Genomic DNA, 142,507 nt, shown 5'->3' on the forward strand with positions numbered 1-142,507 from the left:
TTCCTGAAGTACTGTGGGGACACCAGACCTTGAGCAGAAACCCACTTCCCCTTCGGCCTGGGAGCAGGCAGCTGCGAGATAATGTTTACTGAAAACAATTCAGTACTATAAAGCTCTTGATAGGGCTCAGATAAGGGCTCCCTCACTGAAACACCATGACTTTGACACCCCCTACGGCTAGATGCCTCTTCCTGCTCCCTGCTGTGTCTCCCCAACCAGAGATTAAACCACCAGCCAGGAGGGTGAGAAGTCTGGGAGAGTTGTTGGAGAATTGTATGTAGATGGATGGCAGAAGTCCTTAAAAAGGGAAGCGTTTTTCTTGGAGAGACTTCTCTCTCCTAAGCGGACTTGGGGTCTCCTCCTAAGCTGACTTGGGAAGCATAAAGTTTTCTTAAAGCAACCAACTGGTCTCTGTGTCATCTATCCCGACCACCTCGCTACATTCTCGGATATAGGCTGGGCAGCAGGTGCGACAAAGTAACCCCTCCACTGTGTGGCAAACTGACGCCCTGTGGCTCACCTCCATTCTCCTCCTCTGGGCAGCTTGGAGGTGGACACTTAACCTGCCCTGGGGTTTTCCTTTTAAATTCTAACAAATTGTCCTCAAGCTTCAAAAATAAACAAACAAACAAATAAAAAGTGCTGGCATGGATGTGGTGGGATGTAAGCTGGGAAACCAGTTTTTTTTTTTAAAGCTACCATGTGACCAGCTATAGCACTTCCGGGAATCTGCCTGAAAGGATCGTGCGCGGCCTGGACACCTGTTCATCCAAGTTGACTGTGGCACTTCTCACAATGGCCACGTCGTGGGATTCACTTAGGTGTCCATCAACTGGTGAGTGGATGAAAGAAATGTGTTTATTTGGCCATAAACAAATGTGAAATTGTGTCATTTTCAGGAAAACAGGATGAATTTGGGGATTTCCATGCTAAGTAATAAAACAGGCCCCAAAAGAGAATGACAAATACCACATTTTCTCTTTCGTGCGGGGACCTCAATATATTATACATAAGTATATATGTATAACCACGCATACGAATGACATGTCAAAAAGAATGGGTACTATTCAGGAAGAGGAAGAAATAACAGAGTCCAATTATACGATATACTTGAACAAAAGTGCCATTGTACATACTAATGAGAAAAGACATGAAAACCTCCTCACTCCAGGCGCTGAATTAAGAACAAAAGTTGCCTTCTCGCTGCCTGGCTTCAGCTCACCTATTCCAGTGTCAGTCTTGTGCCTAGGTTCACAAGCAGCACTAACTCTGACACTACTTTCGCAGATTCGTCTTCGAGCCGTTAGTGGGTGACCTCCTGTACCTGACTCCACACCCTCAGTCCTACCACGACCCTGCCAAAGTCTGCACTGCACTCTCTGTTCTCCTTCTGCCAGCGTTGAGGTCCTCCAGGTGAGTGTCCTGGAACTGGGTGCAAAGCACTGACCGACTACTAACTACTAAGTATGGAGTTTGGCCACAACCTAATTGGATGGACAGGGTCATAGGCCAGGTATGGCCTAGCTTCATTTGACCTTCTTCTTGGGGTGTAGATTGTACTTCTGGGTACATTGATGAAGGGACAGTTCAGTGATGTCACCGTGCAGGCACAGCACCAGGGACCCCAGAATGTGACTTTATTTGGAGATAGGACCTTTAAAGAGGTTTAATTAAGATAAAATGAAGTCTTATGTGTGTGCCCTAAGCAAATATGGCTTGTGTCCTTATAAAGCATTCAGGACACAGACAAGTACTTGTAGACTACCATATGGGGGAAGGCATCTCACAGCAGAAGTGGGGATGGAGGAAAGAAGGGAGGGAGGGAGGGAGAGAGAGAGAGAGAGAGAGACAGAAAGAGCACCCAAACTAAGGAACCCACTCTCAAATTAATGGGCCCACTCCCTGGAGGCTGCTGTTAATTTAGCCCTGAAAGTAGAGACCTTGTGGCAGCCTCTTCATACGATTGATACCTAACACAGTTGCATTTGAATAAGTTAGGGAGGGGACAGTCATTCAGAACATGACAAATTTATTTATGATTTGCATACTGTTCTGTGTGCTTGTTAGCTAGCTCTCAAAAAAAAAATTACCCCTGAAATGGCCATGTCTGTCTATGAGAAGTTGTTCTTTGTGGTATCACTAGTCATATATATGAGGTCACACACAGGAAACACAGTGGTCTCTGCTGGGCGTTTTGGGGAAGGGTGAGACATTTCACTGAAGTTACTTATCTTTCCTCTAGCTTGAAGTATAAAATGCTTGTTTGAGCTCCTTAGAGTGGCATGAGGGTGTCTCTGCTGTCTGGGTCCTTGGTGACATGGGATTAGCCGGAGACACACTTGGGATAGCCATGTGAAGCATCAGCCTCATTTGGTGCCTGGCGGGAAGGAAGGACACACAGGACAGATATTCCTCATCAGGGCATCTTCCAGACTAAGGTAGGACGAAACTTCGTGTCTACGCGGGAGCCGTGGTTTTGTGAGCAGGATGGGTGAAACTGCAGTTGTCACAGCTCTCCTTAAACTGATGGCAGGAATAAACGAGCTCGTGGTAAGGTAGCATGCCTCTCGATTGTACTGAATAGGAGACTCTGGGAGAAAGGGCATGGAGACAGTGACTCGAGATTTAAAGAACAAAACAAATCAGCATCCCAAAGCCATGTGGCGGGGGCTTCTCAGGCAATAGCCTGTCATCCGGGGCCTTTAGCTTGTGAGGGCTTCTGCGTACAGCTTATTGTTTTGTCCTCAACTAACTTCACTGATTTTTAGAGCATTTTCGTCAGCTTTGACCTCTAGTTTGGAGGTAAAAGCTAAATATAATTTTACAATAAAGAAATCGCTACCCAGGGTCTATTTAAATCCCACCTCTCTATATGTCTTGACAGGTTTTCACTCTGTAGAACTGACTGGCCTGAGCTCACTATATACACCAGGCTGGCCTTAAACTCACTATATATAGACCAGGCTAGTCTCAAACTCATAGAGATCCACCTACCTCTGATTCCTGTACTGGGGTTAAAGGACCTTAAATTTCTCTTAATTGAGCTTCCTTCAAACCCAACAGATACCTTGGCTTGACATAGGTTGTCAAAGGAAAATGCATATTAGATTAACAAATTAACTGACATTAGAGTTGATAGAGGAAAAACTATTCAGCCAAGATAATTGGAGATTATAACATCTTAACTTGCCCATCCAAACAAACAGTTGGGTTTCTGAGTTGAGCAGACCTAGGTCCCAGAGTGACTTCAGGTAAATTACCAAATGCCCACCTCTCTCTCCCAGCCTGTAGAGTGGATGTTCTGGGTTCAGACTACCACAGTGATCATTAGCGGATAAGGTACTTACTAAACTGCCCGATCCAGAGCCAGTACTAAGTAAACAGTGGCTATCTGAACAACAACAAAAAAACCATAGTGACAGTTGTCAGTGTAGCTACAGCAACATCATCGTGCTAATCTCACTTCCTTGGCTTTCTATATGAAGAGATCAAGTTTAAGCTGTGAAAATCGTGACCATCCCTCCCCCCTTTTACTCTGACTGATTTTTTGAGGTTCAGGGGGGGCTGAGTGGCTAGAAGCCACCAAAGTGAGGACTGACACAAAGGATTGCTACAGATGAGCCGAGATTCTGCCCAAGGGGCTATATGCCCCTGCTGGCACTCAATGTGTTACCTTCTAAGGGATCTGCGGCTGATCAAACTTGTAGAAACTGTAAAAAACGCACATAAAACAGGAACGGAGCCTTGGCCAGAGCTTCGGGGCTTTGCTGTCTTCCCGGAAAACCCACCAATGATTAATGATGAAAGAAACACTTTTTAAGCACACAGCCCCCTTCCTGTGCAAGGCTCTCTTGTAACAGTCATCTCTGCAAAATCTCCGAAGTTTGTGAACGGGCGTCCAGTTTGGGCTGGAACTAGAGATAATCTCTATTCTTCACCCACCACCTGCCTTCCCTGGCCTCCAAAAGCCTCCATCAAGAAGCTGTGAGAGGAATGTAAAGAAGGTGATTTCTCAGGGACCACGTCAAGGTCTGTGTAGCCACTCAGCTTTTCCCTTGCGTTGGAGGCAGAAATGTTGTGGCCTCACATTGAAACTAAGAAAACAGCTGTGGCGAAGCAGCTGGACTGAGGTGCAGCCCCCAAGGGACCTGAGCTGCGTTGCTGTCAGGCTGAGGCTTGCAGGCTGTGAGAGCCGGACAGGGAGAGCAGACAGTGTGCTCTTGTACACATGCGCTGTTCTTGGCTCCACCCTACTGTTGTGCTGCCCCCACACAGAGCTGACATGCGTTCCCTTTGGGCCAGTGACTGCCAGCTCCAAGAGCACACATCAGTAGACGAAGAAACAAGGGCCTGCCTACAAACAAGGAGCCCTCCCCCTCCCAGCCTCTTTTGTCCTCGGTCCTCCATTCCCTGTACTTGACCCCTTGCCAGCCCTCAACGCCAAAGTCAAGGTTGGCTGTTGGGCCCGGGACAGCAACAATCATTGTTTTATGTTTCCATAGCAGGAATGAATACGGGCATGTGTCAACCGCAGACACAAGTGTGATGCTTGGTGCTACTGTCAGTGTGCAAAGGTCGCAGAGCATAGATGGCCACACCCTCCCCGAAAGAGGCAATTGCATGGGACTGCATGCCGGTTAGCTTTAACCGTCAACCTAGAATTCCCTGGGAAGAGTCTCAGTGAGGGACGGTCTACGTTGGGATGGTCTGTGGGCGTGTCTGTGAGAAATTCTCCTAAGTTAGTTGGCGTGGATGGCAGCATCCCATAGATGGGGGAGGGCGTGGGAGTCCTGACCCGTATAGAAATGGGGAGATGAGCCAGGAACAAAGCACAAAACAAGCAAGTGAATCTCGTGCTTCCATTCTTCCTGCCCCGTCAATGTGACTGGCTGTTTCAAGTTCCTGCCTTGACTTCCCCACAGCGAACTTGGAATGGTAACATGAAACCAACCCCTTTCTCCTCTCGGCCGCCTTGGCTGGCATACTTTATTACAACAACAGAAATGAAGCCCGTCCAGGCTGCCATCCTATATGAGGTCTCTCTTTACAGCTCCCATCGTAGATGCTACCTCTGTGCCCTGGTCAGCCCCTTCTGGTTCTTCTAGACCTTTCTCTCCTCCCCATGTCCATTAAAGCACACGTTCCTTTCCCAAGCATCCTCCTCTGAAGCACCTGTTTGTGCATCCTCCTGTGCTGTGATTGGTTTGTTTTCACACCCTCCTGTGCTGTGATTGGTTTGTTTGTGCATTCTCCTGTGCTGTGATTGGTTTTTCTGACTTATTGAATGCAGATTGGGTCTGATTCAGATTTTTTGTTGTTCTTTTTTCTTTTGTTTGTTTTTTCAAAACAGGGTTCTCTGTGGCTTTGGAGGCTGTCCTGGAACTAGCTCTAGTAGACCAGGCTGGTCTCGAACTCACAGAGATCCGCCTGCCTCTGCCTCCCGAGTGCTGGGATTAAAGGCGTGCACCACCACTGCCCGGCTCTGACTCAGTTTTATGTTTACAATTCCTCACTCAGAAGGTCAATAAAACTAGTGATGTGATGCTGCAAGACTGTACCACACCCGGGAGCAGGCTGTCTGGATTGTGTATCTCTCCCTGCCCCTGGGATCCGATATGACTGCACAGACAAAAGTAAGAATGCAGTCAAAAACCATGGTTCTGTCCTTCACATTTTCAGTTACTCTGGGGCAACCAGAATAAAAAAATATGAAACACCTAATTCTAGAAGTAAGCACCTCGCATGTTTGGGTTCAATAATTTGTTACAGCACATGAGAGGGTTATTTTTAGCTGTCAACCTACCACAACCTTGGAAGAGTGATCCTAAGGAATTATCCAGATCGGGTTGGTCTGGGAATGACTATTTTATTGAATTTTTGAGACAGGGTCTCACTGTGTAGCCCTGACTAGCACGGAGCTTGCTTTGTAGACCAGGTTAGCCTCGAACTCACAGAACTATGCCAGCATCTGCCTCCTGAGTGGTGGGACTAAAGGCGTGTGCCACCATGCTCTGCCCTTGATTGTTTATTCAAGTGGGGAGACCCACCTGGTGTGGGCGGTGCCGCTTCATTGACTGGACCCTGCACCGTGTTAAAGATGGGCCAGCGGGGCATGAACAGGCAAAGCGCGTGCATCCATTTCTCTCTGAGGCTGAGTTTCTGCTCTGACCTCTCCCCGTGCCCGGAAAATGTGAGCCAAGCAAACCCCTCTGTGTCCTGTGCTGCTCTGTGTCAGGTGTCATCATGGGGACAGAAGTGGAACGATACTACGGTATTACCAACCGTTGATCCCTTATGTCTATTTATACCTGAAACTTTCCTATAGGCACGGGAGAAAAGACACCGTATGCGGGGTGGGTGCTGTCTGTGTTTCCAGGTACTCACTAGGGGCTTTGGTCAGTCACGGGTGAGGATTGCTGTGTCTGTATGGAAACACACACACACACACACACACACACACACACACACACACACACACACACACCGGCCCCGCACACAGTGCCCTGTGCCTCATAGTCCTAGAGAAATGGCCTCCTTTCCCCCTTCGGCCTTCCTGAACAAAGGAGATTATAGACATCGGAGAAAAGTAGGTCTGAGAGGTCTCGGGGTTTATGTGTGACTCTGCATGAGATCGTTTCTATGTATGCGATCGTTTCCACTGTTCAAGTTTGGAAATGACTCAGGTTTGCCTGCGTGCTTCCGAGTTCTAAAACTGCTGCCTTCTGCATGTCCCGGTTGCCCGACTGTCTCCTTCCTGCTCTGCTACTTCCTGCTTCTGGCTTAGTAAACCCACAGGTCACGATGTTTGCGTTCACAGGGTTTCTCAGTTCAAGCCAGGCACTGGCTACCTCCCACTACAACTTGAAAGCCTCATTAGAGGGAAACACGAAACTGAAGCCACCATGAAGAAATACAGAGTAAAAGGGGCTAAAGTTGAAGGGGGGGGATGATTGGTTCTGACTGGAAATGAGGAAGGGGCTGAGGCAGTTAGCACTCCGTGTGGCCCTTTGAAGACTAACGACACGTCTTAGCTGGCGTTCTATGGCTGTGAGGGAACACCATAACCAGAAAGCAAGCTGGGGAGGACAGGGTTTATCTGGCTCACTTCCACATCGCTGTTCATCATCAAGGGAAGTCAGAACAGGGACTCACACAGCTCAGGCACCTGCAGGCAGGGGCTGATGCAGAGGCCATGGAGGGTGCTGCTTACTGGCTTGCTCCGCATGGCCTGTTCACTCTGCTGTCTTATAGAACCCAGGACCGCCAGTCCAGGTGTGGCCTCACCCACAATGAACTGGGCCCTATCCCATCAATCACTAATTAAGAAAGTGTTTGAGCTGGAGAGGTGGCTCAGAGGTTAACAGCACTGGCTGCTCTTCCAGAGGTCCTGGGTTCAATTCCCAGCAACCCCATGGTGGCTCACAACCATCTACAATTCAATCTGGTGCCCTCTTCTGGCCTGCAGGCATACATGGAGGCAGAGTGTTGTATACATAATAAATACATAAAATCTTAAAAAAAAGAGAGAGAAAAAGAAAGTATTCTATATGGATCTTAGGGAGACATTTTCTCGATTGAGGTCCCTCCTTCCAGACGACGGTGACTATAGCGTGTGTCAAGTTGATATCAATCTAGCCAGCGCACAAGAGTAGGGGGCTCCTCTTCCAAGGGCTGCTACTGACATCAGCTTTCACTGCCTGCTGCCAAGCACCCTGCTCACGGCTGTCTGGGTGTGTCACACATCCCTGGCCTCAGGCCTAGGAACGTGCGTAAGGAGATTAAGTCTTGGGTGGGTGACCTGCATGACGAGCAAGGGACAGAACTGGGCTATTTACAGGACAGCAGCCTAGTATTGTCTTCAGGCGCTCGGAGTAAATGGAATTTAGTTGGCAAGAAGGAAGAGCTGAGAAATGATGTGGAAACGGTGGAGTGTGTGATGGCTTCAGGGGACAGTCTGTGGAGAGGGAGACACTTCAGGCTGCAGTGTGTATGTGGAGGTCACAGTACAACCTCAGGTGTCAGTCTTCACTGTCCACCTTCTCTGAGGAGGGTCTCATTGCCCATAAGCGTCTGGGGGACTCTTTTGACTCTCCGACAGTCTCACTGCAGAGCGCTTGGTCAGCTTTTGCCTGGGCTCCGAGGATCCGAACTCAGGTCCTCGCGCTGCCGAAGCAAATGCTTTACCCACTGAGCCCCCTCCCTGGCCTCGTGTGGCTGGTCTTCAGTGAGGTTATTGAGGGTGGAAACGCACAGACCTGCCCTTGGGCATGGACTAGTGAGAAGGCTGTGCAAGCATTTCACAGGGCTACTTCACGCTCTCGCGCTACCCTAAAACGTCACCGAAGTGAGAAGCATCCGGGAGATAAGTATGCCTGTTTTGTGAATGTTCTTAAAAACGCATGAAAAACCCAATGCAGGGATTTTTGTTTATTTGTTTTTTTGTTTTTTGTTTGTTTGGTTTTTTTGTTTTTGTTTTTGTTTTTTGTTTGTTTTTTGAGACAGGGTTTCTCTGTGGCTTTGGAAGCTGGCCTGGAACTAGCTCTTGTAGACCAGGCTGGTCTCGAACTCAATGTAGTTTCAAATTTCTTGGTAGTACATGTGACCAGAAATCAAATCTGTAGCCACGTTCTCTATCTTGCTAGGATGGTTAAGTGTTGGTGTCTACCGTGGGCCTGAGCAGCTAACTCACTCTAACAGAAAAATCTCTATTGACTGGGAAGTATTTTATTAGCAATTTCTCAAATTAAGAAATTGTCGTGTAAAAGTGTACTATGAACCAGGAATACTTTCAGTAAACTGCTTCCCTTGAAAGCCCAGAGTATGCAAAACATCCCCGGTGTTTCTGTGAGTTAACTTCCGTCGCCAGGGCTGTGCATTTCTCCTGGAGTTGGTCATCGGGTAAGATAGTCAACGCATGTAGGGATTTTAGCACAGTTCTTTATAAGAACAGAAACAGGCGCACATCTCTGAACCGGGTATGGTACCGTCCCCAGGGAAAGCCTGTAGTGATCAATCATCGTAAACAGAATGTCCCCAGCCACCAAGCCAGCCAGTGTGGCACTGTGCAGACGCTCCACCAACCAAGGAGGAAGCATGCCCTGCCTCTGCTTGGTCCCTGTGTTTTCCGGTCTCGCTGTGGGGCTCGTCCCGACCCTCCCTGCACTTGTGACTCCTGAGGGCTGACAGCCAGTGAGCACCACCAAGCTAACTCTTGTCACAAATGACCTTGGGATGATGCTGTGTGTCAGTGTTTTAAAAGGATCTTGAAGTGGGCGGGCCCTTGTCTTCGTTAGGGTTTCTATGGCTGCAATGAACCGTGACCAAAAAGCAAGTTGTGGAGGAAAGGGTTTACTTGTCTCACATTTCACATTGTAGTCCATCAATGAAGAAGTCGGGACAGAAACTCAGACAGGGCAGAAACCTGGAGAAGGAGCTGATGCAGAGGCCGTCATACTTGCTTGTTTATTATGGCTGCTGTCTTATAGAACCAATGTTGTAGAATATTATTTTAAGGTGTGTTACATTTGTTTATGTTCTGGAACATTTGTTTGACGATGTAAAGATGTGTTGCTTATGTTTATGCTGCCTTTGTTTAACTCTGTGAAGCTGTGTTACTGTGCCTGTCTGAAACACCTGATGGTCTAATAAAGAGCTGAATGGCCAATAGCGAGGCAGGGAGAAAGGAGAGGCGGGGCTGACAGGCAGAGAGGATAAATGGAAGGAGAAATCTGGGAGAAAGAAGGAGAGCAAGAGAACGAGGAGAGGAGGACACTAAGGGACAGCCACCCAGCTACACAGCCAGCAGTGGAGTAAGAGTAAAAGTTAAGATATGCAGAAGTCAGAGAAGATAAACGCAAGAGGCAAAAGATAGGTGATATAAGTTAATAAAAGCTAGCTAGTAACAAGCCAAGTTAACGCCAGGCATTTGTGAGAAAAAATAAGATTCTGTGTGCATGATGTGAGAGCTGTGTGGTGGGTGCCCCAAAGAGCAAAGAGTAAAAACAAAACAAAACAAAAACCAGCAACAAACCAAGGACCATCAGCTCAGACATGGCACCACCCACAATGGGCGGGGCTCTCCCCCATCACTCACTAATTAAGAAAACGGGAACATTTTCTCAGTTGAGGTTCCTCCTTTCAGATAACTCTAGCTTGTGTCTAGTTGATACAAAGATAGCCAGGACAATCCTCTAACATAGAAAACAAATGACAACAAAAAACAAGATACGTTTCAAGCGACAGAACGCTTTGCTGACCAAGGACCTGACATACTAAAATTTTATGAAACGAAAACAAAGTCTCCCTTTGGTTGAATGCATAGAGGAGCTGGTGTAGGTGGAGTTTTCCTGTCCCGACCTCCTGACCACCTGTCCCCAAATAACCTCCAGCCGATTCCCAGATAGCTGACTTGGGAGACTTAACATAAATTATAAATGCTCGGCCAATAGCTCAGGCGTGTTACTAACTAGCTCTCACAGCATAATCCATTTCCATTCATCTATGTGCTGCTCCAAGGCTCGTGGCCTTTACCTCAACCCCACTCTGTGTGTCCAGCTCATTCTCTGTCTGCTGGTGACTCCTCAGACTCCGCCCTCCCTCATCCCATCATTCTCAGTTTGGCTTGCCCTAACTTTATCCTGTTCAGCTATTGGTCAGTCAGCTTGTTTATTAAACCAATCAAAGTGACATATAGTCACACAGTGCACAGAAGGACTATTCCACAGCAAGCTAGGATCCAATCCCCAAGAGTCTAGACTAACCACGGGGACATGGATTTGGAATGCTCACACCTGGGGCTAGCCAACCATTGTCTCTGTGTCCCATGGGAACACCAGAAAGCCATGTGGACTATGTTTGAATTAGAATTTTGTGTTACATCCTCAGCTTTGAGTTCGTATAATAGTGAGTTGCAGATTGTAGTCCCTCATCTGCTTTCAAACCGCTGTCTGTGTGATTGACTGTCCCTGTGCTGCAGCCTGAGGGCGCCCTTCTGCATTTCCTTTGGTTGTTAGAACTCTGTGCACCCTCTGGAATTTTTTTGTGGTGTTGTGTGTTGCCTTGGTGACTAGGAAGGTCTGAAGTCTATTTGATGCTGAAGGGTAGTGGTCGTCTCATTCCAGGTTCCTGGTAGAAACTTCAGCCCCCTTTCCTCGCTGCTGGTGTCTGTCTCCTCTTTACATGCTTCTGTTACAGTCCCCATCACAGGAAGGGTGTATATACACAACAAATGGAGGCCCCAGAACAGTGCCTGGCTCTTGGAAGGTGCTGCATAAAATACCCAATGGCGATGGCTAGATCTTGCGGATGAACTCCACTCTTCGGTCACAAGGGGGCGCCAGAGTTCTCCTTCTTGATGCTGGCCCAGAGTGGGGAATGGAACAGAGCAGTGTTTTGTAAATGGCTGTGTTCCTGAAACACACACCACCTAAGACACCTACTGGGTGAGCGCTGAGGACCCCAGGATTCCTCCTGTGGAAATCCCAGTGGAAAGCCCTTTGCTGAGAAGCCAGAGGAGAGCGCACCCAACCGTGTGCATGTGAAAGCCAGAGGCCGTCCTCAGCTCTTGTTCCTCAGGTGCCATCTCTTTGTCTTCTGAGTCTGGGTCCCTCACTGCTAGTTAGGCTGAGCTAGTTCGTTTGTCCTGCCTGCGCAATGCCACTCTCTCAGGATTTTAACATGGACGCTGGGGATTGAACTCGGGTCCTCATGCTTGCGAGGCAAACGCTTTATGGACAACCACCACAATCTCTTCTATTGTTTTCCTTTCCATGGAGACTCAGAGCTCTGCAATGGAGATCTGTAGTTCACTTGTCCATCTGGAAAATGGGAACAAGGGGACTGAAGGCTCCGGCACAGAGTCGTGCCAGGTGGCTGCTCCAGGGTCTGGAGTCCTTGTCACGTTGTGTTTCCTGCTGCCTTGATAGGAAGCCTGTCTGGAACAGAGATTTCTCAGTTAGGGTTTCTGCTGCTGTGAAGAGGCTCCCTGATCACAGCAAGTCTTATAAAGGAAGTCATTTAACTGGGGGGTGGGGTGGCTTGCATACAGTCTCAGAGGTTGAGTCCATTATCATCATGGTGAGGTGGCATGCGGCCAGATGTGGTGCTGGAGAAATAGCTCAGAGTCCTGTATCTTGCGGGTAACAGGAAATGATCTGAGGCACTGGGCGGTATCCTAAGCATAGGAGACCTCAACGCCTACCCCCAGTACTTCTTCCAACAAGGCCATACTCACTCCAGCAAAGCCACACCTCCTAAGAGTGCCACTCCCTATGAGATTATGGGGACCAATTACATTCAAGCTACTACATTCTACTCCCTGGCCCCATAAGCTTGTGGCAATATCGTAATTCAAAATTCGTTTAGTCCAACTTCAAAAGGCCCTATAGTCTATCATAGTCTCAAATTTATTTAAAAGTTCAAAGTCTCTTCTGAGATTCATGCAATCTCTTAACTTTAACTCCCTATAAAATCAAAGTTAAAAAGCAGATCACATACTTCCAACATAAGTTGGCACAGGATATAATTACCATTCCAAAATGCAGGGAAGGGAGCATAGCGAGGAAATATTGGACCAAAGCAAGACCTGAAAACAAGTTAGGAAAACTCCAAACTCTGCGTCTCCATGTCTGATGTCAAGTGCTCTTCAGATCGCCAACTCTATCCAGCTTTGTTGACTGCAACACACTTTCCCCTCTTGTGCTGGCTCCATTCCCTGTTAGCGGCTCTTCACAGGTATCCCATGATGCTGGCATCTCTGACATCTTGGAATCTCCCAGGCAATCCAGGCTTCAACTTCACAGCCTCTCTACTAGGCCTCCATTCAGGGACACCCCTAACACATGGCTGGCCTCAGGGGCTTTCTTCAGGTGCAGAGTCAAATTCTGTAACCCATTTCTTCTATTCCCTGACTCTATCCAAAGCCAGAACCATGTGGCTGAAACTGCCAAGCTCTGCTACGTTATTACGGGGGGCCCCCTTATCCAATTATACCATCTTTCTGTCCTTCACTGCCTAGCCTTGGCTGTCCCGAAACTGGATCTCTAGAGCAGGCTGGCCTTGAACTCAGAGATCTGCCAGCCTCTGCCTTCTGAGTGCTGGGATCAAAGGCGTGCCCCGGGCTCTTCTTCAATTCCTTTTCACAAGTTGTAAACCTCACTGGGTGGGATCCTGTCCTGAGGTCACCACTCCCTCTATCTATTTCTCAATCTGTTTACTTTCTAGAACATAGGACTTAGCTCCATTCTGCTTCCATGCGCTCTTTCTCTTCTCAAATATTTTTCCTTGCTCAGTTTGCTCCTTTTCATTATAAATCTCCATCAGAGTTACACTAGCAACCACACAACAGAGTCTATGCTAGGTTGTTTTCAGATTTCCTCTGCCAACAGAATTAATCCAAATCTCTTCTCTTCAGTCTCAGGCAGACTCTTCAGTCAAGGGCAAGAAGCAGCCATATTCACTGAAATATCACAAGAACAATTTCTAGGTGACATGCTAAGATTCTTCTCCCCTGAAGCCCCATGAGTGAGCACCCCACAGTTCATCAAAACACACTTGGAGCCACTGTCTTCCGTGCTCCTAGTAGGATGGTCCATTAAGAACGCTCAAAGCAAAAAAACAAAAAAAACAAAAACAAAAAAACGCTCAAAGCATTACACAGCTTTCCTAATTCACAGTCCCCAAATCCACATTCCTCCAAACAGAAGCATGCAGGCCTATCACAGCAATACCCCAGTCCCCGGTACCAACTTCTTTGGAATGTGGTAGTTTGAATGTCATCGGCCCCCATAATCTCACAGGGAGTGGCTCTATTGGAGGTGTGGCCTTGTTGGAAGAAGTGTGTCTCTGTGGGGATGGGCTTTGAGGTCTCCTATGCTCAGGGTACCTCCAAGGGTCTCAGACCATTCCCTGTTGCCTGCGAGATGTGGGACCCTCAGCTACCCCTCCAGCACCTCGTCAGCCTGCAGGCCACCATGCTCCCCGCCATGGTGATAATGGACTGAACCTCTGAGACTGTAAGCCAACCACCCCGATTAACTGTCTTCCTTTCTAAGAGTTGCAGTGGTCATGATGTCTCTTCACAGCAATGGAAACTCTGACTAAGACAAGATACCTAAGGATGCTTTACTGGTGACAGAGGCCAAGCAGCCCCATTTTCAGACATCTAACTTTCCCATTCATGCAACCCCCACGACTGTTACGTTAACTTCGTCTTACAGTGTAGAAACTAGCAAATACAGAATCTCTCAGGCCATACTCCTTAGCCTGCAGGCCCATAAGCTTGGTCTTGGGGAAACAATATGTTCATCTTCTTTACTCTTTTTCAGAATGTGTTTTTATGTTATTTAATTTTACTATACTCTATGGGTATATTTGCATACCACTTGTGGTCTGGTGCCCTCAGAGGCCAGAGGAGAACGTTGGATCCCCGATTGGTTGTGAGCCATCATGTGGGTGTTGGACTCCAACTCTGGTCCTCTGGAAGAGCGAGCAGCCAGTGCTCATAGCCACTGGGGGACCTCTTCAGACCCTAATTCTACTGGCCTTAACTAATCCTACTGACCTTAACTAATCCTACTGACCTTAACTAATTCTACTGGCCTTAACTAATCCTACTGACCTTAACTAATTCTACTGACCTTAACTAATTCTACTGACCTTAACTAATTCTACTGGCCTTAACTAATTCTACTGACCTTAACTAAAATTTAGCTTTTCTTTCCATCATAAACGTAGGTAAAAGCCGAGGTAAAATCAGCCAAACCTGTAATTTGTTGTTCCCAATAGAAATCACAAGTATTTTCCTATACCATCATGTACCATAGATATCTCAAAGCATTGTGTATATCATTGCCCTTTGTAGTTATGATAGGCACTAAATAACTGCCAGGCTTAATTATCTCACATATCAACGAAACACAGGCTACTGTGTAACAATTATTAAATAGTTCAGCGTGATCAATTTCTTTCATAACCCTATGTACTTTCTTGTATGCATTGAAATACATAGACCTCCCCAGACTACAGATGAAGAAAAGAGTTTAGAGCATTTGCTGAAAGAGATTGATGCTATAGGGTCTGTGGCTCAGCATTCATGAATTCAGAAGTGTAGCTGTCAAAGTCCCGAAAGAACTCCTTATTTCTAAGGGGTCCAGTAGGCTGGGAAATTATAATGGCACTGCGGAAAGTGTACCCCTTGAGTCATCTACACGCTCTTGACAGGTGGACGCATGCAGGACCTCTGGACTTGAACTAAACAGAAACGAGTCCCGACGCATAACGATGCTCAGGACATAAATAATTGAAATGTTGAGGTTGCCGTGGTTATACACATTCCCCTTATATATATATAACAAATGGTCCCGTGAGACTATTTCAGATATGTTTGTGGTGGTTTGGTACAAGCTCACCTACTGCATGATTGGGAAGAGCACACACTGCATGTGTGTGAACGATACTTGATAAATGACCATGGTACATGTTTATGCACTGAACATAGTATTTTTTACTTTCATTTCAGTTATGTGTGAGTGTGTATTTGTTCACAGGAATGTAGTGTCCACGGAAGCCGGAAGAAAGCTTTGGATTCCCTGGAGCTGGAGTTACAGGTGGTTGTGAGCTACCCAGCAAGCTGCCCCGCGTGGGTGCTGGGAACCATGTGTCATTCTTCCAGAGCTGTCTTAACCACTGATCCGTCTCTGCAGCATGTGTGTGTGTGTGTGTGTGTGATATGTGTATTTGCTCACGTGTGTGCAGGTACACACGTGTGTTCATGCATCTGGAAGTCAGATGACAATCCCTGCTGTTGTTCCTCAGACATCACCCGCGTGGATTTCTCTTAAAGACAGGGCCCTTTGCTGGCCTGGAACTAGCCGTGACTAAATTGGCTGACCAGCAAGCCCGAGGGATCTGCCTGTCTCTGCCTCCCCAACCCCTGGACTGTGAGAGCATGCCTCCATGCCCGGCTCTTTCACTCGGGATTGAACTCGGGTCCTCCTTCTTCCGAGACAAACAGCTCAGCACCTCAACCAACTCTGTCACCTCTGTATTTTAAAATGTGTTTTATTATGTCTGTATTCTACTTCCAAAAGAAGACCGAAAAGGCCGCCAAGGAGTCAGCTGGGTCTCATTGTTCTGGTATTGTTCACTCCTCTGGTTGCACCGTTTTCTCTTGTGCTCTGTCTAATCTTGTATGGTTTTGTTCATCACTCCAGGGGCAGTGAGCTATATCATACACACATCCACAGAGCCTGGTGTGCAGCAGGCTAGACCATCGAGGCCTATGTAACTAACTTGGGGAACTCTAATGTTTGTGGTAACGGAATGGCTAGCAGCTCATCTCTCAGGATATTAAACCGGGCTCTTTGTACTCTCACAGCTGAAGACCCAGGATTCTTGGGAGGAAAATGCAAGTTTGGGAATTGTAAGAAGTGTCGGAGTGATGTCTTCTTCAGCAATATTTGAATCACATCTTCAAAGGCAAAGCTGTGCCTGCAGAACACGTTCTCTCTTCTGACGTGATGTCGCAGAGGTGTTGAGCCAGGGAGACTAATACTAGTTTTGTTTGTTCTCCTTTCCTTTTTAAGACAGGTCTTAAGGCACTGAACAGGCTGGACTTTTGATTGTGGCTTCTGCTGACCTGGACATACTTTTCTGGAGAAAGCCGGCTCCTGTGAGTCATCGGTGCTCTCCCCTCGCTGTCTGTGAACTTCTTCAGGCTGGCTATTACTTGTGCTTTTCAGAAATTATCTGCTCAGCAGCCATGCATCATTTATAACAATCTCTGGCAAAACCTCAGAAAAAGATACGCTCTTGTCTCATCAGGCAGAGCCCAGTGAAAACACTCCCCGGAGGGTGGCGGTGGCTCGACAGTGGACAGCCTCGTGGAGATTGCTTCTCCGAGGGAGTATGACCCAGTTAGGAAGGAAGCAACAGTCACAAGCCAAACACAGTCACCGGTGAAACCAGAGAGGGGCTCCTGCAGGACCGAGGGAAGCAGCTAGACGCCGGCTTCTCCACAGGGCAGTGGATCTCTTCTGTCCGTCCATCTGTCTGTCGTGGGGAGAGGAAATGGCCCATGAGGTGGACCTGGAGTCCTTCAAGGAGTCGGAGCGGGAGGCCATCCTCGGGGTCCTGTACCGTGATCAGGCCGTTCAGAGCACGGAGAAGGAAAGGGTCCGGTAAGCAGCGCTTCCACCGGAGCTGGTCCTATGGGGCTTGGTTTTTTTCTGTCTGGAGTCACGGCTTGTGGGCTTCCTTGTGACTGCTAACTCACGGCTGGAGTTCTAACCCAGTAAGGTCCCAATGAGGGTGTGGGGTTGGGGATTATTTTCCCAACAGACCTAAGTCAATTTCACAGTTCTTTGGAAAGAACGCCTTTGTGGCATTTGCTCTTTGAGCGCTCCCCCCTTTGTGAAAGTAACTAGTAACTAGTAACTGGTAACTAGTAACTAGTAACCAACAGGCTTCTGGCAGCGCCCCCTCTAGAAAACTTCCTAAGAGCCCCCCCTGTTTTCTGGGATACCTGGAGGCATAAAGGAGGAGGATGAGAAACAGAAAACCAGTGGACTCCATTTCTGTCTTTTCTCTTTGTTCTCGTCTGCCCTGCAGCGGGCTGGGAAGACGGAAGGGTGAACCCGCTCGGCCTGTTCCTTAACCCCTTTATCAACAGGACCTTCTCTCCTGGCTGGCTGTTTGGTGTGAGGTTGCACTTGTTGGCGTCTCTGGATGGCAGAACTGCCCACTGTTAGCTGGGAGGTTCCCTCTGTAAATACACGGCCTGTTTCTCAATGTTCGTGGGCACATCTGAAACCTCAGTACCTAGGAGGTAGAAACAGGAGGATTAGGGTTCAAGGTCAGGGCTGGGCAGATGGCTCAGCAGATAAGGGCACTTTTTGATCTTGCAGAGGACCCTGGGTTCAATTCCCAGCACCCACAACCATCTGTAACTCCAGTTCCAGGAGGGTCCAGGGCCCTCTCTGGCCTCTGTGGGAACCAGGCACCCATCTGGTGTACATATATGCATACAGACAAAACACCCATAGACATAAAATTAAAGGGGATCTAAGTATTTTTTAATTAGAAGAGTTCAAGGTCACTTTTAGCTATTAGGCATGTTTGAGGGTAAGCTGATGAACGCATGAACATGTGTTTAGCGTATCACACCCAGAGTCAATTCTAGTACCAAGGAGTGGGTCACACCAATGTTTTATAGGAGACCCTTTCTCAGAGTCACTGGAGAGATGACACAGCGGTTATCTCTGGCTGCTCCTACGGATGTCCAGGGTTTGGTTCCCAGTACCCACGTGGTGGTAGTCTACAATCCTCTTATAACTGCAGTCCCCGGGGAACCTGATTCCCCTGCTGGTTTCCATGGGCACTGCATGCACACAGTACTCTGACATACATGCAGGTAAAAACACCCAAATGCATAGAACAAACCCACACATATAAAGTAAAATGTTTGAAGAGTGAGGGAAACTGTTTGGCTAACCAAAGATACAAAGTTCTTCTTCCAATCCCTTTTATTTCTTTATTCATTTGTTCATTTATTTATCTATTTGTCTGAGACAAGATCTTTCTCTATCGCCCTGGCTGCTCTGGAACTCCCTGTGGTGGACCAGGCCGACTTTGAACTCACAGAGATCTGCCTGCCTCTGTGTCTCCCTGTGTTCCAAATGCTAGGAGCAGACCACACCTGGTCCCTACTTTATTTCAAAACCCTTAAATATACTTGTAAACTCCCAATTCACTGAAATAATAATAGGCCCAGAAAATGAGTACAGTCTTTTTGGTGATTAAAGAGCTGGTGTTTGGGATAGCAACGGAGTCGGCGGCTACTGGTGAGGAAGGTCCTATTCTGAAGGGACAAACGGAGTGTAACTGCTTCTGAGACAGGCTTGTAATCGTTTGTCACAGCCACCCCGGGAGACAAGGCCTTGGTTCACAGAAAACCCCGAGCCTAGGCTGGTGAGGTGAGAGACACTGGCTCCTACAGCCTGGTCAGATCCCAAAGCCGTATATGGTGGGTCTGTGGACGCTCCTGACTGTAGTCATCTGTATAGCATCATATCTGTCTCCGTTTTATTTATGTTGCTATGATAAACTGCCCAGACAGAAAGCAGTTTAGGGGAGGAAGAGGTTTATCTTGTCTTAGAATTCCAGGTTAGCACCCATTATTGGGGGGGGGTCCAGGTAGGAACTTCAAACAGCCGGTCACATCGCACCCACAGCCAAGGGCAGACAGGAACCAGCGCGCATGTATGCACTTGCTTGCCCGGGTTCATTTCTCCGTTTGCCTACAGCTTGCCCCGCCTAGGGGATGGTGCCGCCCGCCCACGGTGGGCTGGTTCTTCCCACATCTGTGAAGTGAAGACAACCCCCCCACACAGACACGTCCACAGGCCAACTGATACAGAAAACCCTTTTCGAGGCTCTCCCCAGGTGACTCAAGGCTACGCCCCGCTGGCAGTGAGAGCTAACCATTACCCCACCCAATCATTGTTCAACTTGTTGGGTCGCAGGAAACTGAAAACACACCTGCAGCATCTTCGGTGGAAAGGGGCGAAGAACCCCAGCCAGGAGCACAAGGAAAAGCGTTGTGCACGCTGCCAGCGGGTTCTAGGCATGCTGCTGAACCGCGGGGCCGTGTGCCAGGGCTGCAGCCACCGGGTGTGCTCTGAGTGCCGTGTGTTCCTACGGAAGACTCACACGTGGAAGTGCACAGTGTGCTTTGAGGACAGGTAAGCATCACGGGTAGGGTGTGTGCATTTGTGAGTGTGTGTGTGCATTTGTGTGAGTGTGTGAGTGTGTGTGTGTGTACAAGCACACAGATGAGTGTTCTGTTCCTTCTCTGACTCAGGACTCAGGGAGGGTCCAAAACCATCCTGGCTTCAAACTCGTGACATATAGCCATCCTGTCTCAGTCATCAACAGATGCCCCCCAAAAGCCATCACACTAAACCTGATCCATAGATGCTCCCAGGCTGCCAGACTAGAACTGCTTTTCTCTGCTTGGGAGGGAGACATCTTAGCTCAACAATGGTTTAAGTCCAGGTAATGGTAATGCACATTTTTAATCCATCCTAGCACCGGGGAAGCAGAGGCAAGCTCTTTTTGTTGTTGTTTGTTTGTTTGTTTCTTTTGAGACGGGATCTCATTGCATATCTCTAGAAGGCCTCAAATTTACAGAGTTCTGTCTCCTGAATGCTAGGATTAAAGTCAGGCCCAGCCGTAAAACATTTTTATTTATGAATGTTTGGTGACTGATGATGGACTGACCCAGGATTTTTGATGGATTTATTTGGGTTTCTTTTTTTTTTTTTGGTTTTACAAGACAGGGTTTCTCTGTATTGTTTCGGAGGCTATCGGTCCAGCCCGGCCTCGAACTCACAGAGATCCGCCTGCCTCTGCCTCCCGAGTGCTGGGATTAAAGGCGTGTGCCACCACCGCCCGGCTATTTGGGTTTCTTGACTAGTGCCTTAGTCTTTTTCTTTTTTAAATATGGGGTCTCGTGAATCCCAGTTGGCTCTAAACTCGTTATGTGTAGCTGAGACTGATCTTGAACTCCTGATCCTCCAGCCTCTAGCAGGCACTGCGATCACAGGGCCACTTGGACACCCAGCCCGGTGCCTCGGTTTTCTTAGACCTTATCCCCTTCAGGAAAAGTGGCAGGGATGAGAGCAGGGGTGTGAGCAGGGGTGTGAGCAGGGTCCTAAGTCAATTTCTAGAAGAATGTTTTGAAGGAGGGAAGTAGTGTTTTTGAACAAGTCATTTTGAAAATTAGCATATTTGACCTGAAGTTCTACACTGTCCAAGTAAGAGCAGGTCATCGGCTCCCTGAGACATGCAGGGGCACAGCCACTTGAAGGAAGAGCAAACAGAGAGAATACCACAGAACGTACCGGAAGAGAGAAGTGTGAGGCAGATACAAATCTGTGAGTGAGTGGTCAGGGACTCTGGTGAGATGCAGCCTGTGATATATCATTGGCATGTTGGAGGACCCTAGAACACGATCACGGGAGACCCGAACGCAGAGCAGCATAAAGCCGGCTTCCCTTCCTAAGGCAGGAGGGCTGGCTGCCTGGCACCCTGCAGTACTGCCGGATATCCTGGTCCTCTGCAAGGCCTTATGCATGTCATTCACCCAGAAATGTGGAAGGGCTCCGCCCTCTCTGCGCTTGAACCGGTCCTTTCTTTTTTGACCTGGATCGGTTGCCATCCTTTCTTGGGCTTGCTGGAGTCAGTGTCCTTCAGGCATCTCTTAGTTCAAGGGAAAAACTCAACCCTGATAAAGGAAATAAATGAACTCTTAGCAGTTTCCCCCTTCTAATAGTTATCTGCAAACTAAAACTCAAAATAGAGGGCCCAGGCTGAGGCAATCTCCTAGGGAGGTAACTATGTTGAAATCTCTGCCCTACACGGCATCGTGCCCGGCGTTGTAACTTGACCCACTAAATACACAAAATGTCATTTCTATAACCCCCAGCTTCCTTATTTTGAAATAAGGATTTTTTCAAAACACCTGTAATAATTGCATCACAACAGTGGATGTTAGAAGAAAGCTAACTTACAGTGACTCCAGCCTTCCCTCATTCTTCACACGCCCCCGCTCCCGTTTTGTCCACAGGGGCCACCATCTAGTGTTTGGTCTGCAACAATCATGAGGCCTTGGGAGCTTAGCTACTCGGCTCTCCCTGTGTCACATAGTGGGACCTTGGGAAGGGTCTTGAGTTCAATTCATGCTTCTTCCCATGTTTTTCCCCCGCAGTAAAAAAATAAGAACTGGATACTGGATGAGGAAGGTAGATTTTTTTTTCCAGACAGGGTTTCTCTGTGTAGCTTTGGAGGTTGTCCTGGAATTCCCTTTGTAGGCCAGGCTGGCCTCGAACTTACAGAGATCCACCTGCCTCTGCCTCCCGAGTGCTGGAATTAAGAGCATGTGCCGCCACCACCGCCCGGTGAAAGGTAGACTTTTAAAATCAAGAAAGAGGTAGACTTGGGGGCACCAGTTAAAAAGTACACAAGGAAGGGCTGGGGGCAGTGGATTTCTGTGACTTCAGGGACAGCCAGGAGGACTACACAGCGAGGCCCTCTTTTTAAAGAATGGCATACAACTTAGATTCCTGCCAAGCAAAAGGCCCGTCAAGTGTGCTGGCTGGGGGAGCGTCTTCCAGGGCAGGTTTTCTCTTGGAGACCTGCTCTTGCAGAGAGCCCCAGAGCTCAGGGTAGGGAGAGACAAGGGAGCTGGCTGGCTTGGTTGGCAGTGACCCCCCCCCAGACCATCGTGGTGGAAGCGGAATTTTAACCCTCCCTTAAAGCTCAACCCACCTTAAGGGCGGCTACTACTGCTGTCCATGCTTGAGAGTGGCTGTGAAGCAGAGGACAGTGTGTGAATCGGTGAGGAGCTTGGATTTGGGCTCCTCTTCATCATCCTGGGCTGCCTGCTGGACTTGCTCTGGGAAGCCAACCTATTGTTTTTTTCAGCGCGCGCGCGCGTGTGTGTGTGTGTGTGTGTGTGTGTGTGTGTGTGTGTGTGTGTGTGTGTGTGGCGGGGGGCGGAATCAAGACAGGGTTTCTCTGTGTAGTTTTTGAGCCCATCCAGAACTCGCTCTGTAGACCAGGCTGGCCTTGAATGCATAGAGACCCGCCTGTCTCTGCCTTCCAAGTGCTGGGATTAAAGGCGTGCGCCACCACTGCCCAGCTGAGACTAAAGATTCCTTATTTTCTTTCAAGTGTTGAAGCCAAAGCAGAGAGTAAAGATGCAGAAAACGATAGAATACTTCTGTGTGCGCGTTTGTGCGTCTAAGCCTGGGTATGTGTGACCCACGGTGCACGCGTGGGACTCGGGGCACAGCTTCAGTTGTTGGTCCTCTCCTTCCACCTTTGTATTGTTTTAAAGACTGAGTTTCAACTGTGTGTCAGGGGTGGGGTATGTGCATATCCGTGTCGGCACCCTCAGAGGCCAGGGACGTGAGATCCTTGGGAGCGGGGGGGTTACAGACGGCCGTGAGCTGCCTGGTATGAGTGCCGGGAACTGAACTCGGGAACGCACTCCTAACTGCTGTGCCGTCTTTCCGGCCCTGTCTTCCACCTTCCTCCTTGTCTGAGACAGGATCTCTTGTGCATGCCAGAGTAGCTGGCCTTGCAGCTCCTGAGAACTCCACTGGTCCCATCTTGCAACAGGATTGCCGCAATTACAGGTTCATGCCACCACGTGATCCTGGGTATCCGAACTCAGATCTCGACGCTTGTGAAGCAAACACCGACAGGACCCACTGAGCCCGACATTAGACGTCTCTCTTGGTGCTGACAAAGAAAACACATTTGTGAGACAGGGCCCTAGTAGGTAGCTCAGGCTGCCTCAGACCCACAGTCCTCCGGCCTCCGGCTCTCGAGTGGTAGAACTGGGAGGCCTCTGCCAGCATCCCAGAAAGAGACTGCTCTCACACAGTTGTGGTGTCACTCTTGTCAAAGGGCAGACTCGTCTGTGGCCAGCACTTGATTGCACTTCTTGCCTTTAAAACCCTTTTGGGAATTAGTGAGCTTCCTATTTCATTATGTCTTTGGTTTGTACTCTATGCGGTCATCCGCTTAGTTCATCTGGAGCCTGTCACCATGCAGGAGGCACTTTGCATGGTAATCAGGTCAAGCCCTGTCTTGCTGAGCACTCAAGGTCACAGAGCGGCTGAAGTTGAGAGTTTGGGCAGGTGAGTGTGGGTGGTTTTTTCTGTACATTATGCCTTCATAAGGATTTCCATAATAGCGTATACATGTCCACAAGACAGACCACAGTGTATTCCCAAACCGGCAGACGTCATCAGCAATGTCCTGGTTTTAGATGACTCAGCTATGTCCTGGTCCACTGATGCAGTCATTTCAGTGTAGCCATGAATGAGTGTCTTTATTTTCACAGAAAGAGGGCTGCCCTGGAGTCCCTGCCCGTCATAAAGCAGGTCTCAGGCTGCTATGCTCTGAAATCCCTCCTACACTGAGGTGATGGTGCGGTTAGATTCTGGAATGTCTTTTTGATTCAAATGCACACTTAGTGGCTTTCAGAAACCAACAATGTGCCCCTTTCCTAAGAAAGCAGTTGGGTCTGCCGACTCCCCATAACTGCCTGCTCTTCCCACAGTTACCCAAATGAACGTTCATTACCCTGGAAGACGGCATCTCCCAAGTCAGTGAATCTGAGTGTGCCTTCCAGGGGCTTTCCCACATTCATGGTGACCTCACTGGGTTTCTAATCCTGGGTCTTGCCCTTTTAGTCAAGAAATTCATTAAATGCCTCCTTGTCTTTGGAATGTACCATTATAGAGACATCTGAAGGTGTTTTACCACATGTTCTTTATGCCCTAGAGATGACCCTCTTCTAGTTCAGGTTTCTGGTACTGTGAAGAGACGACATAGCATGGCAACACTTTTTCTTTTTTTTAATTATTTTTTTAATGTACATTGGTGTTGTACCTGCATGTATGTCCGTGTGAAGGTGTTAGGTCCCTGGAGTTACAGACCATTGTGAGCCACCGTGTGGGTGCTAGGAATTCTCTGGAAGAGTAATCAGTGCTCTTAACTACTGAACCAACTCTGGAGCCCCCACAGCAACTCTTGTAGTGGAAAACATTTAATTGGGGTGGCTTACAGTTTCAGAGGTTCAGTCCACCGACCTCATGCTACGAGGTGGCAGACATGGTGCCGGATAAGGGGCTGAGAATCCTGCATCTTGACCTGCAGGCAACAGGAAGTGGTCTGAGACAGTGGGCGTGGCTTGAGCCATGTATGGGATCTCCCTTCCTCCACCAAGGCCACACCTCCTAATAGTGCCACGCCCCATGAGCTTATGGGGGTCATCACATTTAAACTCCCACAGCCCTCCTTTCTAGTTCTTATAGTTAAAATGTTTCTGGGGGACTTTTCACTTGATCCTTAAAGACCAAGCAACATACTTTTGAACTTTTGATTTTCAGCCTCTTGAATTCGCCCATTTCTAAGCCAACATTTTCTCTTCAATCTGATTGTTCTTTTGTGCTTTTATCCCTCTTTCTTTCTTGTCTTTTTCTGGGGATTGGACTTAGAGCCCTGCGCATGCTAGGCCAGCCTGGGGAATGACCGCTAGTGAGCGGCTTGGCCACTCTCTCCGTTTGTGCTGCCTTCTCTTCCGCGTTTCTGTCTTTTTCTTCCGTGTTCTGGGAAAGCAGCTGAGCTGAGCTAACCTCAGTCAGGACTTAGCTGATTTGGTTATGAAGCATGCGCACGCACGTATGTTTGTGTGTGTGTGTGTGTGTGCGCGCGCGCGCGCGCGCGTGCACGCACATGCATGTGTTTTGTTTTTGTTTTTTGTTTTTTTTCCAGACAGGGTTTCTTTGTGTATCCCTGGCTGTTCTGGAACTCACTGTAGACCAGGGTGTCTTTGAACTCAAGAGATCTTCCTGCCTCTGCCTCCTGAGTGCTGGCACTGAAGTCATTTGACACCACTGCCTGCTGGCTGTGCCTTTTGTTGGGCATCAACAGGGCTCCCCGTGCTTGGGCCTGGTTAGTGTCCTAACCCCCCTCCACTCCACTCTGCCCCCTGCCCTCACCCCGTGTCTTCTCACTCCAGCCCGATTCCCTGCTGTGGTTGAGGTTCTTTTGTGGAGGCAACAGCCATATTTTTGAGAGCAGCTTCCTGCTAGTACTTTCTGGTTGCCATGGTGACGCTTGCTCGGCCTGCCCATTCCCCTGGTCTTGCCGGCTCAGGATGGTGCCTGTGGCATTTTGCCAGCTGCTCTCTGCTGTCTCCTCCCATCTCTAGGTTGGGGCTATGCCAAGAGCGAACGCTTCTTGCCTGGTGTCCTAGCTCAGCCCTTCTGACAACATGACCCTGTCCTTGAGGGCACACTGCCACAGCCTCTGCCACTTTGGATCCCACCTCCTGCCTTTCCTCTCAAGGAGCTCCCTGGAGCCATAGAGATATTCATGTATTCCCCAGTCCACTGAGCTGGGACCCGAGAGTGTGTCTGGGTGTGCCGGACAGAGAGGGTCTGGGGTTAAGGAAGGGACATGGTGAATGTTTTGCAAGAAGGGTTGACAGCAGGGTGATAAAAACCATCGCTTTATCTTCGAGAATCTCCGCTCTTCTCACAGTTGCCTAGGATTTAATCGCAAACATCGGTCTGTTTTCCTGTACCAGCGTTGAAAGCAGATCAGCTGGGCTTGTGGACCGACGAAACAAACCCACACGATTTGCCTTGCCACCGAGAAGCTTAGCCGCAGGGTTGTTTGGAGGAAAGTAAACTGGGGGAAAGCTCTTAGGAGTTAGAGACCTGTGGCTCTGTTTCACAGCAGGCCGATGCTGTGTCTGGGGTGTTGGCATCCTGAGCATCTGGCAAGCCACCAGGGTATTTTTGGGAGGTGCTCTTCAGGCTTCTTTGCCATAGGGGCCTTAGCCAGAGAGCAGACCTGCAGGAATGCACGGCTTCAGGCATCCAAAGGACTGTGAAGACACGGACCCGCCCATCTTTCACCCTTTATGGGTTGATTGGGGAAAATACCTTCAGCTTCTGGGGACATCATGTCCACTTTCTCAGCGCATAAAGCACTAATGTCACCGAGTCCCCATCTGCAGATGCAGCAGTTTGATGCAAATCAAAGATGTGCCCCTCCCCCCCTCACCTCTTTAATTTGCTGCTTGCTTCTAGCAGTGAGGTCAAAACAGTTTTTTTGCTAGGCTCCTCCAGCCTCATCATTAGCAAATATCCGTACTGGAATTTGCAAAGCACGTTCACTGGCTATTTCTCGTTTGCTAATTTGGCATTAGCAGGGTTGAGGACCATAAAGATGGAAACTGGTACTTTCTAGAAGCAGAATGAGTGCCAGGTGTCAGATGTTTATAATTCCAGCCTCCCTCAGGCAATGAGGGGCTGCCTTCCCTGAGTGTTCAACTCCTGGCCCTCAGGTGCAAGAGTATGTTTACTTTAAGTGACATCTGGACACAACCTTGTCCTCTACAAGGTTAGTTTTGTCATCCAGACACAAACTGAAAATCACCTTGGAAGAAGAAACATTACTTGAATAATTGCATCCATTGGATTTACCTGTGGGCAGGTCTGTGGGGCATTTTCTTGATTGGTGATTGATATGGGCGGGCCAAGCCTGTGGTGGGCGGTGCCATCCCTGGGCAGGTGACCCTGCTTTGTCTAAGAAAACAGCCTGAGCAAACCGAGAGAGAGCAAGCCAGTCAGTCAGCATCGTTTTCCCGAGGCCTCTGTGTCAGTTCCTGCTTGAGTTATTGCCCTGGCTTTCCCTTGGCGATGGGCCGGACGCCGAACAAACCTTTCTTCCTCCAGGCTGCTTCGGGTCAGTGTTTTATCACAGCAGAGACAGCAAACGAGGACTGTGTTTTATAGCGTTGACAAGTTATAAGAGAAAAGTGCACACACACACACATACACACACACACACACACACAACCTCAATGATTTTTAATAACTTTACAGTTTTGTGTTGGAGCCACATTCAAAGCTGGCCTAGGTTTGGAATGTGTGGACCAAGAGAAGCCAAAAGGTTGGATGTCCATGGGCCACATAGAGAGCGGTCAGGGGCAGGCCGGGTGTCTAGCAATTACCTGTAACTCCAGTCCCAAGAGGTCTGGCATTTCCTTCTGGCCTCCAAAGTCACCAGGAATGCACTTGGTGCACAGACATAACTCAGGCAAAACACCCACACAAAAATAACACTATTGTTTAAAAAAATTAATATTAGCCGAGCGTTGGTGGCGCACGCCTTTAATCCCAGCACTCGGGAGGCAGAGGCAGGCGGATCTCTGTGAGTTTGAGACCAGCCTGGTCTACAAAGCAACTTCCAGGACAACTTCCAAAGCCACAGAGAAACCCTGTCTCGAAAAACCAAAAAAAAAAAATTTTTAGACGTGTTACAATGGCTCACACCTGTAATCCCAGTGCTTGAGAAGCTGAGGCAGGAGAGGAGCTATGAGTTTGAGGGTGGGCTGCATAGTGCACTAGTTCTAGGTCAGCTCGAGCTGGAGAGTGAGGCCTGCTCTCAACAAGATAATTCTGCTTGCTTTTCAGAGTTGTGAAAATCAAAACAGGAGAATGGTTCTTCGAGGAGCGCGCCAGGAAATTCCCAACCGAAGGTAAATGCTCTTAAAACCTTAACTCCCGTAAAACGAGCGTCTCTAGTTTTCAAATATTTGGCACTGAGATTTTTGTTTGTTTTGGTTGAAAGGGAAAAAAAAAAGCAGAAAGAAAACCTCGCGGTCTTGGGATTGTCAGAGCATGAAATGACAGTGTTTTGAGTGACGGGCCTGACTGGCTTTTACTAGCGCACCTTAAGCAGTCACCCCTAAGCAGTGGCAGACAGTGGGGTTTGCAATGTGGAGACAAGCTCAGTGCCTAACGCCAGGTGACTTCGGCTTACTCATTGGTGAGGGTTAACAGCCATGCTCAGGGTTCCCTCTTGTAAAGGGGTTATAAGGCCTGCGGGATGAGACTCAGTCAAGTAGGCTCTGCTGGCTTCGGCCTGTTGGGGATCTTTGCTTTGCCTTTGCTTTGGTTGGTGTGAGTGTTTTATCACAGCAAGAGAAAAGTAACAAAATGTCGTCCCACCCCCCAGCACTTGGGTGTCATTCATGTGAGCCCAGCACTCCACCGCTGACACAGCTGCCGCCACCGATCTTTCGAATGTACTCATTTAACTTGTGTTAACTTTATTATCTTTCGTGTGTGGCAAAGGCAACTTAAGACAAAGGGGTTTGGCCACGCGGCGGCGGTGGCGCACGCCTTTAATCCCAGCGCTCGGGAAGCAGAGGCGGGCGGATCTCTGCGAGTTCAAGGCCAGCCTGGTCTACAGAGTGAGTTCCAGGACAGCCAGGGCTACACAGAGAAACCCTGTCTCGGAGGGAAAAAGAAAGAAAAAAAGAAGTTTATTTTGGAGCATGGTTCCGGGTGGATAGAGTCCATCCGGCATGGCATGGTTGGCGACAGGAGCAGTATGCTGACTTATCACATTGCATCCACACACAGGAAGCAGAGAGAGAGAGAGAGTGCAAACAGGAAGTGGGACCATACTATAAACCCTCAATGCCCACCCCCTTCCTCCAGTAAGGCCCCACCTCCTTAAGGCTCCATAGTCTCCCCAAACTGCATCACCAAGGGGGGGAGGGGCAGGTATTCAAATACATGAGCCTGTGAGGGACATTTCTCCTTCAAACCACCACAGACATCGTATGAAACACACAATGACTTTCTGCATCAACAGAGTGACTACAATTTGTTCCACCTTTCCCCTACTGGCAGGCCCTACACCGTTTTGTTTGATTTTTCATTCGGCAGGTCACTGCGGTGAACATCCTGTGCCGGGTCTTGGCAGATTCCTCAGAAGGAGGGTGGCTGGTTGGATGCAGGGACACTCGCAACGGTTATGCTTCCTGCTTTGCCAGCACACCGTCTAGGAAGGGCATTTCATTTGGTGTGCTTGGCAGGGTGGGCCAGCTGCCTTCTCCCATGCCCTGGCCCTCTCAGAAGCATCGTATTGAATTCCATTTGTGCTTTTGTTTTGACCGTAAGCGAGGCCGGCTGGAGCCAAGGCTTCAGAGAGCACTGGCCTGGCCTGTGTGTGGGCCTGGGTTCTATCTCACATCAAAAGAAAATGAGAGTTAAGCAGGGGGAGACGGGAGGAGGAAGAACAGGGGGAGGGAGTGTGGACGTGTTCCGTGTTAAAAGCCCAGCAGCTCCACCCAGGGATAGGCCGCTAATGCTCTCTGGCATTATTTCTGCCTGCCCCCCCATGTGTGCTCATGTGCGGATATTCACATCTTTATACTGTTTAGGAACTGGAGAGATGGCTCAGAGGTTAAGAGCACCGGCAAGCCGGACAACCTGAGTTCAGTCCCACATGGTAGAAGAGACCCAACTCCCACAAGTTGTCCTGACACCCTCCCCCACTGTATTAAAATGTACTAAAAATTTTTTAACTGTTTTGTTGAATCGTAAAAGACATAGCTATAAAAATGATGACAACTTCATGTGACAGTTGTATAATTGGGAGCAATATGATCTTTAATTTTATCCTGCTGTTTCTCCATGCAGTACTTTGTAAAGGACGTTTTCCAGACACTTAAACATCATGGAGCATGTGGTCTCTGATGACCTCACCTCACCCATCCTCAGAATGCCCCACCATTTGTTCAACCACGTGGGTAGGAAGGGCAGGGCTGTTTGGCGATGGAGGCAGTGTTAGGCCCACAAGTGCCCACCTCAGGCTGAGGTTTGGGGAGTTTTCTTTTTAGCACTGCAAACCAAGCCAAGTTTAATGTTGAGCTGAAATTCCAGGGATCACCACGTCCTCAGGCACCAGTTTCATTTATATGTGTTTTACTTAGTCCTCCCTTAATGGTCCTACTAGATATGTGCCGTTTACGATAAATATTACCAGAATACCATGAAAGTAGACTAGACGGAAGTCATAACCAGTAAAGAATAATAGAAATCCACTGTGGGAACATTTGCTCTGCCAGTCTCCCAACTTTTAAAAAGACTTAAGAGGGCTGGCAGGGTGGCTCAGGGGGAAGACAGTTTGCTGCTCAATCATGAAGTTCTGGGTTCAAATTCTCCAGAACCCATGTAAAAAGCCAGTGTGACTGTATGTGTACCAGTAACCCCAAGCCAGTGTGACTGTATGTGCTGATAGACCCAGGACCATGGTGGAGATTCACTAAGGCTCCCTGGCTACCAATCTACTCCGGGTTGTGAGAGAGAACTTGACTCGAGGTGGTGGCGCACACCTTTAATCCCAGCACTCAGGAGGCAGAGGCAGGTGGATCTCTGTGAGTTTGAGGCCAATCTGGTCTACAGAGCCAGTCCAGGACAATCTCCAAAACAATACAGAGAAACCCTGTCTCAAAAAAAAAAAAAAAAGAAAAAAGAAAAGAAAAAGAAAACAAGGTGGAGAGTCACGGAGCCGACGGTGTACACAACTGCACCCCCGCGCCTGTGCATATGCTACGCCTGTAGACCAAGAACATAATAAAGAATAAGCGGGAGCAAGCCCCAGTTTCTTGTTCTGCACAAAAGCAGGGTAAATTATTTATTTTTTATGATATACTGCATTTTCTAAGCCTTTTAAATTAGTTTTATGGTTTTTTTTAAAGATTTATTTATTATATATACACTGTTCTGCCTGCATGCCAGAAGAGGGCACCAGGTCTCATTATAGATGGTTGTGAGCCACCATGTGGTTGCTGGGAACTGAACTCAGGACCTCTGGAAAAGCATTCAGTGCTCTTAACCTCTAAGCCATCTCTCCAGCCCCCAGTTTTATGGTTTTTTATAAAAAAACAACTTATTATACTTACCTGGCAGGTGAGATACCATGGTCACAAAGGTGGTTTTCCCAGGGACACGCTTATCCATTGCATTCCGGATGTGCTGCCCCCCTGTGATTTCTCCAAATTCGGGAAATTCGACTAGATAATTTATGGTAGTGGGAGACTGTGTTCGTGCTCTCCCCTTATAAAAGTTATTTTTTTTAATTTTTATTTTATGTGTGTGCCTGAGGTATGTATATACGTGTTGGATCCCCTGGGACTGAGGTGGGTGCTGGGATCTGAACCCACGTCCTCTGCAAGAGCAGCAAGTATCTTAACCGCTGAGCCATGTCCCTAGCCTCTGCCATTGCGATCTTGAGAGGTTTATCTGTTCTCATTGGAACCGTTGTGTGGGCGGCCAGAGCTTCATGAAGTGTCTTTAGGACTCTTCCCTGGCTGTCTTAACATTGTTCCCTCTAGGTCTGCTGTCTGCAGGGTTTGGTGGTGTATGCACAAGGATTTTAATGTAATTTCAGGGTCTCTGGCTTCACGATCAGCTGAAAGTGTTTGGAGTTTGTGGCTCCTGGTTTTACACACTAAAGTCACAATTCAATGAGGCATTGGGGACGCGTTAGGTGTTGCGGGTGGGACTTGAACAGGGTTATGCTAGGCAGGTCGCCAGGGCATTCTTTATGAGTACTGTGAGCTCGAGAGCTGCCGGTAAAGTGGCTGTGTTAATAGGATGGACATTTTCTTACCTCGCCTGAAACTGGGAATCACCTTTGCTCTTGGCGCCGCCTTCTGGCTCTTTGCTGGAAGTGCACGTCGATGCTGGTGCCTTAATGGTCATCGTTTGTAGAACATCTGCTTGATGTGCACAAAGAGCTGCGTTTGCTTCTCTGCACCATATAAAATGAGGCACAGTCGTGTCTGCTTGTGACCCCAGCACTCGGCATCAAGGTTGTCTTCAGATACAGAGTGAGTTTGAGGCCAGTCTGGACTACCTGACGCTTTGACTAGTGTGTGTGTGTGTGTGTGTGTGTGTGTGTGTGTGTGTGTGTGTGTAAGACAGATGAAAGTCAGACAGTTTGCACATCTGTGGTCCCCAGCACTTGAGGCTGAGGCTGATTATATGCAGTGAAATCCTGTCTCAAATGCATTTGAGCGCGCGCACACACACACACACACACACACACACACACACAAATCAGTAAGCAGTGTAGTTTTTAAACTCTTTTCAAGTTAAAAGAGGGTAAATGTTACATGTAAACAATCTACTCAGACGCCCTCTATTGTTAAAACTGGAAATAAAATGACGTAGTGAGGCTGGCCCTCTACACCCCTCAGCTGGGAAAGCAAAAGGCCCCAGGTTCCATTCCCTGTACAGAAAGGACAAGAGGTTAGTTGGGCAGCCAACTCTGATGATCCGTGTTTGGTCTCCAGGGTCCACACAGAGAGGATTAACTCCCAAATTTTGTCTCACACACACACTAAACAAATAAACACCGCAAAGAGATAGGTTTCATTAAGTATGTGTGCAGCTCTGCTCAAGACCGTGCCTGTGTCCTCTTCACTGTTCACCCAGTGAGCACCACCAACCCCATTAATCAGACTCTGCAGGGATGGGTTCTGTATGGCTTGCTTTCAGCTCATATGAGTTCACACCCCTGCTAGTTAGTGTCTTTAGCGAAATCCAGAAATCTTCCAGAAACAAAATGCTCTGTTTCTTTTTTAAATTTAATATTTATTTGCATCAATGTTTTGCCTTCGTGTCTATCTGTGTGAGGGTGTCAGATCTTGGAGTTACAGACAGTTGTGAGCTGCCATGTGGGTGCTGGGAATTGAACCCAGGCCCTCTGGAAGAACAGTCAGTGCTCTTAACCACTGAGCCATCTTTCCAGTCCTCTTTCTTATATTAAAGAAAAGATGGGGTCCTGGTTTTGATTGTTTTTTCCTTGATATTCTCCTTAAGAGGAAGGCCCACAGACACGGCACTGCAGAGAGAACAGTGTAATCTAGAAGTGGTGCTCCCAGCAGGCTGGGGCCTTGTCAGGTCCCTGAATTTTAGACTGGTCCAACCAAGCCTGGGTAGAGCAGAGATGATCAAGTCAGATTTCATGATCAGTAAAGTAAGGCCCTGACCTTTAAACTTCCCACTTTTTCCCAGTGTTTGTAGGTAGTAATCTTCCCAAAGCAGATTTCTTGATTTTCTTTTCCATTAAAAAAATCAATTTGGTTTGTTCTTTTGCAATTTCACAGTTGTATAAAATGCATTGTGATTACTCTCCCCAAGACCTTTCCCACTTCCTTCGCAACTCTGTCAATACCCTGGGCCCACACACTCCTTCCCCATATTTATGACTTTGGGATTTCTGCTTTTGAGTTGTTGGTCAGGGAGACTTAGTGAGCCTTCATGCTACTGCTTAGCGAGTTTTGGTTTCTTCCGGTGTTATCTCCATATCCACCACCCCGTGCGTGGAATGCCTTCTCCTGGATACTTGAGATAAAAAGATAGTGAGGCTCATGCCCTTGGAGATGTCTCAGTCTAGTGAGGTATATGAACATACACCCAGCTTCCTATGGGGAAGGCACAGGGTCTGTGCAGCAGCCACTGTTGAGAGACCGGCCTCTCAAAGACAGTTCATTGTTCCAGGTTCGTTTCTGTTGCTGTGATAAAACAGGGTAGGAACTCAGGCATCTGGGCCACATCACATCCTCAGGCAACAGCAGAGGGAGATGAACGCGTTCTTGCTTGCATCTTCCGACTAGCTAGCTTTCTTCAGGCTGATCCGATCTGGGCGCCGAACTAGCGAATGGCGCTGCCCCTGATGGGCTGGGTTTTCCTAAATCAGTCAATAACCCAGACAGCCCCCAGAGATGTGCTCGGAGGCCATCCTGATCTAGTCAGCTCCACAGCTGAAACTCTTCCCAGGTGACTCTAGACGGTGCCCAGCTGACAGTTAAAGCTAACAGCACATGGCAGTCACCATGTCGCTGCGAATAAACCATGACTAAGACATGGACAAGAGGTACAGACAGTTTCAGTTGAGAGGGGTGTAGGGAGAGTATAAAGTGTGGGTTATGCGATGTGTCTGTCTAGAGACCTTCCCTGACCAAGCACCTGGGATGGTAGTGGCAGCGGGTGACCCTGGAGAGGAAGGTGGTGACTAACTCAGAGGGTCTCCAGACTGGCTTCCTAGGACAGCACAGTAAAATGCCAAAGCCTCTATTACTTCCATAGCCCCAGGTAACGGAGAGTTACTGGTAGATATTTTAGAGGCGGGGACTCTCAGACCAGGGGACCATGCTTCCCATGTCCGTCAAGCCTCTGGGCAGGGCGGTCTCAGCAGCTCTGGCATACCCCTGGCTTTTAGAAGCTTCACCCCAGCCCTGCCTCCATTGCTACATACCCATCTCCACCTAATCTTCCCTCTGAGCAGGTACTGCTTGGGTTTGAGTTTCCCTTCTTATAAGAATGCAGCCCTACCAGATGAGGACAGTAATGGCTTCATCTGCCACCAGCGGCCCTGTTTCCCCATGCTCTGTTCTATAAGGTGGGAACAGAGTGGGTTTGATGGGAAGTGTCTCAGATGCAGGGAACTCCTCGTCCTCAGAGGGAGCTATGAGACCTGGGCTTTCACTCTGGGACGAGTACCTACTTGCAGAAAAGAGGAGAGTAATGTGACCAAAGTAAGAACATTACTCTCCGGGTTAACATTGTTCTGCGTACATGTATGCATGAGCCTGCTCTCCAGGTCAGCCACATGGTCTTGCAAGGAGCTGGGGCCATCCAAGAGCTGGGCAGGACACAGACCTCTGCAGTCCTCCTGCTCCCTGCTCCCCTGAGCTCCGGGGAGTGACCTCTGTGCAAATTTCTTCAGAAGGCTACAGGAATTATAACCGAGTCAACAACAAAGAAAAGCATGAAGATTTGGTGGCTTTTGAACTACTAAAAGCGATGAGCAAGGGAAGTGGGGGTAAACGGGGTGAATAAAAGCCACACAAGGAGCCAGGCGTTGGTGGCGCACGCCTTTAATCCCAGAACTTGGGAGGCAGAGGCAGGCGGATCTCTGTGAGTTCGAGGCCAGCCTGGTCTACAAAGTGAGTTCCAGGACAGCCTCCAAAGCCACAGAGAAACCCTGTCTCGAAAAAACAAAAAAACAAAACAAAACAAAAAAAGCAACACAAGGGGCAGCGTCTCTCAGAGTGATGTGTCACCCGGTCACCCTCATTTGGGTTCTCATGCCATGCAGGTTCTGATCTACAACGAGGGCGGATATGGGTCTCTGGGGAGCCTCCCATTTCCCCACAGTACGACACAGGAACCTGACACAAACTTACGTTGCAAGCTAAGAATTTTTTTTCAAAAAATTTATTTAAATTGTAACTTGTTTCACATGTCAATCCCAGTTCCCTCTCCCTCCCCTCCTCCCCTCCTCCCTACCGACCCCCTGTCCCATTCCCTTTCTGCTCCCCAGGGAGGGTGAGGCCTTCCATGGAGGAATCTTCAAAGTCATATCATTTGGAGCAGGGCCTAGGCACTCCCCAAGCTAAGAACTTTTTAAAAGGTTTTATTTGATATGTATATGTGTTTTGTCTGCATGTATGAATGTGCACCACAGGTGTGCCTGGTGCCCACAGAGGGCAGAAGAGACCGTCAGATCCTATGGAGCTGAAGTTACGGAAGGTTGTGAACCCCCTCGTGGGTGCTGAGAACTGAACCCGGGTCTTCTGTGAGAGCAACACGTGCTCTTAGCTACCGAGTCACCGTTAGAGCACCTAGAATTTTTTCGTTATTGTTTTGGGTTTTCGAGACAGGGTCTCTCTGTAGTTTTGGAGGCTGTCCTGAAACTCGCTCTTGTAGACCAGGCTGGTCTCAGAACTCACAGAGTTGCCTCCCGAGTGCTGGGACTAAAGGCATGTGCCACCAACGCCCAGCTGCTCCTAGAATTTTTTAATTGGTTTAAAAAGTTAATATTTGTGATCATATAAGTGATATTAAATTCAAACCTTAGTGTCCATAATGTTTGGTCAGAACATAATTCTCAGGGCTGCTTTCCTTAAGCCCCGGCCCTGAGTGTGTTTCCCATTTTGACATGGGCTTCTGCTTGACACGACCTGCAGGGGGCAGCAGAGAGCCAGACAGGCAGCAGCAAGGTTACTTACTGAGGCGGAGCATATGAAATGGGGGCGAGGGAGGGGGGCAGGAGGGGCAGGCCAGGGATTAGTAGAGAGTTATGAGATAAGAGTCTGGGGGGGTAGGAATGCCTGGCGAAGTAGCCCCAAGAGACCAGGTGGGGGTGACAGTAATTGCGGAGGCAGGGGTTAGGTGCAGCCCGGGTAAACCAGGCAGGTAGGGAGAAACTATAAGCTATTTGGAGTGGAAGGGACAAGGGCTGTGGGTACGGAGGAGCCCAGGCAAGGCAAGAACACCGAGGGACACTACGCAGGGCTTGTGATTTAGGCCTTGGGTGATGGAATGATGGCTTCAGATTTGGGAGCGTGGGATTGTGCCCTGAGGCTGGGGATGGCAGATATCCAGGGACAAGCAGGTGAGAGAGACTAGGGGAGTTAAATGGTCTATGAAGTGGATACCTAGAGCTCACTGTCCTTGTTTTTGCTTTTCACCTGGAGTCCTGCTGGGCCACCATCACCCGGCAGAGAACTTGACAGTCGTCTCCCAGTTCCTATCTGGGCGTCTCTGTCCCGACAGCTCTTGTAGATGGGGTGCTCCGTGTGTTGTCTCCTGGTTTCTGCCTTGGAGAAGTACTTCTTAGTGGGCCAGCATATGGGGACGCTCCCAAGTTACTTTTAGAACGCTTGTATGGACCCCCAAAATGTGCACAAGCTCAGAGACTAAGAACATTTGGCCTGGGGTGGGAGTCGTTGGTAGAGTGCCGGCCTCGTGTGCAGGAGGTCTTGGGTTCTAGCCCTCACTACATAAGACCAGGGGCAGTGGTGCACACCTGTGAGTCCAGCACCAGGATTTGAAGTTCAAGACCTCCTCAGACTGTGTCGTGAGTTTAAGGCTAGCGTGGGCTACAGGAGACCCTGTCTCAAACAAAACCAGACAAAAGTCCTTTAGATATGATTTTAAGATTCCTGACCCTATGGAGCCAGCCAAGATAAAGACGTGGAGTTGGGGACGCGCCCTGGTTTGAGGGTTGGGGCTGGGCTTGACATCAGGGTTTAACCCTGGGTGTGGTCTGTCCCCTCCTCGAGGTTCCTGTCCTGGCAGTGTCAACGGCCCCCTCTGTCAGTGTGTCCTTAAGTAACACTGGCACCCAGATCTCTGCGGTGAATTAAAATCTTTCAAACAGCACAAGAGCTCTCCTCCCCGCCCAAAGCCCCAGTGAGCCAGGCCATGTGGAGGTGCTAGAAATCTCCTTGAGCTGCAAACCTACTCCCACAATGCAGCTCCACCCACCCCTGTGCTGGTAGCTAAGAGCCATTGTGATCACAGGAATATGGACAGGCAGAATTTTATTGGGGGGGGGGGCAGGTTTAGACCATCAGGAAACAAAAGGGGCTACTATGGCAGGCACAGTCTGATTTAGGAAATTATTAGTCACTCTCACTAGAAATAAGTAGATTACATTTTTAAAGAGATTAGCTTAAATCGTCATCACAAGGTTTTGATGCAGGGTTTCCTGGGGAAAGGAACTGGGGAACTTAAAGGATTGTTTCAAATTACCCAGATTTAGAAAATCTAATTCAAGTGGTTCCAGACATGATGGATGGGGGGGGGGGGGTGCTGTTAACAGGTCATTGTGTGTGTGTAGGGGTCAGTGATTTTCTAGATATGGAAGGCTGCACAATATTCCCACCACCTACAACTATATTTTTATGTTTACTATTTTTTATTTTACGGTTGTTTTGTCTGTATGTGTTTCTGTGCTCCACATGTGGTGCCTACAGAGGCCAGAAGAGGGCATTGAAACCCCTAGAATTGGAGTTACAGATGGTTGTGAGCTGCCCCGTGGGTGCTGGGAGTCAAAACCAGGGCCTCTAGAGCGGTCAGTACTTAACTGCTGAGCCATCTCTGCAGCCCTGTGTTTGTGAATGGTGTGTGTGTGTGTGTGTGTGTGCATACACATGCACGCATGTACCAGGCACATGTGTATCGTCTCTCTCCCTGCACCATGTGGGTTTGGGGATGAAGCTCGAGCTGGTAGATTTGGTGGCAGGTGCCGTCACCTGCTGAGCCGTGGCACCCAAGCCCCCAGGACCTGGCTTTTAGTACTTCTGTCCCCACCCCAGAAAGACCTCTTTTTAATAGGCAGGAGTGACATGGGAATAGTCTCCGCTGTGACGATTACAGTGTTTGTGTCCCTACAGTGTGTTCTCAGTACTGACTGCCCTTGACTTGTTTCTCCCCCAGGCAAACACGAGACTGCTGGGGCGAAGCTCCTGCAATCTTATCAGAGGCTGAGGTGAGTGCATGGGACATCGTGTCCCACGTCAGCAGGAGCTCAGAGGACGTCCTGAGAGGACTCATGAATCCCCACCTCTAGAGCTCACTGCTCAGGAACACATTAAAAAAAATTATGAAGTTCTTGGAGAAGATTGAGAGGAGGGTCCAGATTTCATGAGGAACCTTCTAGTTATCCTATTTTTTTAAACTCAGTGTTTTTCCCCTCAGCTCTTCCTGAGAGGCTGTAAATAGTGAAATATCGTTTTTGTTTATGCTTTTGAGATAGTCTAAACAAGAAGTTGTATTTATTTCCCTTCCTTTCTCTGGCATCTTCCCCAGTACTGGGCATCTGCCTAATTACCCCCCTTCCCCTCCTCTTCCCCTCTCTCCTTCCCCGTTTCCTCCTCCTCCTTCCCCTCCCCCTCCCCGTTCTCTCTCTCCTCCCCCTCCATCATCGTTCCCCTCCCTTTCTCCTCCTCCTTCCCTATACAGGGTCTTGCCATGTAGCCCCATGGTCTGGTCATTGCTATGTAGCCCAGGCTGGCCATGAAGTTCTGGCAATCCTCTTGCCTGGGCCTACCCAGGATCAATATCACAGGCCGGTGGCCACATCTACTTTTTACTTTATTTTCCCATCCCCCATTGGTTCTTCTTTTAGCTCATGCTTCCAATTCTTCTCAGTGTTTAAATTTGTGTGTTTTTTTCTTTCACATTTTGGCTCTTCTGCTGGTGTGGTTTGTGCTAAGGGTACAAGAGTCCAGACAGGACTCCACATACAAAGCCTGGGTCCAAGAGGAGCTCAGTGTGGGAGCCAGGGTACCCTAGTGGCTTCACAATGTGATGGAGAAGTCGATGCCTGGACTGAAGGCAGCGAAACCCTCATGTGTCCCTGAGACACCACCACACAGTACCCGCAGAGAAGCAGGGCCAAGCCGTGCTGCTGGCTCCTTTTCTTTAAAAGGAAACTAGATACAAACAAAGCTAAGAGCTTGGGTGATGCACTCACACATTTGTAGACACATAACTAGTAACACGAGTAGTTCTAACGCATTTTTGTTGTTGTTGTTGTTGTTTCTCCTCAGCAGCAAAATCTCTGTGGTCCCTCCTACACCGCCACCGCTCAGTGAGAGTCAGTGCAGCGGCAGCCCTGGCAGGGTAACTAATCTGCCCCTGGGTGGGAAGCAGGGAGGGAAGGGCCAGGGAGGATGCTGGAGAGATGGGCCAGCAGATCTGACTTGACTGGAGCTGGAATGGAGAAGCGCTTTCCTTTCCTCCGTTGCCAGGGACCATCTGCAGTCTCAGCTGGCTCCGTCTGCCTGTACCCTGAGATATCTTGTCCAGAGTCTCGTCCCCAGCTTCCATCCCTGACTCTGTAGTGTGCCTTTAAGTGTGTGTGGGCCTGACATGTGTACAGGGCAGGTGGTGTGAGCGGTGTGCCTGCGGGAATGAATCAGTGTTTGCAGGCTCTGGGGGGACCAGAATCATTTCTGTCCAAAGAATTTAGCTGTGTGACCTCAGAGTTACCTTGGTTTTCCACCTGAGAAGTGGAAATAATTCTTTGACTTGTTTCCCATGCAGGGTAATGTCTATGTGTGCTTGGAAACTGAAGTGCCGTGGAATTGTATGGCTTTTATTATCTTCATCAATCTGTGCATTGAAGGGAATTGTTGTGTCTTACATGGGACAATTGACATGTCTATTTGAGAGATGAAAACATGTTCATTGTTTTCCAAGTTCACAGACACCCTGGGGTGAACCTCACAATTCTACTCTATTTTCTCCTGCGATCATGTTCTGAGGACATATTTTGGGGTGAACTGATGAATGCTGGAAGAGGGTGGATAGACAGATGGGTAGTTGGGTGGATGGATGGATAGTTGGGTGGATAGACAGATGGGTGGGTGGATGGATAGTTGGGTGGGTAGATGGATAGTTGGGTGGGTAGATGGATAGTTGGGTGGATAGAGGATAGTTGGGTGGGTAGATGGATAGTTGGGTGGGTAGATGGATAGTTGGGTGGATAGAGGATAGTTGGGTGGGTAGAAGATAGTTGGGTGAGTAGATGGATAGTTGGGTGGGTAGATGGATAGTTGGGTGGATAGAGGATAGTTGGGTGGGTAGATGGATAGTTGGGTGGGTAGATGGATAGTTGGGTGGATAGAGGATAGTTGGGTGGGTAGATGGATAGTTGGGTGGGTAGAGGATAGTTGGGTGGGTAGATGGATAGTTGGGTGGGTAGATGGATAGTTGGGTGGATAGAGGATAGTTGGGTGGGTAGATGGATAGTTGGGTGGGTAGATGGATAGTTGGGTGGGTAGAAGATAGTTGGGTGGGTGGGTAGAGGATAGTTGGGTGCATGGATGGATAGCTGGGTGGGTAGAGGATAGTTGGGTGGGTAGAGGATAGTTGGGTGGGTGGATAGAGGATAGTTGGGTGGGTGGATAGAGGATAGTTGGGTGGGTGGATAGAGGATAGTTGGGTGGGTGGATAGAGGATAGTTGGGTGGGTGGATAGAGGATAGTTGGGTGGATGCATGGATAGTTGGGTGGGTAGAGGATAGTTGGGTGGGTAGAGGATAGTTGGGTGGGCTGATGGGGTGGGCAAATGAATGGATAATGAGTGAGTAGGTAGACAAATGAGTAGTCAGAGTGGGTGGATGGATAAACGGTTGATGGATGGACGCATGGATGCATGGGTGGGTGGGTGGGTGGATGCATAGAATGTTGAGGTGGGAGGATAGACAAGTGGAAACTGGGTGGGCAGGTGGATTGATGGCCATTGGATGAGTGGGTACAGAGGGACAGACATAGATAGATGAATAGTGTCTACTTGAGTAGATGGTGGGCGAGCAGGCCGATGGGTAGCCAGTGAGTAGGTGGATGGATGGATGAGACCTGAACTAAGTTACTGGTTTTCCCTTTTCTATGTCCTTTTTGGGAGAGAGAGTTCTGTCTCCAGGCAAGTCACCTTGTCCCTTATAGTACCCTCAGCCCCCATGTCACCTGTACTCCATTCCTTCTACACAGGATTTGTGTAGGGCTACAAAAGGAAGGAGGTCAAGCAAAGGTGATTATCTGAGTACCATCTGTGAGCCAATGACATGCCATTATGTCTAAGAAGGAGTTGTTATCTTGTGAACTACCTGTTGACAATGCTCCATTCTTTAATGAGGCCCCAAAACACGGAGGAAGATGGCTGAGGGCCGGGGATGCCTATTTCTGGGGGCTGCGCCCTATCCCCTCCAGACACACGCTTGTGCCCACACTGCACCCCTCCCCACCCATTCCCGCCTGCAGTGTTTGGGGGCTGGCAGCCTGGAGACAACAGGGCAAACGCAGGTGGTCTAACAGCTCATTGTCCTGTATCTGTTTCAGTTACAGCAACTTGGTCACTTTCGAGGATTTAATAAGTCCGTGGAAAACTTGTTTCTGTCTGTCACCACCCAGATGAGAAGTAAGTGATACTCAGGATGTGTCCTGTGCAGGCAACCCAGGCATCCTCCTGTGGGAAAGCCATGGGTCAATGGAGTGGCCTCAGGTGCCATTCCAGTCTATTGGCCTCACTCTGACCCCTGCTTGTCTTGCCCAAACCTGCCCTGCTCAGCAGCACAAAGAATTCCAGAGGAACAAAAACAAAACCTGAAAATACCTTGCAATAAATCCAAAACCCTGGCCTTTCTGGCTGGCAGAGCCCAGTATCTTCCGCTTGTCCATTCTTCTCCCCGGTAAACTTTTCTGAGGTGGCAGTAATCCCCCAGCCATAGGTGCAATTAACCCCGCCATGGCTTGGCAGCCCATCTCTTTGAGCATTCCTTCGGTTCAAATGTCTTTACCCACTTCTGATTCCTGGGGCCTCCTAAGATGTCCAGACCTGGGCAGTGATGGAACGGGTCCGAATGGGCCTTGGGAATACATTTCTCTTTATCTGCTCTCGAATTCTGTGTTGCCTTCTTTCTGTAGTTGTCTGTGATGGCCTCATTGCTGTTGGCTGAGCCAGCTGTACAATTTGATGTAAATTAGTTGTCTGTGTTCCACACAAGCCCCGGTCACAAACACAGCTGAAACGGGATCCCTGTTCTGCCATCAGCAGTGGGCTGTCCTGGGCCTCTTTCAGGAGGAGGAAACCACGGACTTTGATGGGCCTGTTTGCCTCTCTGCAGACATCAGCTTGGCTGTGACAACAGTCTGTTCTCTGCACAGCTAGTGCTGGTCCCAGGGCAGCCTCCAAATCAGACCCCTCCCCAAGTCCACGTGGCGTACATGGATTCTCTATCGCCTGCAAAAAACACCGCTCTCACTTCAAAGGAAATAGGAGATAGTTTGTTCTGGAGATAAAGATGAGCGGCTCAGGTTACCCCAAATCCCACAGTGAAATACGGTTAAAGTTTCATGGAAATTTTGTGGGACTAATACAAGGAAAGTCATAAATTAGGAACACTTTTCAAATTTAGTGGTGGGAACGTCAGAGAGTTGGGTTGTGAAAAAGTGGGGAAGTTTCTGTTAGAGGCTTCAGATGTTTCCTGATGACATCTTAGCCTTTGGGATGAAGGAAGCCCTGAGTTTATTCATATATCCCAAAAGGATTTACCCAAAAGTCACACGAGGATAGATGTTATGTCATACACGCAGGTAGACAATGAATGGCTATTAAGGAAACTAATGATAGCCCAAGATAATTTAGCTCTGAACCTGCAACATTCCAACTCTCTAGAGACTTTTGTTTTGTTTTTTGTTTGTTTTGTTTTGTTTTGTTTTTTTTGGTTTTTTGAGACAGGGTTTCTCTGTATTGTTTTGGAGGCTGTCCTGGAACTCGCTCTGTAGACCAGGCTGGTCTCGAACTCACAGAAATCCACCTGCCTCTGCCTCCCGAGTGCTGGGACTAAAGGCATGTGCCACCAACACCTGGCCAGACGTTCTAATCAATCAGCTTTGCAGAATCTTTAAGACAGGCGACTTCTTTCTGGAAATTTGCTCCCTCAGCCCAAGGCTTCTATGGAATCCTTGCCTCAGAATTAATCCCAACACCTGAGATTCCTCAGCCACCAAAATCCAAAGAGGCAGGATACCCATGTCACAGCACATGTGCCCTCCACACAGGTAGTCCTAAATACAAAGGTGCGGCTGATGTAACCTTGTCCCCACCCGGGATGGGGTAGCACCTGTCCTCAGATGGGGAAGTCGGCTGCAACCTGCAGCCTCTGTGCTTGGCCTGCCATCAGCCATAGGCAGAGACAGCCAAGGCCAACCTGTCTGGGGCCTGGGAATGGATGGGTAGCATTGTTGGTGCGGATTCCCATTTCTTCATTTTGTTCTTGGTGTGTCCTCCTTGCTCCATTCTCCTCAGAGGTGGGTACAGAGGAAAGCCCAACCTCGGGGGGGGAAGGTGGGTTAGTGCCTAGAGTCCTCAGGGAGGGGCTTGTGAAGGGCCCAGAGCAATCCGAGGATCAGTGGCCCAGGACGCTAACTTTGGTTTGGACCTACAGGGTTTGATGACCCAGAGTGCCACCCTCTGTCTACCTATGTTGTCCAAAGCACCTAGAAGAGATTCCAGTCCTGTAAATGTCCCACGCTGGGCCCCCTTAGCAGACAAAGAGGGGGTTGAGTTGACTCTTACTTGGTAGCAATCTGTGTTTCTTTCTCGTCTTCCTCGCTCCTCTTCCTCCTCCCCCACCCCTCGTCCCCCACTCATACTGATGTAGAAAACTACTTGTCAGAACCCCAAACTTTTCAGGTTCTCCTCTACTTGAAGCCATGACCTCAAAATGGACCAAACAGGCACAGTGTGACCAGACAGATGTCAGACAGTACCTACCAGTGTCCAGACATGGGAACCTTTTGCACCTTCTGCATCCTGGCTGCTGCGGGACGGCTGCCATTAAGGATCCCGCCATGTACTTGTCTTTTCTGGTTGCTAGCATCAACTGATGCCCCCCAAGATACTTCTGGATGGTAGACCTGAGAATGCTGGGGTGGCGTGACTCTCAGAGAGGAGCAGCAGGGAGGAGAGACAGGCAAATCGGTGCCCTGGACTTGGGAAGCAGGTGGGGAGTCTCTCAAGCTCTCCCCAGACAGTGCAGACAGCAGTTGGGGAATCTCCCAGGCTCTCCACAGACAGTACAGACAGCAGGTGGGGAGTCTCCCAGGCTCTCCACAGACAGTGTAGACAGCAGTTGGGGAATCTCCCAGGCTCTCCACAGACAGTGCAGACAGCAGTTGGGGGAATCTCCGAGGCTCTCCACAGACAGTGCAGACAGCAGTTGGGGAGTCTCCCAGGCTCTCCCCAGACAGCAGGTAGCAGGCAACAGAAGCATGGAATCACCCCACGATGTCTCCGTGCGTGGACCAACCAACAGTGATGTTCACGAGTTCCCGAGGAACCGCTGGCAAGGAGCACAGCTGGAGTGAGCCACACTCTAGAGCCCAGAGAACCGCTGTACAGTCAGGGGAGGGCCTCACGAGTAACTGTAATAGTCACAGTCTACTTGACAATCAGAAGGTTGAGTTAGAGGAAACAGAGTTAAAGTTGATGTTTAGATGAAACAGAGTTAGAATTAGTGTCATCTGCTAATGTGGCTGAGGAGCCATCTTAGAGTAGCATAGGCAATTCAGATTCCATCTCTAAGTAGAGAGTGCTATGAAGATAGTTGGGGTGTAGATCTGGAGGAGGATCTGGACCTGAGGGAGGAGAATCTGGAGTTTGCATGGAGTACCTCCCTCCCGCATTATTCATTGTCATTTTAATGTGAGTCCCAAGCCTCACCCTACATAGCCCACAGAAGCCAAAAGGTTGGACACTATTGTGCTGAGAAAAACAGAGTTTAAGTCATCTTTCCCGGGCATGGTTACTAAAAAAGCTATCAGGCCGTCTCAGATCTTCTCGTTTCCAATAGTTACAGGAGAAAGTAGTTGGTCAGCAGTCTCTGTCAGGAACCCCTAAAAAGCCAGCTGCTTGTTTCTGGGTAGGTAGTTGATCACACGGATGACCCAGGGCACAGGGAAGCTGGGTGAGAAGTTCCCTTTGAACCCCTCCATGGCAGTGGCGCCCGCAGAGGCACGTGGCCAGCGTGGACCTTTGAAGGGGCTAGCCTTTCTTCTCCGCCTCGTGTCCTTTGTTCTACCGTGGACCTGCCCCCCTGCCTGGTCATCTGCTTTGTCTTTCTGGCTCTGTGACTCTTGGCAAAGTCATGTTCCCAAGTGTCACCCCCTGTATGTGTTTTCTAGAGCTCTCCAAGTCCCAGAATGACATGGCTTCAGAGAAACACCTTCTGGCGATGGACCCCAGGCAGTGTGTGGTCCCCACCACGGAGAGGCGGAGCCAGTCAGACACAGCCGTCAATGTCACCTCCAGGGTAAGCACTGAGGTCTGGGGGCCTCTGTGCCTTCATGCCGTCTTTTCTGGGCTTTCTGGTCTATTTTCCTCCACATTCACTGTTCTTCTGATAAAAACCCTTAATCACCCAGGACAGCCCAAGTGTACACAATCCGCATTCAGGCACATCTGGCCAAAGGAGGCAGAGTTTAAGATCCAAGCCGGATGCACCAGCTTGTGCCCGCATCCCCAGTTATGTGGGAGGCTGAGGCAGGAGGCTTGTCTGAATCAAGGAGTTAGAACCAACCTGAGCGACAATGTGAGACTCCCCTTTGCTGAAAAAAAAAAAAAGATGGTGGTGGTGGTGGTGGCTGATGATGATGGTGGTGGTTTCAGCGCCACACGCAAAGCAGGCCTCACCCGCAGGGCTGACCTGCCATTTTTCTGGCATCTGCAGTCTCTTCTCATGGGGAGGTCTTCCGACTTCCATTCGAGGTGAAGAACCTTTGCTGGGCTCTGCCTCAGCCTCTGGGGGGAAAGTGACAATGTAACTCTGCACGTGGTGAAGGAGCAGGAGGGCAGCTCCTACCCCGGAATCTAAAGCAAGAGCGTTCACCGGGAAAGCAGAGCTCTTGGGGAGACCATCACAACAATGTCTTCTACCCAGTGGGGTACGCCAGGAGCAGGCGCACTGAACTCCAGATAATGCTGGCTTTGGAGTCAGATACTTGGGTTCCAGTCCATCCCAGGTGACCTGGCAGGCACGGGCCAGTACCTGCTGCTTGCAGTCCAATGTGTCTGGTCTGCTGGGCTCTAGAGGACCCACCATGTCCCTCTTCTGTGACTGTGTGCTCCATTGAAGATGTCCCCAGACTGTCCTTTTTTGTGACAGCAGGGAACTTACCCTACTTTTCTTCTGGAACATGCTCTAGAGCAGGGGTTCTCAACCTGTGGGTTGTGAGGCAAACCTTTACCCCCCAAAAATTTGCATTGTGATTCGTAACAGTAGCAAAATTACGGTGATGAAGTTATAATGAAATAATTGTATGGCTGGGGGTCACCACAACATGGCAGACTCTATTAAAGTGTCGCAGCATTGGGAAAGCTGAAAACCACTCTGGAGACTTCAAGACCTGTCTCCATCTGTGACCTCCATCTGAGCCTAGGATGCCCCTTGGTAAAACGAAACCAGTAGGAATCTGTTTGCCAAGTACAGAGCTGTGTGCAGCCAGAGAGACAACGAAGCCTCTAATTTGCTGTCTAAGTCATGTAGATAGAGCTCTAAACTTCAGCATTTGTTATGATGTGCTGGGCTCTGTACAGACAGCTCTACATCGAAACGGGTATTAAGTGCAGCCCTGCTTTACACTGAGGGAGATATGAAGGCTTAGACCCACAGCTACATGCCTGGAGATGGGGATGCTATGTTTGAACTGGTCCCATCTTGGTTTGGAGTAACTACTTGAGTTGTGAGTTGTGGCTGGAGGAGAGCCACTGGGCTCCTCTTGAGATGCAGACTCCAACACCACTGAGTCCTCACTGGGTGTGAGATGCAGACTCCAGCATCACTGAAATTCCCAAGTGCAAATATATCTGCTCACTGGAGCCAACCTCTTCATCAAGTGGGCAGATGGGGGCTAGCACAGGGTCCATGGCAGATGGGGGCCAGCACAGGGTCCATGGCAGATGGGAGCCAGCACAGGGTCCATGGCAGATGGGAGCCAGCACAGGGTCCATGGCAGATGGGGGCTAACACAAGGTCCATGGACAGATGGGAGCCAGTTAAAGGTCTACTTTAAAGCCTTTTGTTCTGGGCAGATAGTACCTTAGTTGCCTACCTAATCAGAGGATAGACTTACTCACAAGACCATGATCAAAAACCTGAGCTTTACTCAAAGGCCAACCAACACATCCAGCAGCTAGGAAACCATGGGGCCAGGAGTAGAACCTAAGTTTAGATGATGGTAGTTTCTAGGCTGTTTCCATTTTCCCTGTTAGCACAGGGAAGACCTGAAGGAGGAGGGTTCAAGGGAGGGGCCTCCCGAGGTACACCACTTTCCAGGTCAGATGAAGTTAGTCCGATGGTGGCGCTCACTGAGGGCTCTCCCCGGGCACCGTCCTCTGCAGAGAGACCATGTTGGTGTTTATCTTTAGAGCCGCTCTGTAGGATTTGTCCCCATTAAAGATGAGGACATTGGGGTAGAGAGCTGGCAGAGGACAGTGTGGTCAGGAGAAGGCCAAGCCTACTTGGAGTGTTCCAGCCCCTCCCCCAGCTCCTGCCATGAGAGCTGTTTTTGCACTTGTGGTGAGATGTGCCCTGTGCAGGTATCTCAAGTTCTCCCAGACCTCGTTCGTGGCATTCTGAATGCTGGTGTCACGTGGCATCCTTGGCATGCCCCTCCCCGGCTGAAGGAGTCTATGGGACAGACCCTCCCAGGCAGTCACAGCTCAGAGGTTGTCTCTTATAGACCAGGCTGGTCTCAAACTCACAGAGATCCATCTGCCTCTGCCTCCTGAGTGCTGGGACTAAAGGCGTGCGCCGCCAACACCCAGCCCATACATTTTTTTTTGTTGTTGTTGTTTCAGGACAGGGTTTCTCTATGTAACAGCTCTGGCTGACCTGTAACTCACTCTGTAGACCAGGATGACCTCAAACTCAGATCTGCCTGCCTCTGCCTCCAAAGCCCTGGGATTAAAGGTGTGAGCCACCTCCCGGCAAGAATACATACAATTTAAAGATGTATATTTTTCCCTTTTGGGGGGACACTTTAGAAGTAAAATTGTCAATAGGAATACTGTATTTCATGCAATTGCATGTCATGGTCATGAAAGTCAGATTTTAAAAGTTTTAGCACTTTCTGTAACCCAGAGTGGCCCGCCTGTCAGTGCTCACAGCTGTCCCTAATGATCCTGCCTTAGCGTCCTGCTGGTGTGTGGGGGGTGTGCATCGATCCACACACAGGTGTCTTCCTGCTCAGCTGCCGGAAGTTTGTGTGTGAGAACCATCACTTCACAGACAAAGGCTGCACTTGCTGGCCTCTTCAACTGCATGGGAATGTGGGCTACAATCTCTTGTTTTTACCCTCTCCAGAAGGTCAGCTCACCCGATATTCTGAAAGCCTTCCATCAAGAAGATCCCAAACACCCTCCCAGCCCTGTTTTGAAGCAAGACACTCTTCCAGCCAGTCCAACACACGGTTCTGTCTTCTCTGGAGGCCTGAGACGCGTGAGTCTTGTCCTAATGCTCTCATAAGATGTGTGGCTCTCAAGGCATTAGGGACGAGAGATGTAGCTCAGTAGTAGACACAGACGTAGCATTTACACAGCACAACTGTTGAATCCCCAGGATCAGGGGGAGAAAAACCAACCAGACATTATCCAGCAGGGCTGGCATGGTGCATTGGATGAGAACCACACCCATAGGCTCGTATGCTTGTTTTGTTTTCTTAAAGATTTATTTTTATTTTATGTGCATTGGATTCTTGCCTGCACGCGTGTCTGTGTGAAGGCGTCAGATCCCCTGGAGCTGGAGTTACAGACAGTTGTGAGTGGCCATGTGGGTGCTGGGAATTGAACCTGGGTCCTCTGGAAGAGCAGTCAGTGCTCTTAACTGCTAAGTCATCTCTCCAGCCCACGCTGGCATATTCGAATGCTTGGTCCTCGGTTGGTAGAACTGTTTGGGAAGGATTGGGAGGAGTGTCCTTGTCGGAGGGGATACATCACTAGTGGCAGGCTTTTTTCAAAAGCTTATGCCATCTCCAGTTAGCTCTTTCTCTGCTTCATGTTTGTGGAGCAGATGTAAACTCTCAGCTACTGTTCCAACTCTGTGCCTGCCTGCCTGCCTGCCTGCTGCAATGCCCCCTACCCCACTATTGATGGTCACGGACTCACCCTCTCAAACTGGAAGCCCCCACTAAACTTTCTCCTATAAGTTGCCTTGGTCATGGCAATAGCAATAAGAAAAGTAGCTAAGACACAAGGGAAGGAATAGACTGTTGTCCTGTGTGATCAACACCAGAGTTTAAGAGTAGAGTGTGGATGTGATTTTCTATTTGTTTGTTTGTTTGTTTGTTATTTATGGTTTTTCAAGACAGGGTTTCTCTGTGGCTTTGGAGGCTGTCCTGGAACTAGCTCTTATAGACCAGGCTGGTCTTGAACTCACAGAGATCCGCCTGTCTCTACCTCCCGAGTGCTGGGATTAAAAGCGTGAGCCACCACCACCAGGCATGGATGTGATTTTCACTTAAATTTGGAGCTAGGGAAACCCTCAAAATATTTTGAAGCTGGCTTTCCTGTTTACCTATTTAAAACAATCGTCTTGTTGAGAACATTTTATACCCTCAGAAAGTAACTGGTGACTGTGCTGGTTTTTGCCAACTTGACACAAACTGGAGTCACCTGCCTCCACCAGACTGACTCATGGGCAAGTCTGTTGGGCATTTTCTTGATAAATGATGGGAGGAGGGCCTAGCCCTTTGTGGGTGGCATCACCCTTAGGTGGCGGTCTCTCCATGGTCTCTGCGTCAGTCCCTGGCTCCTGGTTCCTGCCTCAGGCTCCTGCCTTGGCTTCCTCCATGATGGACTATGACCTACAAGCTAAAATAGACCCTTTCCTCCCACAGGTGCCTTAGGTCATGGTTTTTATCACGGCAACAGAGCAAAAAAAAGACAGTGACAAAATAATGGTGTGTTTCAAGGAAAAGTTTTGGTTTCATTTTTTGCTTGTTTTTTGTTGTTTCCTTGGAGGGTTGTGGGGGGGATGTCCTATATGCTGTGTATGTGTTTCTTTTATTGGTTGATGAATAAATGCTGATTGGCCAGTAGTCAGGCAGGAAGTATAGGTGAGGCAGCCAGAAGAGAATTCTGGGAAGAGGAAAGGAGGCAGAGCATCACCAGAGATAACATGTAGCTACAGGGAATGTAGGATGCCTAGGCATTCTCCAGTGGAAATACATAGATTAATAGTTATGGGCTAATACTTAAGAGAGAGCTAGCCAGTAAGAAGCCTAAGCCAACAGCCAAACAGTTTATAATTATTATAAGCCTCTGTATTTATTTGGGACTAAAGGGCTGCAGGACCTGGCTGAAAAGAAATTTCATCTTCAGGGCCGTTTTTTGGTTTTTGTTTTTTGTTTTTTATACAGGGTTTCTCTGTGTAGTCCTGTCTGTCTTATAACTTGCTCTGTAGTCCTGTCTGTCTTATAACTTGCTCTGTAGACCAGGTTGACCTCACACTCAGAGATCTGCCTGCCTCTGCCTCCCAAGAGCTGGAACTAAAGACTTGTTTTTTTTGGTTTTACGAGACAGGGTTTCTCTATATTGTTTTGGAGACTGTTGGTCCAGCCTGGCCTCGAACTCACAGAGATCCGCCTGCCTCTGCCTCCCGAGTGCTGGGATTAAAGGCGGGCACCACCACCCCCCAGCTCAAGGAAAAGTTTTAAAGTTTGCTTTGTTTTGCTTGAGACAGGGTCTCTGTGTGTAGCCCTGGCTGGCTTAAAACTCACTATGTAGACCACACAGCCCTGGAACTCATAGAGAGCTGCTTGGCCCTGCCTCCCAAGTGCTGGGATTAAAGACATGTGCCACCCTGTCCAGAGAAAGTGTTTTAAAGTTTGATGGCCTCATTTATCAAGATTTTCTTCTCTGGGTATTCCTGTGGTTTGTATCTTCATGGACTGTGAAGATAGTGTCCTGTTTTGTCTACAAGCTTTAACTAGAATTTTCCTTTCATATTTCCATCTGTACTCTGACTCCTCATTTGGTATGATGCACAGGTTGAGGCTAATGTTAGTCAATACAGCATCCCTTGTTTTAGAAAGACTGGCTGTCCCCTTGGTCATTTTGTCCCATCAAGTCAGCATAAGCCTGATGTTGCCTCAAAGGGACCCTGATCCAGGAGAACAAGGCTGAACTCCCTCCTCAGAGAGTCTGAGGGGCTGAACTCCCTCCTCAGAGAGTCTGAGGGGCTGAGTCTGCACTGGTTTTGGTTCCACACTCCTTCATGGGCCCAAGTCAGCGTCTTACAGTCGCAGAGCCAACACTTCTGTCTCTAAGAACACTTGAGATGGCGCACAGGGTCCTGTACACCCTGCCCCCATCCCGCGGTGTCCCCATCTGCTTCGCTGTTCCAGCGTTCCCTCCACTTAGCCACCTGGTCACTCACTGCTTCTCAAGCCGGCAGACACACAGACATTCCCAAGCCACTCTCTCTGAGTCTCTGTTTGGAGGCTTCTTGGAGAGGTCTGTCTGTTCCCATTTCACTCGCCTGCTCCAAGCACATCACATCCTCAGCGTCTCCTACCTGAGATCCACTTATCTAAGCCTTTATCAGCCATTCATTAGAATGCCATCCCCAAGTCCCCTGAGCAGCCTCTGACACTCAAGTGACCCTTGATAAACATCAGGTGACTGGCTCAATCACAGCCACAGCCATCGTGCTCTGAAAGTCGGTGCTAATGACTTCTCATCTCATACATTCTCATGTGACCATGTGGTGGCCACTGTTAGCCCATTTCACAACTGAGCAACCTGAGAGTCCAGGGGTCAGGTGGTTTACTGGAGTCCTACAGGGACTGCAGAACCTGGGGTCAACCAACCCAGGGACCACAGACTATCAGGCATGACCCACAGGATTGTTGAGCTTTTGAATGAACTTTTTTTTTTTTTTTTTTTTTTTTTACTTGTGCCGCCCTTGTTTCTTCTCTCTCTCTAGCTGATCCCTGCCTGGAAAACCTTCAAGAATTAAGCTTGGGCAGAGGGGAAATGGTTCAGTGGGTAAAACTATAATCATGATGTCCGAGCTCAAATCTCCGGAACCCTATAAAAGCCAGATGCTGTGGCTTGTGTCTGTAATCCCAGCACCCTACAGTGAGATGAGAGGTGCAGACATGAGTATCCCAAAAGCCCAAGGCCAGTTAGCCCGGTGTAAATACGGCGGAAGGTGAAGATTTGACACCAAAGCTGTCCTCCATCATTCACAGGGACACTGTGGCACGTGTGCCTTCCCATGGACATGGATTCATACATGTATGTGTATATCATATAAAAAACTAGGTGTTCTAAGAAGAGTTAGGGCCATACCACTGAGCTAACGAGGAAGACATTATGGTGGGTCTTTTTTCTTACAGTAGTTTCTCTTGGTTTAAACTCAGTAGGGCATTCCGTTCTCATCTCTTATTTTTTTTTTTTGTGGTGTGTACCCTTCAGATTTATGATGGTGAGATTAGATTGTCCTTAACTGTAATGTCTTCTTTTAAACCAAAGCAATATTTGCCTAAAGGAGTCCAGCTTCCATAAGACAAATAGCCACAGTGTTCTTGTCCAAAGATGTTGCCTACCCTTCCTAGAGAAAATCACAACTCTGAGAAACAAGGAGTTGCCTAGCGAAAACTCGTGAAGTCTCCCTTTACACAAAGAGAGGGGAATAAACAGAAGACAATCATCCAACCTCCCAAGTAGTGGAATCAGGGCAAAATTTAAGCAAAATACTATTTTGGGATAATGTTAATAACGTCTGAAAAATGCAAGGCAGGGACTCAGAGCAGCAGGCGCCGGAAACCGCATGGTAAATGGAAATTGTTACAGCTTCCCTGGAGACATGTGCACATATTCAAAAGCCTTGGGGTGTCTGCTTCTGCTACAGGGCCGTGTGCATGCTAAACACACCCCTCGCCACTGAGCCACATTCCTGGCCCTGTAAGTTCTCCTGAACAACTTAATAGACGGAAGTATTTCTAAAGAGTGTCCTAAATGTTGCCCCACGTGTGCACATATGGGTGTTCAGGGCAGCTATTATTAAAATGGTCCTAATGTTGGAATTTGACAGCAACCAGGCAGAGAAGAAGCTGTGGCTCATATGCACATAAAATGCCTTTAACTGTGTGAACACCAGAATAAGGCAGAATATTTGGGAGGGAGGGGAGTTGATATTACTGAGGAAACCATAAAGAAAAATGAAGTTGATTAGCAGGGGGTTGTGAAGCAGCCTGTACTCTGACAGGAAGGCAGAAACTAAAGGAGGGGAATGTAGGGCATTTCTGAGATCCTGGGGATGTTTTTTGTTTTTAATTGTGTGTGTGTGTGGCGTGTGCGTGCGTATGCATGTGAACAGAGGCATGCATATGTCATATCATGTGTGTGTTAGAATAGCCTCAGGTGTCGTCATCATCATCCAACCCATCTTGTTTGAGACAGGGTCTCCTGTTCTCCAATGCCTGTGGTTGGCCAGCCGTCCCGATGGCTCCCGGGACTCTCCTGTCTCTGCCTGTAGGACCATGGAGACTGTGGCTGTGCTACCGTGTCCGGCTCTACGTGGTGGCAGGTTTACGGACTCAGGTCCTCACACTCACCCGGCAGTGGTGTCACTTGCTGAGCCATCGCCCCAGCCCTAGTGTTCTTTTTAACATGGGGTGGGGATAGATGTTATTTTTACAGTTATTTTCTAAACTTGCTTGTGCTGTTTAAATGCTGTGTACGTTCCACAGCCAAGAAGGAGACAGGAGCAAAGGAAGAGGCTCGCCCAGTTGCACAGGGTCTGGCAGGTGTAGAGCTTCCTGCAGACACACACACTCTGGGCACTGCCCACGGGCCAGGTTTTCTAACCTTTGTGTTTTTATAACTGACTGAGCCTGCACAGCTGTTTGAAAGAGATTCCTGTTTTACAAATCAGGAAACTGAGGGAAAGTGCTGGAGACCACACAGCCAGCGGGGCTAAGGCCAGGACGAAAGTCGGTCTATCACGGGCTAACCCACTCAGTAGTACTTTTCCATGTGTTCTTGGCTAGCCGAATGTATTACCTAAAAAAAAAATGGCTGCAATTTTTCTGCCTTGTGACATAGACAAGTCCAGCTTGAGGTGATGGTAGATATCCTCATGACCTTCAGGGGGTCCCTGACCAGTGGTGGGTGGATGGCTTTTGCTTTGACCTCAGTTGGCTTTTCTTGCTCTGTAGACCAGGCTGGCCTGGAACTCACAGAGATCCACCTGTCTCTGCCTCCCGAGTGCTGGGATTAAAGGCGTGCACCACCAACGCCCAGCAGTTCAGTTGCCTTTTCTTTCAAAGGCAGACAGCACCAGTGGCTCTGACAGGAATGAGGTCTTGGTTGCTCTTTCAAGCCAGAACCTTTTGGCTGACTAGAGTTACTGCTCAAGTTTGCAGCTTGCTCTGAAGTCCTGCTCTGGCTCCAGGAGAAACAGAACTGAATCCCAGACAAGGAGGTGGCAGGAGGGTTATCAGCCACCATGAAGGCATTTTATGTGGAGGGAAGAGTACTTCTCCTGGGCCGAGCTCTAGGCAAAGGGCTCTTTGAGGTGTTTCCCTGCCCTGGGCATCCAGTCAGGGCGTTCAGCACTGTAGGCAAGAGCTTTGTCACTGAGTGACAGTCCCGGCAGAAATTTTACTGTAATGACTGGAGTTCTCCAGCTCTTCCTCCCTCCCATCCCTCCGCCTCCTCCCTCTCCCAGGCAGCTCTCTTATTTTTCCCTCTCCACATCTCCCCAGTCTTCATTTTTAACCCTCGCTCACTCTCGCTGCCTCCCCATCCCGTGTGTCTTTGAATGTATGCTGGTTTAAAGTTGTTTTCCATTCTGATGTCACCTGGTTTGGTCAAACCACATTTTTCTGAGGCGGGGTGTGGCGGTGCTGGCCGTATTCGTGGCATTAGTTAAGGCAGGTTCCAGGTCCTTTGAGTTGGTTTGGGCTTTATCTCTCTCTGCCAGTCATGACTTTCTGCTGTGGACTTTCTTGGTTTCTTTTCAGGGAGCTTTATGGTATTGGAGGGCGTCAGAAACAGAAGATATTTAGACTACACCATCCCTATAAAGTCAGTGCTGACACAAACTACTCACAAATGGTGGCGGTTGCTTAAGCAAATTTAATAGTGATAAGATGACTTAATCTTTAGGCACAGGCATCCGGCGATGCAAACCTTCATGATTCACTTAAGCTTAGAGTGCTCTAATATTTGAAGGTAATTTCATTTTTATTTTAGGCACCCATAAAATTTAAATATAATTTATTGTTATCTTCTCACAATCCACATAAGTCTTTTTGTGTAGTCCCTCTTCATAACTGAGGTCAGTACTATTTTTCTTTTCTTTTCTTTTTGTTTGTTTTTTCGAGGCAGGGTTTCTCTGTATTGTTTTGGAGGCTGTCCTGGAACTCGCTCTGTAGTCCAGGCTGACCTCGAACTCACAGAGATCCGCCTGCCTCTGCCTCCCGAGTGCTGGGATTAAAGGCGTGTGCACCCGGCTGGTACTATTTTTCTCTGCCAGACTTTGACGCAGCCAAGGGTAGCAGAGTTAGCCCTGGAGGCAGTTCTCTCCGATTCTAGCCCTAGCCACTTAGTCTCAAGTCTGCTGCTTTACACACGCCGTCCAGCCGTGAATGCCATCTGGCCCACGAGTTATGTTTACAGAATGGCACACGAGCTAGTTCACCTCCAAGTGACTCACGGTAATCTTTATCACCAGGCGGAGACAAAGGGAGGCAAGGTCTCCTGAGGGCACTCAGATTCCTTATGGCCTTAGCGGTCACCAGGTGGCAACCTGGGCTAGCAAAGTGCATCTATCAGTTTAACATGCGCCAGGATACATTCTCCGTGTGAATCGTGATTTACCGTGACAGCAGAACTGCGAAATATTTATTAACGTGAGTTAATTGATTATGTCTGTCATTGATTTCAGGGAAGCCTAACTAGCATTAACAGCACCTGCACGGAGATGGGTAATTTTGACAACGCCAATGTCACTGGAGAAATAGAATTTGCCATTCATTACTGCTTTGAAAGCCGCTCTTTAGAAATACACATCAAGACTTGTAAGAACCTCGCCTACGGAGAGGAAAAGAGGAGAAAGTGCAATCCGTAAGTCTTTGGGTTTGTTTGTTTTCATCGAGGTTTGGCCTCAGGTAGCTGTGGTGCTTGGATGTGTGGCTGATGCAAGGGTAAAGACAGATCAATAGAGACTCGAGGTCTGACTTTATAGACCTTTGCATATATGGGAATTTGGATGCTCATGGGGTATTTTAGACCATTTGAGTTGCCGTAACAGATGGCTAGACACTGGATGGGTAAGAAACAGCAGAAATTCATCCTCACAGTCGTGGATGCTGCAAAGCCCAGGTATTGACAGAGCTGGTGTCTGTCTGGTGAGGGCCAGCTCCCGGGTTCTCAGATGGGCATCTGTGCCTGTCATCCTGTGGGACACGCAGGGAAGGGCAGCTCTCTCAGGACTCCTTTGTAAGAGCACAAATCCCATGCATGAGGGCCACCCTCACACCTAACCACCTCCCAAAGTCCCCACCTCCAAATAATCATGTGGGAGTTTCAACACAAGAGTTGAAACTTCGGGGCATAAACATTCAGGGCATGTCAAGGAGCCGCAGCCAATCAGTAGGGAGAAGTGACTTTCAATAAAGTGTGTTGGAAGTTTAATTTCATACGGGAAGAGCAAAGTAAACATCTCCCTTCACACAATTCATAAAGAACTTTTTTTTTGAAGATACATTTATCTTGTTTTTTGTGTATGGATGTTTTGCCTGCATGCATGTGTACCATGTGTGTGCAGTGCCCATGTGTCTTAATTACTTTTCTGTTGCTGGGATGAAACACTCTGACCAAGGAGTCTTACAGCCTCAGAGGGTTAGAGTCACTGATGGGGTAGTAATGGAACAGCCGAGAGCTCACATTGACCCCCATCCACAAGGCAGAGAGGAGGGAGAGGCAGGGAGAGCCTCCCTGCAGAGACTGGGATTGACACAAGTCTTTGGGAAACTCAAAGCCTACCCCAGTGACACACCTCTTCCAGCACAGCCACACCTCCTAACCCTTCCCAAACAGTGCCACCAACGGGGAATCAAACATTCAAACATAGGAGCCAATGGGAGCCACTCTTTCAAAACACCAGAAAAGAGTGTTGGGTCCCCAAGAACTGGAGTTACAGTCACTGTGTGGGTGCTGGGGACTGAACCCTATGGCAAGTGTTCTTGGCCAGTGAGCTGCCTCTCCAGCCTCATAAAATAATTTTAAAAAATTTCCCAGTGATATAAAAAAAAGATATCACTATTATTTAAAGGTAATAAACTAACCAAGATGAGCAAAGTTTCCCATAGAGGCATTGGTCACTTGGGTTTCCCCTGTGGTGAACTTTCTGTTCATATCTTTGGCCTGTGATTTTATTATTAATTTGTTGTTGTTGTGTGTGTACATGTATACACATGTGTGCAGGTGCCTGTATGTATGAAGCTGGAGATTGACGCAGCTTCATACATACAGACTTATCCTCTGTCCCTGAGCTTGCATCTTTAGTCCACCCCCAGCCCTTAGGAATCGAACTCTTCTCTACTCTAAAGTCTTCAGTCGCTCCTCAGTTCTGCCTCAGAACACAGCTTTCTACAGCAATTACAATTTTCCAGAAAGGTCCCGTGTTGTCTGGTCTTGCCTTCTGCCCCTCTGATGAAATCAGAGCCCCGGGGATCTGGAACAGTGGGGATACCTCCCAAAACACCCCCTGACTTTCACATTTCAAAACTTAGTCAAAACAATGTTTGTGTATATAAAGAAGAAAGACTGAAAATTACTTACTTAAACCTTTTAAGTACTAGAGAAAAGGCAAATTAAGTCTTTTTTAATTGTTGTTGGTTTTTTGTTTTGTTAGTGACAGGGTTTCTCTGTGTAGCCCTAGCGTGCTGGGACTTACCCTGTAGACCAGGCTGGCCCTGAGTCCACAGAGCTCTGCCTGCCTCTGCCTCCCAAGTATACGCCACCAAGCCAGGCTTCCAAATAGTCTCTCTTATTTTAAAGAGATTGGATTTGGCCTGCTCTATTATAATTGACAGCATGCATACAGACTGAGGAGGTAGTTAGCGTATACCCTGTCATTTCTAGTTTTGTAAGCATTGTGTGTGAGTGTATCGGGATTATAGACTGTAATAGCAAAGACTAAGACATACAGAATCTTTTGAGGCTAACAAATGGTGATAATTAATACAGTCTAGTGCTATGTAGGCAGTTGGAGGGAACAAAGCCCTGTAAGCAGGGGGACGCGTCTTGGTGTGCTAATGAGGGAAAGGGAGTTACAGGAGAATGTAGGCGAGCAGTTCTCCTTACACGGGTTCAAAGACAGGGTCTTGTGTTGGAAAGAGTATGGCCTTTGAGGTCTCTGAGCCAAAAGCTGTGTGAGTCCATTTCTGTTTTCCTCCTTAGTTCTGAGGGCCCAAGGGCAGCCGTGGTGGAGGTGGGAAGAGGGGCGTGGCATGTACTTGGAGCACCTGGTTCTGTGGCCATCATCAAATGGGAGATGAGGACCCGGGACAGATTCTAGAAGCAAGGCCTGGGAGCGAGGCCCAGGGCACATCACCTGCAGTCTTAAGATCACTCAGCAGGGCTACATGTCAACACTCTGCCAGAGCTGTGTGAATCAGTACTCACACAGCACCAAGACTGCTCAAGTTGTGCACTGTAGGGGGGTGGTCTTGGTTAGTAATGTGGGTGCGTTACTAGCACGAGGACCCGGGTTTGAATCCCAACATCTGTGTAACAAGCTGTGCCACTCCAGTGATGGAGAAGTGGAGAGGCTCTGGGCTTACAGACCAGTCTAGAACAGTCTAGAGTGACCGGGTAGCTGCAGGAGGCCCTGGGCTTACAGACAGTCTAGACAGCCTATAGTAACTGGGAGCTGCAGGTTCCATGAGAGACCTATGTTGCTAATGATAACAATAGTCGTAATAATAAAAACAATAAAATAAAAAGGTTGGGAGCAGTTAAGGAAGATAGCAAACATCAACCTTTGGCCTCCATGTAAAGGTATACATGCATATGTTTCCGTGTGCACGTGCACACGCACGCACACGCGCGCGCGCACACACACACACACACACACACACACAAAGTCAGAATGCGAACCTTGCCTGTCACCTCAAACTCAGCAGGGACGCAGGGCTGAGGAACCGTGGATGCTGCACTGTGCTCCCCTGAACTCTCTTCACCCCATGCTGAGTTCTCCCTTTATTCTGCCTCTGCCCACTAGGTATGTGAAGACCTACCTTCTGCCCGACAGGTCCTCCCAGGGAAAACGCAAGACGCAAGTCCAGAAGAACACTCTAGACCCGACTTTCGAGGAAACCTTGAAGGTACTTGCTGGCCAGACATCCCCGAGTCCTCCTCTTGAGTCAGTTAAATATAAGCGCAGACACCCACACGCTCGTCACGGCTCTGTCAGTCAGTGCTGAGCTGACACACATCGGCCTTTGTACTCTGCCAGACTCGGTCATAGCTTTGTTTCTAAGAAGATGCGCGTCTCACGCTGACAACCCGACGCAGAGCGCAGAGGGTCCTGAGAGCGAAGCTGCTGGGTTTTACTCTCCGCAGAAGCGTCTCTTTATTGGAATAGATGAAAACCATAGGTTTCTTTGCTTTTTATGAAAAAAGGGCATTTTTATAAAAGCCAAGTTATAGGGCCGGGGAGATGGCAGTAGGTAGAGAGCCAGGAAGGCCGGACTCCAGTGTCCACAGCAAGGCGGGAGGACAGTGGAGTCCACAGACTGCCAGGGCACCTGGTGGACGCAGCGGCAAAGCTGGAGACCCTGTCTCAAGCAAGGTAGATGGTTGCGCAAGTGCCAGTGCCCACATGTGCTCACATTCACATGCAGATATACATCTACCCACATGTGCTCACATACACATGCAGATATACATCTACCCACATGTGCTCACATTCACATGCAGATATACATCTACCCACATGTGCTCACATTCACATGCAGATATACATCTCACACACCCATCCTGCACACCCATTTACACACCCATCCTGCACACCCATTTACACACCCACCATGCACACGTCATATACATACCCACCATGCACATCCATTATACACACCCACCATGCACACATCAGGTACACACCATTCATGTATACATCGTATACACACCTATCATGCACATCCATTATACATGCACACATCACATACACACCCATCATAATGCATACATCATATACACACATCACATACACACCCTCCATGCACACATCACACACACACAAAGACAAATTATAAAGGAATCGTTTGAATCTTCACTTTCTGTACTAAGAAACAGGATTTTCTTTCGAGCAGAGCCAGGCCCTCATACGTTCATGTGAGGTAGAGGAAGTCCTGGCCTGGGCTGTGGCTGCTCCAGCCAGATGGGCTGCCTGGATCTGTGGAAACCCCAGCCACAGCTGGCAGCTCAGAAGCCCTGCTGTCTGGCACTGGCGAGGCATGAGGGCTTTGTCTGCCTTTCTTGGCACGTAGTAGCAGTCGGGGGCCATCTGGGGGCTGGCACGGTGCCTTGAATTCATTAAATAATAATAATAATAACCATTGTTCTCTGGGCCTCTGCTCTGGCCAAATGCTTCATGCATACACTGGATGGTATTAGACTCTTCATCTGCCAACGGGAAATTAGACTTGGGGAGTTCAAGCAGCTTAGCCTGGACTCACAATGGAGAGGCTGTCCTGGAAAGTTCACTGGGGTAGGAATCCCCTGTGCTGCTTTTCAATTGCAGACTCTGACTCAGCAGGTATGGGCAGGGCCTGAAAGGCTCTGTTCCCACAGACTACACTCTGCTGGCCGCCCACATGCGAGCCACTGCAGCCGGGCCTGCAAGTGACTCCCTTGCTGGCAGACATTTGAAAATTATCCGCCACCTGACACATTTTAGGTTGATATTGAAATATTCATCATAAGTCTAATAAGATATTTTATCCAAGACTGAAGAGGCCCAAGAAGTGAGATATGAACTATTTTAGATAAGTAATTATATAGTTACATTAAAAAAGTCTTATGTACCTTACTTAAATTACATGCAAGATCTCAAAAAAATCACAATTATAATCCATTAGGTATGTTTTAGGGTCCTAGGGACTTTTTTTTAGATCTATTTGAAAGAATACTGTCTTAATTTTGTAGCGTTCTAACACAGGTCAAACTTAACTCTGGAAGAAACTCCTGCAGCCAGGCATGGTGGCACATGCCTTTAATCCCAGCACTTGGGAGGCAGAGGCAGGTGGATCTATGTGAGTTCAAGACCAGGCTGGTCTACATTGTGAGTTCCAGGTCAATTTTCGAAACACTGTGGTAGGAACCAGCGCTTGACTTCCTTCTGGGTTTGGGACCCAGGAGGTCTGCACAAGCCAAGGGAGACGGCTGTGAGAAGCAGCTCTGGTGGTTTTGAGAGAAGAGTGTGACTCCCATTCCACCTGGTGACATCCCATCTTGTCTGAAGTGTGTGTATGAAAGTTGAGGCTTGTGACACGTGTGTATAGCCTCAGTGCTCAGGGATAGAAATGGGAAGATCCCTGGAGCTCATTGGTCAACCAAGCTAGCCAATCAGCTTTAGGCTCAGCTGAGGGATCCTGTGTCCAAAAAAAAAAATAGGAAGCGACTGAGGAATGCACGTACACAAATCGTCACACACACCACACTCCCCACAGCACACTTACACACTGCATGTAGCATACATCACACACACATCATGCCACGTACACACACATTCTGCATATATATGCCCTACGTGCACACATCATACACCACATACAGTATACACCATACCAAATACACACACGTACCCTACATGTAGCACTCATGCCGTGCACGCGTGTGCACGCGTGCACACACACACACACGCCCTACATGCACACACGCCATACATTCACACACTGTACACACAGTGTCAATGTTTTCTGGGTACAATGTTTCCTGGGGGCCCTCTGGGCTCTGAGGACGGTTCCCCTCTCTGAGTCTGACAGGAATGGAGACGGCTGATTGGGTCCTTGTCTGCTCCTGTTCTCTGAAGCTGCTAGTTTGTCAGACTCCATCGTTTACGGCAGCCTCGGGCTGCTGGTGCAGGCTTTGGAGACACAGCCCAACAAGATGGTTCTTGTTTGGCACAGTGAATCCAGTTATTGGAGGAGGGTAGCCTGGATTGCCAGATAGGGGCAGACAGCCAGTGGGTACCTACGAAATGTCCTTAAGCCTAAGTGTCCCAGGGAGACCCACAGAGGTAATGACCGTTGGGTGACCCTGTGCCCCACTGCACCTGTAGCTAGCTCTTTTTAGAACAGCCTTATTTGTCAGAGGCAGCAAGCACAGCCCTGTGGTCAGGGCTTAACCAACTGCTCACGAGGGACGGGGCAGGATGAGAGCTGGATGGTTTGGGTGTTAGTTTGACAGAGGGAGACATGAAACAGGGCACTGGGCCGTAGTGCCTCTACCTTTAATCCCAGCACTGGGGAGGCAGAGACAGGTGATCTCTGTGAGTTCGAAGCCAGCCTGGGCTGCGTAGAGAGTTCCAGGGCAGCCAGAGCTCCGCAGTGAGACCCCATCTTGAAAACAACAACGAAAAGGAAATGGGACAGACTTGGAAAGCAGAGAAAACCAGAGCTTAAGGGCTGTGGAAGGGGAACATGGTGTAAGCACGCCTAGACCCATGGCACACAGGTCCCAGGGGGAAGAGGAGACCGGTAGCTCGGGACAGCGGCTCTCACTACCGCCCCTCCCTGTCTGCTGGTGTAGGTAGGACGCAGTGTCGCAGTCTGTTTCCTTTCCATCTTGTCCCTCAAAGGGAAAGAAAAGCACTGACGAGGAGGGGGACACACAGGCCAGCCAGACTGTACATGTCCCCTCAGTGGCTGCGAGTGTCTGGTTTACCCCAGGCTACACCACCAGCATGGGCAGCGTGGTGCAAAGCTCAGCAGTGAGGGCGAGCTCAGGGCTGGGTACGTGGGTGGCAATGCCACGTGCCGCTGATGACTTGGAGACTGAGGGGGGCCACGCCCACCTTCCAAGCGACTCATAGTGTTGCCCTCACTTGTGCTTGTGGAGGCCAAGGATGCCTGGTACCCCCCGAGGGCACAGGCCTCCCACTCTGTATTCGTTATGGAACAAGTACAGTGCACGGCCTAAGATCTGGGCTCCCGGAGGCAGAGACAGAGTGTTCCATGTGTCACTCCTATCTCTGTTCCCACAGTCCACTCACATGCATTTCTGTCAAGGGTGGACAGACTGCTGTGGGATCTTGTTCTCTGCGTGTGTGAGTGAGTGTTTTGCTTATTTATTTTTCTGTGGTACTGGGGATGGGGCCTAGGACTTGACGCATGTCAAATATATCTTTGAGTCCCAGCCATAGTCCCACTGTGTTTGAAAAAAAAACAGTCAAAAGCTGGTTTTAGTATTTTGGGTTAACACTTGGTGCAGTGTGGTCCTGTGTAAGGGTATGTTTTATGTTGACACACAGTTCTTGGTTTGGTTGCCCGGAGTCCTGGGCTAGGTAAGGACTTTCATCCAAGAAATAGAAAAGGGCATCAGGTGGGGAGAGGGGTCGGAGGGGATGAAAACTGGACGAGGAGGGTTGGCAAGCGGGCAGAGAGGTCTTGTGTGACCCACCCTGACTTCACCTGGACTCTGCTGCAGCCGAATCTCGGGCGCAGCCTACGCAGTCCTGGGGGGCGGTTCCAGGAGACCTGGCTGACAATCTTGTCCTTGCATTTACAGTATCAGGTAGAGCTTGCCCAGCTGATGACCCGGAGGCTGCAGGTCTCTGTGTGGCACCTAGGCACCCTTGCCCGGAGGGTGTTCCTCGGAGAAGTGATCCTTCCTCTGGCCGCATGGGATTTTGAGGACAGTTCGACACAGAATGCCAAGTGGTACCCACTTCGGGCCAAGGTGTGTCTTTGGGGGGCTGCATTTGGTACTTTTCTGTTGCTGTGATAAGATACCGTGACCGGAAGCAACTTACAGAGGATGGTTCCAGATGGCCAGAGTCCACCATGGCCAGGAGGTGCGGCGGCAGATGGCCGGGCAGGGTTCCTTGGGGGTCACCTCTGAAGGACAACCAGGAAGCAGAAAGGGCAAATGTGGAGTGAGGCTCTGAACTCTGAAAGCCCACCCCCGTCGACACACTTCCTCAAGCAAGGCTCCATGTCCCCAAAGTTCTGCCACCTTCCCAAACAGCACCACCAGCTGGGGACCAAGTGTTGAAATTCATGAACCTATGGAGTGACATTTTTCATTCAAACTACACGGGGACTGAGAGAGCAAGTCCCTATGAACTCAGTTTTCAAAGGATGAACACACACACGCACACACCCCACACACACTGGAAGCATGATGATGGCTGGGACATCTTTGGCTGGCAGTCATGGGTGTCCCACCCAGCCTCCTTTGGTGAATGGGCTAGCAGCAAAGTGCCAAGCTAAAGTCACCCCGCCGGATGCCAGCAGAGAGAAGCACCTGGGAAATGAATACCCACAGGCTGTCATGGGGCTCTGGCACCAGGCTACTCTGGAGCTGGCACTTGCTTTCTAGACCTTAGTGCCCCTGTCCCAGGCCTGTTGAATGCAGATGGTGGCTGGGCCACCAGGCTTCCAGGAGTCCTGGATACCCGAGGGCAGCTTGTCCCTTCAGGTGGCAGCAGCCATGACCTTCCCTCCCAGAACACTTTTCCACCCTGGAAGGAAGGTCTGTCAGGTTCAGGATCGTCTGCTCCCTGGCTTTTCATTCCCTCTGACAAAGTCACTCGTGACCAGAGAACCCACTTCTGAATGGTGTCTCAAGGAGGCTTTGACACCCTTGGCCGGCAGAGCTATTGTGTACAGCTTTGGCACAGTCTGCAACCCTCTCTGCCCTCAGTGCCTGAAGGAGGCATTGGCATGGGAAGGGTAGCTCCAATCCCTCCTAACCTAGAGCGAGCCATGGGTGGGACTGGATCTTGGCTTTTCCAGCCCTATGCTGTCCAGGCCTCCCTGGGGCCATGCTATTCCCAATGGCTTCTGGTGTTCTAGGTAGTGAATCGCTCCTCCCACACGGAGGGTGGCAGGGATGACTCAGGGATGACTCAGGGGTGACTAGTCCGCCAGGCGTACCCATTCCATCCCTAGAGATGGTCTGTGGGGGTGGGGTGTGGCATTTATGGACTGGGTTAGGACAGCCTGCACAGCACAGGTGGTTTTGAGGTGCAGGGAAAAGACCCTACTTCTGAGCTCTGTCTCTCACCCTCAGGCTGAGAAATATGAAGATAATAGTCCTCAGAATAATGGAGAACTTGCTGTACGAGCCAAACTGGTCCTTCCGGCAGGGCCAAGAAAGCTCCAGGAGGCCCAAGAAGGTTAGTGACCTCTGGCCCCATGAGAATTTGTGTCACTGTCCCCAATGCCCAGAGGGCAGGCCATTCAAGGTAGGCAATGGATTTCCACTGCCCACTGATCCCACACATCCCACTCCCTAGAACTTGTGACTTGAAGGGACATGGGTGACCAGAATAGGCAAGGCCTCCAGTGTACCCTTTGTCCTTCCCAAAGGGCAGTCTCTGGTGGCCCTGCTGAAAAGAGGGACACTGTAACAGCACGCATTCAGAGCTGAGGAACCAAGAACACTAGTAGGGCACTGGGAGCCAGAGGCTGAGAGAGATCAGGGTGGAGTCGGTCAAGGGCGGAACCACAAGGTATTTAACTTAGATAAGGTGTGTGGACACAGGGTAGAGGACACCGGGAGCACTCCCAGTGACAAAGGGTCGTTCAGCGACTTTGACAGGAATAGGAGCTCCCAGGGCCAGCCGCAGGTACCTGCCAGAGGTCACAACCTCCCTAGAACAGAAGCGTGTGGTCCCCTCTCAAACCGCGAGCTACAATCAGCGTCCGAGGCTTTCCTCCCTGTGGTTCCCCCAGCCCTCCGCGGAACCACCACCCTCCTAGAATTTAGCTGGTCCTTCGCTTCTGTCTGCACGCTGGCTACAGAGGCCGAGTGGGTGAAGCCGCAGAACCCTCCCTCCTCCTGCTCGCTAAGACCTGGAGGTTGTGGGTCCTCCCAGGGAGCTACCACTCTCTGGGTGTCCATACTGTATGCTAACATATCAGGAAAAATATGCTTAATCCAGCCAGGTGGTGGTGCACACCTTTAATCCCAGCACTCGGGAGGCAGAGACAGAACCAGGCGAATCTCAGTGAGTTTGAGGCTAGCCTGGTCTACAGAGTGAGTTCCAGGATAGCCAGTGCTATATAGAGAAATCCTGACTCAAAAAAAAAAAAAAAAAAAGACCTTAATCCAAGTTCTGACTTTCCTTCCAGGGACAGGAGGTCAGCTGTCAGTTAATGGTCAACTTTGTTTGGTTGTGCTGGGAGCCAAGAATTTACCCGTACGTTCAGATGGCACCTTAAACTCATTTGTTAAGGGGTAGGTATTGGATGTGTCAGTGAGTATGTATTGAGCATGGTCCAAAATCTGTAGGAGACGCCAAAAGGTGTAGACAATTGAATTAATCTTATTTTAGCTTTCCTATGAAAACCTAAACTAGGGTTGGTGAGATGGCTTGGTGAGTAAAGCCACTTGCTAGGCCTGAAGACCTGAGTCCAGTCCCCTGGAACCAACCACACAGTGGAAGGAGAACCAACTTGTACAAGTTGTTATGTGTCCAACACGTGTGTGGCATGCACACCTGTTCTTACGTCCATGCGCATGCAAAAGAAGTAAAATAGAGTAAAAAGAAAATCAAATATAGCACTTTTTTTTTTTTTTTTTTTTTTTTTACGAGACAGGGTTTCTCTGTATTGTTTCGGAGGCTATCGGTCCAGCCCGGCCTTGAACTCACAGAGATCTGCCTGCCTCTGCCTCCCGAGTGCTGGGATTAAAGGCGTGTGCCACCACCGCCCGGCTAAATATAGCACATTTTTAAGGACCAAGAATTCCAAGAAATGAGGTTTGGTTATGCAAGACTTGGGCTGAGAAAAGTATATTTTAAACAGAAATCCAGACCTCCTTAGGGCTCGGTATACCAGTAATCAGTTTTGAAGTTGAGTCTGAAAAAGTCCAGTTAGCATCTCCCCGGCTCACCACCTCCTCTTGCATTAAGCATCGTACGGTCACTCTGTGCCATTTTTAGTCATTACAGTCGTGCTAGTGTCCTCAAGAGAAAACACTAATAATTAAAAAACAGTCACTAAAGCATAGAGAAAATGGTGGCTTGCCGGGACAGAACCCCTTGCTACTACTGCGTATGCTCTAGGGCAAGTTAGCTTTTTTGAATGTGTTTTTCTGAGACTGGAATAAAAAAATGAAGCCACGTGTATACAGAGCCCTGGTCCCTAGTCTTTTGGTTTTAACAACGGTGTATGGTGTGGCCATGGGAAATCACAGTGAGGGCCACGTGACACAGAATTGCAAGTGACCCCGAATACCTGATGTGGGCGCTGACTCTGAATCAGGAACATTTTAGGGAGAGGCACACGGGAGACTCTAAGCCAGTTCGCCATGAAATGGATGTAGCTGACAGACCAATGGGTATCTCCGGGGAAGGGGGCTGCGTGCTGGGCCGTGGCCTCAAGGCTCCTGTTTCCCTCTTCAGCTGTCTCACTCTGCCAGACCAGCAAAAGCTGCGTGTGAAGTCCCCCGTCCTGAAGAAGCAGGCTTGCCCCCAATGGAAACACTCCTTCGTGTTCAATGGCGTCAGCAGCTCTCAGCTGAGGCAGTCCAGCTTGGAGCTGACGGTTTGGGACCAGGCCATCTTTGGTATGAACGACCGCCTGCTTGGGGGAGCCAGGCTTGGTTCAAGTAAGTCTGTTCACTGGGGTTCTACCCCTCCCAGAGTTTTATCAGAGAAAACCTACAGGTTTATGTCCTTAGTGAGTGCCCTACTTGGATACCATGGAGACGATTCAGCTGGCTTTGAAACTGCCCTGTTCGGTCACGATGGGAATTCCCAAGTCCAGGTTTAACTACAACAGAGACGATAATACAGCCAAATATCTCAGCAATTTAAATCAGATTTGAATCAGCTAAAGAAACAAAAGCTTCAGGGTTCACAACAGGCAAGGGGCAGTATTTACTTTTGTTCTGGTGTCAATCATAAGAGGATTATTTTCTTAAGGAAAATATCTTAACCCAGACAAACATACATCTGGAAGGACGTCACTGAGGGGACAGACAAGGGCACCATTCAGTGTAGCTCACCCAGAGGGAGGCTGCTGCCATTGTATGGAGGCCTCCTACTGGGAGCGGGGGAGCCTCTGTACTCCTAGTCCTCAGCCGAGCTCCGACAGCATGTCTCCATGAGACTCAGCTCAGAGTTACCAAGCAAGACTTGGAGTTGCATTCCTGCAAATGCAAATGTTTCAAAGCAAACCCTTCCTCTGAGAAATCCTCTCCATAAAAAAAACAAAAAAACAAAAAAACAGGGCCCCCAGACCACCTTTGGTCTCAAAATTAAGTTCCATGGCTCCCGCTGGTAGAATTGGATGCCTGGGGTCCACACCCCTCCCTTTAGAGCAGTGGTTCTCAACCTTCCTGATGCTGCGACCCTTTAATACAGTTCTTATGTTGTGGTGACATCTCGTCACTTCTTCAGAACTGTAATTTTGCCACTGTTCTGAACTGTAAAGTATGTGTTTTCTAACGGCCTTAGATGACTCCCAGAGAGTCACAACCCACAGGTTGAGAAGCACTGCTTTGGAGCATGGACTCCAAGGCTTTGGGGCATCATTCTGAGGGACATCCCAGCACACAGGGTCCTAATGTCTCCTGTGCAGGGGTGGGGTGCCTTAGTCTCAAGCTGACGGAGAGAACAGGCCGGGGAGGGCAAAGTGGCGCATCCTCACACACCACTACCACCATCTCATTGCAGCGGGAGGCGCTACGGGTTGTCCGGACTCATGTTCACAGTCCAAGCTTCAGTGGCAGAAAGTCTTGTCCAGTCCCAACCTATGGACAGACATGACCCTCATCCTGCACTGAGGTGAAGCCCGAGGCGATCGCCTACCCGCAGAGGTAACAGAATGAGAGAGATCTTCAAAGAATCAGAGCCACCGGGTCACCAGTAACAGACTACAGAACAATTACCACCACCTGGGTAGTCGGGGGTGGGGGTGTGTGTCACCGACTGGAGTGGAATGGCCTGACTTCAATAAATGCTCAACAGTGGCCCACGGCTCCCAGCATCTTTTGACAACGAAAGTGCTAAGCTGTGTGTGTGTTTCGGAGGGGAAAAAAGTATGGTGAGTGTTGTCTGCCTTGTCTCCTGTGGGAAGCCATCGTTCTGGCTTAGTACGCTGGGCATGTCCAGAAGTCCCCCATTGCAAGCAGACACAAGGCCTCGCAGAGCTTTTATTGTGTATTCATCTGATGCGGTGACATCACGACTGAAGGGGACATGCGCAGTGCACAGGAGGAAGACAGAAACTGAGAACAGGCACTCCCGATAAAGGGCTGAGTCCCTCAGGGTCCAAGTGTGAACACTCCCGGAAACTGAAGTGTGCATTTACACGCACAAGACCCACCAACATATGCAGACACAATTACCACAGTAGTCAGTTCCCGACTGCTCCCATGTCAGAGCAAGTGTCTCGATTACATGGTTCTTAATATTTTTATTCTGTAAAAGGTAACAAAATATACAGAACAAAACTTTCCCTTTTTAAAACTAATGTTACAAATCCATATTATCACTTATATAAATACTATTCTCTATAGCAGATCATTAGGTATAATAAGTCCAGCAATGTATGCGACCAGTTAAGCATGGAAACAAAGTTTGTATCAGAGGGTCCTGTACCGTACACTCTGAAGGACCTCGGTAGACTGTCAGTGGCTTGGAGGAAGGAAACTGTGGGGGAGCGTGCTTTAGACTCAAATTTCAAAATCATTTTCACCCCCTCAAAACACGAAGATGGATCCTTCATAGAAATCAAGAACAAAATCGATTTGAGCTTATTTCAAAACTAGAGTGAGTATGGCACCACAGTGTGGTCCCTAGTGATAATGAACATTAATGAATTGTGTCACACGGGCCAGCTTGAAGTTCCTTAGACTTCAGAGGCATCCGAATCCACTGCAATCCTGCTTCAGACAGGAAGTGATCCTGTGACTGTCATAAAAACCTGGCCTGTTTGGCACTATGATACAATTGAGTAACCAGGGGGGCTTCCACTGGGGCCGGGTGCAGAAGAGCTCTGGCCCGTACTGCTCTCTAAGGGACCGGAACCTGTCAGGGGGGTTTGAGACTTAGGAGTACCAAAGAGCCACGTGTGGCACCCCCTGCTTGCTGTGAGGTGCCCTCCGCCCTTGGCCGTGGCCTGGCCTTTACATGGCCTCGAATTCGTCGATCCGCTGCTTGGTGTTGCCCTGCCTGATCTGCCGCAGCGTCTTGTACTTGTCCCGACCTTGCCGCATGTTCTCGTTGTGGATGATGTCGTTGTGGGTCCTCTTATTCTCATCCCGGGCCTTGGACAACTCGTCGCTCAGAGTCTGCAACACGAAGCAAGTATCCATTACCTATCTGCCTGCCTCCCCTGGGAAGTCCCGGGGACACCACAGTGGCCGCATGGAGCGGCTAGGAGATTAGACTGCGGAAGGTAGGAGGAGCACAGGGGTGGGGTTCTGAGCACATGGGGGGGGGGCGAGCCCCGAGCCCCTCCCCCACTCACCAGCAGCTGCCGCTGCACACGCTCATTCTTCTCAGCCTCGGTGATCCGCTTCTCCTCGTTGCGGTCATCCAGGATGCCCTCACTGGAGAGCTCAGCGCTGTAGCCCATGGGCTCTGCACCCTCATCCTGCAGCCCCTCCTGTACGTGGTAATTCACCGGCTCGTACACTGGGGGCGGGGGAGGTGGGGGAGCCGTCATCACCAGGTGCAGCTCCTCCTTGGTTTTCACCAGGTCGTCCTGGGCTTCTTTGGCCTTTGGAGGTAGAGGAGACCACTGGTCAAATGAGAACTCTTTCCCACGGCCCATCTTGTAAGAAGTGGCATGGTCTGCCGGCAAGGAGCCTAGGGTTCTGCCTGCCCTTGGCTCCCATCATCAACAGCGGCGGCACACATGCCCAGACCCTATGCTCACTGGCTACGTTCTCCAGCGACGCCAGCTACGGAAGCACCACCACTTGGGAGTGTGCTTGCCTGCGTCTCAATGAGTGGTGGTCTCATCCACCCCCACACCCTTCCATCTGTCTTATAAATGGCTTTCTTTGCCTGCTTGCACTGGGTTGGAGAACATGTAATATCTGGGTGGAGATACGGGGCCAGGGCAGCCCCGTGCTAAGCCCATGGTAAACACCACATCCAGACCCTCTACTGTCCTGGGCAAGGGACACAGCTATAGCTGACTGATCCTGACTGACACGAGGCAGAACACCCACACTGGTGCTCCCCCAATCCGAGGAAGCAGGCTCAAAGATGAGCCTCAGTCACATCTGGGAGCCTGAGCTGTCAGGTACATCGGTCTAGAGATCCCCAAGGCTCTCCTGTTTCAAAGCTGTGACCGTCGCAGGGGTACCCAAGCAATCAGAATCGAAACTCATCCCCCACCAGGGGTGTCGGGTCATGGCTGAAGAGCGTGGGAACAAAGTGAGGGAAGGGAGTAAGTGGGCCTTTGTTCCTCTGCTAATCCAGGGACGGCTTGCTGCTCTACCTCTTCCACAGGGCCGAGGCCATTCCCCTGGGGATTTCTGCCTCATTCACAGGGAGGGCATCTGCAAAGGATTCTGAGAGGTCCCAGAAGCTTGCGATGTGACCTGCAGCTGAGCTGGAGCCCTTTGCAGTGCCCCGGGCACAGATGCGCTCCGTGGCCATGCAGGCCTCTGGGGTGACCTCCGGGTGACCTCTGTGCCAGCCTCACCCGGTGCTGCCACTCCTCGACCTCGTCCTCCTTGCGCCTCCGCGCGGCCTCCAGCAGCGCAATCTTGGCGGTGTACTCGGCCAGCTCCGCCGCCTGCAAGGGGGAGGGTAAAGAGGTCTCTGGAACCCTTCTGGCGGAGTCCCTGGTGATGAGTTGTGCCCCTTCCTTCTTCATGGTCAGGGGACACTATGTGCACCTCCCCATGTCTCCGTGGAACTCTGGGCACCCACACCCACCTCCCCACAGAGGCTTCAGACAAGCCCAGCCCCCTCCACTCCTGGCGGCTGCAGCAGATCTGCTTACAGCCCTAGCTGAAAGCTTTGCAAGACAGGTGTGGCTTGTCTGGGTCCCCAGGAGCAGCCTGTCCGTAACTCAGCGCCCTGAAAGCAGGCAGCCTGTCCGTAACCCAGCGCCCTGAAAGCAGGCAGCCTGTCCGTAACCCAGCGCCCTGAAAGCAGGCCGTCCTACCAGCTGCTCCTGGCTCTTTATCTGGTCCTGTGCCTGTCTCTCCAGTTCCTCCTTGGCTCGCAGGGCAGCTACCCGGTCGGCCTCCAGGCGCTCAGCCTCCTCCTGGGCTCGCTTCCTCTCTTCCTCCAGCTGGAGGGCCTTCTCGATCTGCTCGGAGAGCTCTGCGGAGAACATGGAGTCACAGCTGCTCAGACTCCCGAGTGGGAGATGCTTCCCGGCCTTCCTCTCCCACCCCGAGGGGGCTGAAGGAGACCGGGTGGGTGAACGCCGATCCCAGAGTCACAGGCTTGTGAGCGGGGCCACCCAAGGGCCCATTCCTGCCGTTTCTAAGATGACTTACTTTGTGGAGGCCACCGAGGAGCAGCTGGTCAGACAACCCGCTCCTGGGCTGGGCCTAACCGTGCTGCACCATACTCCACAGCACACACACCCTTACCAGTCTCTCATCACCTGGACAGACTCGGACACAGAAATGGCCTGCTGGTGCCTTTCAGGCTCCGGTAAACAGCACTTCCCCTCTATTCTAAGTGTCTCAGAGGGCAGGGCTGCTCTTTTGACGGGGCAATGTACAGTGGAGGTGTCACAAGCTGGCTGTGACAGCTGAGCGTGTGCCGAGGGGATGAGGTACCGAGTCTAAGCGGCAGGGAGGCAGTGGGTCCCGCACCTCTGCCCCTCACGGGAATGTGACTGCAGGCTGACTCCTAACGGCCTCAGGAAAAGTAGTGGGAAGCTAAATGCGACAGGCATGGCACCATCATCTACTGTAGACAGCACTCTTGGACTGTCCCCTTGCGGGACAGGACGGGCAGACCCTGACCTCTCTCTGTGGGACTGGGGCAGGGCGGGCTGACCCTGACCTCTCTCGGCAGGACTCGGGGCGGGGCGGGCTGACCCTCACCTCTCTCTGTGGGACTGGGGCAGGGCGGGCTGACCCTCACCTCTCTCTGTGGGACTGGGGCGGGGCGGGCTGACCCTGACCTCTCTCTGTGGGACTGGGGCAGGGCGGGCTGACCCTCACCTCTCTCTGTGGGACTGGGGCAGGGCGGGCTGACCCTCACCTCTCTCTGTGGGACTGGGGCAGGGCGGGCTGACCCTCACCTCTCTCTGTGGGACTGGGGCGGGGCGGGCTGACCCTCACCTCTCTCGGCCTTCTTGGTCTTCTGCTCGTAGTCCTGCAGCCGCAGCATGAGCTCCTCCTTCTCGCGCAGCATCTGCTCCTTCTCCCGCTCCACGGTCTCTCTCCTCTTCTTCTCCGTCTCCAGCTGTTGTCTGGTAGAGGGAAGGGGAAGGACGTGAAGGGACGATGCAGGCAGACCTGGACCTGCAGACACGGCTGCTGGCCGGCTACACCTCTGTGCTCTCGGGAGCCTGTGCCTGCCCAGTCCCGGCTGTCGAGTCCTGGGGTCCCAGAGGCCTGCAGCTGTGATGATGTTCTGTCCCTGGGGTCCCAGAGGCCTGCAGCTGTGGTGACGTTCTGTCCCTGGGGTCCCAGAGGCCTGCAGCTGTGATGATGTTCTGTCCCTGGGGTCCCAGAGGCCTGCAGCTGTGGTGACGTTCTGTGAGGCTCTGGCTGGTACAGGTCACCCGTGGGTAGGTGACATCCGCAGGCTCCCTGGCCACTCACCTCTCCAGCTGCTTCTGGTGCTTCTCCTCCCGGGCCTGGGCCTTCATCTGCTGCACCTCGATGGTGTCAGGCTTCCTGCGGCGCATGTACAGCTCATGGTTCCCCATGCAGAGCTGCAGGATCCGCTTGTTGATTCTCAGGCGGGGGGCGTAGAACACAAAGTCCTACAAAACACAGCAGGGTGGCTTGGTTGGTGTCGGCTCCCTCAACAGCCTTCCTTCCCAAGACCACAACTTCAGAGCTCCTGAGCCACCTTCTCTGAAAGGCCAAATGCCACACAGGACGGGGCCAGAAATGTTCAGTCCCCGTGGCGAGTGTGTGTGGCCTGCGTGTGTGCTTGTATGTATGTCCACTTGCATACTTGCGGTCTGTGTGGTTTGCCTAGCACGGGTGTGAAGGCACTAAGTCTCAGCCTACGGTGCTCTATCAAGAGGCCTTTCCTCCCCTCAGGCAGGCACATGCTTTGGTGTCTGCTTCCCCAACCCCACAACCTGTCACCATCCTTCCTTTCCTGGTCCTGCATGTACACCACACCTTAACTTCTGAGCTCTCCGCCTCCTGCCAAGCCCGTCACCGCTCACACGCTTGTCACTGCCCTGATCTCCACTGCTCCAGATTCCTGAGCCAGGGATTCACCACAGCCTTCGCCCTACATCCCGTGCGAGCTCCTGAGCTACGCTGTGACACTGCCTTCAAAAGCATCCTTCCACTGGGGGCGCCACAGTCCAACCCTGTCTACCAAACGATCCCAGTCAGTCCTGCCCTTGTGCCTGTTGTGCGTGGTGGAGGGGTCTGCCACGGTGCTAACATGTTACTTCACAACCGAGTTCTGTGTCCAACTCCCACTAGACTAAGCTCCCGTCACAGAGGCTGTCCACTCATCTGCCTTCCCAGGACCAAATCAACACCCAGTAGTTACTGGTGCTCAACAAGTATTTCCTGGGTGACTGCCCCTTAATACACACCACCACAGTTGGGTCCCACAACCCTAAGTAAGTTACTCCACTTAGTCAGGAATGAGGGTGACAATAGGAATATCACAGGACTAAGTCGGAGGATGTTCATAACAGAAACAGTACCCGCGACACTAAACATGGGCTCCATGCACAGCGGCTACCCACTGGCACCACACGTTTTATGTACTCAATGGAGGCTGCTCCTCAAAGAGGGCAGAACATGGAATTTGGAAACTTTGTCACCAGTGACTACAGAAGTTTAGGTCAACAATGACAAACTTACTTCCTAACTTCTTTCTTCCAGGATTAGCTTGGGTGACAGGGGAGACATGGCCTATTTGGAAAAGCCTCCCTCAGCCATCTGGAAGGAAGGTAATGGAAACACAGCAGTGTGCATCCCACACACAGCCACCTTAGAGACTGACAGCATGCTGGACCAGCCAAGTGACACGCCCAAGGGTGGCCCGTTTAGTTCCCCGTCTACATGAGGCCACCTGAAACCCTCAGCTTCCTGGGTGGGGCTCCCTTCTGGTTTCACAGGCTGATTATTAACTCGTTGAGTTTCCCAGGGAGGAGTCCACAGAGCTAAGAGAAGCAGGAATTTTTATTATCCACCTATCTCTTATTACACAAGAGAAAACAACCTTGGCTTATGGCTTCGAAGGCACACAGCTCAAAAATGTTCCATTGTGACTCACAAGTACGTGCAAAGAAATGCACCAACTCCCTTTTAGAAAAAAGTCAGTCACAAAGACTCAAGGGTCAGAACTACAGGTGGACAGGAGACTCCTGACTCCCCACCTGCAAGAAACAGACCCAGAAACTACTAGAAAACACTTCAGGGAGTTAGCAGTTGGCATCTGGGTGGGTGAGGGGAGGGGGTTTCTCCCATGCCTTTGAAAGAAGCCAGCTCTGACTTCAAGTTAAAGAGCTGAGTTCAAGTCCCCAAAGTGCAACCTAATGAGAAACAGGAGGGGGTGGGGATGGAGGTGGGGATGTGGGAGCTTAGGATGGACACCCATGTCCTAAAGCAGACATCGGCACAAGAGGACTAAGGGGAAGGGAACCCAGGACACCCCAAATCCTGTCACACCCCCAGAAGCTCCCACAAGGCCACAATCTAATTCCAGTATCATCTTTCTTTGTCAGAGGGGCTCCTGGGAATGCTGCCCCGAGTTCAGACATTTTCTAACAGTTCAAAAGTCATGAAGCAGCTGCTTGAGAGCTCTCTGTCTTCTCTGGGCGCTACAGGAATGGGAGGGCCTGCTTTGAAGGGAGGGGACTGCTCTGGCCCTTCACAGGCCCCAAATCTCTGAGTTTATGGGCAAGAAGCTGCCTCCTGGCCTGGTCTGGTCCCCTAGGGAGGGTCTGTAAATTCCCAGGGTTCCCTGAACAAGGCTGCCCCAAGGACGAAACCCCACACCCCCCTCACCTTCAGGGTTTCTGGTGTCTTTTATATGGAAGTCTAACCTGGAAAATGTGGCTCCAAGTAAAATGCTGAGGCTAGGTGTAGCCACCCTGCAGCAGGGCGAGGCACGGAGGGTTACCAGGTCACTCCTCAGCTGCCTGACCAGTGCACTCTGGCCTCCACGTGAGAGGCCCGCCTATCCCTTCCCTCCCGGCTCGCTTTACCTTTCCTCTAAGTGGTACTGCTGGATTCACCACGAGAATCCTCTCTGCCTGCTTTCCTCGCTTGTCCCACCACAATGGCGAACTGTGACTGCTGATGGCCACGGGTCAATCCAGGGACACCAGGCTCCTGGGTGGCATGCGGCCGGAGGCAGCTGCATGCGTGTAGGGGGGTGGGGTGCATCAATGTCAGGAGTCCCCCTCAATTGCACTCTCACTGAGCCTGGGGCTCGGGGCTCAGGTAGACTGGCCGACCAGTCCACACCTCACAGACGTCCACTGGTGTTCACCTCACCCGCCCCTCACCATGGGGTTACAGATGCCTCCAACGGCGCCTGCTGGGGTCCAGGCCCAGGGCCTCAGGCTTTCGAGGCAAGCGCTTGACTGACTGAGCAGACTCCTTAGTTCCACTTCAACTGAAGCTTACCACAGGGCTGCCCGATAGTGAACACGTATGCGCTAATTCAATCTGATCAATCATGACTGCCTGTGGCTTTTCAAAAGCTAAAACGTATGCCAGCATACACATATACATGGGCGCACACATCCTTCAACAGTCTTAGCCCTAAAGCCCTGCTCTACTGACAGCCGAATCAAGAAGGAAGCTCTGAAAATGTAGAAAGCAATCTACTCTAGAGCCGTCTTGCTTTTCTGAGGCCATTATACCGCACTGCCCATAAAACATGGGTTCGCTGTGACCCTCAGCCGGTGGAGCTACATATTAACTAATGGGAGCTGTTACCATGGAGCCCGAGTCTGTATTACAGTTTAATTTTAAAGAACTATGTGAGCACCATGGGGAGGAGTCACAGGCTTTCAAACAGCAGGGAGCATTTCAATAAAGAAAATACTTTCACAAGCCAAGTCGAGACCCGCTGACTTTGCAATTCTGACAGCCTCGCCCATGTGTGGGGAAAGGCAGCTGGCAGCGGCCTGCAGTGTCCCGAGGAGGTCTGCCATCCTGAAGCCGCTTTCAGTCCTAAGAGGCTCACCAGGTGCCCACAGAGCCCGTTTGCCCCTCTAAAGCTTCCCACGGAATAGGGAACAAAAGACATGGGGGCCCAAAGTCTTTCCCAATCTACAACTGTAGTAAAAGAGCAAGTTCTAGAAAAAAAAAAGTCACCATTAAAAACTAAAAACTAGAAGACAGAGATTCTTGCCATTTCCACCACACTGCAGCTGCGTCTATGTCTTCAACATTCGGAACCAACATCAGTTAAATCCCAAATAAAGTCCCACAAGACACGGGCCCCTTCGGTTCTCTACACTCTGCTTCCCACGTGGGCGGAGTACCCTGACGGAGCGACCGCAGGGGAAGGGTGGGAAGCTCAACCGGAAGCAAGAAGCAAGACGCAGAACGGAAGCCCTGGGGACCCACCATGCTCTCAAACTCTTGGAACAAATCTTAATTGTAAGCCCAAGAAGGTACAGAAAGGCAAAATTTGGCCCTTCGGACTTGAAAGTCTCATTGTCTATGTTCCAACCGGCAACCAAGGAGACGCCGGCATGAGCTGCACCCACAAGTTGGTATCGGGGGTAGGCTGGCTGCCCACATGCACATTGGGCAAGCTGGGTGTGCCACGGCACAAGTGTGTCATTTTGGGAAACGCTTACTATCACTTGGTCAAGGTCAGTGACCGAGGGCTGTTCTTTTCTCTGTACGAAGCCTGACATTACATCATCTAGCTTTGGATGGGTGCATCTGGTCTCCATGACAACCTCCCACTGCAGTGGTCAGTCACGTGGCCCAAAGATCTCTGTGCCTCCATTAGAGGGAACACTGAGAAACACTGCCTTCCTCACACAGGGGAGCCTCAGCGTTCTCCCGAAAACCCAGCTAGCTCTGAGACTGTAAGCGGTGCACGGTCTACACGTGAACTTACAGGTGCCTTCTTGTCGATGGGCTTAATGACAAACTTCTTGTCATTGAAAGAGATGTTCCTGATTTCACTCCAAGGGAAGCCGATCTTTGGGGTCAACCTGAGGTTATAGAAAGAGAAACAGCAGTTGATTAGCAAATACCGCTTTAAAACACAAAGCAAGTCCAAGAAGCTCAACTAACAGACACCAGCATCTTTTAACAGCCTTTACCATCCAGGCCCAACCAAATGGCTATACCAGAAACCTTGGTGCAGCCGCACTGTCGTCGGTTCCAGTTCCAGAAAGCTGTGCTGTATCATCACCCTGGCCATCTTGTGGGAAATGGTGATTCTTAACCAGGAATACCCCTTTGTCCTATTTGACCCCTGCCTGGCTGGAGCCTCCTGCCTCAAATCCCCAAGTCTGCCTACCCTACCCGAGCTTGCACAATGCCAGAGTCCCCACTTCCGTTCTGCGGTCTGATTAATTTCCTGTCAGCTAACCAATTCTCTCCAGATATGTCAAGAGTTTTTACTCACCCACGAGTGGCCCCACAGCTCTCAAACTACTCTTTCAACATAGGGTTCCGGGCAATCAACACACTTCCCTGGCTTCTCTCCCCCAGGCCCTCCCTCCCCTCTCTGAGGCAAACCAGACCAGGGCTACTTAGGTACCACGTTCCTTTGTTTTATAAAAACATGCTTTGCTTTCTATTCGGGCCCTCCTTACAGAGAAGCCACTGACTGACGGAAGCATCAGGGGCAGACAGGTTCCACAACCCTGGTTCTCATCTACCGCATGCTCCTACCTTGCTAGATGCTGCCCTGCATCGGCCCAGGGTGGCTCTGAGGCGACTCAGAAGCCCTACATGGTCTCACTACTTAATGTCATTACGTGGTTGGCAGAATTCCGGCTTTTCCACCTAGAGGTGTCAAGACCCACTGCCTTGCTTGACCATGTCCCCACCCTATTCTCCAACACCTCACCAGAAATAGCAACAGTCTTGGAAGGACACACTCTCAAACCACTGCCCAAGAACAGCCATCAAAAACAGTCCTGGGCTGGGGAGATGGCGCACGGGTAGGAGTGCTCTCTACACGAGTATGAGAAGCAGAGTCACATCCACAGACTACCAGAAAAAGTTTCTGCCACCCCAGCACTGTGGCAGCAGAGACGTAACTGCCGGGTTTCACTGCACCCAGACTAGCTTCAGGCTCCACGAGAGACCCCGGCTTAAGGGAATAAAGTGGAGCTTGTCAAGCAGGACACCTGATGTCCTCTGGCTTCTGTACACATGATCATATACCGCCCACGCACTGTCACACACACACACACCTAAAACAAAAATTAAAAGGGGAGGGGGACCACCAGTCATTTCTACAGTTCCCACTTTCAGCAGAGCATAGCAAAGCTGGGGGTTGGGGTGGAATTCAGTGCCTAATAATGGGAAGGGCGGGCCTTGCTTTGGCAGCAAAAGCTGGGTCAAAAACAAAAGGCAGCCAAGCCTCTGAAGGCTTCTAAGCACGGCAGGTGGCTTCCAGGGCACAGGGGTCACAGCACAACTGCAGAAGCTAGGTAGGACACTGGCCAGGCTGGCCCATGGCTGAAGCCTTTGGTGCAGCTATGCTTGTAATCCCGCCGTTAAGCATGCATCATGGCACTTGAATGCAGCAAGTTCTGTCACTTTATCGTCACCCATACAAGTGACACGTAGCTTTCGGCAATACAGTTTTGTTGACGGGTCTCAAAACATTTGAAACACAGCCATGGCCTGGGACCTACTGGCATCTTCTGCCTGCGCCCCACCCCCACCCCACACACACATACACAGAAAAGTTAAAGCATGTCGATGACAAGCAGCTGCTTCTGGAGCACCTGCTCCAGACCTCCAAGGACAAAAGCTGGTCACAGAAGAGCTAAGAACCAGGAGACAGCGACTCAACCCAATATGCACATGGCCAGGTGGCCAGGTGAACATCTCCAGCTCCTAAAACCCAAGGAAGGCAGGCCTGTCTCACAGCTCTTGTCTGTACAGGTCTCTCTAGTCTCTGACCCAGAAAAGCCAGGCAGCTGCTTTCCCAAGGCGGGGTCCAAAATGGCCTTTAGGACTTTGAAAGCTCACGTGTGACAACCAGTAGTCACTCATGATCATAATTGCGGTATCAAAACACGAGTTAAACACAGCAATTGTGACTCACTTGAGTTAAAGAATGTCCTTTAATTCCTAACCACTTGGGAAATGAAAGCCTATAAAGCATTCTCTTTTCCTCTCCCTGTCCAAACAGAGATCACACGTAGGACACGGGCATGGTCCACCAAGCAGACTGCCGCAGATGTAAACCGTAACTGACCTTAAGTGTCACGCATTTAGACAGGTGGTGAGAAATTATAGGTGCAGGCCTAGAATCCCAGCACTTGGAAAGCTGAGGGGTGGGAGGGGGTGAGTCCTAGGGTAGCCTGGGCCACTTGGAAGCCCTGAATTGGAGGAGGAGGAGGGGGAGGAACCAGAGGTATCTGGAGAGGGCTGGTTGCTGGGCATGCACAGGACTGGGCTGAGGCATCTTGAGATGCAAGAGGGTAAGGACCCACTCAGCACAATGGGCTACTTGGAAAGGACACGGGTACTGATGCCAAGGTCTCCTACAAACCGAATCTCAAACAGCCTGAGTGACAAAATGAACACCACTGCTAACAAATACCTACAAGCTCACATAATACAGAGAGCTGAATAGATGGGGGGGGGCTGGTTCCTATTCTATGTGTGATTGCCCCTCCCCCAGACTGAGGTTTCTTTAGACAGAAATAATCCCACGAAGGCTCCATCCACGGACATTACAATCGATGGCGGAACGTCTAAGAATCAGTGTCAGTAAATTCAGTTTCACAGAGTCACCCTGCCAGCTACAATGAGAAGGACAGGCATGACAGCGGAGGCTCCTAGCTGGCACTGACTCAGCCACAGAGTGATGGATGGACAGACCTAGTGACACCACCTGAGGCCCTTTTATAGGATCCTCACCCAAAGGGCGAAACTTCACCCAAAGGGCGAAACTCCACTCTGATTGTGAGCAAACAGCAGGTAATGCCACGCTGACTTTCTAAAGGGTCAGTGGAGACCCCAAAACAGCAATGAAGACCGCTGCAGTGCAGACCCCAGAGACATGAAGCGTGGTGGTGACGCAGGCTGGCTTTCAGAAGCAGTCAGCAGTTACCAGTGGCAGTGAGACCCACAGCGTGTCACCCCTCTGCATGATCACCGGCTTCCTGATGGTCACACCTGAGTCTACACAGTTGGAGGAAGATGGGTAAAAGCTTTATGGGAATTCACTGTACTATTTTAAACTAGTCAAATAATTTTTTAAAAAATTTAATTCAAAATCTGTAGCAATGGAGGTGATTTGTTTGTTTGTTTTTTGAGACAGGGTTTCTCTGTGTAGCCCTTGCTGTTCTGGAACTCGCTTTGTAGACCAGGCAGGCCTCAGACCCAGAGATTCTCCTGCCTCCGCATCCTGATTTCTGGGATTAAAGAATGTGTCACGACGGCCCAGCTGAGATGGTAAGTATTCTATGTCTTGGTATGATTTGGAATTTTTCAGGCATGTTTGTCAAAAGTCAGCTAATAAACACAAGACTACATTTTACTATCCTTACTTTTTCTAACAAAACCTACTGAGCCCTAGTGAGTGATCTGTGTTTTCATCTCTTGGGACAAGCACAGTTCCACAATTCACAGTGAGACACACCAGCTCCAGGCTACGGCACTACCAGCTAGAAAATACCCCATTTATTAAGTCACCCTTGGTGACCATGTGGGCAGAGACATCCCTGATCAGTTCACGAGCACCCACTCTTTTAAAGAGTGAAGCCCTGAGTCAGGACTGCGGCCTACACAACCACTCCATGACAGAGCAGGGCAGGGAGCGGCGATGTTGACAGGGATAGATGTGCCAGTGAAAGACTAAAGGGTTCGGGCTCGGCCTCGGTGCCCTCAGCTTTAATTTTTTTGTGCGTCGTTGGTGTTTTACTATGAGAAAGCCAGGAGGAATTACAGTCCAGCTCAGGTGGACTTCTGTGCATACAGCCAAAGTTTAAAGAAGGGGTGGACAAAGGCTTTCGGTACCTATGCGCCCACTGTTGTGTGACAAATCCCATGAAAAGGGGGTCCCTGGGAGATATTTCCCAGTCAGAGCCCATCTAATTTCAAAAAGGCTATGATAAAGATACATCTGTTTATTTGTGTATCAGATTGCCCTATTAACAATGTATCAAGAATATCCAATCCCCACCATTAGTTCTATTGGTGAAGGATGCAACTCAATACCCGGGACTTTAGAGCTAAGGTCCCTCTGAGCCTGAAACAATCTCCTGTGGCCACGCAAATGGGAAAGAACCCTGCTTTTCCTCGGAAGAGAGGGCGTGCCTTCTTTGGAAGGTATAGTGACGGGGGCAGTGCTACCTCCTGCCACCGAAGGCCACGGGAGAACTGCAGTTGGCTGCTGAATGGGAGCATAGGGGTGGGGTGGAGGGGGACCCAGCAGGGCAGTTCAAAATCTACTTGTGGGGGGGACGGCAACATTTCTGTGGGCTAGGGTAGTTATAGGCCGACATCAGCAAGTTCCTGCCAGGGCAGTTCCTTACAGCTGGAAAAACCTGTTTGGACTGCCAGGGCTTGTTTAGAAAATCTGGCCATTCAAAATCGGAGCTGAAAGACAGACACATGCATTTCCACAAAGCCCGGCCCAGTGCCGACTTCAGGCACGGCTTTTCAGCACGGTGGTGCCTCAGGGTCCCCAGCCTGTAGTCCTGGTTTGGAGGAAGGACTGTGGGCTGTTTCTGAGAGCTCTTCTCTTTCCACTCAGACTGCCCTGTTTCTCTACCAACACTAAGAAGCAAGCCCTAAGCCCCATAGCCCGCTTCTAGGTTCTCCAAGGGTTCAGGGTTCCTGGGATGTTCTGGATAGGTTATTTATTTATATTTTAGTCGGGGTCTCACTATGTAGCCCTTGTTAGCTTTAGAGCTCTGTCTGCCTCTGCCTCCTGAGTACAAGGCTGCAGGCGTGTGTCACCATGCCTGGCCACTAACTGGACTCTTTATGTCACTCACTGCCAGCAGAGCCACTCTCTAGATAACTGCAGGAGACCACGGGGGGGGGGCAGGGTGAGACGTGGGGAGCTGACAGGAGGAGATGAGGGAGGCTGACTGAGGGCTGTCACATCCTGACACACTTCACAGGGCTTGGCTGCGTCTCTGGGCTCCAGGTCCCTCTGCTTCACAAACGGGGCCTAGGAACTGGACATCAAGACTGTGCAGAGCCCACCCTCTGCGCTCAGGCGACCATCAGGAGCAGCTCACCTTCGCTGAGGCGGGAGGATTTTCCCTGGTGGGAAGAAGGGATCTCAGGGGATCCCTGCAGCTGGCAAGAGGCTGGGGGTGCCAGGCAGCTCCCTTCCTATGGCTCTGCTCACAGACCTTGCTGGACAGACAATGTAGTAGCTGTGAAGCAATCAGACACCTTCTGTGGGCTCAGGGGATTTAGCTAATTGTTCGTCCATGCAGGCTGCCACTGCTTACAGGAATGTCTGGAGGCATTATCAACATTCCTGGTTGGATTAGCAGGAGCCCTGAGCCAGGAGTCCGCCCTGGATGGGCAAGCGCCTAAGAATAGCTGTGGAGGGGGAAAGTCCTCTGGAAGCTACGCTCTCTCTGCTTCACGGGGCTCAGAGTCCTAAGGTTAGTGCACTCTGGACCTTCCCTTGCCACAGGTTCCTTGTGGAACAGACCGGAGGTACAACTGACTTCCGGGTCACCAAGCTACCGCACCCCTTCAAACCGCAGGCACACACTTCTTTGGTTTTGCAGGCTCTAAAATCAACAGCCATCTTCAACTCACTTGTCATCTTTCTCATAAATATTAAGTCCAAGGGCATCAACTCCAAGCCAAAGGTCTGTTCCTTTCTTATTTTTGATTTCAAAATAGTTGATCCCATACATTTCCAGGTCCTGGGCAATCTTCAGGTATTCCAGCATAGCGCTGTCCCTAATGGGAAAGAAAACATAGGTATTATGGCTAGCAGCATTCATACCCAAACACACAAGCCTCTGTAGATGCTTCGAGTAAAGGCCAGCCACATAGAGTGAGGGCGTGGCATCCCGGCAGGCAAGGCCTGGAGCTACCTAAGGCAGCTAGTCAGAGTAGGGATGAGGCAGGCCTGCAAGCAGCTCCCAGACAGGGGCCTGTGCTACCCTGAGCCCTGTAACTTATCTACCCTACACACTAGGTAGAACTAACTGATTTGCTCTGGTTTCCAAGGAGACAAGATTTCTTTTTCTTTTTCTTCTCCTATGAGGGATAACCCTGTTTCTTGCATACAGAGAGACCAGGGATTCCAACAAAGGACTCTCAGAGGCTCCTGGTCCAACCAAGGATTCTGTGGCACATAGTTTCTGAGTCCCACACTGCAAGGAAGTGCACAGGGCCAGCTGCAGGGGACTGGGATCTTCATCTGAGTACCCTAAAGGCCCATGCGTCTGTCCCTCCAGCTGCGGGGGACTGGAACCTTCATCTGAGTATCCTAAAGCCCCACGCGTCTGTCCCTCCAACTGCGGGGGACTGGGACCTTCATCTGAGTACCCTAAAGGCCCACGCGTCTGTCCCTCCAGCTGCGGGGTACTGGGACCTTCATCTGAGTATCCTAAAGCCCCACAGGTCTGTCCCTCCAGCTTTGGGGGACTGGGACCTTCATCTGAGTACCCTAAAGCCCTATGCATCTGTCCCCCCAGCTTCGGGGGACTGGGACCTCCATCTGAGTACCCTAAAGCCCCACGCGTCTGTCCCTCCAGCTTCTCCCACGCGTCTGTCCCTCCAGCTTCTCGGTCTTTCCCACCCGGGCCCATGCTTACATTGTATATAAGTGTTGAAGGCAGTAGTTTTAATAAGCAAGCGAAGTGGCACCCTCGACAAGACACAGAAAATCCCACTTCACTGGTGACCAGTGCTCCCCTCAGCTAAGTGAGTGTCGGGCACAGGACTTTCCTCTGAAGGGACGGTTACAGTTAGCATCTGAGGCTTAAACTGAGGTGCTTCTTTCCCCAGGCAAGAACACCAGGCCTTGTTTAAAAAACAAACTCTAGTCTGGTGGTGGTGGCTTTAATCCCAGCACTCGAGAGGCAGAGGCAGGCGGATCTCAGTAAGTTTGAGGCCAGCCTGGTCTACAGAGCGAGTTCCAGGACAGCTAGGGCTGTTATGCAGAGAAACTCGGTCTCAAAAACAAAACAAAACAAAACAACAACAACAACAAAAAAAGCAAAATAAAAACTCTAAATTTCTTCTCCCCAAGGAAACCGCACTTGTCTGTGTTGGACTTCGCTAAGCACGAAGACTGATCTCTCTGGAAGCTATCTGGAGCCCCACGGGAAAGGAAGTCGAAAAGGCTGGCACTCACTTAAGCATTCCTCGGTGTTCTGCGTGCCACACCTGGATTCGGTCCTCCCACTGGTCCCTGGTGAGCTTGTGCTGGTCCATGACTCTAGGTTCCAAAAGGAGAGATACAGGACTGTCACCTTCACGGGCTGGGAGATGCCAGTGATATCTCAGAGCACGCGTTCAGACTCACACTGTTCTTTTCAATGAGACAATCATGGCTTTCTACTTTATGGCTTTCTTTCTTGAGCATAAGCCTGAAGATTTAGCCTTTCAAAGAACCCAATCCCACTGTAAGTTCTTTAAAAATATTATTTATTTATTTATTTATTTATTTATTTATTTATTATGTATGCAGTATTCTGTCTGCATGCTGGAAGAGGGAACCAGATCTCATTATAGATGGTTGTGAGTCACCATGTGGTTGTTGGGAATTGAACTCAGGACCTCTGAGCCACCCCTAAAAACCTCCTACTGTTAGGTTTCTTAAAATTATTTTAAATGACTTTTCCTCCAAAGGGGTCATTTTTTTTTGTCTCCATCGGTCCAGAGGCAGAGCTAACTAAGCAGGCAGGTCAGAAAGGTGCCCGCCCATCAGAGCCAGGAAGAAGGGATACGGTAGCCCTGCTGTATCTCAGCTAGTCATCAGAGGAGCCTGCTGGCTCAGGACATTCCTAAATGAGCATTTAGGAAAGAACCAGAGGCCCAGCCTAGAGCAGCTCCTGACCTTGTGACCTTGGTGGCTCCCAGTCCCGTCCCCCCCCCCCCCCCCACAGCCAGCCTTGGCTCACCTCTGGGGTATCAGTCGCTCGGAGTTAAGGTACCCAGATTTGTGCATTTCCTTGTTATAATCCCCGAACTTGGCCTGCACTGCATAGGACCCCAGCAGCACAGCGGTCTCCGGTGGGCAGTAGATCTCGTCGCTGAGGATCCCATCCTTGACCTGGAGGAAGAACAGCTTCTGCGTGATGTCCTGGATGAGCTCCTCCGCCACATCCTCGGGGTAGAACTTGGCCCGGAATTTGAACTGGACGGGGTTCTCCTTCCGAACCTCTTGTGCAGACACCTGTGTGACAGAAGGCAGGTCTCAGTGCCAACTCCAGGCCACTCCTGGACACCAGTGACTCCAAAGTATCTCTGTTATCATCGGGGAGCATCCCAGGCTTGCTTCAGGCTTGTCTCGTTATGGAGAACGGTCCTGGGTCTGATACTCCGGCCTCTGCCTCCTGAGTCCTTAGATTACAGGCATCACCCACCACGCCTGGCTCACACAGGGCTTCAGGCATGCCAGGCAAGCATTCTACCAACTCGGACACGTGCCCTAGCCCTGAAATTCATCACTGTAGCATGTGATAGAGTTAAGTCGGTCCCAAATATCCTGGCTCTGTTGGAAGCCCGGCTATTGGGGCTGCAGGACCTTGTCACCCCATCGCCATTTCTTGGGACAATGCTACCAGACCCAAACACCTCGTTTAGGAATGACCCCATGTCCTTCCTGCTGTGACTCCCATACTTCGATGTCTCCACTGTCACCTTCCTCACAGTGACATGGAAAATAGGATGGAAGGGAAGGAGCACAGCCCGCCAAGGGTCAGAAACCACACTTAGCTGGTGCCTTCATGACTAGGCGTGGGGTTGCCCAATCTTCGGAGCAAAAAGATAATTTACTGCAGACTCAAACAAAACAACAGGTTCTGACAATATGGTTGTGACTCATGATTTCTAGATTAATCTCATGTAGAAAAAAAAAAAAAACAACTAAGGCCACGAGGCAGTTAACCATCACTAGCCCCAACAGGGGACCCAGGGGCGGAGGGCCAAGATCTAATTCTAGTCCACATTCTCTCTTCCTGGAAGCTTGCAGCCTCCGTCTATAAAAGTCTTTACACCAACAACAAGGAAGAGAAAGACAATGAAGACATAGTTGAGGCTTTGATTGCCTCAGAGTGGATCATCTCCAGTTAACAACAAATGGTTAACTCCAACTTACCTTTTTATCAAGTTTCAACCAGGTAGGAAATCCTTTATTGTCCACATACTGGAGGCCAAAGTACCACACCTCCCGGAGGCCAATAGTCTTTACCACCTGTGAAAGAGCAAGAGGCCCACCGTGAGAAACACCCTCACGCAGGCATCAGCAGCCAGCGGTGCCCCCCATGTGCTCAGCAGTCCCCAGAGTCTAGGACTCTGCTTGGTACAACAAGCAAGCAGTCTCGAGTGCAACCTCTGACCCACAGGTTGCAAATAATCAGCACAACACGTGGTCTCGTCTCCCCTAGAGAGAGGAACCACATAGACAGGGCAACAAGGAACCCTGGCCGCGCCTGCCCCTTCCTCTGTAGAGAGGCAGATGCTTGCTAGCACGTCAGAGTCTCTGCTTCGTGTCTGCCACGGCCGCCCTGCTCACCATCTCCCTCTCCTCACCCCACAACACAGCGGGGCGCACCACATCCAACATTTTGCCACGGGATGGTGTGAAGGAAGCCCGGCTGCTTCCACACACTCTGCTCCACGGACTCTGTGAAGCCCGTGCCCGCCCTTGTGCTGGTGCACCCTGGCAACCTCCTACTCTCCACAAACCAGCACCGTATCTCCGAGGTGACATGAAGTTACACCACAGAGTCCTGCGCAGCACCTATGAAGCAGGTGTTAGCTCTAAACCACCCTTCCCAGTTCATCCACCCAGCTGCAGCCCCAGCCTGGTCCTGAGCAGCCAGTGAGAACTCCCTGTCCACCCGACCTCCCTCTCCACGACTCTAGGTCTCCACTGACTGTCAAGGCCACCACTCAAGAGTCCCCTCTTGCATTTGTGTAGATGGACGTGTCAGTCTGCAAGCATCCCGTGCAGCCACCACCAAGGCCCTCACGGAAAGCAGCCCCATTGCCCTGACAGGCCGCTCCCTCCTCACTGTTCCCAATGAGTGAATGGTCTTTGGTGGCTGTATTTTAGAGCTTGGGCCTCCCCAAGCTTCCCTTGGTGCTTTTTTTTTTTTTTTTTGCTTTGGTCTCTCAGTCTCTGTCCTCTTCATCTCCCTGCTTTGAGTCCACAGTGGAGGGTCAGAAGGATCTATTGGAACTGCATCACCGAGACCGCTGGTGCATTCTCAAACGACCCCATAGGTCGTAGGTGTCCTACAGGGGAATCCCACACACTCCCACAAAGCCACCCGTTCCCGAGGCCTTCAAGGTCCTATGATTCACCTCTTGGCTTCACCCACAGAAGTGTCTCGGCAGCCTGGGGGCTGACCCTCACCTCTGCCTCGGGCGGGGTTTGGATGACAGGCTTTATGATACAAGGGCAGCGGTGCCCGCTTCAGTAGACCAGGCAGCAGCTGACATGCGTCCCCACAGAACATCCACCCAATCCCAGTTCTTGCTAGAGTCCAGTGACACACTGCAGGCTGGACTGAGGGAAGAGGCCACGGCAGAGGCAGGATGATGGGGTGCTGTCACACCCACGGTCTCTTCCGCTCGGCTCCACCGGGCTGGAGGGTACGGGTAGGGGACAAGCCTTTTTCTCCGCTCAACACTACAGTTTCCTGCTCTGCTTTGGAAGCAATTTTGCTTGTGACCTGTCACTCGTTTGCCAGTAAGGGAGAGGGTACTCAAGGGCCAAAACTGACCAAGCGAGGGTCCCGGACATGGTGCCAAACAGCACCCAGGGACTGTGCCCAGCTTCCTCTGGGAATCTTTCAGGGGTGACCTTTAGATTTCATCCTGAGCCTAGCCTCACCCCAGAGCACAAAGTATCTTAAATCTCCCTAGAAGACAGCCACCTTCAAACAATGGTGAGTGGCAGGCAAGCCCTGTAGACCAGGTCTGGGCATGCCCAGGCACCCAGGGTTCTCTGCGGGCAAGCCACCCGGCAGGCCCTACCCTGTGCTCACTTCCAGAGAAGATGGGGATCGAGCAGGGGCGCTGAGATTCCCTTCCCAGCTCCCCCAGCACCAACGTTCATTTTCAGGCTTGGACCTTGAATGCAGGGTGGCAGTGGGGCCGGCCAGCTCTGGGATCAGGTGCCATGTGACTCACCTCTGCTCTGGCATTGTGCCCCGAACCCTTGTCTACCCTCTGCCCCGAACCCTTGTCTACCCTCTGGAGTTTGCTCTCATTTATCTCTGCCATTCACCTCAGGCTTCGGGAGGCACAGGGACATGGAGACGCCTGCTTTGCTACCTCCAGACAAAGCCCGTGCAAACCCCACCGAGGGCCTGGATGCCGAGGGTGAGCTGCTGGCCAGAACCCAGGCATCTCCGGCGCATCCCTCGTCACTGTCTGGGCCTATTTAGTCTACAATGTTGGGCGGAGAACAAAGAGGCAAGGAGGGTTTTCTAAGACCCACCACGAGATGGGAACAAGAGGTGCCCGTTCTGCCCAAGAGTCATGTAGAAACAAGTGCTCTGCAGTAAAAGCTGCCCATTGGGGCCAGTTACCTGCAGTGTTTTGTTAAGAAACAGAACACGGGATAGTCCGTTTCCTCACCAAAGCAAGCGGGACCACGGGGCTGATCCACTTAGAATCATCCCAGGAAAGATGGGATACACCACACCCACGTCATGGTGCCCACATTAGCAAAGCCACTGCTGCCTCAACCGCAGAAGACCTGGATGCGAAACCTGGCCTGCTGACTACCGGTGTGGCCCACAGGGTAAGAGTCTTTTTTTTAAAGGTTCAGGAAATCCCTTTAAAAATGTGGTGCCCCCCCAAATAAATAAACAAACAAATAAATAAATAAAAGATTGTGGTGCTCCACATCGTTTTTATCTGAACAAGGTCATTGTGCTTACAATTCATGATTTGTGGCCACTTTTTGATAATAGTGGAAAGAATGAGCAGTTATGACACAGACCACACTGTCTTTGAACTTGAAAGAGTGACTATCTGGCCCCTCTGCAGGAAGAGTGTGCTGACACATGACACACAGCTGTTAAATGACACTAGATAACGTTTTCTAGCCCGCTTTGGGAAGGGCTGAACTGTTTAACAAAACTGTGTTTGGAGCAGTGTTGCTATGATAAACCCCAACATCTAGCAGTATTATCAACTAATGGCTGCTTAACAAAGACCCGACTTCGTGGGTGATTCCAAGCTCAACCTCAAAGGCCCTTTTCATCTGCTACCTGGCTGGAGTGAACAAAACACGGTAATCTGCCTAGAAGACCAAAGGGTTGGTCCCTTACAGACTTCTCCAGAGTGGTCAACTCCCCTTGCCCACGTCACAGACAGACAAGACTGACCTGATCAAAAAGCTGTTTCCCGGTGGTGTTTGGCTGGATGGCAAACTCCAGCTCTGCATCCATGGTGGTCACCCGGACGTTGACCTGGAAAACAGGAAGAGAAACCTGAATTTCCCTGTGCCTTCTACCCCCGTGGCCCCCTCGACTTCCCACCTAAAGCCAGAGCTGCCTGGCAGTGTGGCTGCTGAACACACACACACTCTTACATCTGTCCTCATCACAGAACCCCTGCCACAGGTCCTAAACGCAGGACAGCTGTCTAAAGCCTCAGCAAGTACAGGATCTGGGTTCAAACGCAGCCTTGTTGCCTCTATAAAGCACATCTGAGCTGAGGTCTGCATCAAGAGTCAACTGAGGCTGACAGGGCTCCTAACGTACCAGCCAGAGGTTCACACCAAGGCAAAAAGAAGAGGCGGAGAGGGCCGTGTCCCTGATAGTTTGGGGACATTAGAAACTAGGAGAAAAATGGTTCAGTGAGTAAACATCAGAACCAAAGAGGGCAGAGCATCACGCAGCCACTGAAGACACCAATTATGAAGCAGAAAAGGGAAATGACGTTTCCGATTAGGACTGTGACAAGCAAATGGTACGGTCTACCAATAGCAGCACATACGACATACACACACACACACACACACACACACACACACACTTTTAATTAATTAAAAAAAAAAGTCAGGACAGCTTACTAAGTATGAGAAGCCTTCTCAGAGGCTCTTCATTGTCACCCTCCCAGAGGGAAAGATGACAGCTCACAGCAGCTGTGATTCAGACAGGGCCAGGAACGTCTCTTCCCGGCACAGGTTCCCTGTCACGAGGACAGTACTCAGCCCACAGAGCTCAGCATCCAGTAGATACAGTGGAGAGCGTGTGGGCACCGGATATGAGTCTCTCCTCCAGAAAGAGCTAGTCTGCTTTCTCTCCAGGAGCAGCAGGCAGTACACACATTCAATACTAGCACTAGGAAGGCAGAGGCAGGCAAGCTGTCTCAGTCTGAGGCCAGCCTGGTCTACATACCAAGTCTCATCATCCAGGGCTCCACAGTGAGACCCTGTCTAAAATACAAAAACCAAGAAGGGAGAAGAGGAGGAGGGAAAAAAACAAAAGGTTTGCAATAATGTTAAAGACTGAGCAAACCAAGGGCTGCTCTAACATCCATTCCAGATGGGAGTATCGCTAGCTGGCATCACTACTACACAGGAGAGGGGCATCGTTCTCCAGACTTAAAAAAAAAGCCTCACCACATCTACAAGCCGAAGGACAAGAATTTACTGCAAAGAAACCTCGTTTTATACTTCCTGATAACAATGCTCGTTTTTAATTAAAGGGGAGAGCATCAGGAAAACAAACTAGACAAACATCCCAGCACTAGGTCAGCAGAGCTTCAGCAACCACATAAAGGAAGAGTAGGCTGGATCTGCAGACCATTTGGACCAAGGCGTTCTAGACCTGGGGCATCCGGAGGAGGTCATCTTCAGAGCCCAAGGCAGTGATTACCATAAAAAGATAGTATACGGTGGTGGAGACGGCTCAGTGGATAGAGTGCTTGACATAAAGTATGGGGACCAGAGTTCGGTACCAAGACTAGCTGGGATTGGAGAGCTCGGGATTCCATCAGAGACCCCGCCTTGATAAACGGTGGACAGTAATCAAGGCAGACGACCGACATCAACCTCGGGTCTTAGCATACGTGCCCACATTTACAAATACATTTACGTATGTGCATGCACACGCAATTGACATCAACTGTTCTGAAAACTTAACAAAACACGTTATTAGAAATTTAAAATGTAATGCCCAAAACCTCTTTGAGGGTTTTTCAGTATGTAGACCAGGCTGGCCTCTAACTCCCTCCTGCCTCAGCCAGGACAATAGGCATGTGTGACCACACCAGCTGTGTGCTATCTTAGAGTTCTGATTAGGTTTTATTCAAACAACTCAGAAGGTAAGCAAGCAGCTTCTTAAGTGCCTCTGCTGGTGTAGGCCACCATCGCTCAGTTGAGTGTGCTGGTGTAGGTAGACTACCATCGCTCAGTTGAGTGTGCTGGTGTAGACTACCATCGCTCAGTTGAGTGTGCTGGTGTAGGTAGACTACCATCGCTCAGTTGAGTGTGCTGGTGTAGACTACCATCGCTCAGTTGAGTGTGCTGGTGTAGGTAGACTACCATCGCTCAGTTGAGTGTGCTGGTGTAGGTAGACTACCATCGCTCAGTTGAGTGTGCTGGTGTAGGTAGACTACCATCGCTCAGTTGAGTGTGCTGGTGTAGACTACCATCGCTCAGTTGAGTGTGCTGGTGTAGGTAGACTACCATCGCTCAGTTGAGTGTGCTGGGGTAGGCTACCATTGCTCAGTTGAGTGTGCTGGTGTAGGTAGACTACCATCGCTCAGTTGAGTGTGCTGGGGTAGGCTACCATCGCTCAGTTGAGTGTGCTGGGGTAGGTAGACTACCATCGCTCAGTTGAGTGTGCTGGGGTAGGTAGACTACCATCGCTCAGTTGAGTGTGCTGGGGTAGGTAGACTACCATCGCTCAGTTGAGTGTAGAAAGTGAACTGCTTAAGCTCACGTAGGTCTGTTTGACTTGAGAATCCAATCCTCCCACTTCAAGGGCCTCATATCCACAGCTGCAGCAACACAAGATTCCCTCCACAGACTCTATCCAAAGGAACAATTCCCAGGTCTGACTGGGCATACATCAGGATTTTAAAATCCTTCCTAAAAACCAGGTATGATGGTGCACACCTTTAATCCCGGCACTCGGGAGGCAGAGGCAGGCGGATCTCTGTGAGTTCGAGACCAGCCTGGTCTACAGATTGAGTTCCAGGACAGCAGAGCTACACAGAGAAACCCTGCTCTAAAAACCAAAACCAAAACAAAGCAAAAGACAACCAACCAATGGAAGAGTCCTCCCTAAAGGTGCCAAGTCCTCCCTAAAAGTGCCAAGTCAATATTAGGATACATACAGATTCATACACAGTGCCATCTCCACAACCTTGTTACTCAAGACTGATACAGGTGTGCTGACGCAGCCATGACAACGGACCTTGCTGTCCATGGAGCACTGCTCTCAGCTGATGAGTCCCTACGGCTCAGCAGTTATAGCCCACAAGTGTCTCTGCTGAGGGCAATGCTGGCATCTGGACAGCACGGTCACCATTCTACAAAACCATCCCAAGCAGCTCAGATGCCTTCAGTACTCCTCCAGGCCAGTCCCTAAGCACATGTGTTCCAAGTTACTGGACACCTAAAAGCACCAATCCCCAAACATGGCACACACCGAGCTATTTATTCCCTGTTTAGAAAGACCAGTAGGATTGGTTGCAGTTTATACATCTGTAATGTGTTACAATGCAGCCCAAACGTCCACCGAAATTTAAATGCAACCTTTAATAACCTAACAGGACTGTTCACATACACATTATGGGAGCCCGAGAAAAATCAGGCTTCAACAACCGAGGACACCCCAGCTCTCCTTTCTGTCCTCCTGATGCCGAGTCTGCACGGTAAATGAGGGTTTCTAATGAACTCAGAGGATTTGGTCACATCTGGTGCCTGAATGGCAACAGTGTCACAGAAATAAAGAACTGAATGGTCCCGTTGACAGGAGGGTGGTCCCACAAAGAACTTAACGGACTCCAAACTGCACACAAAGACTGGGGAGCTGAGGGCCTGTGGCAGTTCTTGTTGTCTGGGTGATTTACATGTCACACTTGTCAAGAGCAATGCTGAAGTGCTGGGTGCAACTCAGAGCTCTTACCACCTGGGGGTCCTAGATACGCATCCCAGAATTGATTGCCAATATTGATGTCGGCATAATGCATTGCATATGTATGCACACACACACCACCTCTGTCACTTAAAATCCAATCTCAACACGCCCCAAAAGAGTAGAATTGATCTCAGGGCTGCCAAAGCATTCTAAAGCACTGGTCCCTGTGGGAGGGTGGTGGGGAGATACACGTGTGTCTCCTGTGCTCCATCCCCCCCCCCCAATGGTGAGGCTGATGTAAGGTAATTCATGCCTAGGGCTCTAAGATGCTAAAATCTAAGCAACAGGACATAACCACGTTCAACTGCTTAAGATGGAAACGCGCGCGGTAAGTGCAGGAACGAGGAGTCCTTCATGTTAGCACTAACAGAGTCTTTTTACAGTTCTCTCAGTCAGAACTCTGCAGGGGAAGGTGCCTGCCACCAAGCCCAACCTGAATTCCAGCTCCCAGATTCACACAGCGGCAGCGGAAGGAGAGAAGAGCTCCCTCAATGTGTCCTCTGACCTCCTCAGGCATACCAGCAGTGTATGTACACTCTCCCTGCCCCCAACAAATTAGTAAATGTAATTTAAAATTGGCTTAATTTTAATTAATTGCATTTAACTCTCAAAATCCTTTTTAAAGGTTATCTTGGACTCAAGCCAGGTTAGCATGGTATTGACAGTACCTGAGCCCCTTGAAGACAGTGAGTTTCTAATAAATACATGTCTGTTTCACAGTGATCCTACTTAGTGACCCAGGCAGCGCACAACTTAGGTGAATGGCTTTGATGGGAGGGGCCACTTTCTCATGTACATGGTGCAAGGCTTTCTTCAAACCAAACTGCCTGAAACTGAAAATGGGAATGAGCTAAAACTCTACGTCTAAAAAATGACATGAGCCAGTAAAAATTAAATTTAAACAAAGCTTTGCAGTTTTATTTTTGTTTTTAATGAAAAGCCAACTAGCATTTCACAAGGATTCATGGAACCACTCAACCAACACTTTATCTCCGGACCAGGATCGGATGCTGGCCTGACCAATGCTGACCCCCCCTCCCCAGCTTAATCAATCTTTTCAAAGCATTCTTGTTTTGTCCTCCTTATTCTAGGTTAGCTCGGCTTAAACCTACTGTTCCTAGAACTGATGAGATCCACCTGCCTGGTCCCACTGTCGGTACCTCCCATGCCCTGGGCATCTACGGGCACCATGAAGAGAGAGCAGCTAACGCCACCCCCCATGTCTGCCCCTTCCTCTCCCTTGGGTAGGTTCCATCAGCTTCCTTGGAGCTGCTTCTTAAAAGCCCACCTGTCAGTCTCAAGAGTCTGAGAACCTCCATCTTCCTTTAGTTATTTTGAGACAAGGTCTGGGTATATATAGCCGAGTTTAGTCTAGAACGCATGATCCTCCTGCCTCGGTCCCCAGAGTGCTGAGGGTTACAGGTGTGCGCCACCACATCTGGCTCAAGGGATTCATATTTCTTAAAACCAAGTCAAGACTTTCTGAGGGCAGGGCAAATGCGGGCATCACCGGGACCCTGGCAGGAATTAAGGTGTTGCCAGGCAGTGACGCGCACCTTTAATCCCAGCACTCGGGAAGCAGAGGCAGAAGGATCTAAATTCAAGGCCCGCTGCCTACAGAACAAGTTTCAGGACCGTCAAGGCTACACAGAGAAACCCTGTCTCAAGAAAACAAATAAAATGAAATAATAAATGGAGGTGTCAAGGACCAAGTCCTTTAGCCCAGAGCAGAGGATGCTCTGTCTTTGGGCCTCAGTTACCTGGCCCGCCAAAGGCTGGCCCTGGGTCCTGCCTCCCACTCAGGTCTGGAAGTCTGGATGTAAGCTACGAGGGTGTGTGTTCTCAGCTGGCCCAGAGGTATGGGGTTTGTCCTGAGGGTGCAGATGGCCTGCCTTCCCAGAACATGCGGATGGAACACAGGACAGCCAGGCACATCACCTGACCACAGGGAAGAAAATCACGATAGAGGCTAGTAGCAAGCGGCCAGGAGGACATGCTCATGGACACCTACCTCAGTTTTCAGGATGCCCCTGCTGGGCAGGCGGCCACAGGGCAGGCTGAACTGCTTCTGTGCCTTGGAGATTAAAGACCTCGCCACCCAACCCGGCTTTGTTTTGAATAAACCAGCAGCAGCTACTCTGTTTAAAGCAAAATAAACCAGCCTCCCCTTTGCTGGTCCCTCAATCGCTGGGCAGGAAGGTCAGAATCCTCTTCTCTGTCCCCCCACATGCCTCCCACCCCACCCCCAGCTGTACTGGGATCCCCAACTTGACCCATGTATAAGAGTCTGAACAATGTCTTGTGTGTCTTCTGCTCATGCCAGTGGCTGTATGGTTCTCTTAGAGAGTTGTGTGACTTTTTAAGAAGACTTGGGGAGGGGGCCATGTCCCAAGGTCATGTGACTGTGGAGTAACTTTCTCGTTCCTTTTAACTGTGAAATTCCATGACTGCCCAGGCTAGAGACCCCAGACTCTATTGCCCAGGGGCATCTCAAAAATGCAGTATTTTTCAGAATGCACTTTGAAAAACACAATTTCTGGGTCTTTACAGTTTAATTATCAAAATGTTACCTAAAACGTCTTCTAAGAGCCTAAGGGAAACAGCAGATGAACCTGACTGTGAAACCTTGTTCCATCTAGCCTATCTCTCCCATGTAATTGCCGAGCTTGACTTATGTCAAATTATCTCCTGGCTCTTCTCTGACCTCGGTAAATCAATCTTGTTGCTCAAGTTTCCTTTGGGTAATGTCACCAAGAGGCTTGAATTTAGCTTAAGATTTCTCACTCACTTTGTTTTTTGTTTTTTTGTTTTTTTTTTTGAGATGGGGTCTCTCTATTATGTAATCCTGGCTGCCTAGAACTTGATTTGTAGCCCAGGCTGGCCTCGAACTCACAGAGATCCTCCTGCCTCTGCCTCCTGAGTGCTGGGATTAAAAGTGTGCGCCACCATGGCTGGTTTCTACACTCACTTTTACGGAGTGAGTGCCAACACACCAGTACAAGCTGTGACACATTCTAGACTGATTCCTCCAGTCACGTGCCACAGCCATCGAGGAGCAGCCTGAACTTCCCCACACCACTACATGGGAAACATCTCCAGTGCTTTTTCTTCTGTATTCGAGTATCAGGAATGCCATGGAAAAGAAAGGAAACTCAAAAAGTGGCATTTGAATGTTTGGATTTCAGGCAGGGGTCTGGTGGTGAGAACACGCAGTTATCACGGCTGTCTGGGATCAGAGCTCAGTCTGGGCCCACGATTGTGCTGAGGGAGCTCAGCCTTCCTTATCATTGCAAACCTCAGTGCTGACTGCCATCATTCCAGCGAGGACTGCCACTTCAGCAACTTTTAACAGCCTTCATGTACTTGCCTAGGACCTTTTACCTGCTCGGGAATGCTCGGACTAGAAGGGGACACAGTGACATTCTCCCACAGAGGGAGGGTGGGGGTGTCGCCGATGATGCCAGAGGAATGCTTGCCTGTTTCGTGTTAGTTGATTGGATAATGGAGCCAACTCTATATTTTCATTTTCATGCTGAGTCAGTGCTTTTGTAAGAGCTTTGAGGGAATATAATTTACATGCTGTAAAAATTAACCATTTGCGATGAGAAATCTGGGATTTCTATCATTCATAGAGTTGCACACAAACATTGTTGACAAGTTTTAGATTTTTCTTTCTTTTGAAACAGGGTATTGCTACACAGCACAGCTGGCCTCAGCTCATAATCCTTCCGCCTCAGCGAAGGATTCCAGGTGTGCACTGCCATACCCAGCTGGTTTTAGAATGTTCTCAATCACCTCATTAAACATGGCACCTACAGGCATCACCACCACCTACCCCCCCCACCCCCACTATTCTCAAGCCCCCAAACCTTGTTGACCAATAACCTACTTTTTGGCTCTGATTTGCCTATTCTGGGCACATCAGATAGATAAGGCCTCCTGTCTGTCACTTTGCAGTTTTCAAGATCATCTCTTGTTGTGCATGTATTAGACTTCATTCCCTTTTGCTGGCAAAGGGCATTCCACTGTATAGACACGTCCCTTTCTCAATCCCCTTGAGGAACTACCGGGTAAGCATTTTGTTAGTTTGCTCCCTGTTGCTCTAATGACTGCAAACAGCTTAAAAAGCACCGATACTCAAGCCAGACCATGTATGCTCAACTTGCTGGATCAAAGATGAAAGGAGACCGGCTTTCAAGAACTAAAACATTTCATTGAGCTTACTTTTTTTTTGAGTTTTAAATGGAAATATTCCGTGTTCTTGGGAAGGCAGGACTAGCTGTCAAACAAACCGGCCTGACCACAGCAGCACACAACCCCTCTCCACCCCCACCTCACCGTGTCCTTTGCGGAGGCGGCAGGGTCAACCCGGACCGGGCAGCTGCTGAGCTGTGAGCTGGTAAACTGTGGTTTGTCCCTCCAGGGCAGAAGAGAGTGATCGGCTCTCCCTGGGTCCTGCTTCTCCCTAGACAGAGGCTGGGACTCAGAGTCCTCTGTTCTGGATCCCCCTCCAATGATACTGATCACACCACACTCTTGTATTAACAGATTTCCCCCACCCCTAAGGACCTGCCCCTGCTGAAGGAAATATGCAGAGATACAGTTACACTATCTATGGTGTCTGACTTGAGAAGGGAACCCAAGCCACAACTTTTCCTGGTGGCCTAAGAAGTGTAGCCAGCTACACCTGGATACTAACCTTGGTGTGCCTCTGGGATGTAAGCCACACTGTAGCATGACTTAGCCCGACAAGTGAAGCACTTGCTTCCTAGGCCTGGGAGGGGACAGGACTGTGTGTGAACTTACTCTACCACGCTGGGGGGTGGGTGTGGTGTCGATGGCAACCACACTCAACGGAAAGAGCCTGACGCGGTGAAGGCTGCACCTCCTTCAGCTGGGACTAGAACACCTGCCAACCAGGATCTCAGGGAGATCACAGGCAGGGGTCTGTATCAAGGGTTAGGAAGGACGGGAATTCTGGGTAGAGGGCAGGCTCCTCTGACTCTGCAAATGGATGTCACCTCCTAGCATCTGCCAGGACACAGTGGCCACTCTGCCCAGACGCTGGCTAACGAATAACCAAACTGTGTACGTTACCAGTAACTTAAGGAATCTTAACCACCTCCTGTGGAAAGGCAGACTCTGGAACTCTGCTGAGGTGGGCAGACTACCACCCACAGCAGGTGGCCGGCCAGCCTCCGGCCTCTGTGGCTTACCTACTGTTGGGATTCCCTTCTGACGCTCTTCCATACACCAGCCCCTTTGGAAGCCGTCACAGCAATGACTAATTGCATTTCTAATTTATTATCACTCCTATGTGCCTGGGTCCACCAGTGTCACAGCACCGCCGTGAAGCTAGCTAGCTCTCCCTACCCACCTTACGCAGGCCCCAGGGAGTGATGTCACAAGCTAGCTCTCCCTACCCACCTTACGCAGGCTCCAGGGAGTGATCTCAAGGCAAAGCTCCCATGTAGCAGCTTTACCCGCTGAACTGTCCCAGTCCCCATCCCCCCCCCGACCCCATCCCCGACCCCACCAGGCCAATTGTTAAGATAACTTTATTGCCATCTGTAACAACATGGCTGCCTACACCTGCACATCTGTGCTGGGGCCAACTACTGTTTACATGTGCATAAGGTCTATAAAACTGCTGCAATGGCAACTCCCAGGACAGTGCTTTATATTGTTACCATTTCTACAAAGCAATTATTTGTAATGACCCCCCCCAATTCCACAAAGCTACTACCCCTTCTCTTGGAGAGGGCCAAAGCAAGAATAACTATGCAGAATCAGAGTTGACCAAAGTATCAGAAGTGTTGCAGAGAAAAGTCTCACAACAAGGGGTCCATAAGACAGGCCTGTTGAAGAACTTCATACTTAGCCGGGCGTTGGTGGCGCACACCTTTAATCCCAGCACTCGGGAGGCAGAGGCAGGCGGATCTCTGTGAGTTTGAGACCAGCCTATTCTACAAGAGTGAGTTCCAGGACAGCCTCCAAAGCCACAAAGAAACCCTGTCTGGGATACACATGCACACACGGTCCTTCATACTTGTTACAATGTTCTCACGTGCTTGTCCACCAAAACTCTATCCACAGCCAGAGCTGAACCGGGACATTCAAAGGCAGGCTGGTATCCATCTAAGCTCTCGCTCTTCCTGCTAGGTGTCCTGAACATTCCTGCTCATGCGTGGAGAAGGTGGAACCAGCAGAACTCATGCACACACACAGTGGAGATGAGATAGCCCTTAGGAGAATCTGCAGTCCACTGATAATGATGCGTACACACTGCTGGTCATTCTTACCAAGCTGTAAGTCAGCTCTGGTCATCGAGTCTTCCTGCCTCCCTACGCGTGTGAAGTACGTAGGAGGCTGCCATACTCCAAAGGGAGCTCAGTCTTGGGTCAATTACTGCAAATGGTCCGTCAAGCAAGCGGTAAGATCTGCGTGCATCACTGTGGCTAGCAGAGCAAGGCAGAAGACATCTGACTCCGGGGTGCATGTCCTCGGAATAATAAAATTCCACACGATGATACAATACTAGATATGTATATCTTTTATTGCCTAGGTAATAACAATAACAGAGTCCAGTGTCAGAGCTGACAAGAGTCCACTTGTCACTCAACCAGAGAGCTGCTCCACTTAGGTCAAAGTGCTGGTCTGCGGTTCTTCTGTCTCTCTGACTTTCCCAGGAACAATGAACACCAGTCACACTGTTCACAGAAATATCAAGTCAGCAACCTGGTGGCACAGACCAGGGCAAGCAGTTCCACTGAAGACTGTTCTTGGGGACAGTTGTGGCTCCCCAGCAATAAGGCCAAGTGGCAGGGGACTTCAAGCCAGGCTGCGTGTGGAAGGACAGAATTCCTGGTGGCAGCATGGACTGAGACTAACGCGCCATCGGGCTGACGCCTCCTTACCAGTGCTGGCCCGGGTAGTGCTTGCCCCAGCACTAATCACAGGTGCAAAGCGATGACCTCAGAGGTCAGAGCCAAAGAAGCCAGCAAGAAGCAAGAAGCAGGAAGCCGTTCTCTCCTCTTCCTGTTCACTGCTCTTCCTCGGTGTATAGAAAATGTCAGTGCAAACTCTAAATCAAGTAAGAGTCCAAGGCCATCATTGCAATTTTAAATCACAAGCATGTCTGGCAAAATGCAGGTTGCCAGATTTAATGTTTTTTTTTTCAAGATCATTTCTGCTTCTGTTCACATTCACAACTGTCTACAAAGACCTTCTACTCGCACCCTGGGTTACTTGGATGCTTACAGTACATTTCAACCCAACTAGGATGGCTCCCCCATACACACACTTAGTGTGAAGCATAAGCCATGCCTTGTATGTCCCTGACGTGCATGGCCAGCCTGATGTGACTTCCCAGGAGGCACACAGCAGATGCACGCCTCGCCTTACAGATGCCTAATATGCTGTAAGGAACTCCGTGGGTGACTTCTTTTCTTTCTTTTTTAGACAGGCTTTCATCTGTGTATCTCTGGCTATCCTAGAACTCTCTCTGTAGACCAGGCTGGCCTTGAACTCAAGAGATCCGCCAGCCTCTGCCTTCCTGAGTGCTGGAATTAAAGGTGTGCACCACTACCGCCTGGCTGGCAACTTTAAGTTATGAAAGTTAACAGAACATAGCATCCTCCTCACTTCCCTTTCCAAACTGTTCTCACTATACCTATGCCACCAGACAACAATATAAACATTAAATTCTTAACATACTGGGATAGATGCTGGGCCTGGAAACTACCTGGTTCCCTGGGAAGGTTTCCACGCTGTAACGTAATGTGTGTTTTCACTACAATTACAATAGTGACAAGGTTAACCATTATGTAGATGACTTTTTTTTCTCTTCCTTTTTTTTTTAAATTTAAGTTAGAAACAAGTTTGTTTCACTTGTCAATCCCAGCTCCCTCTCCTCCCCATCCCTCCCCACCAGGCTCCCCAGTCCCCCACCCAATCTCCATTCCGATCCCCAGGGATGTTGAGGCCCTCCATGGTGGATCTCCAGAGTCTGTCATGTCATGTAGACGACTCTTAATGGCTACTGCTTCCTGCCAAGGCATTCCTAGCAGCTGACTCAGGTGTAGGTGTGTGTGTGTGTGTGTGTGTGTGTGTGTGTGTGTGTGTGTGTGTGTGCCTTTGTCATTCCCTATTCGTGTGCATGAGCGTTTGTGGGTATCTCTCCATGTCTGTCCTCAACTGAGATGGTGGTCTCTTTAAGTACCTTATCTAGTTGAAACTCAAAGTCCCAATCCACCTGCCTCAGCCTCCTGGACAGCAAATGGGCACCACCTGCCTGGACTGATAGTCAGATCTTTTTAGTAACTGAGGAAACTGAGACCTAGCTGTGTTAAGCAACTTTCTCAACTTCTGACACTCAAAAGTACTTCTATTTGTGTAGCCCTTATGTTTTATTTCTAACCTTGTATCTAGGCCATTAAGCTTCTCAATGGAAACGTCGGTATTACTAAATTCCAGAGTGGAAATGGCAAAGAGCTCAGATGGGCTAATGCTTTCCCGTAACTTCAAGTACATGTAAGGAAATCTCAAGCTCTTCTCAATAGCTCCTTTCTGCCTCAGAAAGTAAGCCACTTCCTGCCCCCAGACCCACTTCCTGTCAGACCAAGGCTGCTTACCAAACACAAAGAGCGGACAAACCAGTCCTGTTTGTACTCATTACGATCAGAAGAGTCTGGCCTTAGAACCAGGAGGGAACTTTCTGAGCACTCACAGTAAAGAGGGTTAGCTCTCTCTGCCTCAAACCTGGCTGGGAACGGGGACATGCTGAGCCCTCTCCACTGACCTGTGGGCAGCAGAGACTGCTTCCCCAGCCTGCTGCAGAGCGGGGGGACCTGTGGGCAGAACCAGCCTGCTGCAGAGGGGGGGGGCCAGTGGGCAGAGCAACCCAAAGGACACTTTCTGGACTGCTGGGCTATGGCAGTGCTGCCCGGTGCCTGGCACCGGTAACTTCTCACACGCCTTGCGTGTGCCTGTCTGTAAGTGGGCACCCATTTCTTCCAGCCTGGGGTTTCCATGGGAATCAAGCAAGAATTCTCAGAGGCCGCCTCCCACAGGGCAGGGGAGAGACCTGCTAAGGAGAAGAACAAATAACCCACAGCCCTCACTCCACAAGGCAGATAAAATAATCTCTCAATCAAGGGCACTTTCTGTTAGCTAATAGACCAGTGGAGTCTGGATCCCCTGACGTCTGATTTCAGTTTCACAGCTGTATCACATACAGCTCAGCTGGGATGCAGCTTAATTACACACACAAACTGGAGAGCCCCACAAAGACAAAGGTAGGCACAGCCAAGATGGCTACTACACGCCACACTTATCTTTAATTCTCGACTCACAGAACAGAACACAGGCAACGTGAGGCATGTAGACTAAACCCACCTGGAATGTACTGTTTTCTTTGTAAACTTAAAGCCTGCCAAGGCTTCCCTTTTCCATCCCAGTGGAGGAGGAGGGGCTGGAAACAATGAAAGTGTCCAAACGCCCCAATTTCTGTACTAACCTGTTGCTCTGGGATGGGACTATATAAAGCCAACCACACTGAAATTCAGTGATTTCTGAGACAAATCTACCCTAGATCACACGAGCAGGAATACTTTGCAGTTTAAAGAACATGCCTATGAAGTCTTTTCTTTTGCCTTCAGCAATTGCACTGGACTCCCAGCAGCTTTACATACAAGAGTATGTGAAACACACACGCGTGCACACACACACACAGGCACGCACGCACACACACAGGCACACATGTGCACACACACATACACATCTCCTTGGCCCATAGAAGCAGGCAGGTAGGTTGTTTAAAGGCACCAGAGGAAGAGGAAGCCCTCAGTGAGTTGCAAGCTTGTACTGATGCTACCATCCCCTTTGTATCAGCCAATAATGCAAAAATGTAAAGGTCTTTTTGGAAGCAGACAATGTTTTTGTTTTCTGGACGTCTGACCTCTCACTGTACAGCCGGGAAAGGCATAAACAAACAGGGATCAAACATTAGGACAGGCAGAGCTAAGGTCTATGAAATATAATGAAGAGGGCGAGGGGTTGGTGTCACTCCAGCTGGGTTTAATTTTTAAGTTTTTCAAGGATTTAAAAAAAAAGCAACTCATACACATTCTCTTTCCAACTCAAATATCAGGTACAAATTGCTCTCAGCATGTGCCAAAAATCTGTCATTAAACAATGGTTTAGGAGGTGACACAAGATGCTGCCACTTTCCTTATGAAACAAAGAAAGGGCAGCCACTAACACCAGCCTTGTTAAAATATTACTTCAGTTAGCCCCAACCCTGACTGCGCTCCTTGACAGTTTTCCCAATAGGAATCCATGGTCAAGACATCCGCTGCACCTAGACTCTACTGACAAAAACAGATTCTTTGTTTTAGGAGACTTTTGTAAAACCTAGAACTATAGGAGTGGTTCTCCTTCCAAATATTGGCCTAGCCATAAAATATACACAAGGCCTAACAAAAGCTTGACAATAGTTACCTTTATCCTGGAAGCAAGGGACTGGCCCTTTTTTCAGTAAAGGCCCAGAGGGTAAATACCTCAGGCTCATAGGGCCTTATTTGGAGTCCACACAGGCTGGCGTTTTAAAGCAAGGCCTCAAAAAACCTAAAAACATTCTTAGCTGGGACTTCTTAGGAGAAAAGCACCTGTTTGCAATGGTTCACGTGTGCCTTCCTTAAATGCAAACAGAGACCTCCACCGTCTACTGGGAGGATGTTGGGTAACCGTCCCTCAGGCAAAAGGAGAGACAACAGCAAGCAGAAGTTGGTTGTGAAAAGTGGCCTCAAGCTCACAAAAAGCTAGGCAAAACTCTGCTGCCCTTAAACTGACCTGTATGGTCCCCTCGTCCCCCTTTCTTCCATCAGAGAAAATGGAGCTGAAGTTAGAATGTTTTTCGGTTTTGCCTCTATCAAATACATTAAACTAAAAGGGCAAAGTGTTCCTGAAGTTCCCTTCCTTTAAAAGGGCATTACCATCTATCCGCAGCACATGAAAGGGCCTTACTGAATTTAAAACACAAATGGAATCAGCCCCAGGCCAGAAATGTTCTCAGCCCTCAACCCAGATCCTGTATCAGCCCCCAGCAACTGGCCAAGGGGGTGGGGGGATGATGACACCGCCGCCACTTGCTCCTGGTCATTCTCCTACCTCGTCGTGTCAGGATGACCCTTGCCCACACTCACCCTCTCCACCAGAGCTCCTCCCAGGCAAAAGCCACGGGCACCAGGCCCACAGCAGCACCTGACAACTCCCCTCACACAGGAAGCACAATTCCCAGGGGACTCTGATAACATGTGAGAGACAGGGGGCTCGCTTTTCCTGAGCACTTCCCGGCTCTCTCCCTGTGAAGTCATGGCTAAGCTTGAGCCAGGACACCATTTTTCACTGACCGTCTACACAAGCATCACAGAGCTTACAGCACGTCAGAGCAGCTGTCTGGACTCCACGAATACAAGCCTTGCCTCAGTTTACCCTGGGAAGCATCTTTTGCACTTAAAACCTTTTTTACTCTAGATGACAAACTGAGGTCTGCAGATGCTAAATGGCTGTCCAAGAGCAAGCAACGCACATATTTGATATTTTTGTGGCTCTTTGCATTTTATTAGAGAATAATGTACATTAGCCGTATGCTAAATATCTCAGCCGAAAGTTTACAAAAGCCACACTATAAGAGAATGGTTTTAACCTTATTTTATATGCATGAGTGTTTTGCCTGTATGTCGTACAGAGCCTGAGAGGCCCACAAGAGGGTGTCCTATTTCCTGGAAATGGAGTTACTGAGGTTGGGAGCTGCCTGCCATGTTGGATTCTGGGAAACAAACCCAGGACCTCTGGAAGAGCAGCCAGTGCTCCTAACCACTGAGCCTTCTCTCCAGCCCTGCTGTTTGGTTATTTAAACAGCTCTTGGGCTGGGGATATAGCTCAGCTGGTAGTGCTCGCCTAGAGTGCACGGAACAGGGTTTGATGGAGCACGGCATAAACTGGGCGTGGTGACACAAACCTGGAGCCCCAGTACTCAAGGTCATCCTTGGCTACACAGCTAGTTCCAGGCAGCCTGGGCTGCAAAGGAGCTCCCCACCGACATCTAGAACACCATCTGTACTCTGAAGTCAACAGCTATGGAGGGCAAGCATCTATGAAAGATGACAAAACCTCTGGGCTCTTCCGCAAGCATTTCATATTCCGTAGTGATTGCGCAAATCAAAAGCTAATTAAGACTCAATGGGAAGTTCGCATGTAGTTAATGCTGAAAAGAAAGCTCAGCTTGTTTTCCTGACTTGAAGGCTGACTGTGAACCTAGCTGTTTTATCGAGGAGTGGACTCACCCGATGACTTAAGGAGACCCAACACACTGAGCCACACTAGGGATCTCCAAAGAGTCAGTCACAAAAGTTTCTGTCTCAAAAATGAAGGGGAAGAGTTACGACTCACTAGGTGGTGCTGTTTTCTTCTCCCAAGCTAGAAGCATGAATCAAGCCAGTCCACGTTTTGTTAGGAAACCGCAATGTTATCGGTTAGGGCGGAGGCCACTGTGGAAGGACTGAGAAAGGAACAGGTTCACGGGGGTTAGTCCCCCCCCCCCAAAAAAAAAGCAAAGAGCCACTGCCAGATTAAGCTCTGCTCCTGGACCCCATGCAGAGAGAAGCCAAGTCATTGGCGCCACCTTGTATCAGAGCTAGCTAGCATTGTCTTTCTGGAGTTAAAAGCCCAGCCTACTACCCTTCCCCACCTCAGTCACAAGCCAGAGTCCAACAAAGACAACATAAGAAGGTTGAGGTCAGACTTTAAGAACTCCCCCCCCCAACTTTATTAACACGTATAAAAAAGCAGGCAGGTTCTCAACTGTCCCCATCACTCACTCATCTGTGAAAGACAGAGCCCAGAGGACCACACGCCCCGGCCCTTCGGTCCTGTGTGTCCAGCAACACTTTTACCCTTTTACCTCCCCTGGTCCAGCCGGCCACGCTCTTACACCACTCATCATGTGGCTCCTGCCGGGTCAAAACCTGAGTTAAGATTAAAATGCCTGCCAGAGTATGGCTGACAAGGCACAGCAACCAGGCTCCAGCTGGATCCCTAACGCCTCCCCCCCCGTGGGGCCAGGGTGCGCTTACCCCCATTTAATACCCTTCATTCCTCACTGCTCAGCACCCTTCCCACAAATGCCCAGTCACAACTCAGCATTCACTGTGATTACTGTCTGCCCCGAAACCAGACTAGAGATCCCACTGACAGGGACTGCGTCTGCCATCCAGCCTCAACACCTCTCACAGGAGCTTAGCAAGCGGCTGCTCAACTCCTGGATGAGCTATAAATATTCATCATGCCTTATTGTGTGATGACGGCAGATCAGTAACCCTAGCCAGCATTTCTCACTGCCCCATGCCAAAACCTTAGCTACCTAATTCACCATCTGTCCGGGGGGGGCTGGGAGCAAGAGTGCGTCTGTGTGCTCTTTCTTCTCAATGAAGGGGTATGTGCACGCATGCCCATGTGCACTTAAAGCCTTTCGGTCTATTCATTAAAAATATCTGCCCCTGTTAAAATATCAAGGGGAAAGCAACATTCCCAAAGGGGTCAGGGTGTCTCAGAAATTATCTTGGCTTGTGGTAGAGCACTTGCCTAGCATGCATGAAGCCGTGGGTTCGGTCCCGAGCAGTGCAAACCATAACGTTTTAGTTTACAGTTGACAGACACACTTTGAAATTCTAACAAAGGGTAAACCTTCCACATCAGAAAGGTCCACACCACCACTTTGGACATGAGCCTAGTCAAGGCATCTTGGTACCACAGAGGGCCACTTCCCCTTGTAGCTCTGAGACATCCGAGCCGGTGGCTTGAAAGACAACACCCTTCTCTCTGAGACTTGCCTGCAGCTTCCCACCAGACCAGGATAGCAGGTTGGGGAGAACAGAGAGGGAGGGAGAGAGGAGCTCCCTAGCCACCTTGCCTGCAAAGATTGTGTAACAACTGCTTCCTGAACCAGCCCCACCTGGGGTCCAAGGAGACCGCACAGCGTTCAATCCTGACACCAGATGAGCAGAGGCCCAGGTGCACCCAGACACAGGGCTACCTTCCTTGGAAGTCCATCACTCCTATCAGATGGTGCTCCAGAGCGACCGTGGAAAATTCAAGAGCAAGACAACAGGCTGTCCCCAAAGCCTTCCAAGCAGGCTTCAGTGGAGCTCAGGCTTCTCCAGGGGTTCACAGGCAACCCCCACACCTCACGGCACCCAGGGGTCTTAACCGTTGCACTTCACTAGGGAAACTGGGGAATCCCTCCCCTCTTTGGAAGCACAGTATGATGTGCTAAGCTCTGAATCTTGGCTGGAGAACCAGACTGTGAGTCCTTTCAATAGGAAAAGAACCATGTTGACCTCTGTGCCAGGCACCCTGCTTGGTGAATGAATGAGCATCCAACCTTTTAATAAGCAGAGTCTAAGTACCATGCCATTTGTACTGTTTTATGAACAGAGCTATCTGGTTCAGTCTGGAGAAGAAAACCAACCACTATGTGGGCCGGCCGAACCAGAACCAACGATTCAGATGTGTCCACCGTTGACTGTGACTGCTCCTCGATGCAGGCTGATAGCATCCAGTCTCACACAAGTCACCCAAGCAAACGCTCACTTTAGGCTTAAACAGGATCCATAACCTTCTGTTTAAGGGACATACCTACAGAGTTTGCTGGTGGATGCTTCATTTAACATTTACCCGGGCAGGAAATAAACAAACCCCAACCCCCTCCCCCACAACAACAACAATTAAAAAACTAAACTAACAAAACCCAGTTTCCCAGTAATAGTCTGAGATGGCCACTAGGCTATGCCCAGAGCTGGATCTACCACTCCGTCTCTAACACCCTCGGGGCTGTAAGGGCAGGAAGGGATTTCCTCCAGGGGGCACGCGCCTTGCGCTCTCAGAAGCCTGGAAATTGTTAACTCTGGCTATTGTGGAACAGAGGCTTCAAAAAAAGTTATTCTGTTACTAAAGCTGACCTGCACCCAGCCTTCTGACGGCTCAAGGACTCTTTACTTCTAAGAACAAAGTTCTTACCACAGAAGACCTTTAAACCAGACAAAATTAAAACAGAGACAGCGAGGGGAGGGGGGAGAAAGGGGAGAAAGAGAGAACACCTTTGAAATGAGGCAGTTTTGACATAGTGCAATGTCTGCAATTATGAACACTTTATACTGACGGAAACAAAACAGGACAAATAGCAAGATCCTCGTAACGTCCCTAGAATACTCAAGTCACAGAGGAAGAAGAGTAGGGCGACTGCCAGTGTTTGGGGAAAGGGAGATTGTGTTGCAGTGTAAAACAGTGAAGCTGGGAAAATGGACAACGGTGATGGTTGATTAACAATGTATTTAATGCCACTGAGCTACACATTTAAAACTGGTTATAAAGATAGAGTATGCTATGGATATCTTAAAGTTAAGAAAAATCAAAGGAAAAAGAGAAATTATAGTTTGTGAAAACAGAAGAAAAGGGAGCGACTGGAAACAGGCTCCTGACTTTTTTTCCCTGGTCACTATCTGTATGTTTTAATGAAATCAAGAAAACCACACCCGGAACTAATGTACTGACCACCCCCCAGCTTTATACCACAGGCATTGTAGAGTCCGGATGAGTCATTTCTGAGTCTGAAATGCATTTCATGTAGGGTCAAATACTCTCTCATGAATAACTCAGACCAAAAACTATTCAAGTCTGGATCTATTATCATTTTAAGAGTATTAAAATTTCTAGAGAAAACCCTCCTTTCAGAGAACATAAACTGTTAAAAGTAGTAAAAACAGATTAGTCGTAAACCGGGAAGTGGGGGCATACTCCTTTAATCCCAGCACTCGGGAGGCATAGGCAGACAGATCTCTGTGAGTTCGAGGCCAGCCTGGTCTACAAAGCGAGTTCCAGGACAGTCAGGACTACACAGAGAAACCCTGTCTCGAGAATCCCAAAACAAAAACAAACAGAAAACAAAACAGATGAGCCCTAAAGACTAGGAATACATTCCTCATATCCTTGTAGTTTTTATTAATCTTGATTTTCTCCATCTCAACTTTAAAAAGTACATACAACTCTCCCTCTCTCCAGCCACCAGTGTTAAAGGCAGTCGGACTATATTCCACTGAGGACCGGCTTTGTAGTTTTCTTCCCACCCCGGTCCCGCCAGCAACTTCAACAGATTCAAGAATAGAGAGGCAAGCAGGCAGCACGTTCATCAGCCCAAGTTCACTAACCAAGCCTCTGGGACACCCTCATCTGCAATTCAGGTCCCCGGCTAACCCTCCCCGACACGGATCCTGCTGCAACCAGCAAAAACCCTCCCCAGAGAGGGCTGAGGCCGGGCTACCCCCAGGCACAGAGCCTCCCTCTCTCTCCTCCCCAGTGCCCTTCAAATCGCCCAGGAAGGTGTGGGTTGCAAGTGGTTTCGGTGCTCGGAGGAACTGGGCGGGCGGGCAGGTGGAGGTCGTTACGCGGCCGTGCGAGCCGCACCCGTTCAGAAACTTCTGAGTTACGCTCGCAGACACTTCGAAAGCAGCCGGGAGACCCGGGCGGGGGTCGGGGAGGGGGTAAGAGGCCAGCGACCGAAAAAGCACCAGCCAGGGGGACTCAAAGAGCGCCACAGAGGCGGCGACACCGGGTGCCGTCGGCGCCCGTCAGCAGACACAGAACCGCCCGTCAGCCCCGCGCAAGGTGGCTCCGGGGAGGGAAGCCCCGGCCTGGCGCTCGCCACCCGCTCCTCCTCGGCGACGACTTACTGGCTTGGGCATCTTGGCCGGCGGGTGTCTGCGCGGGTCCTCGGGAAGTGGGCGCTGCGGCGGCGGCGGAGACGAAGACGGGGACGCGTCTGGACCTGCAGGCGGAGTGAAGCCCTGAGCGCGCCCGCAGCCCGGAGCTTAAGAACCGGCCGGGCGGCGCCGGATGAGTCACCGCCCAGCCCGGGCCCTGTCCGGGGCGGGGAGGGGCGGGCGGGGCGCGGGGGCGCGCGGGAAGCGGGGCCGAGCGCCCGGTGAGTTTCACTTCGTGTGGCAACCGTTGCCCCAGAGCTGAGACCGCAGCCGCGGGACCTTTTTTGAGAAACACTAGGCTTTTTGGTTTTGTTTTGTTTTCCCCCCCACACACACACACGCAAACGGGGAGCAGCCGGGAGGGGGGCGTGTCTACGCAGCCCGCGCTGCGCCTTGGCTTCGGGGAGGGACCCCTTCCCCGGGGGGGGGGGGGCGCAAAGGGTCGCGCAGCGGCTCCAGCTCCATCCCCCGCCCCCATCCACAGGCCCCGCCTGGGGGCCCCGAGCGCGCGCACAGGTGTCTCCCTCCCCACCATCACCCCTCCGGCGGGGGGCGCACGTGGGGCGCGACCCCGAACTGGGCGGGGTCCCCGGCCCGGTGCTCCCACGACCCCGCGGGGTGCGCTCGCCAAGATGGCCGCGGCCCGGCGGGATCCGGGCGGAACGGGACCCGGGACCTCCCTCCGCGCGCCCTGGCTCTCGACTCCGCGGAGCCCCGGGGCCGCTGGCGAGCGCGGAGCGGACAAGGAAGGAAGGGGCTGGCGCTCCTCCGCGCTGTCCCGAGCGGAGCCGAGGAAACGCAACTCCACGTGGTGGGGCGGCGGCCACCGGGCCGTTCGTGGGTGGGGCTGCCGGGCTCACCCCGGTCACGGCCGCCCCGGGGGTCCCCGTGCACGTGGCCTGCGCAGCCTCCGAGAGACAGCCCCGCGCGCGTGGAAGACCCCGTTCCCGCAGGCCTTGGTTAAAGAACTAATCTGTCCTCTTGATTCGACTTTGACGGGCAAAAGGCTCCACCGGGGAGGAGCCTCCGAAGTCCTAAACTAATCCTAAAAGTTTACTTTCTTCCTTTTTAATACTTCTCAAAGAAACCCGAGCCCCTCCCGGAACACTCCAGGGCACTTGCACCCCGGCGATCTGTGAAACCTGGTGGGCTGTCATTAAAGCATTGCTTCTCAAAGTCTGGTTCGGAGACAACCACAGCCCCACCGAGGCTTGAGACCAGAGCTGCGCCTGGGGGGGCGGGGGACTGGATGGATGGATTGCTTGGTTTTCTTATCGGCAAAACTGCCCGATTTTATGGCACCTGTTGCGTGGGGTTGTAATGAGGATTAGATGGACTGAATGTGGACGGTACCCAGCTCCATTCCAGGACAGTATGACCAGTGACTGGGAAAAGTTCCTTTGGGACTCGGCATCCTGATTTGTAGAATAGCGGCCCAGCTGTAGACTTAATACACACGTGAAGCTAGCTTAGTGCTGGATGGTTAGTAACAACACACGGTCCGTTGTGGGTCACATGGCTCCTAACTGCATGTCTAGGCATGTCAGGGGCGTGGCCAAGAGTGCCGCTGTGGCTGAGATGGCCTCTCATCTGCTGTCTACTCCCTTGGAAGATGGAATTTCTTTTTTATTGAAACGAAAATCACGTAATGAACAATAAAGAAGATGTCCAGATCACCTACTGCAGCCAGAGTGTCTCAGCTTGGACGCACTCCTCCTAACCCAGCCTACCTGGCTGCCTTATTGTCCCGATGCCTTGACAGTACAGTACGTGACCGTCCAGTACATGCGTCGTGCGTCTAATCCAGTTTTGATCTCACCCAGTTAGTTTACGGTTTGAGATAGTAGTGGCCTGAGGCCTCCAGAAGCCGTTCTGAACCTTACCCTCCAGAGGGATTTTGAAAAATCTGGTGTGATGTGGTAAAAATCAAAAGATGACCGGGTTTAGACACACAGCGAAAGTTGTGTTCCGTCTCCAGCACTTCCCAGCTGGTCACAGGGCAAGCACTGGCCCAGCCCCAGCTCCCACCTCCTCATCCCTAAAGTAAAGGGAATGACTCCTACATAGAATCCTGCGGCTGAGTCACAAGGAGAGCACTTAAGCATAGTCAACATATGCATCTTCTTTCTCACGTAAATTAGCATACAAAGCTAATTGTATATACTTTTCTCATGCACCTCCCGCTACTATAAACCCTAAAACTTTTGTTTTTTTTTTGAGACAGGGTCTCTCTGTGTTGCCTTGGCTGTCCTGGAACTAGCTCTTGGAGACCAGACTGATCTCGAACTCACAGAAATCTGCCTGCCTCTGCATCCTGGGACTAAAGGCTTGCACCACCACCACCCGGCCCTAAACCCTAAAACTTACACTTAGATGTTACTGTGCAGGGAAAAACCTCTTTCCGATAAAGCCGAGTATGTTACATCTAAGGAGCATTTTAGAAGGATGTTTTAGGGGTCATCTCTTTATGCAACCTTAACCCCCCCAGCCCAGCACTTTGAAGAGTCTGAGCTACAAGGCAGTCTGTGAAACTGTATGGGACAGTGGTCTGGAAAGCTGTGTCTGTAACACTATCCTGTTACCCCACTCCTGGTGGTTGTGATACACGTGATTTTGAGACCTTGTGACTCGGGGTGGATTAGCAGTGGGACCCTGGTGTGTGACCCTCACATGTCTCTTTACCCTTTGTGGGGGCTCTTATGCGTATCTGAAAGCAGTGTTCGATAACAGGATAATCAGTGCCTCTGAAGGCAGGGCAAACCAGGATAACAGGATAATCAGTGCCTCTGAAGGCACAGGGAAAGCTATTTGTCTGGCTATTTACTCCAACTGCTTTTCTGCTTTTTGGGCAGGGAAGTGTCATCACAAGTCTTCCTTGGGAGCCAGGAGAAAGGCTTTGGGCACGTTGCTTGAAGGTTCTTGGGCAAGGTTAAACCAAACCAGACAGGGTATAGGTAGTTTGAGAAGTCACTCCCTCTGACAAAGCCTCTAGTCTCTGTATTTAACCACCTGAGAGCCTGGCTCCACACAGGTGCCGGGTTAATCTCAACCAATTAAAGCAAGTCTGCAAAGAGCATGCCAATCTCCAGCTTTGAAAGGACAGTCAATAAACAATAGGGGGACAGATACAGGTAGAGTGCCCTTGGCCAAACAAGGCTCTGGGGACTCCAGCCCTTAACCTTGGGTGAAGATTGAAGACAGGGGACAGGGAGATGGTGCATGTAGGAAAGTTCCAACATTGGCGACACTTTGCTAAGGTCTTTTATTGCCTCCTTTCTAGAACTGAGATACTTCTTTTTAAACACAACCCCAGGGCAAGCTTTTCATTAGCTAAAATGTGCCATAGAGAAACACAGTCTATAGGATAAAGTCCCCAGACTGCTCATGTAAATTCCTAATAGCACCAAGGTTCCCTTTCCTGCTCCTGGAGGGGCAACAGGTCCCTTCTAAACAGTGGGTGGGTAAACAGCACAGTCTCAGCTGCCTGAGGGTGCCACTCAGCCGTGTCCTAGTGTGTGTAACATCTGGAAATCCTGACAAGGAGTTCCTCGCGACAGTAAGCCAGGCAGTATCCAGGGCCAGTTTTGACAGCACAGCACAGCTTGCTAAGAAGAATGCTGCCCATAGCCATTGTGTTTTAACAGTTTTCTCGTTTAACAATTTACGTGAATATCCTTAAAGGACTTATGGAAAAGAGTATTAGTGGGCATGCTAGTCGTTGGGCTAGTAAGTCCAATGCGTGTCTTCTGATATTACGATAGTTTCTTGTCTTTTCATCATTCCCCCTTGTCTTGAAAAGAAACGCTTCTAGCTTCTTAGCCTGTGGTACAGCTAGGAGAAGGGGGAAGCCCAGGTCATACCTGTTCAGATGCCTCCATTGAAAAGACAGCAAGCTGGGGGCATGAATGAATAGGGTCTCACTCTGCCAGCAGACTTCCCTTGTCAAGACTGCCATTTACTTCTGGCTTACTGATCCCCCGGGCCACGCCTCCCTGCCTGGCCTTGGACACCGTTGAACATCACCCCAAGTGTTCTGTTCTTAGGGTTTCTGTGTTCTCTGAAGTTAGGGTTTCTGTGTTCTCTGTTCTGCCTTCATTCTCCCCATTGCCCCCCAGCCTTTCCAAGCCCAGTGTAGCCTAGATCAGACCAGGTGTTTATATGGGTACACAGCCTTCCAAGGTCATTTCATCAGTCCCCAGGGCTACAGTCACATCTCCAACTCCGACCTTGGTTTCCCAATGACTCCCGATTGTTTCAAAGGGGTCCCCAATTCCTCAGGCCTCTCCCTACCCCTTCTCGGTGAACAGCCTTATCTAGCAGCCTCGCGTTTTCTGTCCCCCAGGTCTCTACCCAAAGGCCTAGCTACGGGGAGCACTCTCCAGTAGCTTTCCATCTGCGGTGCTCCCTTCCAGCCCCTGGCTGCCCTGCAGTTGCTCCTGCTTGCTCTCCCCAGACAAAAGCCAACACTCCTGTCTGTCTGGTTTGCTGACCAGGCCCTCAGCACGGGAGCAGTGCCTGGGGTCCTGTAGATATTTGAGCAGCGTTATCACAGCAAATGAACAGACACTGCTAGTTACCGCCAAAGCTGGGTTCTCAGGTTCGGGTACCTTCCTTGTGCCTGTCTGCTAAGATGATGATGACTAGCCATGATACGGTTTACCTAGAAGTCTTTTCCTTCACCACCTTGACTTCCCGAGGCACTGCCCAAAACCAAAATATTAACAACAATTTACACGTGTGTTCAGAGGTTTTCTAGGCTCTCCCTAAAGTCCATGCATTACAATTTTGATTGTGTTCTTTGCTTATTTTTTGTGAATATATAAATACACACACACAGAGACACACACACACATGATCTTTCATGCACAAGTGTGAACGTGCAGGGTGGCTGTGCCCTGGCACGCATATGAAGATTGGAGGGCAACCTGGGGTGGGGTGTTTGCTGGTCCTCACTTTCCATGGAGGGCGACCTGGGGACCTGGGGTGGGGTGTTTGCTGGTCCTCACTTTCCGCGGAGGGCGACCTGGGGTGGGGTGTTGGCTGGTCCTCACTTTCCGCGGAGGGCGACCTGGGGTGGGGTGTTGGCTGGTCCTCACTTTCCGCGGAGGGCGACCTGGGGACCTGGGGTGGGGTGTTCGCTGGTCCTCACTTTCCGCGGAGGGCGACCTGGGGTGGGGTGTTCGCTGGTCCTCACTTTCTGCTTTGTTTGCGGCAAGGCCTCTTATCCACCACCACCCATGTCAGGCTAGCTGGCCTGTGAGCTTCTGGGCAATCTCCCCTCTGTTTGCCCTCTTCCTGTGGAGTCCTGAGATCACAGGCGTGTGCCGTGCTGTCTAGTTTTCCGTGGGTTCTGGGGACCCACACCCAGGCCTTCACACTCCCACGGCAAGTGCTCCCCCCCCTTAGCAACCTCCCCCCGACCCCCATTTTGTGTTCCGTTTGTTGCTGTCCTGAGGGGATCTCACGCAGCTCTCGCTGACCTGGAACTTGCTGTACAGCTGAGATTGACTTTGGAGGCTTTGGTTCTCCTGCCCCCCACCTCTCAATGGCTATGATTTCAGGCTTATGCCACCATGCCTGGTTTCATAGCTGGGGACTAAGCCCCGGGCTTCTTGCATACTAGGCGAGCACTCTCCTTACTTAACTGCATGCAGTCCCAGCCCCGCCGCTGGGTTCCAGTAAGCTTTCCCTGGGCATAGCAGACCAGAGGACCAGGTGTCAGGTAGGGGACAGCTGGTCACAAAGGCAGAAGATGACACGGAATAAACACTGCTTCAGAGTCACCTGGCCTTCCAGGCACCAGGACATTCCTCAGGCACTCCCCGGCCAGGCAGCACAGCTTGGCAGTGGACTGACAATCACAGGGGTGACATCTCAGGACAAGGGTATATATCTTCTCTCTACTATCAGAAAACACATCATTTCGCCCTTTAATATTTTTTTATAACTTGTTGTTGTTGTGTATAGGTGTCTTGTCTGCGTGTATGCCTGTGCACCGTGTGCAGACAGTGCCCTTGGAGGTCAGAAGGGACACTGGATGGATGCCCTGGGACTGGAGCTACAGACTGTGTTGGGGATTGAACCCAGGTCCTCCAGAAAAGCACCCAGGGCTTTTAAACCACTGAGCCACAGCTCTAGACCCAATTTTGCTATTTAATGTTTTAAAATTCCAGGAGGGAATTCAGTCTACAGATATGTGCCCGCTATTTATAGATTTAATGAATATTAATATTTCATCCCATTAGCTTCAGATTCTAGGAAAAGAAGTATTCTAGATAAAGCCTACTTAGCCCTTCCCGGGACAATCGATATCCTAAAGATATCATGCCTCTACTGTGTAAAGATTCACATGGAAATAAGTCAGTTTACATGAAACACAGTATTTCCCAGATTTTTAAAAAGTTATTGTTTGTTTAGTTGCAAAGTAAACATTGAGCATTTTAAAGCAGTGAGTCTCTTCTGCTGCCTGTCCCCACCCCGATGGTAAGGCCATCGTTTGCCAGACCTGGTGCCTCGGTGCCTGGGATGGAGCCTCACCAGACAGAGCTCAGTGAAGATCTACGGGATGAAGTGAACTCAAACCCTGCGAGTGTATTCTTTATGGAGCTGATGACGCCTTATTAACATGTAGCTGTCTGGGTCCTGAGATTTGACATAGAGGCTTGGAGGTTTTCCAGTTTTCATTATTGTTATTTTTTTTTTCTTTTCCAGACAGGGTTTCTCTGTGTAGCCCTGGCTGTCCTGAAACTCACTCTGTAGACCATATTGGCCTTGAACTCAGAGATCCACCTGCCTCTGCCTCTTCCACCGAGAGGCTGAAAATGTCTTTGATTCAAAATAAAATCTTTTTGAGATGTCAGCAAACAAAATTCTGTGGCATGTGTTGCGTGTGCCGTGACTCGGTAAGATCTTAAAGACTCCCTCCAGAAGGAATTCATCTTCGTTGCATCTTAAGCAACCCTTTGTTTAAACTGGACTGAAGCATGACAGCATATTTCGTTGACAAGTATTTTTGAGCTACAGGATCTCTCCTTAAGCCATGGGCTGGTTGCAAGGAGACACTTCATTGCAATTTGGGCTTTGGCTGTTTGGAGTTTACCAGGTTTCCCCTGCGTTTCTAAGAAATTGGCCTTGTCACTTGGCCAGTTTACATTTCTGAGGCAGTTCCTCAGGCTGGGTCCTCAGGTGACCCTGGGAATTTTATTCAGGAATGCATGGAGAGCGGGTAGCGGAGCCCAAAGACTCCGGGAACTGGGTCTGGCCCTTGCCCCAACAGTAACTGTGAGTATTGGCAGTCACTTCAAACTCTGACCTAGTGACAGACAAGGACAAGGGCAGACTGAAGGCCCTGGGGACCGGCTGGGCTGTTGTCAAGTTGGAACGTGGACCCTGTCTTGTCAATGTCTTCCATTCCCCAAAAACCCAAAACCATGATTTTTATAGGAAATCTCTCGATTGTTAAATGTTGGTAATGAGTTGAACCTTTCTGGCTTTTCCTTCAGAACACTCCTGGAGCCAGAGGAAACATGTGCACGGACCAGGTGTGGGCATCCTTTGCCTTATGTCCCACAGCCCTGATTTAGCATCTGTTGTGTGTATTGCGTCCAACATTTGTCTCTCGGGGCATGCTTAGCACTCCCAGGCAATGCCACTAGCAGGGGCTGGTCCTCGTGGGGGTTGGGGAGGTGGGGGTAGGACAGGCTGGCTGCCTGCCTGTGCACACAGACTCCATTCTCTGCATGAACAAAGACTGTTGGTAATCCTAGGTCTCAGACCTAGGCATGTCCAAGGATGGAATTTCCCCTCGTTTGCGGTATATAGGCGCCTGAACTGTTGGCCACGGGTCTTCCAATCTGCCTGGTTCCATCTGGGCCGTGTGCCCAACCCCCTCTTTTGCTCTGCTATGTAAGGAGGAGTCCCTTGCGGGCAGGTAGATGTGTGTCCTCAGACGGACAGCAGCGGACACTGCTCCCATGACTGCTGCCTACCCTATCCTCACTGTCTCACTGCAGAGTGCCGAAACCTACTCAGAGAGCCAGTGTGCCACCCAACACACCCGAGCGTGGGCAGCTTGCCTATTCTCAAGGCACGCCTACCGAAGCATTTTAGAACAGGGTTTTCTTCTAGACCTACCAATAGCGAACTGGCGAACTTAGGCACACATTTCCTGAGGCTTGCTTTCATTTTCATGATTACTTTTTAGAAAGGTAAAGTCGGGGCTGGAGAGATGGCTCAGCGGTAAAAAGTACTTACTGCTCTTGCAGGGGGCCCAGGCTCTGTTTCCCAGGACCCACATGATGCCTCCCCACAGCCTGTAACTGTGGTTTCAAGGGACTGACACCGTCTCACCAGGAATATACATGGATGACATGCACATGGTACACATGCACTCATACATACATACATACATACATATATATATATATATTTAAAAGAAAGAAAAAGTAGCTCATCTGCAATCAAAAGGCTATTTTGCATCTCAGAGTGGTTTCCTGCCTGCTCTGCCTTCTAGACAGCGATGGGACCTGTGCAAACTGGTGAGTGGGGAAGCCCATTGGAATGTGGCCAGACTGGGTCATGGAACTCTCAGACTCTGATGGCCTTGATTCCTTCCAGAACTTCTACAGCCTGCCTGTCATCTCCCCAGAACTTGCAACACAGAATTGCGGGAGCCCTCACTCCTGTCAGAGAGACTGACTTCACAGTGAAGGAGGCCACAAGGACAGCATGCTGGCCCCGTCCGGATGCTGTGTGGAGGACTGCCTTTACCCTTGGGAGCCAGCACCAAGGGCTCTTAGCCCCTTCCAGCACTGCTTGGCTTCTTCGAGCCTTCTGTGTCATGGTGCCGGCCCCCTGCCTCATCCCACAAGACAATACAGGAGATCAAGGCTGCCGCTGGCCAGGAGGCGCCCTCATCTATCCTGCCACTCAGTTCTGAGGATGTCCCTTTGCGCACATCCCCCAGGGAATCAGCAGTGAAGCCTTGGGGCCTTGTCTCAGAGCTGGGGTGGAAAAAGGTGTCAGGAGGAGAAGCTTTATTTCTTAGGCCTCTTCAAACTGTAATGCACACTGGCCTCTGACCGGCCCTTCAACTGAGAGCTGGAAGGAAAGATTACCTATCACGTGCTACGTCCAAGCCGTAGCTCAACTAAGGCATCCCTGAGAAAACGGAAACTTCTTAAAAGACGTCAAGGCTTTCTCCAACAATGAGGCTTTTCATCCAGATGTCCTGGTATCTCAGAGTCTCATCTCTGACTTAGCTAAGCTGGGTCCCCGGGGCCCCTCTGCACCTCCCTGTTCTCCAGCATCTTGTAGGCTCAGTCGGGACCACCATCTTCAGCACTCCTATCTTTCCATTCTTAAAACTCCACTCAGGAACCAAACGCCCCCCTGCCCCCACCCACTCTTCTGCACCCACCAGCGCTCAGTCCTCTAAGGCCCGATTTCCTTGGTCTGAATCTCCCAAACAGCAATTAAATGTGGGAGGCCACTGCAGAAGTATCTAGCATTGTGGACAAGCCTGGGCTACACAGCGAGACCCTGACTCAGTGAAACAAAACAAACAGGAACTAGCAACGGAGACAGAGTGCCGGCTGACCCCTGAGTGTGTATCCCCACTGATAATTTCTGGAAGAGCCCACCTGCTAAAATTGAACTTAGCTCTTTATGTTGTAATTATTTAATGCGTCTTTCTAATGCACACTTTGCTTACAAGCATCTTCTGCAGATTGTATTTTCCCCCGGATATTTTGGGTTATATAAGTGATAGAGGTAATGGGTTATGTCTCCTTCAGATCTCCCCGCCCCTGACGCTAATCACCATTTCCGTTGCCACCCGTGGTGCCAGGGGCTTATGGAGTTTACTGTTTCTCATCCTTTCTGTGGGCAGCTACCACACTTCACCTGACCTTCCCCCCAGCCCACCATGGAGTCTGCCTCCAACTCTTCCTCTATTACTAATGCCAAGAGCATCTCTGCGGGCACATCTCCCAGGACTCGAGAATTTCCCTTGTATGGATGTGTACTGTACAAGTGTGGGTCATGGAGATATAGCCAAGTATCATTCAAACCAGGGCAACTTAGAGAATGAATGAGGACACTATCAATGATTACATCATAGATGCTAGGGTTGTGCTCCATTGGTAAATGCTTGCTCAGGATGCATGAAGCTCAGGTGTTTTCTGGAAAAAAAAAACCCACCTAACCCAAAATGAATTCAGAGTTGGGCAGTGGTGGCGCATGCCTTTAATCCCAGCACTTGGGAGACAGAGGCAGGTGCATCTCTGTGAGTCTGAGGCCAGCCTGGTTTATAGATCTAGTTCCAGGATAGCCAGAGCTGTAACATAGAGAGAGGAACTCTGTCTGGAAAAAACAAAAACAAATAAATAAATAAATAAATTAGATTCAGATCTTTATGTTGTAATTATTTAATGTCTTTAATGATTATTTTGTTTATATGAATTTTCTACAAATTGTATTTTATGCACATATTTGGTTTATATAAATGATGAAGGTAAAAGCTATGAATAGAAACCCGTTATTATGCAACACACTGAGATTCCTAGCACTTGGAAGGTGGAGGGAGAGGGATCCTACATTCAAGGTTGTCCTTAGGTACTTACTGAGTTCAAAGCCAACCTGAGACAAATGAGAGCCTATCTTGAAAATAAAAACTTAACGAGTCTGGGTATGATCGCCAGGCCTATCTCAGCGCTCACAAGACTGAGACAGGAGGATGACTCGTTTGACACTAGTTGGCCTACTCTCAGGACAAAGCAAAAACCAGAACAAAATGAAAGAAGCAGAGCAAGAGCAGACACAGAGACTGTTCCGGATAAAAAGCTACGAGCATGCGTAGACTGACGGCTGAGACATTTCCTCAGCACGTCACAGCATCTTGTGTCTGCGTATCTTACACGTGCGTGCGTGCGTGCGTGCGTGCGTGCGTGCGTGTGTGTGTGTGTGTGTGTGTGTGTGTGTGTGTGTGTGTGTGGTGAGGCTGGTGTTCCTCAGTCTCTGTCCACCTTGCCTGTGTGAGTGGGGGTGGGGTGGGGGGAGGGGCGGTGTATACCATAGCTTGCCATTAGTCACTGTTTCAGCTAGTCTAGCTAGGTAACTTCCACCATGGCTTTATGAGACAGTCTCTCTCTGGCTTGGAGTTCACCAAGTAGGCTTGGCTGGTTGGCTGGCCATCAAGTCCCAGAGATCTGCCTGGCTCTGCCTCCCTGATGCTGGGATTATAAACTGGCCTAACACTGTGTCTAGCTCCCCCCACCCCAATGATTTCTGTGGACGGAGCTTTGGTCCTTGAGTTTGCAAGGCAAGCAGGTGACTAGTTGAGCCAAACCACAGCTCCATGCTATTATTATTTTGTATCCTACCCGATAGGTTACATAAAGCTCTGTGGTGTTTCACTCTGCATCTCTGCATTCCTCTGGATATTAACAGGTTTGCAATCTCTGCTGTTTGCTGGCCTTTCAGATTTCTTTATTGTTTGGATCCTTTTCCCATTTTCTTTTCTTTTCACTTTCTTTCTTTTTTTCTTTTTTCTTCAAGACAGAGTTTCTCTGTGTAGCTTTGTAGACCAGGCTGGCCTCAAACTCACAAAGATATGCTTGCCTCTGCCTCCCAAGTGCTGGGATTAAAGGCGTGTGCCACCACCGCCCGGCTCCTTTTCCCATATTCTATTGGGGCTTCCTCTTGATTTGCAAGAGTTTCATCTATTTTCTGGTTATGAGTCCTTAGTGACTTTTAGTCATTGCAAGATCTCTGTTCACTTCATTTTTTTTCCATATACATTTCGTAATCAAGTTCATTGGTTTGTTTGGCTTATACTTTGGTATTAAGACTTGTTATTTATTTATCATTGTGTGCATGGTAATATGTGTTGGGAGCATGAATACTTAACACAGAGAGAGTACAGAGGTCAGAGGAGTTGATTTTCTCCTTACACCATGGGTTCTGGGAATTGAACACAGGTCATCAGGCTTGTAGGCAAGTGCTTATAGCCAGTGAGCCATGGCAAAGTCTCTAGTTTGCTGTTTTGTTTTTGTCTTTAGGTTTTATTTTATGTGTGTAAGTGTTTTGCCTGCATGCATGTATGTATACCATGTGCTTAACTGATGCCTGCAGAGTTCAGAGAAGGGCATCTGATCCCCTGGAACTGTACTTTTGAATGGTTGTAAGCCACCATGTGGGTGCTGGGAATTGAACCTAGGTCCTCTAAAAGAGCAAGAAGTGCTCTTAACAGCAGAACCGTCTCTCCCACCCCTGCCTTGGTATTTTTTTTTAATTTTAAAGGTTTTATTTATTACATATACAGTATTCTGCCAGAAGAGGACACCAGATTGAATTGAAGATGGTTGTGAGCCACCATGTGGTTGCTGGGAATTGAACTCAGGACCCCTGGAAGAGCAGTCAGTGCTCTTAACCTCTGAGCCATCTCTCCAGCCCCCGGCTTGGTGTTTTTAACATTTAATTCTAGTAATGTTTTGGAAAGATACCGTCTATTCTCGTCTACTGGCTTTTTAACTCTTCAGCTCTCGCTTTGAACTTTAAACAACACAGGGAGTGTGAGGTCAGCCTGGGCTACATGAAACCCTGTCTCTAAAATAAATAAACAAGATTGTAAGTTTCCCTTGCAGAACTCAGAGTGGCTCTTCCTTTCTATTCAGCCCTGGTGATTTCGAAGATTCTCAGCATAATCCTCTGCTGAAGTGAATGGAGCCTTCTGGGCTGTGTGAAGAGAGGCCCCTTGCTGCCGAGCGGCCTAGTCACAGTTAGAAGCTGGGTTTGCCTGGCCCTCAAGTGACAGAGCCACACAGTGCCCACCCAGCCCCGCCCCCACTGCCGTTCCCCAGACCTCCACAGACCCAAACTCCTAACCCTTATTTGAGCCATGCTGACCCCAAGGGCTGTCCTGGACCTGACACCTGGGGCTTAACACGGGAGACCCAGCTTTGGCTCTGTACCCCATTGCCATTCTCACCCTAGGTCTGGTCCTTCAAACCGAGGGTCTTTGTGCGCTCACACAAGTGTTCCTCGTGATGGTCCTGATGCTGCGAAATTTGTTTTCTTGGCCACACAAGGGTGTGTGTGCCAGGTAAGCCCAGTCCCCAGGTGTCCTGGGGCTTTGAGAACCTGCACGATGTTGACTTACTTTTCATGCCTTCTTCCAGGAGTCAGGGTTTAGGGTGAGAGCCCTGCCCCAGATGACTCACGTCCTGGTTGCAGATCACTGTGAACTTTCAAAAAGCCACCTGTTCCCCGTTTGCTCTCCTTGGATGCTCCGAGAGGTGAATATTAACATCTCTTGGGGCACAGAGGTTAAGGAACTTAGACCCATGACCAGGAGCAATAGAGCCAAGACTGAACCTGGCCTGTCAATCAGCAAAGCCCGCTCATCGCCTTGACTCTATCTGCAAGAGGATTGGATAAGCTGAGATTCTTGGTTCCTCTGCCCTGGGAAACCACATCAACCTTCATACACCTGCTCTTAATCCATCCATTTAACCTCACTTAGGTCAGGCATGACCTCCGTGTGACTTATGTTTGAGGACAGACAACCCTGACTCAGCAGGTGGAACTGTGTTTTGGATCTGTCACTGTGTCTACTTGATCTCCAGTAACATCTCACAGGCCAGTGCCTGCTGGGGCAGCCTAGCCTGGCAGGTGTTGGGAAGAGGTGGAGTCTGCCACGGAGCCTGCCCCGCTGGAGACAGAGAGGCTCTGGGCCAGCAGAGCTGCAGGAACTGGAGTTCCAGAGGGGAGACCTAGCTGGTGTGCAGGGGACACAGATGCGGGAGCTGTATCTGAGAGACAGGCTCAGGGTCAAGGTCACACCTTCTAGAGCAGAGGGGGGACTCTTTGTGGGGCCTCTGAGACTACTGGCAAGTGAATGGAGGGCCTTTCCCTGGACCGCACTGCTGGACCTGCAACGCAGAAAGGCAGGGAACCCAGACCTCATGGGGTTAAACATGGGCCATCTTTATTTTGTCTTGCAGAAGGATGCGGGCTTCCAGAAGGACAGGGCCTACTGCTGGGACATGAGGTAGACTGCTTGGCCAGCAGGTTTGAGGTCATGGGTTCAATCCCCAATAAAGGAAGGGGGAAGAGAGGAGGGAGAGAGAGAGAGAGAGACAGACAGACAGACAGACAGACACAGACACAGACACAGAGACAGAGACACAGAGACACAGAGAGAGGGAGTAAGGGAGGGAGAGAGAAAGACAGAGACAGAGACAGGGAGGGAGGGAGGGAGGGTGAGAGACAGAGAGACAGAGACAGGGAGGGAGAGACAGACAGACAGACAGACAGACAGACATATATACAGACAGACAGAGACAGGGAGGGAGGGAGAGAGAGAGAGAGGGAGACAGAGACAGAGACACAGAGAGACAGAGACACAGAGAGAGGGAGGGAGGGAGAGAGAGACAGACAGACAGACAGAGACAGGGAGGGAGGGAGAGACAGAGAGACAGAGAGAGAGGGGGAGAAAGAGAGGGAGGGAGGGAGAGACAGACAGACAGACAGAGAGAGAGAGAGAGAGAGAGAGAGAGAGAGAGAGAGAGAACAGGCCCTACGACCAAAGAAGGTACTTGAGCCTGAAGCTGTCAAGTGTGCAAGCAGCAGCCCATGCTGAGCAGCAGACAGCCCCGCACTGCCCACTGACTCCCTAGTCCTGCCAGAGTCCTCTGTGGAGAGACCACGGTCCCCTGGGACCAGTGTTACCCTTGGTCTTTCAGCCCCGCCCCCTTCCTCTGTCTGAGTCACGCAGGCCTCCCTCTTCCCAGCCACTGTGGACAGTCCAGCTGCTCTACTTCCGGACCTTTCCCCCACCCAGGTGTGCTCTGTGCGCACGTAGGACCCGGCCTCTTCCCGTCCCAGATCTGCCTTCTCTTTCAGACAAGCGCTTTCTTCCCTTTCCGGATCACCCACTTTAGCCTGTCTTCCTGACCACCCCAAGTTCCTGGCCCAGCAGTCCTGTTGCTATGCAGTGCTTTCTAGGCACCCCTTGTCTTCACCTCCTGTCATTCCGGGGTGGCTATGACAAAGTGCCACAAGCTGCATGGCTTAAACAACAGACTTTGGTTTTCCCCGTTCTGGAGGCAACGAGTCTGCAGGTTTCACTCCCTTTGAGGCTTGGAGGAGAGAACCGAGCCTTAGCTAGCTTCCCCCAGCTTCTGGCAGCCCCAGAGGTCACCTGGGCTCTTCCCGCATTGCTGCAAACACTCGCTGCCTTTGTTGCCTCTCTTCTGCGACTCCGTGCAGTCCCTACACGTGGACTAAGGGCTGAACGCGCTCTCGCGAGACCTCATAGTACCTTAGTGTCTGCAATGACCCTGTTCCCAAACACGTATTCTGATGGCCTGGAGGTTAAACCATCAAGACGATTAAGCGCACACCTGATATAGTCACTTATTTGTGTATGTGTCTGTGCATGCGTGTATGTGGACATGTTTGAACACTTGTATACACGTGTGTGTAGAGGCCAGAGGACAACTTCAGGTGTCATTTCTCACCCACTTTGATTTTAGAGCAGGTGTCTCACTGGCCTGGGGCTCTCTAGGTTGTCTGACCAGGGATCTGCTGTCTCTGCCTCCCTGCCATGGGTTGATAAGTGTGTGCCACCATGCCTGGCTTTTCTGTGTGTGGATTCTCGGGGTTGAACACAGGTTTACTGGCTGAGCTAATTCCCCATGACCCCCCCTCACCACCACACAGTTTGGTTTTAGTTAACTAGGTTCTGGAAGTCTAGAGTCGCCTCAGCACCGGGGTCCTTGACTGCAGCAGGCGGTTTTGGAACGAGACAGAGGTAGAGGTGCCTTCTCCTCTACACACCTGAGTGGGATCCCTGAGAAGTCTGTCCTTTGTCACCTGTACATCACCACAGCACCTGGAGATATTGTAGTATTTGCTAGAGTCCTTTCGATTGCAGTACAGAGTGCCTGTACAGAGTAATGTTTGCTAAAGTCGTATGCATGTTGGGCGTAACAGGTGTCAGTGAGTAAGTGCCTGAGAATCCCCCTAGTAGACACTAGGTGGGCAGCTGCAGAACACCTGAGCTGTGGGCTTTCCCAGAGGAAAGAGTAGAATCCAGCAAGCCCCAGGGATGTTTTCCCAGCTCCAGAATCATGGGAATCATCTAGGTAGCTATGTGACAGGCCTGTCCCTACTGTGATGGCAGTGAGGTTCTGGTTTCCACTCCCACAGCATGGAATCCTGGCTGGCTCTGTGGAAATGTGAGGGTAGGATAAGCAGGGACTCCATACTCTACCGTTGTTCTTAGAGGTGAGATGTGCCTCTGTGTGTGTGTGTGTATGTGCGCATGTGTGTCTTTATGTATCTGTGTGTGTGTGCGTGCGCGTGTGTGTCTTTATGTATCTGTGTGTGCCTGTGTCTGTGTATGTCCATATCTGTGTGTGTCTTTATGTATCTGTGTGTGTGTGTGTGTGTATGTGTGTGTGTGTGTGTGTGTGTGTGTGTAACTGGGACAGGAGAAGCAGGCATTCTCTTGAGGAATGTGTCTCAGGCTGAACTGCAAGATGACACCAAAGCATGCTTCAGCTCGGAACCCTCCTGCTCTCCGAGGAGATCCAGATTCTCTTGCAGAAAGGGGTGAGGATGGACCCAACATTTGGAATCAGAGACCTGGGTCTTTGAGTGGTTGGTGACCTCAACAACAGTCCTATTCTGTTGAGTGGGGTGATAAAATGGGCCCTATCGGAGAACCTGATGCAAATGCCAGCTGTTAATATTTACGTTCAGTTGTGGCCAACCCTGACAGAATATTTTCACAGCGCTCCCCAGCCTCACTGTGGTTTTCACTGATACAACCAGGAAGGGGGGGTTGGGTAATCTACCAATTTGCTAATTACTGCTTGGAGCAAGGGGATAAGGCTTGATATTAATCTGCTACTGGTTGCCTGGCTGTGGTGGTGCACGCCTTTAATCCCAGCACTCTGGAGGCAGAGGCAGGCGGGTCTCTGTGAGTCTGAGGTCAGCCTGGTCTACAGAGCGAGTTCCAGGACAGGCTTCAAAGCTACACAGAGAAACCCTGTCTTGAAAAACAAAACAAATGTATATGGAAAAACAAAACAAAACAAACAAGAAGCCTGCTACCCACCCGCTCTCCATGCTTCGTTAACGCCCCAAGTTACTCACCTCTCCTTGGAAGAATTTCCTGTCCTAAAACAGTGACGTTGACCCCCACATGTGTTGTTTACACCTTGAATAAGACATTTTCCCAGCGGTAGCAATCATCTCGTACTGGGGCTGACAAGCCGCCTCAACAGTAAGATTCTTGCTACCAAGCCTAGTGACCTGAGTGTGATCCCTGGTGTTACGATAAAGCCTGAGGAAGCTTGTGTGGGGGACCTTGGCGGATTCCATGGCAGGCGAGGGTGTCACCAGGTGACAGAGCTTAAGTGAGAAGTTTTATTAGAAAGGGGAGGGGAGGGGGAAGGAAAGAGAAAAGAGGTAAAGAGACAGAGAGACAAAAAGAGAAAAGAGGTAAAGAGACAGAGACAGAGAGGACAGAAGAGAAGAGGGAGACAGGAGAAGTCCTGTCTGCCCCAGGGGGACAGAGAGAGAGAGAGAGAGAGAGAGAGAGAGAGAGACAGAGAGAGAGAGAGAGAGAGAGAGAGAGAGAGAGAGAGAGAGAGAGAGAGAGAGAGAGAGAGAGAGAGAGAGACAGGGTAAGTGGGGGGTGGGGTCTTTCTTTTAAAGGGGTCCTTTTCACCTTGGTTTACCAGAGCACTGCCTGAGAGCATTCTGCCAGGTGACAGGGGCAGGCCAGCATGATGCCTGAGTCCTTGCACCTGGGACTCACATGGTAGGAGAGAGCTATGTAAATTGACCTCCACACATATGTCAATGGCATTTGTGTTCCTCCATACGTAAATTAAATGTAACAAAAAAAAAACATAGACATACTAAAGGAAAGATTATGGCCTGGGGAACCAGACATTTCAGAAATACCACTGTAGAGCAAAATAAATACAGTCTGGTGACGTGGGAAGTTTGTTATTGAATTTAAATTTTCCACCTAGCGAGGGTTAAGGATCAGATGCTCACAGATAACCTGAGAGAAGTTCAAAGATTGATGAGGTCAAAGAATAAAGAGCTGACATTCTTGAGGGCAATAAGGAGTGCATCCAAAGTCCCTTTCTGTTGTGGAGAGATGCAGCCGGATAAGGAGGGAGGAGCAGAGCTTAGGTGAGCAGCTTGGGAGGAAAGTCAGTTTCCCAGTCCCCACAGCCCCAGCCGCTGGGGGCCTGAGGCAGGAGGATCTCCTGAGCACAGGGCCAGGCTGTGCTACATAGGGAGACCTCAACACAAACAACTCGAAGCAAGATAAAGGTTACGTATTCTAAGTCTGCATCTGTTTCTTGTGTGGCATGCTGTTGTCTCCTCTTGTGAACTACACTCGAAAACCAGAAAAGAAAAAAAAAAAGAACTACACAATCTATGCAATCGCAGCAGAGTGTTGTAAAGATGCTGGATTCCAAGTTCAGAAGCCTGGATGACTTGAGCAAAAGTTGCCCCATAATGGCACCAATGAGAGGCTATGGGGAGCATTTAGTTTTCAGATTAAGGAGTACCCATTTTTTTTTTTTTTTGGTTTTTTGAGACAGGGTTTCTCTGTATTGCTTTGGAGGCTGTCCTGGAACTTGCTCTGTAGACCAGGCTGGCCTCGAACTCTCAGCGATCCGCCTGCCTCTGCCTCCTGAGTGCTGGGATTAAAGGTGTGCGCCACCAACGCCCGGCTGAGTACCCAAATCTTCAGCTGTGCCTTAGATGGCACCGGCGGGTGAGATGTAACCTTTAGTAGTGCCCACAACTATAAAATTCATAATATCCCAGGGTTTCGAGGGTTGGTGTTGAGAGTGGACCCCAGGGCCTCGTCCATGTTAGGAAAGTGATGGGCTGCTGGGTTATTTCCCTAGCTCCACTGTGAGAGTTCAAGTGAACCTGGAAACCCCTTATAAAAACTGTTTCAATACACTTTTTTTATTATCAAGCATTGTATTTGTTTATAACATGGGAGTCTGAAATAAGCTAAAAAAAAAATCATAGCATAATTGCTTCCAGCTTTGAAAAAGCTGGGGTTTCCGTGTGAGTTGCACTCTGCCACCTGAACCATAATACCTCCCCGCCTCTCTTTTCTTTCTCCTTTCTTCCTTTCCTTTTCTCCTCTTTTCTTTCTGTTTCTATTTATTTGTTTTCGAGACTGAACCTCACTATGTTATCTAGGCTGACCTCCAACTCAAGGACTCAAGCAATCCTGCTCAAGTCTTTCAAGTGATTTCTGGAATGAACGAGCCAGCACAGAGGACTGTGCCAGGCTCGCTGCAGCCAAGGGCTCCCTGTAACAGGATCTTGAGAAGTATGGCACTTTGACAGGACCCAGGAGTGTGTGGCCAGAGTGTCATAGTTACAGAGAAAACAACTCTTCTAAGGTTCCGAGCTCTTACAACTTTTGACCACATAAAGGTTGGGGTCTGTCTTTTGAGTTCAGGGACTAGGTTTGTGTGAGCTCAGGTCTGAAGGGCAAATATCCGGCAAGAGCCTCCAGGCACCTTGGGGGATGGTGCACCTGGACAGAAAAGATTCGACATTTGTAAAGGTGACAACAGCGTCCATTGGGAACCTCCACCCTTCTATTCCGCCCCTACTCCCTGCCCGTCACCAAATACCAGGACTTCGAGTACTGCAGAAGTCAACATAAAATACAAAGTCTTTCCTTACAAAAGAAATAACTTGCCAGGGGGTGGTGGTGCACGTCTTTAATCCCAGCACTGGGGAGGCAGAGGTGGGTGGATCTCTGTGAGTTCGAGGCCAACCTGGTCTACAGAGCAAGTTCTAGGATAGCCAGAGCTGTAACACAGAGAAACCCTGTCTTGAAAAAAACAAAAAACAAAACAAAACAACGAAAACCCCAAAACTTGCAGACATGAAGCACACTGGTAAGGATAAGTACTATAGGCAGATACCAAACACCGAAAAACTATAATGGTGGCACGAAAATCACCTTTGTTTCTGGCACAGAACTTAAAAGTTCAGATTTCCTTTGCCACTGCTGTGCTTTGCCGCGCTGAGCCCACTGAGCTCGGAGTTGCCATGAGCAAGGCCCACGCTGCTAACTGAAGAGGTGTGTGGATGTATCATTGACGTTAAATGGTGGCAGATCCAGCATCACACCTGCCTGCACGCTGTCATGTCCCCCCCCCCATGATGATAATGGACTAAGCCTCCGAAACTGTGAACAAGCCCCAACTGAATGCCTTTCTTATGAGACTTGCTGTGGTCACCGAGTCTCCTCACGACAACAGGACACTGATTAAGACAAAGGCTTAGCAAGTGTGGTCTTGTCTGACGGAGTTTGTCAATGAGGGTGGACTTTGAGAGTCAAAAGCCTCACTTACTCCTAGTCGTGAGCCCTCATTTTCTGTTCCAGCCCTCATGCCTGCTGCTTGCTACCACGCTTCCCTGCCAGGGTGGACTCTCAACCTTTTGGAACCATAAGCTCAAATAAAGCCCTTCTTCTGTAAGCTGCCTCGGTTGTGGTATTTTGTCACAGCACTTGAAAAGTAGATAATACATGCTAATAGCAAGAGGTAGAGATGATCAAAATGTTCTTTAATACCTAAATGGATAAAGAGAATGTGGAGGGGGGGATATTCTTCAGTCATAAACAGGAAAGAAATTCTGATACTTCACAATGCACATCAGTATCTGACATAGTCAAACTCTTTGATGAATGGTGGCCTGGGGGTCAGCAGGAGAGAAGAATTGATTGGTGATTCTTAGTTTTGTTTTGTTTTGTTTTTTGGAGACAGGGTTTCTCTGTATTGTTTTGGAGGCTGTCCTGGAACTCTCTCTGTAGACCAGGCTGGCCTCGACTCACAGAGATCCACCTGCCTCTGCCTCCGATTCTCAGTTTTGTAGGATTAAAAAGTCCTACAAATCTGCCTTGAAACAGTATGCAAATGTTGAATCTTGTTGTCATACACACTTAGAGATAGTTAATGGGGGGGGGTGATAGCTCATCTAGGAAAGTTCTTGCCTTCTACTTAAAGACCTGAGTTGGATCCCAGGATCCACATAAAAAGGCAGAACATGGTGCCTGAGAGATAGCTTGGTGGGCAAAGTGCTTGCCTTGCACACAGACACTTGAGTTATTTCCCAGACCTGTTTTTAAAAGCTGTGTGTGGTGGTACACACTTGTAATTCCAACCCTGAGGAGGCAAAGATAGGTGGATCCTTGGGTATCACTGGCCACCAGCCTAGCCCACTTGGTGAGAGATCCTGTATCAAAAAATGGACAGTGGACAGTGCTTAAGGAATAATACTCAAGATTGACCTCTATCTTCCATCTGCATGCATACACAAGTGCCAATGTATTATTCCCTTGGGTAGACACACACACACACACATACACACACACACACACAAGGATAAATTTTGTGCTGTACATTTTTAACATAAACAAATAATCCCCTAATGTTCATTGTTATTTTCCTTGTCTATTTTCTGTCACTAAGTCCCAAAATGGGCAAGTTTAGTTGCCCTTGTGTTTGATGGATGCTAACTATAGACAAATCTAGACAGAAAAACCTTATACCTTACAGACACAAGATTACGTTAAGATCACACTTAAGACACTCATTCTGCCTTGAAGAGAACCAAGGGCTTTAGAAGTGGTTTAAATGGAAAGCTAGTGGCCTCTAAATAGAACAGATCTCCCTGTTACTGTAAGTAATTGCTCTTGCTGGTATCAACTAACATTCCTTCAAGAGCCCTTCAAAGAGAGCCAGCTAAGTGCCTGGAAGATATTGCTCAACAAAGACCTGAGACAGAAAGACTATAGCCAAGTAACCCCATTCCTTTCTTTCAAGGGATTTACAACTGAATGGGAATAGAGGGGGAGAATGGCAATCCAGTGTCAACCACAGAGGTCTTGAGTACACCTTGCTGTGCATAGATGTTCTGTTTTCCGTTGACCAGCATTTTCCCCTCTTCTGAAATAGTGTTTGCTTCGGACTGCTTGTCTACCCGCCAGCCTCTGTCAAAGGACTGTGTGAGCTGAAGGAAACCTCAGCTCTAATTTTGGACAAGTGACCCAGTTGTGGTCGATGAGATCCTCCTGCACAGGCACTGACTGAGCAGCCTTCCTTAGCTCTTCCAAAGAGACTCTGTCTTTATTTTGTCTTGTTTTAAGACATGGTCTCTAAGTATTAAGCGGTTAGTTTGGTGATGCCAAGAAATGCCTTATGGTAGAAAGCTCAGTTGAAAATTCAGTGGGCCCTGATGAGACACCTCAAAACTGGAGTCACAGCATTGGGGAGGCGGTAGTAAGGGGGTTACTCTGAGTGTGAGGCTGGTCAGGACTACAGGGTGAGAGAGCCTGTCTCAAGGAAAGAGGGAGGGAGAGAGGCAGGCAGGGAGGGAGGGAGGCAGGCAGGGAGGGAGGGAGGCAGGCAGGGAGGGAGGGAGGGAGAGAGAGAGGCAGGCAGGGAGGGAGGGAGGCAGGCAGGGAGGGAGGGAGGCAGGGAGGGAGGGAGGGAGAGAGGCAGGGAGGGAGGGAGAGAGGCAGGGAGGGAGGGAGGGAGGGAGGGAGGGAGGGAGAGAGGCAGGGAGGGAGGGAGGGAGGCAAGGAGGGAGGGAGGGAGGGAGGGAGGGAGGGAAGGAAGGGCTTTTCAAACTTAGCTAAGTGGTCAGTCCTGAAAGCATATACGTACAGGTAACATAGAACTGAACAAGTTGTTTCTGTACATTTAGGAGTGTAGACGTGTGTAAGAACAGAGTCACAGACTTGAAAGAGAGCAGGTGGGGAGGTACACAGAAGGGGCTGGGGGGAGGAAAAGGGGAAATAATATAATTATATTTTAATTTGTAAAATAGCTCGGCTAACTAAAGCTCACTGAAGCCAACTGTAACCTGGATGTAAATTTTGATCATCATGGAAATGTTGAGGCCTAAGGCATGCACAGCATTTTACACGAGAGGAATGCTGTGACCCGTGTATCATACCTGCATTTAGGGCCAGCAGAGGGGAAGGGCACCAGGTGAATGGCCCAGGCATAGTGACTTTGTCTGTTTCTAAGAAATCTTCCCAGGGAACCATCCAGCAAATATTATTCCCTTGGGTAGATCTACATTTGTTCTCTACCCTACACACACACACACACACACACACACACACACACACACACACACACACACACACACACACACACTGGATGCTAAAGTATAACAACAAAGAATTCGCCGGGCGGTGGTGGTGCACGTCTTTAATCCCAGCACTCGGGAGGCAGAGGCAGGTGGATCTCTGTGAGTCCGAGGGAGGGCTGGTCTGACAGCCTCCAAAACAATACAGAGAAGCCCTGTCTTGTAAAACCAAAAAAGAAAGAAAGAAAGAATTCAAAACTTTCTGCGTTGACAGATCCATGTTGAACTTGCGTAGCTGCAATGAGCCACTCCAAACCTGGGAAAGAGTCGGTGCCTTCTGAGATGAAATGATTCTGCCTTTGGCTTGATTAAGGTCGATGAGAACGCTCCTTCTGGTCCCATCAGGACAGCTCCCGCCAGCGCCCACCCTTCTCTGCTTCAGTGCCTTCAGACTTACGCTGCATAGAATTGTTAGCATGTCCATGTGCCCATGCAGGAGGATCCCGTGAAAGTAGGCGCCCTGCCTGCCGCATTCTCGGCCATTGCTCTAGGGCCTCAGTCAACGCCTGCCAAACAGAAAACGAGCATCTATGGAACGAGTGAATGAATGACGATTGTGGGCACTGATGGAACGAATGAATGAATGACGATTGTGAGCATTGATGGAATGAATGACGATTGTGGGCACTGATGGAACGAGTGAATGAATGACGATTGTGAGCATTGATGGAATGAATGACGATTGTGAGCATTGATGGAATGAATGAATGAATGACGATTGTGGGCATTGATGGAATGAATGACGATTGTGAGCATTGATGGAATGAATGAATGAATGACGATTGTGGGCATTGGATGGAATGAGTGACAAATTGGCTTTTCTATACCTCGAGAGATGACTGACTGAGGAGTCACTGCTGTGATCTAAGGAAATTTTGTGACCACGGAGGCCTCTGCCCCACTTGCAGATCACTTGAACGGCTTCTTCTTCCAGAATTGACATTTGCTGTTGGTGGTGGTGGTGGTGTTAACTTAAGGCAAAACAAGAAATTCTACTCCTTTATTTTCCTTCTTTCAACAGGGTCTCGTGTATCTCAGGCTGACGTCTAATCTGCTACATAACCAAGGATGGGTTTGAACTCCTAGTCCTCTTGCCTGTACTTCCCATGTACTGGGGTTATAGGTATGGGCCACCATGCCTGGTTTTCTAGATTTTCTAGATAACTGCATTATATGGACCAAAACCTTAGGGAAAAATCGAGCTTTTTACCATAGTTTTCTGATTGCCTTACTCCCTACAAACTCTCAACATTAAAAAAAAATATCCTTTTTGTTTAGTTTTGTAGTTTTAAGATTAAGAAAGTTAGAGATCATGGCGGATTCAATCAAGTCAGAAGCTAGGGAACTCCAGCTCATCTCTCCTAGGGAACCAATGCCAGAAGACCACCCAGAAAGTGAAAGTAGAGTTATGCCCTGGGGGAGATACTGGTGGGCACAGGAGGGGCAAGTACTAGGCAGGGAAGACCAGGGGTGCCATTTGCCCCAGAGCTGGCAGCAGGGGCTGACACCTCATGTCTTCCTCAAAGCTCAGCAGGGCCAACATCAAATTAAGTATTCTGCTGGTGGACAATGGGTAAATGATGTCTCCTTCCATTTCCTTCTCCAGCTGTTGCCCTTGCTGGGACGTGGGGGATTGGGTAGCTGTGTAAGCCTCCTAGTTCCACCGGTTGTGTGCAGATGATAGCATTTTGCACATTCCTCTGCTCCTACCTACTTATCTTGCTGCCAGTAGTATTTGTTTACACTTAACGTGTGCGACGTGGTAGATTGCAAACTCTCCTAGGCCTGGGCCTCTGGACTCATAATCCTCCTTATCCTCAAGCGCAACCCACTAAGCATTTGGCAGGTCATTTACAGACCTTGTAGGAAGGTGCACCTTTGCCCTGGAGTTTTGTCAAAGTCTGTGGTGGCTGACTTTAAATACCAACTTGCTAAAATGTAGAAGCTCAAGGTCTGGTGTCCCCACACTACCTGGCAGGGAGTCTCAACTGAAGAATTTTCTGTATCAGGGTAGCCTGTGAATAGATATATTGAGGTGGGGGCAGGGAGTCTTGACTGTTAATTGACATGGAAAGGACCCAGACAGCAGCCAGCATTCTTCCTTCCATGGCTTCTGCCTTCAGGTTTGTTCTTGAATTCCGGCCCTGACTTCCATCAGTGATGGACTCTGCCCCCCACAAGAGTAAGCCAAATAAACACTTTGCTTTCCCAAGTCTCTTTTAAAACCCAAGATGTTTTATCCCAGCAACAGAAACAACACTAGAACAGAACCATTCAGTATGCAATGAATTTAACCGTATAACCTAAGGCTTTAAAAATCCTTAGGTCAGCACTGTAACGTGGCTGTTTGTCTCCAGTCAACTAAAGTCTGTCTGTCTGAAATGAAGGCTGAGTTTCTTGAAAAACCCTCTAAAACTGCAACAGATTGTGTAGTGAATGGGGTATTCAGGAGACATCCAGGTGGTGAGAGAAGAAAATTCGTTTTTACAGAGAGAACCTCACAGTATTAAACTACTCTGGCCAGGCATGGCAGCACACAGGAGACAGAGACAGGATGATCCCGGAGGCCAGCCTGGTTCATGGAGACAGTTCTAGGATGGTCAGGGCTACACAGAGAAACTGTGTCTCAAAAACCCAATGAAAACAGCAACAATAGTAACAGCAGCAACAACAAGCCTAATAATGACCTGAATCCAGTCTCTCAGACCCTCATGGTAGGGATGACCCAACTTCCACAACTGTCCTCTGACGTCCACGCACGCACTGTGACACTTGGGAATCCCCTCTCTCCAAATAAAGATATACTTTGTAACTAAAACCAGAAAAACTTGTTTCCACAGTGACACCCACATATAGATTGACCCTGCCCATGTTCACTGGTACTGTACTTCCTTCAAATACTGTAACTCTCACCTGGAGCCCAGGATCAGTGTCTGTCCAGGCTGCCTAAGGATAGGGCGTACATTTTACTCCTCTGTATCCTCAGACCTAGCACACCACAGACATTGAGTAGATGAATCCAAACAAGACAGGATTCATTTACTGGATCTGCTGTGACAAAGTACCACAGGCTAGCTAGCTGAAATAAAAGAGATTCGTTTTGTCACCATTCTGGAGTCCCAGACTGACAGCATGTCTCTTCCTGAGGGAACGGTCTTTCCCAAGCCCCTCCCCTTTCCTTGGAGATGGCCCTCTTCTCCTGTGACTCAAGTTCCTTTCCTCTGTGTGTGACCCCAAGTCCAAAATTATCCTCTGTGGCACCAGCCATATTGGATTAGAGTCGCCCTTATGACCTCATTTGAACTTGATGAGCTAGCTCTATAAAGACCCTGTCTCCAAGCAGGTCACATTTGGAAGTGATTGGTAGTGGGACTTTTAATATATGCCTATTGGGGGTGCAAGGGACACACAGTTCATCTCACTTTCTGGCAAAGGCTTAACCAAATTAGAGCTGTGTCCCCAAACCAAAAAAATTTTTTAAATTATTTCTGAGTGTGGTAGCATACACCTTTAATTCCAGCACTCAGAAGGCAGAAGCAGGGGGATCTTTGTGAATTTTGGACCAGCCTGGTCTATACAGCAAGCTGCAGAACAGCCAGGACTATACAGAGAAGCCCAGTCTCAAAGAAACAGACAAACAAACCTGATTCTAAACAGGAGACCTGAGATCGGAAGAAAATGACAAGTCATGACATCACAAAGGAGCTGGGGACTCTGTCTTGGGTGAGCAGGGTTAGCGCATTCATATTGAAGCCCCCGTTTGTTTACACGGGAGGACCCTCACACACCCTTCGATGGAATAGATACGGACTGGGATGTACAGACCACATGACTTCAACTAATGTCCAGGCCTTGGGGTCTTAGAAGGTAACAAAGAAAAAAACACAAGTTAGCATCTGTTTTAAAAACCAGGGCCAGGCATAGTGGCCCATGCATTCAATTCCAGAACTCAGAGGGCACAGCCGGCAAATCTCTGTGAGCTTGATGGGGGCTAGCCCCTCTGGAAAACAGCAACAAAATTAATAGTGGCTGGGGAGGTGTCTCAGCGGATGAAAGTACTTGCTTTGCAACTGTCGAGGACATGGGTTCAAATTCCATTACCTACTTTAAAAATAAAAATCTGAACCTGACTGTGAGCGCCTGTTAAAGCAGACAGACCTCAGGAGGTTGCTGGCCAGCCAACCTAGCCAAGGCCCTAGCTTCTGGTCCTGTGGGAGTCCCTGTCTCAAGGCAATGGGGTGAAGAACAGTGGATGCAGGTGTCCCATGTCTCCCTACGGTCTCTGCATGCTCGTACACAGGCATGCACACTCACATACTGCACTCTCATGGGTGGGACGACTCATTTAAACTCGGGGAATATTGAACTCTCCTCGAATCTCAAACTGCCCACATGGCTAGATCCAAAGTCACACTTTTGTCAGTGTTTAATTGCTGGGCCTAATTGCTGAACTACTGAAGTTTGCATTCCCCCTCCATTGGAGTGCCTACAATAGCCAAAAACTGTGGAGGGATAACCGTAAGCCACCCGGCTGGCAGTTTCCGCCTCCTACGGATGTCCTCGGGGCCACTCAGACCTCGTGGAAAAAAAAAAGGTGAGTGGAATTTCCCAGACTCGCAAGGGTTAAGCCCTGAGTCAACCTAGAGCAAATGGCACACCTAGTGTGAGGTCCACGGGGCGAAGTGACTTATCTGTGAGTCACATCGATGGACACACTCTGTTCTGTAGAATGTTGGTTAGCAACTCGCTTCCAAACATCGAGTCCCACGGCTGTTACACATCACATTTGAAAGGGGGGTGGGCCACTCGCTGAGACCTCGTCCCGGTGGTGAGATGAATGTGGCTCCCACAGGGACTTGGGCTTTCGACTCTGAAAAGTCGCACTGTTAGCGTGGGCAAGGAAGCCAGAGAAAGGACCCCTTGCCCCCAGGCTGAAGAGCAAAGAGTGACACCGCCACCAGCCCAGGCTTTGAGAACAGGAAAGAGACAGAAAAATGCAGCCCAAAGGTCCTCCCTCCCTCTCTTATATGCCCTGGCTTTCCCAGAGGTGCCGTGTGACTGCGCCAAGAGAGCCCGCAGAACACCACACCGCTTGGTGTTTGGAACTGGAGGTCCAGGAACCTGCAGCCACAGGTCCCATGAAAAGATCTTCCTTCCTGTTTGTGAGTTAACAGGAATGAGCCCGTAAGAGGGTGGGGCTGCGTGCGGCTGCTGCTGGAGACAAGGTGTGATGACTCCATGTTTGGTTGCTAGGCGATAGCTTTTAATGTGAAAACAATCCCTTTCCTCTCAAGAACCAGAGCGCTCTTTTTTTTTAATGAGAGCAGTGCATTTTCCCGGTACACACACGCAGTTTACACCAGTTTGTCGTAGTGTAGAAAACAGGGTTTGTGAAGGAGAGTGCTGGTGTCCTGAATTCTTGTTTGTTTTCCTCCACCGCCGTAGAAATCATTTGCCTGGGGGGGACAGACTGCCTCTTCCTCTTGTGTGTCTCATCTGGCTGTGGCCTGCACTGGATAGATTGTCTCCAAACTTCTAATCCCAGCTGCCTTGCCAAAGTGCTTGTGAGCTGGGGAGGGGGCGGGAGCGGGACGGTGAAGGAGCATGAGGAGGTGGCGAAGCCCCTCACTGGGATCGAGTCAGCCAGTCCTCACTGACTGACACAAAGCGAATTGCCTTGTGCTGGCTGGTTTTCCGTCAACTCCACATGAGCCAGAGAGCAGATCAGTTGAGAACTGCCACTACCTGAGAATTGCGCCCCCACACCAGATTGGCCTAAAGGCAATGAATGATTGACGTGGGAGGGCCCAGCGTGTGTGGTGCCACCCCAGGCTGGTGGTCCTGGGTGCTATAAGAGAGCAAGTTGAGCAGGCCAGTCAGCGGTACTCCTCCCTGGCCTCTACATCAGCTCCTCCCTCCTTGATAGTGGATCTGTGAACTGTCAGAGCAGAAACCCTAACGAAGACGTACCTCCATAGATAGCGTGTGTTTGCCTAACGCACCTCCAACAGGTCTGTTTAGGACAACGGAGCCATGCCTACCCAGGGGGAGAATGTTTGTGGCCTTGAATTTTCCTGATTTATACACTTCCCTCAACCCTAAACACAAACAGTAACCACCAAAACCACCTTACAAATTCTTTTACAAAAGGAAACTAATGGAAGAAACAGATTTAAGCCAACTCCTGTATTTTTACTTATTCTTTAAGCTTTAAGCTTTGCTTAATCTTTAAACTTTGTAAATTGCATCCTTTGAGGAATGTAACATCGAAAGCCACAAGACCAGGCAGGATGGCTCAGTAGATATGGCTCCTGCTGCTAAGCCCATAGACCTGGGCTCCATCCCCAAGACCCGTGTGTAGGGTGGGAGGGGCAAACTGTATTCTTCAAGTTGTCCTCTGACCTCCACATGTTACACGCGTGTTCACAGACATACATTCAAATGCATGCATACCATACATACATACATGTAACTAAATACCTAATAGAAGTTTCAATTTCAAAGAAAGAATGAGAGGCTGGAGAGATGGCGCAGGGGTTAAGAGCATGGCTCCAGGTTCAATTCCCAGCACCCACTGTCTGTAACTCCAGTTCCAGGGCATTCGGCGCCCTCAAAGACATACGTGTAGGCAAAACTCCAGTGCACATAAAATAAAAATAAATTATTCAAAAAAAGAAAGAACGAAATGGCACAATTAAATACGGCCACTATAAAGACACCTAAGCCTGACTCTCTAGAAACCTACACCCATTTCTTAGGATGATGTATTGTCTTTCGCCATGTGTCACTCTGTCTAAACACTTAACACACTCTCTGTCTTTTCCTAAGTGGAGGTCCC

At 49.8% G+C, this 142,507-nt stretch overlaps 2 protein-coding genes and 2 non-coding genes across 11 annotated transcripts; 2 read left to right on the forward strand and 2 right to left on the reverse strand.

Moving 5' to 3' along the window:
• Nucleotides 1–2,262: 2,262 nt before the first annotated feature.
• On the forward strand, nucleotides 2,263–69,968 carry Sytl3 (synaptotagmin like 3). 8 transcript variants are annotated; one of them, XM_021224633.2, is made up of 16 exons: nucleotides 2,263–2,438; nucleotides 16,584–17,177; nucleotides 19,521–19,739; nucleotides 28,062–28,126; nucleotides 38,679–38,730; nucleotides 39,794–39,866; nucleotides 42,086–42,164; nucleotides 45,932–46,059; nucleotides 49,111–49,245; nucleotides 56,704–56,882; nucleotides 60,046–60,148; nucleotides 64,554–64,724; nucleotides 66,060–66,165; nucleotides 67,124–67,191; nucleotides 68,398–68,603; nucleotides 69,673–69,968. In XM_021224633.2, exons 2-16 carry the CDS (start codon nucleotides 17,068–17,070, stop codon nucleotides 69,785–69,787), a joined length of 1,809 nt encoding a protein of 602 aa, XP_021080292.1. In that variant the 5' UTR covers nucleotides 2,263–2,438; nucleotides 16,584–17,067; the 3' UTR covers nucleotides 69,788–69,968. The 8 variants fall into 8 exon arrangements, with proteins under 8 accessions (XP_021080292.1, XP_005065979.1, XP_040614074.1 ...); XM_005065922.3 differs by having other exon boundaries at nucleotides 39,797–39,866; nucleotides 67,124–67,229; XM_040758140.1 differs by having other exon boundaries at nucleotides 2,264–2,438; nucleotides 67,124–67,229.
• On the forward strand, nucleotides 31,338–31,502 carry LOC121132932. The gene has a single exon (XR_005869655.1). It is a non-coding gene; the product is annotated as a U1 spliceosomal RNA (small nuclear RNA).
• Nucleotides 69,969–70,137: 169 nt separating the features above from the next.
• On the reverse strand, nucleotides 70,138–112,555 carry Ezr (ezrin). Its single transcript, XM_040758142.1, has 13 exons — nucleotides 112,408–112,555; nucleotides 91,853–91,936; nucleotides 88,606–88,701; nucleotides 87,407–87,681; nucleotides 86,638–86,721; nucleotides 85,086–85,232; nucleotides 79,219–79,315; nucleotides 74,751–74,914; nucleotides 74,265–74,395; nucleotides 73,127–73,287; nucleotides 72,659–72,751; nucleotides 71,471–71,722; nucleotides 70,138–71,291 (listed from the first exon to the last, which is right to left on the reverse strand). The coding sequence occupies exons 1-13, from the start codon at nucleotides 112,417–112,419 to the stop codon at nucleotides 71,127–71,129; spliced, it is 1,761 nt and encodes a 586-aa protein (XP_040614076.1). The 5' UTR covers nucleotides 112,420–112,555; the 3' UTR covers nucleotides 70,138–71,126.
• On the reverse strand, nucleotides 89,621–89,705 carry LOC121132949. Its single transcript, XR_005869666.1, has one exon. It is a non-coding gene; the product is annotated as a small nucleolar RNA SNORD62 (small nucleolar RNA).
• Nucleotides 112,556–142,507: the final 29,952 nt, after the last annotated feature.

Source organism: Mesocricetus auratus, unplaced genomic scaffold (assembly GCF_017639785.1).
Source record: "Mesocricetus auratus isolate SY011 unplaced genomic scaffold, BCM_Maur_2.0 Super-Scaffold_100018, whole genome shotgun sequence".
In the NCBI taxonomy this organism is placed as follows: domain Eukaryota; kingdom Metazoa; phylum Chordata; class Mammalia; order Rodentia; family Cricetidae; genus Mesocricetus; species Mesocricetus auratus.

What these genes read in the sequence shown, in the direction of transcription:
- Sytl3 (XM_040758140.1), top strand. Translation starts at nt 17,068, where the DNA reads ATGGCCCATGAGGTGGACCTGGAGTCCTTCAAGGAGTCGGAGCGGGAG. An exon ending in ACGGAGAAGGAAAGGGTCCG is followed by an intron (nt 17,178 to 19,520) that starts GTAAGCAGCGCT and finishes GTTGGGTCGCAG; the next exon opens with GAAACTGAAAACACACCTGC. An exon ending in TCTCTGGAGGCCTGAGACGC is followed by an intron (nt 49,246 to 56,703) that starts GTGAGTCTTGTC and finishes CATTGATTTCAG; the next exon opens with GGAAGCCTAACTAGCATTAA.
- Ezr (XM_040758142.1), bottom strand. An exon ending in GGTTGAAACTTGATAAAAAG is followed by an intron (nt 87,682 to 88,605) that starts GTAAGTTGGAGT and finishes TCTGTCACACAG; the next exon opens with GTGTCTGCACAAGAGGTTCG. An exon ending in CCATCGACAAGAAGGCACCT is followed by an intron (nt 74,915 to 79,218) that starts GTAAGTTCACGT and finishes TGTGTTTTGTAG; the next exon opens with GACTTTGTGTTCTACGCCCC.